The 103,714-nt window shown below is 36.5% G+C and overlaps 2 protein-coding genes across 4 annotated transcripts; both read left to right on the forward strand.

Annotated features, from left to right (window-relative positions):
• The first annotated feature begins 20,164 nt into the window (after nt 1-20,164).
• On the forward strand, nt 20,165-101,212 carry LOC131061079 (AT-hook motif nuclear-localized protein 10). 2 transcript variants are annotated; one of them, XM_057994583.2, is made up of 5 exons: nt 20,165-22,014; nt 22,639-22,706; nt 61,662-61,793; nt 100,205-100,366; nt 100,451-101,212. In XM_057994583.2, exons 1-5 carry the CDS (start codon nt 21,579-21,581, stop codon nt 100,766-100,768), a joined length of 1,116 nt encoding a protein of 371 aa, XP_057850566.1. In that variant the 5' UTR covers nt 20,165-21,578; the 3' UTR covers nt 100,769-101,212. The 2 variants fall into 2 exon arrangements, with proteins under 2 accessions (XP_057850566.1, XP_057850567.1); XM_057994584.2 differs by having other exon boundaries at nt 22,654-22,706.
• LOC131079003 (uncharacterized) lies at nt 30,203-33,140 on the forward strand. Of its 2 annotated transcripts, XM_059219973.1 has the most exons (4): nt 30,203-30,279; nt 30,504-31,706; nt 31,820-32,518; nt 32,634-33,140. In XM_059219973.1, exons 3-4 carry the CDS (start codon nt 32,369-32,371, stop codon nt 33,015-33,017), a joined length of 534 nt encoding a protein of 177 aa, XP_059075956.1. In that variant the 5' UTR covers nt 30,203-30,279; nt 30,504-31,706; nt 31,820-32,368; the 3' UTR covers nt 33,018-33,140. The 2 variants fall into 2 exon arrangements, with proteins under 2 accessions (XP_059075956.1, XP_057872855.2); XM_058016872.2 differs by lacking the exon at nt 30,203-30,279 and having other exon boundaries at nt 30,503-32,518.
• Nucleotides 101,213-103,714: the final 2,502 nt, after the last annotated feature.

A 103,714-nucleotide genomic window follows, 5' to 3' on the forward strand; every position in this document is an offset into this window, starting at 1 on the left:
GAGACTACATCCTCCTCACCCCGGGAGGCATCCTCCTCATCTTGGAAGGGAAACAAACCAGTCTCTTCTTCAAACAGCGAATACAACAAACCCTCTTCTTCTTCAGCCAAAGTCTCCTCATTTTTTCAGCCATTCCACCAATGATGTTTGGTTTCATCCTCCACTTGGACATCACTCTCTACCGAGTCTAGACTGCCAAGAAATTTTTTGATGACTGATTTGGCTTCATCATCTGATTCGGCCTCATCATCTAAAACTTCAGCTTGTTTATTGATAATATAAAAGCACTCAACTCCAGGATCAACTATCCAATCGGATCCCATCTCTGCTCAACATTTCACCATAGCTCTGATACCAATTGTTAGTTTAAAAACGAGCAGAGAAAACACATAATAATGAACAGAAAACAACAGAAAGAATAATAGACACAACAAAGAACTCAAGACACCAGATTAACGTGGTTCACCACTAAGTGGCTACGTCCACCAGAAACGCAGGGAGGATTCTTATTAACCAATATCCAATTACACCGTATGTTATGTATGGGCTGCACACAGCCATTTATATAAACATATCAAATATGAAATGAAGAGTCTTCTGGGGAAGACAAACACCCATGTGACTGTTGGACTTCATATACCCAACACATAGCCCATTTGGTAGATCGATTTGCTTTGACTGGGGAGGCAATGACATTTTAGAAGGGAAGGTCGATACCTTCTTGCTCATACATTGCCCCTGCTCTTCATCTTTTTATCCAAACTCATCAGCTTGCAAAAGGGCGATTTGGGAGAGATCGACCTGCAGGAAGTCCACGCCTCTCTTCTCTTTTCTCACCATCGACCTTGCAGATCTATTTGTTATGCATCGTATTATGATTGTTTTTGTTTTCTGAAGTTTTCGTTACTCCAGAATAAGCCAGGCGATTCTGTGTGGGTATATCAATTATGCAGTATTCTCTTTAATTCATACATCATCTCAGCTCTGACCTTGACTATCGCTGTAGCAGGAAATGGGCTATCCTTGAACTAGTTAAACTTAGTCGACTCCTATGTCTACTCTATGCATTTAACGCCCTGGCCAAACTCTTTCTCAGATTTAAATCGATTTTGTGATAAAATGTGGTTGCTAATTTCATTATTCCTATAGATTTCTCTCTCCATTTAATTGGTTTGATTTCCTTCAGGATCGATTTGGCTAGATTTGACTTGTTGTGAAGGCTTAGCCAAATCAATTTGGCTGAATTTGATTTATTTTGTGCAGGGATTAATATGTCTTTCTGAGCCAGTCGACTTTTCTTTTCTTTTTGTTGTGATAATATCGATTTGGGCTGGGCAAAAAATCGTTTCCTCATTCCTTTTGGCTGGTAAAAATCGATTTGTTTGATCAGGTTTGCTAATTGAATTTCCAAGTGGGCTTGGGGATTATCGTACCACTCCTTCCTCTGTGTATTTGTCTGAAGCCATATCATACTTTCTTGTAGATGAGAGTATTGAGTTCTTAAATATTGACGTAGTTAATAGTTTCTTACCCTACACGACCCTCTGGAAAATATTGTTTACTGATTCGTGCTCAATCACTGACAATCACCAATTTCTCAGGTTTTACATCTTCCAATTGATTATACATACTTAAAATGTGTTTTCTCATTTAATGTTATTTAATGTAGTTCTTGAAGTAAAATGGAATTTAAAATTTCAAAATTGGGTATAGTTAAGAGAGAAATTAAAATCGGAATGATAACATAATAATAAATGAAAATTAATCGGGAGGGGTAATGTTGTCGTCTATGATGGATGTTATTGGAAAAATGTGCTTGATTATGGGTTAAACTGGGGAAGGGTGTTTTTATTTTGCCTACCCCAAAAGGGTTAAAAATTGGCCAAGTAATTTAATAAATTTTCTCCCTGTCATAAGACATGTAATTAAGTTCAATAGTTTGGTTGTTAGATCCTACATGCATGCACGGGTTCCATTCCCAACATTTGACTCAAAAATTGTTAGGAAACTCCATCCCTCACGACGGGAGCTTATCATGAGCACCGGGAAGCGTAAGCTTCATTTGGAGACGTTACATTCGGAGATAGAGAATCAAATATATTCCTTTGCCCTATGGTCTAATGTATTATGTATCAATGTATGAATATATTTATGATGAAAATGTGAAGTGACTTATATAGTCTCGTGAATAAGCTATGTAAACTATGTAAAGGACCTACGAGGTCTAATGGTGTATATGCGACAGTAAGTCGCCATGTGAGACACAACTAACCGGAAAGTAAGGAAAACTATTAACCCAGTAACCTACTAACATGTGTCATATGTGTGCATGACTCGTGGATTATGTTTTTTCATGCTTATTTTTCTATCCTTCATTTCATGAATGCTTGGTTATGTTCATGTTTATTTCAGTTTTCTAAGTTACTTTAATCATATGCATGTCTTGGTGCTTGAGAGCTTTTTTTTATTAGTGTCTCTGTCATTTCATTTATGAATGATAAATGCTAGGGATAGAGGGTAATAAATCTATTTTTGATAAGTTGTCCTTATTCATATGCTCATTAAATAGTCGTCAAGTTGACATAGTATTTCATAGTTTTCATGCACATTAACTTTTGGTTACCTTCAATTTATCTTATTCATGTGCACACCAACCATATATTGTAATAATTATCTATTTGACACAATATTTCATTTTCCTACATACTTGTTAACATTCTTACAAATGAACATTAAATCTTGCACCTATATTGATGAAATTTGTTATCCATTTCTGATAAATGTATGAAGACTTTAATAAATGTATGCTAGATTTAATTAGGATCTAATTATGTTATCTATCCTAAGGTTAGGACTAGCGGGTCCTTACATTTTGGTATCAGAGCTCTAGGTGTAGTGTCATAAAATTACGACCCTAGCAATTTTAACCACATTTGAAGTCCTCACCTTGGCGACAACATCTTCCTTCCCAACCGAGACTTCTCTCTGCATTTCCACCTTGAACCTCTACTTGTTAAAGCCCTGAGATGGCCTCAGGACCCTGTCTGGACCCCAAGTTAGGGCAGGACAAGGGCATGGCACTCTTGTCCCCACTAGGACAAGGGTGTGACACCCTTATCCCCCCCTCTTAGGGTGGTCCCAAGATAGGTCCCTCTGGTCCTATCTGCATTTTGGGATTTCAAACTTCCCCGATGTCGGCCTTTGGTGAATTGATCCTCTGAGGCATGTATAAAAGGGAGTTGGTCCTCTCATTTGCATATACATTAATGGGCGATACAAAAAGAGATGAAGGAAGAAATATACACAATAGGTGAAGTTCAAGCATTCAAGTCTTCAAGCATCCATCAAGTCTTCCTCTCCATGTGTCTTCTTCATTCATCCATTGGAGCAACATTTACAACATCCATTTGTAAACATATGTGTGTGTGTTAGGGTTTTGTCATGTTACATGCCATTTCATACAACATTTGTGATTACATTCAAGAAGCAAAGAAACCATTATCAACAAATTGCAGATCTACAAGGTATACACTTCCATTGTTTACATTCAAGTATTTGCAATTACTTTCTTTCAAGGTTGATTCCTCAACCGGGGTTTGACTAAGGCAAACCCTTGTTCACAACCCTTTTTCCCTTCTTTTTTATGTGTAGGTTGTAGGTGCGCAACTATAAGTGCAGGTTTGGGCTTCATTTGCAGAGACGGAGAAACCCTTTTCGTTTCGCAGATTTTTCGGAAGACCGTGGACACTTTCAGCATGGTTCCAACAAGTTTTCCTCAAATTCGTAGAGTAGATCCGCATCAGCCTAGATATCTCAGATCCGAAGTTACAACATGATCCTGAACCAATAGCCCCTCATTTCACTCATTTTATCTCTCTTTCCTACATAGTCAACAAGTCAACTTTCTTATTTACAAAAGAGTGTAAATCACACTTCAACCCTTGCAATCCACTTGGAATTCACATCCTTTTTACCCTTGGATTTGGATCTAGTGGATTCAAGCCCCTCTTTTGAATGTAAAGTCCTTCCAAGTGAAAATCATCTTAGTGGCTTCCTTTCTCTCTCCTATGTGGGGAGTCACTATGATCCAATTTTTGACTTTATACTAGGTTATGCTCTAGGGCCTTGAGTTCACTATGTTAAGTCATGGCACTTGATTGCATGAACCTCCAATTAGGTAGTGCTTCACGCATATTTGTGTAAGTACTTAGAGATTGATGTTGAACACTTTGAGTAGTGAGGGAGATAGCCTCCTATGAGTTGTTATACTTGATAGGAGGTGAAGGTGTCTCTTTACTTAAAGCTTTATATAGGACTAAAAACAACTACCTCCACGGGGTAATACCCTTTTTTCATATAAATTCTAGCTAAGACCTTATGCATATGTGCATTCTATGTGATTATTGTTTCTCTTGTTTGTTTTTTATACGCAAGGTTAGGTAGAACCTTGAAATGCTTTGTGATATTTGTGTGCTCTAGTGATTTTTGTGATTGTGTAATGATTTCTTAGGTAGCATATCCATCGATGGTGATAGGAAAATATGAATTGGATTTAGTAAGTGATGCATTTGTGGTAGAGAATAATACTTGTACTCTCGCACGATATGTCAATCAAGATGTTTGATTAATGCTGATATTAATCATGATATGGATGCACTTTGCATGTATGATGCAAAAAAGGGTAATGACCTTTTTGGTGACATATCATTTAAGAAAGGATTTTGAATCTCAACTTGTATTAGTTTCTTTGGAAAGAACTTGGTGTATGACATTCACGAATGAGAATTCATTGAGAAAACATAATCTAGTTTGCATGTTTTATCTTGCATGATTGAAATTTGTAAAAGTTAGTGATAGGAATTGTAAGGATTGTGTTGCATGATTAATGAAGATTGCCTTTGTCATAGTAATATTATCATAATGCACTAAAGGGTTTGCAAATTGAGTTCTAAGTTTAACTTAGGGCCTTGTTGTCTACCTCGCTAAAAGATAAGAATTTTGGTGCATGACAAAAATTAATCAACTTAAATGGTCACCAAGAATGCTAGTTGTGGTCATAGCATGGATGACATAAACCATACTCGGGATGAGAGGTTGGACCAGATTCTTGGCTCCCTGATTCAACTAAGCGATTGGTTACAACTCCTAGAGCAAGAAATCAAGAGAAAGAAAGGCCAAAATAGGAACGAAACCCAAGAAGGAAGCATGATCTATGTTCCATTGGCTATATTTTTGGTATAGGAGAAGTTCTCAAGAGGATGATTCAACAACTGGATTCAAACAATGATAAAAATATCAAGAATATGAATAAAGGAAACAATACTCAGGATAGAGCTAGAAGGAAACAATATGGAAGAAATAAGAGGACTCGTTATGATAATAACTATAATAAGAATTAATCGAAGTAGAATAAGTATGACAAACCGAAGGGACCTTGAGACGGGTCTTATACTTGTGGTGGGAACCACTATGCTAAAACTTGTCCCCAACAAACATCAGGAAGAAACAAGAAGGACTCTTAAATTTAAATGATGCAATGTGTGTTATTGTTTGAAACCTTTATGCGAATAAAATGTAATTTGTGACAGGATAAGTCACACAAATAAGCTATGATGTGTAATGTTTTGTGGGCCTAGCTAGTAATGTTTGATAGATTATGATTTGTAAAGGATTTATCTAGATTATTGTGTGTTGAGGAGTGCCTTTGGGAAGATGGTCTCCTCGATGTTTGAACCTTTGTTAGTATATATGATCATAAAGTTTGAGTGGACTTGTATGCCCTTATATGCTTCATGTTTGGATGATTGTTTTGCTTATTGATATCTTATATGGAGTATTACAAACTAATGCATGAGGATTGGACTAAAGTGTGAAATAAATCTAAGATGATTCTTGTGCATTAGAAGATTGAATTAATAACTACTGCTATATTGCTAGTTATGTGAGGTACATCATTCCTATAAGAATGAAATGTCGCAAGAATTAAAGTAGTAATATGTAAAAGGTAGATAAGGATTATCATATTAGATCAATAGGTTGACAACTTATATCCCTAAATTGATTTGTTCATTATAACCTAGAACCTGTGAAATTTATTACCTTATGACATTATAACCTATAACCTGTGAAATTTATTACCTTACTACATTCTCAGAGATTGCCATAGTCATTCTTGGTGTTGAAGCGATTCTGGAGACTTGTTGTTTTGCCTGTGGCTGAAGTACATTTTCGATCACACCTCTTTGCTGAAGTGACTGACGATTATGGGTATCAGCTCTATCCTCCTTCCAAGCAATGGCGATACATTTTGTGAGTTTATAGAACGTTTGTTTGAGTTTTGAATTTTCTAAGCTAAATCAAAATTCCTAGGCTTAGTGTGGTTTTTTGTTTTGCATTGGTATGCATGCCAAATTAATAAGGGGTTGTTTGTATCTTGGTTTTGGTTGGTTGTTGTTGCACTTGATATATTGTGGGTTTGGGACTGGTTTGAAGTGATGATGTATAGTGAGGGAGTTATGAGCTTTTTAACATTTTCATAGGCTGCCGATTTGTAATTCCAGCCTGCAGATTGGTTTTAGCAGAAATTCATGTTCTTATTGTGATAATCTACATTACTCTCCTTCTCTTATCTCTATTTTTGTAAGGTTAAGCAGTAGTACTACTAACCAGTTCTGCTTTGTAATTCTCATCCCACTGAAAAAGTGGAAGAGGCTGGCTTGCCGCCTACTATCAAGCAAATTTGTAATTTTAGTCCTCCCACCATATAAGTGGTCGAGTTGAGGTTGTTATGTAATTGCAGTCCTCCCGCTGAAATATTGCGATTGAGTGATTCTTATTTTGTGTATCTTACTTGGCTGGTTCATCGCCAAGTTTCCTTGTTTTCCCGCTGGATAAGCGGAAGGGGCTAGCTTGCTGCCCAAGCATTGCAATGTATTTCAGTTTCTTAAGCTAATGATCCCCTCAACACTGTATGCTCTCACCTTCTCATATTGGGCACTTGGTGATCAGAAAGTGGAAGGGTTCCTTTCCCAACATGTTTCAGTTTATGATTGCTAACCTTAACGGGTTAATTTCTGGTTGATGTTTATTGTTGTCCTTAAATTTTTTTTAAAAATAACTGGGCTATTACAGTGGTATCAGAGCTAGATTTCCTGCCAACCTGTGAGTTTCAATGGGTTCAGAAGTCTCCACGAGTGATAGAGACGTCAGATACTACAAAAGAGAGCAGAAGAGACAACAGTTTTAGATTCCGATAGTGCCAAAAGAGGACACATTTTCAGAAGTACTGAGAAAAAAAGGGAAGGATCTAGATACTTCAGATTCATTGGATTCAATGGCAGATAAGACTACAGAACCAAATGAGGCACCTGATAAGAAGGCAGAGAGACAATTCGATGCCATGATGGACATGATGTCTCTACTGTTGGCCAAGCTTAACTTGAACGTTGTTGGGGTCCCTAATCAACCCAACAATGGACTGAAAGCCAACACTTCTAACGCTCTTGTAGGCAATGGAAACATGAGTAACAATGAGAGTAACAATGGAGGTTCAGCCCCAAGGCTTTTACAACCTGTATTTCTGCCAAGAGAAGTACAACAAGCTGAAACAGAGATACCCACATCTGATGAAATAAGAAATAGCTACATGGAGTATGCTTCTCTTCCTGGTGAGATCAGAGATATCATAACTTTGGATCAGTTTATGAATCAAAAAAATGAAGAGAGGAAGGAGGAATGACTATAAGTCTGTTGCCCCAAGAGATTATCAGCAAGCTCTTGGAAGAGTGACCTTAGCAGACTTTGATGGAAGCATTAAGAGTACAACTAGAGAATGGGTACAGAAGTTGGACAATTACTTGTCCTTGAGGCCTATGCCGGAGGAGGATGCCATCAAGTTTGCTACCTTGCACTTGGATGGAGTGGCCCACGAATGGCGGTACCATGGGTTGGTCACCCTTGGTCATAACTTAATCACCACCTACGCTGATTTCACCAACAAGCTGATTGAGAGATTCGACACCAGGGATCCAGAGGTGAAGTTTAGAGAACTTGCACAACTCAGGCAACAAGGTTCATTGGACACTTACATGACTGAATTCCAGAACTTGTCAGTCATGGTGAGTAGCATCTCAGAGAAGCGGTTGGTTGTCCTTTTCATTGAAGGACTTGAGAAACCTTTGAGAGGTTGGGTCAAATCTTTTGATCTGCCAACCCTGGCAAAAGCTATTAAAAAATCTCGAAGTATGGAGTTGGCTGCCCCAAGGAGTAAAATTCAGTCCAAGCCTTTCCCTTTCAGAAAGGATAAGAAGAAGTTCATGAATCAGACCAAGAGGTTCCCTCCTTGTATGGATGATGAGCTTCGTCAAGAGCTTCGAAGAAAGAATCTTTGTTACTCTTGCAGAGAACCTTGGGTCCCCGGACATAAGTGTCATGGAAAGGGGAATTTCCATTAGATGGAGTGCTATTCTGCAAATGGATCAGATTCAGAAATTTCAGAACAACAAATTGAAGTTGAGGACAACGAGTATGAAGAGGCTCCTAAAGGGCCTGAATTTGGGTCGGAAAAAAGAGGAGTGGTTGCTCAACTCTCGAGAATTCACAAAAATGAGTCCTTTAGAGTTCGGGGTGTGATTGGAGAGCATCGTGTCACTGCTCTCATTGACACAGGTGCAACACACAATTTCATTGATGAGAGGATTGTTGCAAAAAGGGGAATAGTGGCAGAGGAAGTTGAGGGCTTCAAAGTCATGGGAGCAGATGGCTCCACTATATCCTGTAACCAAATGATTTCCAACATGTCTCTGAAGTTGGGAAATCATGAAATCAGAGATGATTTCTTTGTGGTGAGCATTGGTGGGACTGATGATGCAGTCCTTAGGATTCAATGGCTGAGATCTCTTGGTGAGATCACACTAAACTTACAAACCATGGAGCTGAAATTCATATCTGAAGGGAAGAAGGTAGTATTGAGAGGAATGCCGCATGGTGGACTTAAAGTGGTATCCTTGAAAAGGATGGAAAGGTTGATCCACCATAATCAGGTGGAGTGGGCAACATAGTGTTTGATAATGCCTTCAAATCCATTGCTAGACAAGGGCAGCTATTCCTCAGATAGTCAAGCAATGATCATAGATAGAAGTAAGATCATGGTCATGCCCTTAGAACCACAAAAAGAGAACATGAACTATCCTGAAGACATTCAAGCTTTGATAACCAAGAGAAGCAAGGTGTTTGAAAACCCACCTCCTGGCAGACCCCCTGAGAGAGGTGTCAAACACATTATTGAGCTTGAAGAAGGAGCTAAGCCAGTCATGACTAGTCCTTACCGATATCCTAAGAAGCAGAAAGATGAGATTGAGAAAGCAATCCGGGAATTGCTTGACATGGGTTACATACGACCTAGCAAAATCCCCTTTGCTTCGGCTGTTGTGTTGGTGAGAAAGAAGGATGGGACCATGTGCATGTGTGTGGATTACAGAGCCCTGAATCAGAAAACCATCAAGAATCGGTATCCTATTCCGAGGATTGATGAGCTCATTGATGAGCTACATGGGGCAATGTTCTTTTCCAAGATTGACCTCAGGTCAAGGTATCATCAGATTAGAATGAGAGCATCAGATATGGAGAAGACCGCTTTTAGATGCCACTTTGGGCATTTTGAGTTCCTAGTCATGCCCTTTGGCTTGACTAATGCACCCGCTACATTTCAGTCATGCATGAACAAAATCTTCCAAGAACAGCTAAGGAAGTTTGTTTTGATATTCTTTGATGACATACTTATATTCAACAAATATTGGAAAGAACATTTACAACAGTTAGATGAAGTGTTGAGCATATTAGAATCTGAATCCCTATTTGCCAAGGAGTCCAAATGTGAGTTTGGGATGGAAGAGTTGCTCTACCTTGGTCACATTATCAGTGCAGGTGGTGTGAAGGTGGATCCTGAAAAGATTAGAGCCATCATTGGTTAGCCTACTCCCAAAAACATAACACATTTGAGGGGATTTTTGGGATTGTGTGGATTTTATCGGAGGTTTGTGAAGGGATATCCTTAGTTGATTGCCCCCCTCGCAGATCTTACAAAGAAAGGAGCTTTTGAATGGTCCGAAAAGTCCCAGACAGTATTTGAACAGTTTAAAAGGATCATCAGTTCCTGCCCTATTTTAGCATTGCCTGATTTCACCAAGCCATTTGAGCTACAGTGTGATGCATCCGGAGAAGGTGTTGGTGCGGTCCTCATGCAAGATATGCATCCTATAGACTTTGAGAGCAGGAAATTGAGAGGTCCTGAAAGACTGTATTCAATTTATGACAAGAAAATGCTAGCCATAATGCATGCCCTTGCGAAGTTCAGGCAGTATCTGGTGGGGAGTAAATTCATTGTTAAGACTGATCACAATAGTCTTAAACACTTCATGCATCAAAAAGATTTGAATGAGAGACAACTGAAGTGGGTGAATATGCTGCAGGCTTACGATTTCGATATTGAATATGTTAAGGGTAAAAACAATGTTGTGGCATATGCCTTATCTAGAAGACCCCATTTAAGCTCATTATGCTAGCTTATTGCTGATTGGAGAGAGTTGCTGCTTGCTGATTATGCCAAAAATCAGTTTGCAACCAGCCTTATAGAAGGTACTTTTCATGATGAAAGGTAGAAATTGGTTGAGGGATTGATATTGTACAAGGGGAGAATCTTCATAGTGGCCGAATCTAAGTTAAAGAGAAGATTTTGAAGACTTTCCATGACATCCCCCTTGCTGGTCACCAAGGTTATTTCAAAACATACAGGCAAATCCAAGATAGATTCTCTTGGAAGGGACTTAAAAGTGATGTTTTGAAGTACATTGAGGAGTGTCATACATGTTAGAGGAACAAAGATGAGCACACTCTACCAGCTGGTTTGTTACAACCCTTGCCTATTCCCGGTCAAAAATGGGAAAGTATTTCCATGGATTTCATCACGGGGTTGCCTCAGGCTCAAGGGAAGGATAGTATCTATGTGGTGGTGGACATACTTACAAATTTTTATCATTTCTTCACCATCACCAGCTCTTTTACAGCAGCACAAGTTGCTGAAGTGTTCTTCCAGGAGGTGTTCAGATTACATGGGTTACCGAAGAACATTGCGAGTGATAGGGACAACAAGTTCCTAAGTACTTTTTGGCAGGAGATTTTTAGATTGTGTGGTATTGTGCTCACTCCAAGCACCAGTTATCACCCTCAAACTGATGAGCAGACCGAGATAGTGAATAAGTGGTTGGAAGGCTATCTTAGAAACTATGTCTCGGAGCAGCAGAATACATGGGTGAGATGGCTTCACCTAGGGGAATATTGTTACAATTCCTCCTATAACATGTCCATCCGGATGTCACCATTCATGGCACTATATGGTTATGAAGCTCCTAGCTTCGTAGACTTGGTATTTGGTGATAGCAGAACCCCTCAGACAAAAGATATGATGCAACAAAGTTAAGATATTCTAAGGATTCTGAGGGACAATCTCTAGCATGCACAAAATCAGCAGAAGTTGTATGCTGATCAACAACGAATTGAGCACACCTTTGAGGTGGGTGACATGGTTTATTTAAGGCTCCATCCCTACAGACAATCTACTCTCAAGAAGAGTGGGGTTGAGAAATTGAAGCCACGATTCTATGGGCCTTTCAGAGTCAACAGAAGGGTTGGAGAAGTGGCGTATGAGTTGGAATTGCCAGCAAGCAACAGGATCCATAATGTATTTCATGTGTCTCACCTTAAGAAGGCTCCGGGACATAATGTTGTTGGTTTAGCTGAGTTACCTCTACTTGATGAGGAGGGAGATTTGGTTTTGGCTCCTGAAGCTATCCTTGAATGCAGAGAACGATCTTTGAGGAGGAGAGTGATCAGGGAATACTTGATCAAATGGAAGAATCTACCAGCAGAGTATGCTACGTGGGAAAATGAGGAGATTTTACTGGATCCAGCCTTACAGTTGCTTGAGGACAAACAATTTTGGGGAGGGCGGACTGTAATGTCCCCTTCTCATTGATGACCTTTCAGTGGTCCATTAGCCTATTCCTGAGACCTGTAGGCTAGGTGGAATGAAGAATGAGGGTCCAACATTGATGAAGCGAGGACTTACTATTTTTAGTAAGTCAGGGAATGGTTTTTCAGGTGATACTGTCCTACTGAGTTCTCCATGCTCTGTCACTGGGCACGAAGATCATGCTTTTCAGAGCATTAGTTCTTGACTTACTATTTTTAGTAAGTGGCAGTATGACATAATTCTATTTCTGGCAGTGGACAGGTTTTTGATCCTGCAACAGTTCAGTGGTCTTCCTGGCTAAGTTTAATCCTGATTTTGATAGTAATCAATACGGGAGTCATATGTAACGCAATTAAATATTATTTCCTTATCCCAAGGTTTAATATCTAATTAATTTGATTTATAGAATTTGGGATTAATGTCTATTATCTCCTAAGTTTGGCGAAATTCATGTGTAATAAGGGATGTCGAAATTACTTAGAGGAATATTATTTTTATATTGCATCTCTAATATTTGCCAAAGTGTTTAACGTGGGTCCATGCCTTTGGTGTGAAGTTTGACTTGTGGGACATGGAGCTACACTTGGGGTCCACGTGAGGTGAAATGAAATACAAATGAAGAAGTGAAGTTTGGGGGAATTTGCATTTGAATTTTGATGGTGAGAAGTTATAAATAAGAGCCTTGGGCTCCCATTTGAGGCATCTTGAAATTTTTTAATGTTATGCTGCCGATTTGGCGACATAACTTGGTGATTCGAAGTGCATCTCCCTAGTGCTTCCCAGTTTCATACTTGAAACATAGTACCTAGCCGTGTGTTGTATTCTACTACATTCTCAGAGCTTGCCATAGTCATTCTTGGTGTTGAAGCAATTTCGGAGACTTGTTGTTTTGCCTGTGGCTGAAGTACATTTTCGATCACACCTCTCTACTGAAGCGACTGACGATTATGGGTATCAGCTCTATCCTCCTTCCCAGCAATGGCAATACATTTTGTGAGTTTATAGAATGTTTGTTTGAGTTTTGAATTTTCTAAGCTAAATAAAAAATTCCTAGGCTTAGTGTGGTTTTCTGTTTTGCATTAGGATGCATGCTAAATTAATAAGGGGTTGTTTGTATCTTGGTTTTGGTTGGTTGTTGTTGCACTTGATATATTGTGGGTTTGGGACTGGTTTAAAGTGATTTGGATGTATATTGAGGGAGTTATGAGCTTTTTAGCATTTTTATAGGCCGTTGATTTGTAATTCCAACCTGCAGATTGGTTTTAGTAGAAATTCATGTTCTTATTGTGATAATCTGCATTACTCTCCTTCTCTTATCTCTATTTTTGTAAGGTTAAGTAGTAGTACTATTAACCAGTTCTGCTTTGTAATTCTCATCCCACTGAAAAAGTGGAAGAGGTTGGCTTGTCGCCTACTATCAAGCAAATTTGTAATTTCAGTCCTCACACTACATAAGTGGTCGAGTTGAGGTTGTTATGTAATTGTAGTCCTCCCGCTGAAATATTGCGGTTGAGTGATTCTTATTTTGTGTATCTTACTTGGCTGGTTCACCGCCAAGTTTCCTTGTTTTCCCGCTGGATAAGCGGAAGGGGCTGGCTTGCCACCCAAGCATTGCAATGTATTTCAGTTTCTTAAGCTAATGATCCCCTCAACACCGTATGCTCTCACCTTCCCACATTGGGCACTTGGTGATCAGAAAGTGGAAGGGTTCCTTTCCCAACATGTTTCAGTTTATGATTTCTAACCTTAACGGGTTAATTTCTGGTTGATGTTTATTGTTGGCCTTAAAGAAAATAAAAAAATAACTGGGATATTGCAAAGTATTTAATGCCTTGTGTCATGGTCTACTTGCATAGACTTATTATGTGAGCATTTACTATAACTAATCATGTGTATCATACCTTGTGATCACAATAATCTTTGTGCATGTAACATTTTATAGAGAGGGTCTAAGCAAAGCAAAAATGACATGTCGTGTAGATGTGGAAGAATTTCCCTCACATATGTAGATGTGAAAATTTTTAATAGCATTAATTTATATAGAAGATGAACCATCTTTTTTAGAATCTCAATCTCCATTGTAATTATATTTTAAGTAAACCATTTTAATTCTTAGTTCTTTTTTAATACAATTAAATTAGACATAGGTTCTAATTTTTTTTTATCAAAATAGTAAACATCATATTTGATTCTAATTTATTTTTGCATATAATTAAATTAGACACGTGTCCTAATTTTTTATCTCAATAATAGACATCAGATTTAAATTTTATTGGTAGGCAATCTTTATAAGATCCTAGACGTTTCTCCTCACACACACACACACATCGTGGGCACACTTCATATATTCAAATAAATATGGTCCATAAAATTTAGTATGCATTATTTTATTACAATGATTTTTAATTTTTCAACACAAACTAAAAAAATTAGTATGCATTATTTTATTACAATGATTTTTAATTTTTGAACACAAACTAAAACATCAATCAATGTTACAATTAGAATTATTTATTTATATTTTTATTTATGACTATTTACAAATTTGATATATATTTATGATTACTTTATTTTTGTGCTAAATTTATTCCTATAAACTAAATAAATTAGAGGGAGGTAATAACTATTATGCCATACTTATTTTATTACCTTCTAACGTGGTAAATGGATCAAATTTCTAAGAGATACCTCAAATAATATTTAAAAAATTATTGCATACTGGATTTAAGCTATGTTTTTCTATTTCTCTGTTGAAAAATTGAATTAATTTAATTTCAAGAAGAAATTATTATTATTTTTTGTTGAATGCATAATGCTTTTGAAGGAATTACAAGCTATTTATGCAAATTACTTATAAAAGAAGATTAAAGAAATTGAAACTAATATAAAATCATTTTAAGATTAGAGAACCATTTTATATAGAAATGTTTATATTAAAATCTTTGAAAGGAATTATAAGCTATTTATCTAAGTTTATTTAAATACATTTTATATATATTAAATGCAACTTCTATTGTGCAAGAATCCATTTGCTTCTTATTGCAAAAAAACAAATATTTTTAGATGTAAAATTTGTCCCACTTGTATTCAATGAGGAGGAACTTAAGATGAAACTTAACATCACTAAGATTTGACATTTAAAAGTACAAGACATTAAGATTTCCACTTGGACAAAATCAAATATTCTTTTACATCCTTTATGACCAAAATGTATATTTTTAAACTTTTAAATTTCGTACCAATAAAATCTACACTTTTTTTATTACATAAAATGTCGATTTCAAATAAACCAATAATTATAAATTGAACACATATTCATAAAAAAATATAAAAGAAAATCAAGAAAACGAAAGTAGTTTTAACTTGTTCTCCTTAGATAACTCATATAATTATACCCTTGAATTAACATGAATACAAAATTGTAAATCTTACTTAACCATTTAAAAAAGAAACAAATGTACTTAGACATTTAATACAACGAACCTAAATATTCCTTTCTAATCTCCTTTAACGAATATATTTCCAATTTCGTAAAAATTGATATTTAAAAAAACGAATTGTATCATTTCCTAAAATTCGACAATTTGAAAAACGAAAAGACGCTGAATATTCACTCACCAAAACCAAATATTCTCTTTTGACCCTTCTAACAAATTAGTTGTACCATACCATGATCCAACTTCCATAGGGGTACTTCACCTCAGTCTAACTTCTATATCAGCACTGCTTCCAACCAAATCTAATCATTGTGGGGTAGAAGAATCCCCATGCATATGCATGCCACACAAAAAGCATGAGCTTATTTTTTCTTTGAAATATAAGCTAGAGTTAAGAGAGAAAAGTAAAGGTAACCAACTTTAGTGAGTGGAAGTTAAGGCATGAAATAGAGCAAGTCATAATCATATTGGTACTTGAGTTGAGGATTTGTTTGTGTGACGTGGGCCTTAAATCTTGTTTGGACCTTTTACGCTTTGCCCTCTTGTGGGTCCTTTATGCTATGCTATGCTCTTTTCTTTATAATGAGAGGGAAAAGGGCAAAAGTCCCATTTCAAATTCTATGCCCCATGCAAATTACCTTTTGAGAGACAAACAGGGCCATATTATCTCAAAGTGCATTGAATTAACCACATTATTTATTGTCCAAGCAACCTATAAAGTTAATAATCTTATTATAGATGCTCACTTTTGGAAAAAATATACATAATTTCTTAATGTGGTTTGTTTTTCGGAATAATTTTTTTACTTTTAGACATTTTGATTATGATTAGTTTTGTTTATGAAAGTGAACTTTTTATATTCTTATTATTCGTATGAGTTCATTCGTGTTATATTAAATATGAGATTAAAATTAAAGGAGGACACTTCAAATTTTTAAATAAGACATAAAGACAAATCTTTATTAATACGTGATATATTCTTTTTATTATTAATATATATTTTATTTTTAAAAAACGGGAAGTCAGAGAAGATAAGAGATCATGGAATATGATCCAAAATCAAAATGTTGATGGAAAAAATATTATATAGTCAAAATCTAGAAATCTCACTATACTCATAGCATGGATTGTGAAAATTTCACTTTGTTGATTAATATTATTTTTAAATATTGAATATATAGTATATTGCATGGATTTTTTTTTTCTCCATTAATCGCAATCAAAGTTGTCAAGATCAAGATTTTTTAGCCTAACCTAGCCCAAACTAGGAGAGGTCAAAAGGGGGACCTCCTCCCCAATCAACGGAAAGCCGCTTATTCAACTCATATCAACCTAGAAAACAATGGAACTCCAAGAGGCACCACTTGGATTTCCAACACTAGAAGCCACTTTGGGGATTCAAACATGGATCTCAATCTCGAGAACCTTATGATCTTGCCATTAGAGCACAACCCCATTGACATTTTTTTTTGTATGAAATATAATTAAACATAAACTAGTTTTGTATGACATTGTGTTGTCTGATTATGCCTTATAACTAATTTTTTAAAACTAATTATTTCATAGTAAATTAGTTGTTTAAATAATAATTTAGTATTTTTCATTTTTTAAATAATAATCATTTAATATTTTCATTTTAAAATATAAAAAAATAATAATATTTAATAATTGTTAAGTTTGACGACATTTTTAAAATAATAACTATTCCATATTGAATATATAGTAATAAATTTTTTAATATTTTTATTTTTAAATATGATTAACAATAGTTATTTAATTGTTATGTTTTATAATATTTTTATTATTTTATTCTACTTTTTTATAGGTAAATTGAAGGTTTTATAGGAGCCCTTATTATTTAATGTTTTATATGTAAATATAAAAAAGTTATTAACTACAAAAGCTAAGAAGGCATAGTAACATCTTATTATACTATTCTAGGTACAAGTTTGGATACATAAAAAAAAGGCTCAAAAAGATCTAGAAGAACCAACCCCAATAAATAGTGCTTGCTTCCAAACCATCATGGCTCAAGACAAAGTTAAATTAATAATTTGAGGGAGAACCTATAAAAATCAAAGATAGGTTAAACAAACTTGACATCTCTAAGTATCCATTTCATAAAATGACCCACATAACATCAATGCATACCACTAAATCTTGACAATGCGTCACTAGTTCAATGTGCTTCCTTTACAAAGATTGATATTGTCTATGGAGCACCACCATCTCCTCATTTTGATTATGTTCAGGAACAAAAAATCCACTTCTAACATCCCCTTCTCTAAAATCTTACAAAGTATTATCATCCATGACAAAATCTATCTTAAAAATCTAATTCTTTGTCCTTGATTCAAGAGTTTTGGCTCGATTTATTGATAAAATCTTCCATGATTGGAGCTTTAGTTCAGAGGACTCCAGTATTGTTCATGTCATCTACTCCTAATTTTTTTTTGATATTTCAAAATGGCCATGTTAGGGATTATAGACATTTTGTGCTAACAACATTGATTTAAAATGGCTTCTTGTATGGTATATTTTGAGAGGACTGATCACAAGACATCCTCAAAGGGGAATCTATTACTCATTATGCACCTATTAACACAAAAAATATGTACAAAAAAGAATGAAACAAGGAATGTCCCATTAAACAACAATTCCCACACTTCAAAGCTTACTAGCTCAATGGATCAACACGAGTGCTATTGTGTGTTCCTCCCACTTAATGGCCATGTGGTGAAATAAAATGTCAACCCTATTAGGAAGGTAGAGGAGGACACACATTCTCATGCCATGCTAGAATATATAGGTATACAAGTTGCTTAGTAAAAGGAGCCATGATTGTGTCTTTGTAGTATATCACTATAAAGACAAACCAATATGCTATAAACTTGTATTTAAAAAAAGAGAAAACAACATAATTATCTTACATTGGTAAGTTTCTCAATAATCACTTGAATAAGATCCTCAAATAAAGATCATAAATTGGTAAACTATGATAATATTTATATATCCTACATTCCTCACCCTCACATGATCTCTAAAGTTGGAAGGACGAATCCCTAATTTATAGAAATATACCGTACCTTAAAAAATAACTACAATAGATCACTCCTGAATGTGATTGGTCAAAGTAAATGTTGATTTCGATTGGTTGTATTGCACAACAACTTGCTTTTTTTATGATTTCCTAATTGCTAAAAAATCAAAAAATAACAATTTAACCTAACTTGAGATAACCTATCCACTTAGGAAAATTTACATATATGGAGGGTAATGACTAGACTAACAATATTATCCAAATTTAATCATTCAAACATAAGGGGCAACAAAAATTGGGAGCACTCATTCTTTGTTGAACAAAGAGTGTTAGAATTAAGCAAAGAGATAAAATTATCCAAATCCTTTGAGAGATTGATAATTTGTTGAGAAGGGGAATCAATTGATGTCGATGCTAGAAAGTTTGCTAACCAATCACATTCTAAGAAATTATAAACATAAATTAGTTCTTCAAATTCCTTTCCCATAAGGTGAACTTACATGGATATTCTCGAGCTTCCAATCTTTCAAAGAACCTTTAGGTAGATTAGTAATAACAACTTAGAAATCCACTTCAATAATCAACTTCTTCTGACCCAAAGAAGAGTTCATCTTGAGGCCCTCTAATACGAGCATTACTTTTATCTTATTATCCATCTTCGATCCTAAAAAGAGTAAGCCGCCCCATATGAAAAAGTCTTGAAGGAAAGTGTACCACAACCCTCACTTTAGCTAACCCTAAAGGTACCCTAGATCACCTTTAATATTTATATCAAAAATAATTTTAAAAACCTTTAGGAGGCATATTCAAGGAATAACTAAAATGCTTAGAATGTTTGTTGTTTAGTCTATTAATAAATATCTATTTTAATATAAAGGTTTACATATTAAATCATGATAACATATATTTTAAATGAATATTTTTGTAATATTTTAATATAAAGGTTTACATATTAAATCATGATAACATATATTTTAAATGAATATTTTTGTAATAGAGACATTTCAAAAAGGTGTGTTTCTTACTCAATTTAATTTAAGACATAAATAAATAAAAGAAATATATTTCTTCTTCAATTCAATTTTCATTAATAGAAGTTGAATGCAATTAAATAAGAACAAATTTATGTTAATTTATATAATTTATTTTTAAAGTGACATCATGCTTAGGTTGCATAGCATATGTAAAAGGGCACGTTTCCTAAAAATCAATGAACAAACGACATATTGTGAGGTAGAATATTCTTAAAGCTAATAAGATCAAAGTATTTTTCGTGTTCTTTCTGTTCTTCCTTCTTCAAGAAAATCCTGTCGCATAATTGAGACAAATATGTGACATCCTACCATATCCATTGATGTATGTTTGATATTTAAACAACAACAATATTCAACGACGATATTAGAAGTTACAACCATATAAAACAACTTCACTATAAAAGATCTATCTCCTCATTAGACTTGATAATACTAATAACCCTTCCCAACACATGTCCCACTCTAACCTCAAAGTACAAAGGAAAACCTTTGGGGTCTACTACATCATCATCATCAAGGTTCCCCATCAGCATCAAGGCAAAGTTGCAAAGTTGCAAAGCTATGGGTTGCTTTGAGAGGTTTTGGAGGGTACTTCAAAGGCCTAAAAAGGTTAAAAAAGTGAAAGTAACATAAAAAAATCTCTCTTACTTCTTTTGGGAATATAAAAAAATAAAAATGAAAATACCAAAAAACATCGCACAATGTGATTTAAAATAAAGAAAATGTATTGGAAAAATGAGATAGGAAAAAGGATAAAAAGTGGAGGCGTTAGAAATTATGTATTTTTTTTATTTATTTAATTTCCATCGCCCAAAACAACATTTTTGCCTGTTTCTTCGAGCAGTTTCTGATGGAAAAAAGCCAGTGTGCACAGCAATGTCTCATGTCCTTAGCTGTTGGTTACATGATTGTGAGAGATAGGAGCTCATCCATATTCAAAAGGAGCTACACTGATGCTGTTTCAGTTTCAGAGGCTGCTATTCTCTGCTTCTAGCTGCCTACACTGACAAGTAAGGCCTGGTTTTAAAAAAAAAAAACTTATATTCGAGTTTACATGTTTCATATGACTGTGGGGCAACATCGAGAGATTTTGAAAAAAAAAATTGCAAAAAATTGTTCTTCCTGGAACTCCATTTTCCATCAGGGCTCTTGGCCTTACTGGAAATGCATTTGGCATGCACTTCATAAGGTCTTATCCTGTGACCTTGGACTTTTTTCTCTTCCTTTCTATTTGTTTTCTAGCACAAAGTTTTACCCCACAGTGCCCTGGGATTTGAACCAGCTACCTGCTTACGTGCATCAAGGAAATAATAGAGTCTAGCTGGAAAGGATTAATGGCATTTTGTTTTGGCTGAGGTACAAGTAGGAGGAGGAGGAGGAGGAGGAGGAGGAGGAGGAAGGATTGTTTTTAAAACGAGAAGGTGGAGTGAGTTTCTAGTTTGAGGTTGAAGTGGGGTTTATGGTATGAACTAATTTTTAGGTATTGTCTGGTGCTCTGCTGTGGTTAGGCAGTTTGGTGGTGTTTATACGGGGTTACACATTTTCGGAGTGTTGTGTGCCTTGGACATTTTGAATTTTTGACGGTGATACTTTTGGGTATTTGGAGGTGGTGATTTTGGGCAACTTTGGTGGTGCTATGTTGATGAGCATTATGATGATGATGAGATTTTTAACATTTTGACAGTGCTCCATTTTATTCAATTTTGGCGTTGCCTTTAGGCTGTGCATTTTGGTGGTGCTCTGGTAGCTTTGGCATATCAGTGTTCCAACTCAGTCATTTTGGTTCTGCCCTGATGTTTGGTGTTTTGATGGGTTTTGAACGGAGAAATTGTTTTGTAAAATGTTGAAGCTTAAAACCGGATGCCATTTTCTTTCGGGAGTTTATTCATGCTGGTGTTAGAGCTTGGAATCTAAGTTGTGTTCTACAGACAGTATTTTTAAGAAGTTTCTTTTTGACTCTAGTTCCTTTGCAGCGGGCAAGGCCTTTTGGGGTATTCAAGTGTTTCAGAGACTGGCGGTTGGGTATTTGACATCTATGCATGGAAGGGAGAGAATCAATGGGCTTGCCTCCGTCTTCTGCCACAACAGCAGGTTCTGATTCCTTTCCTGCTGTTTCTCAGAGAGTGGGTCATGTGAGTGGTGGCTTGCACGTGGGGATGGCTCCTGCAATACGGCCTCATTCGAGTGTAGGTGTCACAATTGCGGCAAATCCAAATAATTCTAGCTCTCCTCCATACCATACAGATCCATCCACGGCAATTGTGGCACATGGAATAAATGCGAGCATGAGCACAGGTTTACAGAGAATGGAGCCGGGTAAAAGAAAGAGAGGCAGGCCCAGGAAGTATGGGCCTGATGGGAGTATGGCATTAGCTTTAACCCCTATCTCTTCAACTTCAAACTTCTCACCGTCTGAGAAACGGGGTAGAGGGCGGCCACCTGGGTCAGGAAAAAAGCAGCAATTGGCTGCACTAGGTACATTTCTAAGCACTTTCTTGTCATTTCAAATGTCATTTCATACTTATTTAAAGTTCACATTTGTGCTGGGACTCTTTCTTTTTTAGGTCTTTTTAGTGTTTAAAAAATATGGAAACCCTAGGTACTGCTGCTGAATCATTGATAGACATCAATTTGTGAGAAGTTAGAACATGCAACTTGTAAACATAGCTATTCAGTAGATTCAGGAGTCGTGTTTTCTTTGATGAATAACCTAAGGTGTCAGCTCTGTAGGATGACAAATGTTAAGCCTATTACTTTGAAGTTTGTACTTACTGGGGCTCATATTATTTAAATGGTGAGGTGCTAATTTTTTATTTATTATGTTCTTTACTCCAGTTTGCTTTGAAACGATTTTTTTGCTCTGGGAAATATTCAACCATTGATTTACTTCTTACAATCCTCTTTATTGATTGGTCGAATTTTAGCATGTTGGTTAATCAACTAAACAGGAATGTTTTAAACTGTATTCCCGGTGATGGTATGATGATTCTTTCTTGTTGCTTGTTACTACTCCCTTTAAGAGAGGTTTGCCTCCATTTAGAGATGTACTCTCATGCTCTCTCCTTATAGGCTTTCTTCTGTAAAATTTATGCTTACCAGGGGAATGGATGGCAGGCTCAGCGGGAGTGGGATTCACTCCACATGTCATCACCATAGCATCAGGAGAGGTATGTGAATTCCTTACATGTTAACTGGTTATTTCCGTTCTATTATTTTGAGTCTTAGTAGTTTTGAAACTGAGTTATATAATTCTCAGTAACAGGACATGGCTTTGATGGGAACATGTTTGGACTCTACACATTCTCACCATGCTTTGAAATATGAATTCATATTCCAGCATCTAACTGTACTATTTTAATTTAAAATAGATTATATTTGAGATTGACTTCATATACATCATTATGCTGTAATGAGTTTTTGAGTTAGTTTTTTTGCATTGTTTTCTGATGACTATTTTATGATTATTGCTTTTGGTTTGTGTCGATACATGTAAATTTTTTTCTGGCATTATCAGGATTAATGCCTACACATTACTTGTTTTTTATTTTTCCTAAGTTTTGCATCTATTATGTGATCCATGTCTATCCATTCTATTTTCCAAAACTACTGTGAAATACAAATCTCAAGCCTGAAGGAAAGAGCCAAGCATCTACAAATTGCTTTTTTGAACGTGCTCAGGGTTGGACTTTTATATATTGTTCCACTTCTTTCCTTACTATGTTTGAAGAGATTGAGAAGGAAACATTCTAAATGGAAACTATGCCTTTTAAGATATTTGCTTAACTGTTTGATTCCTACAGGTTCAAATGTCTCAAATCTCTGGCTCTGTAAAATAAATGATTTGATATATGTTACATGAACCTTTTACTCCAATTTTCTTAGAAATTATATTTGCTTCACAATTGAATTAATGTCTTTTAGTCGATGCCTGTTTCAGTAGTTATAAATGATAGATTATGCATCATAATTATATGCAGATTTAATACACTCAAACTCAAACCTTTTACATGTATGAAGTGTTGGGAAACTCTGATTAAATTTTGCTTCGTAAACTTATATAAATATTCAGAGGATTCTCATGGTTGTAATTATTGTTGCATTTTCCTGTAATGATTGACTCTCAAAGAGAGTGTCCCTGAAACAACTCCTCTTATTTGTTCCTCACGAACATTTATCTTGCATTTCTGATGAATGCACTTTCTTAGCATTCTGGAACATTTTAGATGTTTTCAAACTCACCTGTTTCTATATTGACTTTGAATGGCTCTTGCAAGTTAGGAGAAGCAAGAATGGGCACATGACTAATTTTTTTTTTCTGAAGCATCAAAAGAACATATTCATGTTCCCTACTTCAGTGGAAACTCTTACGCCTGCTATGATGGAGGAAGCGCTAAATTTCTTCATGTACTTGACTTTCCAGGAAAGCTCCATGTATTTGTTGTGCCCTTTGGTGTGGACCAATTTGTAATAGTTCAACTTTTGTTAGATCCACTCTTAATCCTCCTCCTCCAACTACATTCTCTAAATGGACTAGTGATTGCTCTGCAAGCTCGCATTCCATTACGTTAGACAAAGGCTATTTTCTTGCAACACTTGCAAAACTTGCTTCAAATGGGTTAAATGTGATCCACAAGTAGCACTAAAAATCAATATATCTTGTGTAACCCAAGACTGCAGGACATCTTGGGGATGAAAGGAGAGGACAGGGACAGGGCCGAAATGTCCCCTTCCTGTGCCTTTTCAACAACAAAAATTTGGGGAGTTTTCTAACCGTGCTTTGCAGTGGACTTTCCTTCATTGCAAAACCATTAAAGGGGATGTCTTGCTGCCCTGAGAACATTGATGTTTGGAATCTCTTGACTGTCCCAGGGATGTCCAGATGATTGTGAATACGACATGCAATTTTTAAGGAAAAGAAATTTGAGTTATCATTCATGGATGCAACAAGGTTGCATCAAACTCATTAAGACCTGACAAATTGTGTAGATGGGATAGCTAGTTAAAGAGAAATAGGTTCAACACAAGAAAAATGTTTCTAGGTTTGGAGAAATGGATGAAAATAAGTGTTCTATTAGAAAGTTTTTATTTATTTATATATGTATTGGCAGATGGTTTAGAGGAAAATTTATAACAAATTTATGATTTGAAGATGACTTTTGCTTGTTGAATTGAGGCTTTGGAAGACTATATCTTAGTTTCAAATAATGTGTGTTAGGAAAAGTGACAAAACAGATGCTTTTTGATAGGAACAACAGGATTTGAGGGAGATGGTCGGGTTTTATTGAGATGCTCTTTGTGTTATCATGGATGTTTGATGTTATTTGATTTCAGCTCCTTTGATTTTGTTTAAAATGATATACACACTCTGAGACTCTTATACTTGTCGCCTAGCCATCCCTAAATTCTAGGAAATGCACATGCACATATGCATGTGCACACACGCATGCACACACATGCAAGCAAGCGTGCACACATACATGCATGCATAGACACACACGCCCATGTGCATGCACACATACATTGTCTTGGACCTTTGAATATATTGTTCATCGATCTCATAAGTTGGCTTAAGTTGGCTTGTTGGTGAAAACATTGTGCTCTTGAAAGAGAACCAGCAAGTTTAAGTCCATGCACACATGCATGCACACACACACACACACATTGTCTTGGTACTTAATCTCATGAGCTGGCTTAAGTTGGCTTGTTGGTGAAAAACTTGTGCTCTTGAAAGAGAGCCTGCAAGTTTAAATCCTGCAGGTGGTAGGACATTTATGACTTGTATTGATGTAGGGGGTAGGATATGTATGCCTTTTATTGAAGCATAATTAGGTACGTCCTTCAACCCTAGTGGAAGTATAAGGTAGTCCCATATGCTATAACTTATAAGCCATCCACAAGCCAGGTTGCCTAACCTTGTGGACTATAAAATGATTCCATTTCTATTTCCATTAAAGTAACTGGTGTATTAGACAAGCCAAAAGGAAGGACCAATCACACACACAAACCTTGATTTGTTTTGTGTGTTGTCTTCCATATGCACTCCTTAATACATTGTGTATTGGTTTGACAAGTCATTTATCATGGTGAGGGGATTCTTGTTCTTGATGGGGATCATTTTCAATGCACTATAGTCTATGCACATCTTCCAAGAGCCATCCTTATCTATGTATGATGACCATAGGTGAGCCACATTAGTAAAGTACCTGGGTGAATGTCCCCTTGCTCCAACAAGTTTGAAGTTTTCTCTTTGTTTCATTATTGTCCAAAAATGATTATTTGGACAAGGCTTGTACAAGGCAATCTTGGGTAGAGGATATTCAGGTAACAAATGGATCTTTAGCTCTACCTCCCTTTTGTTGGCAAATCTTTGGGAGAGCAGAACTCTTGTTGAAAACAATCTAAAAGCTTATCTAAGTATTTGAACCTCTTGTTATTGTAGTCAATCTTTAGAAAGTTCTAGCTCATCATCTTTCCTATCCTCAAAAAGATGCAAATAACGTTTCTTGTTTGCTTGCATGAATCCTTTGGCTGGGTTTGTGCTTACCATGGCAAGATTGGGCCTTCTTTTCCATGTCAATTGATGATATAGCTGACTTCATCTTTGACCAATTAGTACTTGTTTGCCCTCCTAATGTGGATGGCATCCTTGAGATACAAGAACTTCCAAACACATCTGTAAATCTGTGTCATGTCCCCATCTTTGACCCAAAAAGATAACAACAATGAACAATTGTGGGATCAAGACCTTGAACATCTATAGCGTATAGCTTAGAATGGATAGTTAGCTCTCAGGAAAATCGTGGAGTCTTATAAATAAGACATTTTTCCTTAGAAATATAAGGAATAAGAGTCATGATTAGTGACAAGCACTGATAATTAATAACAGAGAGTTGTTATAAGCCAAATCTGCGATTGGTCAACAGCATCGCTGATACTAGTCAATATACATAGATATCACAAGAGAAGCGATTGGTTAATGAGTCAATTACTATGAAGACAAGATCGATAGGGAACGATATGGAAAGACAATCGATGAATGAGGAATTGGTAATAGCTACTCCTAAGTGTCAACGGGAATGGTAGCTTCTATGAAGAATAAAAGCCAAGTAATCGATAATCATGAATATTGATCATACTTATGATGGTCAACAATTAATAGGTACTGGTATGATATGCTAAGACGTTGATAAGCATTGGTAAGTATCGATAAATATAAGTTGGAGACAATGATTAAGATGATGGCAATCAACTTATGACTGGGCAGCAATTACATTGATAATGATGTTAGATTATACAGCGATCATAGCCGATATGGATATGGAGGAACAGCAATTATGATACGATAATGACTAAGTCACGGGAGAAGGCAATTAACTATGATATCTAGCAAACCAAGGAGCGGGATTATTGTCATATTAACTAACGCACATTGATTATTTAAGAATATTACTATCGGCATCAATTAAGGAGGCTGTTATAGTTGATATCCGAAAAGGCGCATCTAGACAGCAATTTAGTATCTTCAGTAACAATAATATACAAGGAAAACTAAACGATTAGAGTGCAGCGATTGATAATTATCATGAATGAATGTGATTATCATTAGATAAAATCAGTTAAGAGTACAAGCTTCATCAATAACTCAAGAGGTGCAATCAGAATTGTTAGGAAGGGTGCGTTTGTCAAAGGACATGGGAAATGTCTTATCCCACGTAACCCCTCATTCAAGGATGGAGATATAAGAGACCAATCGTCATTCAAAAAGGGAATATATTATTTTTGGGGTTTTTATTACGAGTATCCAATTCGGCTTGGCTCATTGGAGCGTTAGTCTCTGTGGCCCTCTTGATTACATGCGTAGAAATTCACATCAGACATAACATTAGATCATGGTTGCAAGGAACACGTCCATATCTGACACCGCAGTTATATCACTGTAAGTGGTATTATATACCAGCCACTGCATGATATAAAGGATCCCAGTCAGTAACAACAATTGATATTGCTATAAGAAATATCATCTTACTTTTTACTACATAAGACACATCGATATATCAGGAAGAACACATTGCAGGTTGGAGTACCATAAATTGGCATATTTCATAAGATCTTATCAGACACAACTCTATTTTGTCATCCAATCTTTATCCCTTATCAAAATAGGTGAAAGGGAAAGTTTAAAATATATAATCGACTTGGCATTCATCTATGTTGATTGCAATAAGAAAAGCAAGCGATGTTAATGGATTCATACTATTGATTATATCATTCATGCTGTAATTGGATATTATGATCTTTGGTAAATTTAAGAAATGGGAGTAAATGTCTCTTAAGGACCGATAGCCTAAGAAGGGACATTACAATCTGTTAAATGGAATTTAATATTTTTCCAACTGTCCATCTCATCAACATAATTTGAATTAATACCAAATTTGATTGTAGATCTTTCTGATTATTTGGATTTTGACACACTACTTAACTCAAATCAGTGGATATGGTATTAAACCAAGCCTCTGAAGTGTTAACAACTTCATCCAAAATTAATTTGGAGCATAAGCTACGGTCAACAACCGCATTTACATTTGTCTTTTAGATTTGGGAAAAGCTTGCTCATATTTTCCCTTTTTGCTTTGTCTTAGCTGCATTGGTAGTGATGCAATCTGTGGCTCCATCTACATACCAATCATCCTCAACCTCCACTTCCTTCCCTTCCATATGCTGTGGACTTATTGTACTCTTTGCGATGGATATTAGGATGTGATTTGAGATGTAACTTCCAACATTTTTCCTTAGCATGCTCATCCTTAAAAATTTAAAACAATGATTGCAACGATGCTTTGGATTTTTGCAAGCATTTAACATGGTGACATTCATCTTACCTTTCCACCTACCCTCTACAAATGATTTGGATGGCTGTCTTTGCTCTTTAAGGTGGTTGATTCAATGACTGATTTTTTTAAGAGAATTCTCTTTCACCTTTTTTCTTCTTATTTAATGTTGTATTCTTGTACACAATGTCATCAAGACCTTTTGGGTGGTCAATGGAGATGAACTGTTGCCTTAATTGTTGATGGAAATGATTCATGTTGTTGGTGAAGAAGTTGTGATCGTCCAAATCTAACTGTCTATCAACTAGGTTGTCTACGAAAATATATAGTATAATCCTTCCACTTTTGACACGTCTAAGAAATTGCAATTTATTCTTTTGATTAATTTTGTGTCCAACTAGAGAATTTGTTTTAATAACCCTTTGAATTCATTCCAATTAGTTACAACTAACTTCTTTTTTGAAGAAAATGAAATAACTTTTAAACCAAGTTAGAGCATGACCCTCCATTTTGAGATGTCCCTTTGAATTCATTCCAATCAGTTACAACTAACTTCTTTTCTAAAGAAAATGAAAACTTTTAAACCAAGTTAGAGCATGACCCTCCATTTTGAGATGTGTAAAAGAGGTTTTCGATGTCTCACTAGCTTTATGCCCACTAAAGTAAGCATCCATTTGTCCACTATGCATCTACTTAACCTTGAAACGTATTAATTTCAACATTTGTGCCAACTTGAAAGGGTGTTGGTTGGGTTCTTTTACTATATACTTTCTTAGTCTTTCTTGGATTGCTTGTTTGCATCCATGAAGTCTTCTTGGTATTAGTCTTCTTCAATGCCTTCTGCTCCACGACAAGTTTCTTGACAAGAGCATGAACCAGTATGCCCATGGATGTATGATTATTTGATATGAGCTCTCGTTGTTTGATTAGGTTATTTTGAGATTTCATCAGATACTTTAGCTTGATTCTACCTTGGCAACTCTTTGTCCAAGCTTCTCTTCACCTTCTCTAGCAATCTTCCTCACTTCTTCATACCAGTTACTTGTAAAAATATTTACTGTGTTTAATTGCACATCTTCTTTTTTGGACCTTATCACCATTAGACAAGTCAGCACAGTCAGTTCCACAATATCCAAAGATTACACTGCTCCAATATCAATATGATCTGTGATTTCTCAAGTTCTTACCTATCACAAATTATGTATATATTCTGAGTTACCGGTTCTTGCCAAAAATGGCTGGGTCCTGGTCCTGGTCCGTGCCCAGTCCTGGTTCGAGCCTGGTTCGACCTGGGTCCCACTCGGGTCCTGCCCAGGCGACTTCCCTGTGGGTCCTGCGCAGGACCCACAGGGAACCCAGTCGCCTGGGCAGGACCTGGGTGGGACCCAGGTCGAACCCAGGATGACCCTGGTGAATCCAAGTCCGTGGGTTCCCAAGGACCCACAGGGAACCCAGTCGCCTGGGCAGGACCTGGGTGGGACCCAGGTTGAACCCAGGAGGACCCTGGTGAATCCAAGTCCGTGGGTTCCCAAAAACGGGGCCCACACAGGGAACCCAATCGCCTGGGCAGGACTCGGGTGGGACCCAGGTCGAACCCAGGAGGACCCGGGTGAATCCAAGTCCGTGGGTTCCCAAAAATGGGGCCCACGGGTTAGAAAACAAATTAAAACAATTAAAAAACAAAATTTTTAATCTTATTTTAACATCTAAACCCTAATCCACCCCTTTATGATGCATTTCATGCATCAAAACATGCATTCAACCCGTTCTCTACTTGCATTTTTGAAGATTTTTTCTCTACAATCAGGTTTCTTAGTTTTTGTATTTTTCTTTGAAGGTGACGACTACGAAGGTGTGAGACATGCATCAAAGGCATAGGAATCACTGGAGAAGGAAGATTTAGCCATTAAAGGTAAGTGAATCTGAATTTTTTTCAAGTTTTCAAGAATTTTTCCAAGTTTTTTTCAAATTTTCAAATTTTTTAAAAAAGTTTTTAAAAGTTTTTAAAAGTTTTTTTAATTTTTTTTAAAGAAGTCTTGTATAATTTTTTACACTTTGTATACATAGTATGGGGTTATAATACCAAAATTTTAATAATTTTTTTCAATAATGTTGTGCTTTCTCTTTTCATTTTAGGTGCATTATTCATATAATCATACATAATGGTTGGAACTGGAAGTGCAAGTGCAAGCTCTTGTTCAGTTGCAAATGTCCGAACTGAAAATACCCCCTTTAAAATTGATCAAGATTCACCACTTTGGCATTATACAACAATGATCAAGCCAGTGTCTGGTGGTGGGGGTTTTGTTTGGCAGTGCAACCATTGTGGCACTGAGTATACCAGCTCATACTTTTGAGTGAAAGGCCACCTTTGTTTCATCCTTGGGCGTGGAATAAAATTTTGTAAGGGATCAGATGGCAAGGGGCTGTCAAAAGCTCTAGTTTTGGGATATATTAGAGAACAAGAGGAAGCTGATAGGAGAAGTAGCAAAGCAAAGACTGATCATCCTCTTGTCCATCCAAGCTCAATGTCTCAGAGGCCTTCTAGTAGCATTGGCTCCACAAGACCAGCTGGTTCACATCCTTTCATGCAAAACCCACCAGTTGATGCAGTAGAGAATCAGAATGTTGTGGCTTCACGGAAAAGAGGCCCATTGGATTTTGCCTTAAAAAATGAACTGAGAGAGATTGCAGATTCCAAAATTGGACGTTGCCTTTATGGCAATGGGCTTCCTTTCAACCTTGTTAGATCACCTTACTTTCGGGACATGGTGCATACACTTTGCAATACACCTTCTGATTATGTTTGTCCAGGGTATGATAAGGTGAGAACCACCTTATTGGCAAAGGAGAAAGCATCGTAGAGTCACAGTTGAAGGTCATCAAAGAAACATGGCAGGAAACAGGTGTGACCATTGTTTCTGATGGATGGAAAGATTGTAAAAATAGGCCATTGATCAATGTTATAGCAGTGTGTCCTAAACGGGCAATGTTTTTGAAAGTAGTGGATTGTGAGGGGCAAGTGAAAGATGCAAGTTTCATTGCCAATATCTTGATAGAATGCATTGACATGGTGGGGGCTCAAAATGTTGTCCAAGTTGTAACTGACAATGCTAAAAAGTGTAGGGCAGCAGGGACTAGTGTGGAGGCTACATATGGTCACATCTTTTGGACACCATGCATAGTACACTCACTCAATTTAATCATGCAAAAGCTTGGCACACAAATTGATTGGGTGAAAAACCTGTATGCGGAGGGTGAGAGATTCAAATGTTTGTGACTAATCATCATATGTCACAAGCCATTTTCAGGACCTTCTCCAAGTTGGAGTTGTTGAAGGTAATTTATAATTACTAATTTTAAATTTTATTTTTTAATTTTTTAGTTTTAAATTTGTATTTTTTATAGACTTACATTTGATATATGTTGTGTATTTTGTTATGTCATGTTAGGTTGCTGAAACACGATTTACATCTCACACGCTCGTCTTAAGACGACTATTGAAGGTGCGAGACGCCTTGAGTTCTATGGTCATTAACAACTTGTGGAGTGTATGGAAGCAGTCCCACACATAAAGAGCTCTAAAACTAAGAGCATTGATCCTTAGTGAGAAATGGTGGGATGATGTGGAATATGTTTTGAATTTCACTGAGCCCATCATGAGCATGATCAGTTATGCTGATACTGATCGCCCATGTTTGGGTGAGATTTATGATGGCATGGATTGCATGGTGGAAAAAATAAAAGAAGTAATAAATAGAAAAGAAAATGACCCAACGGAAACATTTTTCAAAGTTGTGCAGAAAATTGTTGTTGACCGTTGGAACAAGATGACCACCCCATTACATCTCTTAGCATTTGCTTTGATGCCAAAATTTTATAGTGCAGAGATGCTTCCAACACCAAGGAGGGTGCCGCCATATAGAGATGCATAGGTTGCTTTTGGCAATAGGGCTGCCTTTAAAAAGATATATCAAGATGAGGAGACAAGAAATATTGTCATGAGGGAGTTTGGCCAATTTGTATCTGCAAAAAGTCATGATGTTGTAGCTCTTAATGCTAGATATGGGATGGATGCTGATGAGTGGTGGTATGTACATGGTCAAGGCTCCGTTTACTTGCAGCCTCTTGCAATTAAACTTAACTCCCAAGTATGTATCTTTTTATTTTTTATTTTTATAGTTTTCCAATTCCATTTGATGCTATCATATTTTTATTTTATAATTCTAATTTATAAATTTCTAATTATGTTTTAACTTTTAACAGGTTGCAAGTTCTTCTTCAGCTGAGCGGAATTGGAGTACATACTCCTTCATCCACTCAGTCAAACGTAATCGTTTGGGTGCAAAGAAAGCTACGGATTTGGTCTACGTACACTCCAACCTTCGTTTGTTGTCACATAAGGACCCTGGATATAGTGAGGGTGTAACAAGGAATTGGGATCTAGCCCCTGAGTGTGCTGATTTAGATGCTACAGTTGCACAACTTTGCCAAGTCTCTATAGACGAGGTAGTTATGGAATTTGAGAGAGACATAGCTAGTGGGAGTGGCATTCCATTTGATATTGGTTCAATTGATGCTGAATTTGAACCACTTGATGACCTTGGGCTTGGGTTGGATGCTTCAGATGAAGATGAATATGGAATTTAAATCCCATAGATGGCTTGTAATTTGAATGTTTAACTTTATACTTTATTGTGTCATGACATTTTCACATTTTGAAACTTGAAACTTGAATATTATCTTTTTTGCAAATTATGAATATGATATTACATTTATGATTTATGATATATCAATATCAGAATATTTATTGGCATTGGCAATTTTGGATTTATGATTTATGATTTATGATTTATCTGTTATCATTTATGTATCATTGTATGGGAAAGTTTAAGTTACATTGTATGTTTCATATTTTTATGTTTGAACTGTGAACATATATAATTTTGATGTTTGAAGTTTGAACGTATATATATATATAAAAAAAAAATTAAAAAAAAATAAAAAAAAATATATATATATATATATATATATATATATATGTACGGACAAACCCATACCCATACCCAATTTTTTTTTTTTTTTTTTGCCAAATCTGCGAATCCGTACCCGAATCCGAACCGGAACCGGTAACTTAGTATATATTCAATACTGTTCCTAATTATATATATTCAATACTGTGATTTCTCAACCTTCAAATGATATCAAATTGAATGTAATTAATGAAAGATTTACCGTGATTAATTTGCTGAAAAAGAAACATGAGACAACAATAACATGGTTCAAATTCAAATACTAATATCCACAAAAATGATTTTAACCTGGAAAACTAGTGTGGGGAAAACCAATTTGGAAGTGTCTATTGATCACTTCTCCTCCTTTAAAATCAGGGTTATTTGTAAGAGCACAACATGGAATGCTTACAACAATACATTTTCGTTAAACTTTCCTCAAGTCTTTGTTACCTCAGACCTGCCTCAACATAAAAACAACTGCATTGATTCACTAGTCGCTTGCTACACTGTCATTATATTTCATTTGGACTTTCCCTTTTCCTTTAACAAGTGTTGGAGCTGTGCTTTCATGCACTAAGGGACCTCAATTAGTTGGAATGTGGAAGAAGTTTTTTTGCTCTTTCTCAGCTTGTTGTCAGATTCAGACAAGACTACCACTTGCAGGATGAAAGTGCCATTGACATAAACACATCTGCCCATATCATAGATATAAGCACTATCCTGCAAAATCACCATTGTTACAAGCAATGCTGTCCCTTGTACAAACATAATCACCAGTTTACAGGGACAAAGACCACCTTAGTGGTTTTGTCATACAACAGAAAAAACACCTGTTTGTTTCTTACTTTGATGAACTGCCTGGTTTTTGGCTGATGGATGATGTTTCCTTGATTCTTATGGATCAACAAAAGCCTGGCTTATGTTCATATGATCCTGATACCAAATCTGGAAGACTATAATGTACTTATTGCAAAGAATCACTGAAAGCAACAAGTGACAGAGATGATGTGATCTCAATGTATGTCATCAAACAATCATCCAACTGAATTGGCCATCCCATGATGATGTTTGAATATGAACACGTGGATATGAACTTGCCAATGTTGGAAAGCAAGAGACATTGGCCTTAAGATATTGACCTGAAGATATAGAAGATGAAGTTTTTGAAACTGGATTAAGAGTCATAGAAGCCAAAGAACCAATGGATATCTTTGTGGGAGGAGGAGGAGCATCAATTGGAGCCTCACTGCCATCACAACTATGAATACCTATCAAATAATCGGGCCATTCTTTTGCATTATTATCATATGGTAGGTTATTACAAGCATAGTTGAACTACTCGCGACTCAGCTCGACTCGCCAAGCCCCTGGGAAAAAAACTCGGCGAAAACTCGAGAAAAACTCGGCAACTTAAAAACACGCTTAAACTTAGTAAAAAATGCATTTTTTTTGCAAAATTTAATGAGAAGATGCATCCAATGAGTCAATAAATGATAACACAAAAGAAACAAGCTGATTCTAGATATATTTAAATGCAAAGTGTCTACAAAATCGCATCCTCATGAGGAATGCTGATGGCTGGAAGCCTGGAAGCAAAATAGTAAATTACTAAATAGTTTTTGTAAAAACAAAAGTAAATACATCATTACAAATTACAATTACAACTTCCTCTTCCCAGCTCTAGCAAAAACTTGGGGAGAGGTAGAACTAGAGGGTCTAGACTGTCTAGTCATATAAGTCTGCTGTGGGACTGGGCGTGACTGTGCCTCCTCGCTCGGTATGGTTGATTGAGACTCATCCTCCATCTTGGATGAAGCTATGTCTCCTCCTGCTTCTGGCACTGGCAATTCATCCTCATCCTCATCCTCATCCTCCTCAATGTCATCCAGCCTGAAACCAAATCCACCCCCCTCCTCCATAGCCTGCCTCTCCAAATCAGTGATGTCAGTGTCGGAAAATAATGGAGGCTGCTCCTGTGATGCCCAATCGCTGTAAGGATCTATATCATCCAAGTCAATTGGACCACCTTCTAGTTCCTCTACCTTCCTTATGCGCAATCGAAGATTATATTGCACGTAGACAAGGTCATTGAGCCGTTTCTGTGCTAACTTGCTCCTCTTCTTCGTGTGTATTGCTTCAAACAAGCTCCAATTGCGTTTACAATTGGATGAACTGCAAGGCTGACATAAGACGGGCAAAGTTTTTGAGATGTGGGGTGTTTCCACCCCAATTTTGCCACCAAGCATTTGCAAAATAAATAAAATGGAAAAGTTAGTAAGCAAAGAGAAGAGAAAACATAATTTATCAATCATTTTAGTGTTTAGATCCCAAAATCCAAATGGCAAATGTTATACTTGGGGTTTGAGTGGTTCTTCCTCTCCTAGCCAGCTCTGAAGAGAATAGCTTACCCCTCCCTCCCTCATAATTTTGGAGCTCACTCACAATGAGGTCTCTCTCCTCAACATCGGGTACCATCCTCTCAATGCATGTACTGAGGCCCTCCATGACTTCTCCATTTGAATCTAAGTAAGAACCCCCGAACCTAAAACGAGGGTTGAGGAAGTACCCTGCTGCATGAATGGGTTGGTGGAGCTGATTGTTCCACCCCATATCAACAATTTCCCAAATGGGATCAAATTTGAGCCTATCCCCCTTGTAGTAATTTTTGATAGACTCCTTGGCCCTATCCATGGCCTCATAAAGATATCCCATTGGGGTTTTATCCCCATCCACTAAGCGAAGAACTCGAACCAAGGGCTCTGACACCTACAATTGAAAAATACAAATTACAAAAAGATCAAAATTTAAATAATGAAGTTACAAATTAGTAATGAGAGACTTGAATCAAGAATAACTAAAATTTAAAAATTAAAGTTTTGAAGTAAGTTAGTAACAACCTTCACAATCTCTGCAGCCCTTTGTGCAAATTGGCTGTCAAAGACTATGCATGTGACAGCCTCTCCTTCAAGCTTCTTTGAATAAGGTGAGATAAGCCATTCTCCACTCACAAACATTTGTTTCAAAGAAGTCAATGCAGCAAGAATGCTTTGCAACGTCAAGAAAATCATTGCAAACCTTGTGACACCAGCTCTCACCAAATCTTTCCCTTGAGTGTATTGTCTCATCAAATTTAGGACCCAAGGGCGATTGTAAATATGTTTGGTGATCCTCCTTGCATCTTCCACAACTGGAGTCACCCACTCAAGTTTTCCTATGTCCTCCAAAAGAAGGTCAAGGACATGTGCTGCACAAGGTGTCCAAAAAAGAGTGGGGAGCCTCTCTTGGAGGATTCTTCCTGCAAAAGAAGAATTTATTCTTAAGAAATATGCAACCAAGTAAAACAAAGCCCACAACAAATGAAAATATTGCTAATGCCTAAAGGTGATAATTCAAAAGGATTCTACCTACCGACACATATGCTGCTGCATTATCTGTGATGATTTGCACCACATTCTCTACCCCACCTCCATGATGACATGCTCCAACATTCCAACCAATGTTTTTCCATTTTTCACCTTGCTGGAGGCATCAACAGATTTCAAGAACACTACATTGTCCTTGCAAGTGACCAAAAAATTGATGATGGTGCGGTTCTTGCCATCTGTCCACCCATCAGAAAGAATGGTACAGCCATAATCTGCCCATTAAACTTTTTGATCCTCCATCACTTCTCTTGCCCTAGCAACTGCATTTGTGAGCAACCTGTAAGTGCAAAGTGAAATTAGGTCTTAGTACACAATTTTGATTTAATAAACAAGAAATCTAAAAAATAATTAAAAGGGAAATCAAGTGGACTATGTAGTAATTTACTAACCTCCCACTCAAATCCCTGCGAGAAGTGGCCTTGTACCCCTTTCCTGAAACTGTCATAGCAGTCACCAAATTCAGCCAATAAACATTCTCTGCTAGATTGAATGCAATGTTGTTGAAGTACCAAAAATCAACAACTGCAATGTCAGTTTTCTCATGTACCTCCTTATTCCATCCAGTGGCCTCTAATGATGGTTGTGCTCCAAGTGTGTTCCTGGGCACAAAATAATCACCTATCGACCTTGATTGTTGTGATGGAAGTGGAACAATGCCAGGTACTCTACTAGAGGAAGCAGAAGCAATGAGCGAGGTGATGGTGGGTTTGCGGATACGTGGGCCACGCCGAGAGCCCACTATGCTCTCAAGTGCTTCTTCTTCCTCTTCAAGGTCGATAGAAACACCTTGAGATTCAGCTATCGCTGATCTCATGGCTAGCTTTGCCCTCTCCCTTTGCAATTTCTTCTCTTCCCCAGCTGCAAGTAGGGCATTCATTTGTCTTTTTATTTTTTCACTGGTCCCAGGGCATGCTCTAGCATCATGCCTATCTATTCCTGCAAGGTGGTATTTGAGGCAGTTGATGCCTCCATGAAGTATTCTCTCACAATTTATACATCTAATTTATACCTCCATGCCCCATCTCTAGCACCTCTAGGACGGGCGCCTATATATCCAGATGGGCATGGATCTAGTGGCCATTGCTCCCTTGCCATAATTAATGCTTACTTAACCTACACATACAGAGTGAAAAAAAAAAATTACATTTTAGTTAAACAATTTAGCACTAAGCAAACTATCTACATTAGTTTAAATAAATTTAGACATCATTCGAAGTTTTTTTTAAAAAAAAAATAGGGTTTGAATTTTTTTTTGAAAACTAGATTCTTCAAAAAAATTGTGAAAATTCAACAAAACTTGTGTTAAATCTTGTGTAAATAACTTAGAAATGATTTAGACTACCTAGGAATCATTTGTAATCAATCTAAATGCAACAAAAAATAAACAAATTGTTATAAAAAAGCATAGAAAAAAAAAAAAAAAAAAAAAAACTTACCTGGGAATCTGATTTTCCCTTCAAACCCCCTTCAAATCCCCTTCAAATCCACTTGGAATCACCCAATAATCACTCCAAATCACCTTGCAAGCCCTTCCAAGTGAGTTTCTTGCTTCTCAGCCCAAAACTATATCGAAAAACAAAAAATGACTGTATTTTTTGCCGTTTTCGGCTGTTATGCTAACGCGGGCGAGTTTTTGGCAAAAACTCGGCAAAAACTCGGCGAGTTTTCTTGGCGAGTAGAAGTCATTATAACTCGCCAGGTCCAAAAACTCGACGAGTTTTTGTCACTCGCCGGGTTTTCGGCGAGTGTGTCATCTATGATCACAATTATCAAGGGCCATGAGGTTGTCTGTCGTTTAGGGATGGAGAGTGATGTGGGTCTCCAAAGATCTCCCAAATTTTGATTTAAAGATAGTGCTTGGGCACTCAATATGTGAGATAGAACACTGTGTCAAAATCAACACTACTAGTAGTCAATCAAAGGACATGATCATTCAAATGTGCCTATCAAATTTGTAAAATGGGACTCACAAAACAAGCTTGCAATATCTATCAAGCGCTCGATGTGCCAAATTTGGAAGACTATTATTTACCTCCTACAAGAATCACTTGATGCAACAAGTGATGGAGATGATGTGATTTCAATGTGTGATCCAACTAAAGTGATCATCTCATGACGATGTTTCCACACAAGATGTTTGATGCTTGGAGATAAATCTGTAAATGTTGGAAAGCAAGAGTCCTTAGCTTCACGATATTGACTTGAAGATAGAGGGCAAGTAATGATGACAGTACGGATGGAAGTAGTGACGGAGAGTCCAAAACCGTACAAGCCCTCCGTAGGGATATGATGCGGATGATGAGGGAGTTAAAGGCCGACAAGGAGAATGGCAAAGAGGGTAAAGAACTCTGGTGTACCGACTGCAAGGCAAAAGGTCACACTAAGGGAACATGCCCACCAAAATCTTTTTGCGACATCTGTCAAGTGCTGGGACATTTCATCGAGGAATGCCTGTACAAACTAAAAATACAGAGCATACAAGTGCTCATCACCCAATCGGAGCAAACTGCTTCGTGAGCCACACCACCCAAACCAACAAACTATGATGCTTCACCAGGGGGATATCGCAACATCCAATGAGGGAATAATTGGTCCAATACCAACACGCCAAGGAGTAAAAAGGTTGTGTACCCCGATCCTCATACGGAGAAAGAAAGGCTTCAAGAGGCAAAGTCTGATGTTGAACGGGCGATGGCAGAGGAACAATAGGCCTCACATAACGCTGCCAATACTCCACTTTGATCAGGGTCCGAAAAAACCATAATCAAACAAATGTTGCAAGCCACCATACCTGTACAGGTATCTGATCTTTTGCCAACAATGCCACAATTGAGGATGGCTCTTACAAATGTGGTTGGTGACAACACTGTCGACTAGGAACAACCTCAGATGGCAACAAAACCATCTGGCACGAACCCCATGACAGAACCACTTGGCACGTCTGCCACGGACCCCATGTTGCTCATTGTGAGTATTGGTCGGAAGCCAACCAAGGTGGAAATGGAGATAATGGGACAGAAGGTGGTGAACACAATCGTGGACGGCAGCTCCGGGGTGAACGTACTGCAAGAGGAGACATGGAGGGGTCTAAGCAAACCAACCCTCTGGCCACTAACATTCCACCTTGTTTGTGCGGACCAACATGACATCAAGCCCCTTGGAATGCCATGGCACAAAAGGTTGTGGTTGGCACGCAACATTTCTTTCTTGACTTCGTGGTCATACCATTGGAGAGGAAAGCGTACAACACTCTCCTCGAAAGGGGTTGGCTGATTATGGCCAAGGCAAATCACAGCTGGAAGAGAAATACACTCTCCATCAAGAATGAAGGCCGCAAGTATGTGATTGACCTACGAAATTAGGCGGTAAGCGAGGAACTAGTATCAGCTGATTCTGACTCGGATGACTTGCATAATTGGGAATGGGGCTCATTAGATGGCAGGAAAAAGATGGAACCCAACGACGAAGGGGTATTAGAATTGGAGGGATGCTCGGAGGACGAGACTAGTTCCTTGGCCGGACTCTTCCATTGGCAGATGGAAGACTACGAAGTGTTTCACCCTGATTGCCACATGCTACAAATATGTGAGATTGAGTAGTCAGGTGATGGTACGGAGAATACAACCTTCCCTTTTGAGTACGGGGAGTACCGTGAGGGTGTCGCATGGGTGGATGATACACCTGCGCACCGGTTTGAACGGGATAAAGCCATCAAGTACAAAGAATCCAATGTGAAGAAAGTCAATTTGGGGAGCAATAGCAATCCAAAGGTGATCTTGGTTGGGGACGATTGGAACCCTATATTGAAAGCAGCAACGTTTAAAATTTTTTTGGAATACAAGGATGTGTTCGCATGGATGTATAGCGACTTGAAGGGAATACCCCTCGTACTTGGTGCCCAACCTGTATGGAGAAGGCTGAACAGAATGAATAAGAATTACGTGACAAAGAAGAAACGAAGAAATTGAGAAGATGCTAGAGGTTGGCATCATCTTTAAGGTTGAAACTAGCGATTGGGTCTCCCCAATCGTTATCTCCCTAAAGAAAGAAGCAAATCAGATCAAGATATGTGTGGATTTTCATTGCCTAAATGCTGTAACCATTAAAGATCCCTTCCCAATCCCGTTCATGGACAACATCTTGGAGGAGGTGGCCGGCCTCGAGATATACTCATTTTTGGATGGATTTTTTTGATATAACTAGATTAGCATTGCAGAGGAAGATAAGCTTAAACAACATTTATAGGGGAGGATAGAGTATATGCGTACAATCGGATGCCCTTTGGCCTGTGTAATGCTCCAGTCACCTTCCAGCGGATCATATTGCACATTTTGGACGAGATGTTTGTGGGAAGTTTCAAGGCATTCCTCGATGACTGGTCTATCTACAATAAACAGGAAACCCATTTGAATGCACTCGGGGAGTGCATGGAGAGATGTTGGCGGGCCCGATTGGCCCTGAACCCCAAGAAGTGCCGATTCATGGTACCACAAGGTAAGCTACTGGGGCACATTGTGTGCAAGGAAGGGTTGGAGACGGACCTCGATAAGGTAGGAGTTATTGTGAACATGGAGAATTCGGTGGATGTCATGGGAGTAAAATCCTTTCTTGGACATATTGGCTACTATAGAAGATTTTTCAAGAGTTTTGCTCAAGTCTCTTGTCCTTTGGACAAACTCATGAGAAAAGGTGAACCGTTCAAGTGGGGAACGAAACAAGAAGAAGTTTTTAAGGAATTAAAATCCTGACTAGTGAGTACACCAATCCTAGCGTACCCTGACTGGGACAAAGACTTCCATGTTCATGTCGACGCCTCCAACTAATGCCATCGGTGCCACTCTGGCACAAGTGGGCGTACAGGGATTGGATCACCCCATTTTCTTCACTAGTCGATTGCTTTCCAAGGTCAAATGAAACTATAACATGATGGAGAGGGAGGCACTTGGAATGGTGTACTTCGTACAGAAGTTCCGCCATTATCTCCTCGCAACACCATTCACCTTTTATGTGGACCATCAGGCCTTGATGTATTTGGTGAATAAACCAATAATCCAAGGACGGGTAAGCTGATGGTTGTTATTGCTTCAGGATTTCACCTTCACTATCATAGTACGGCTGGGGAAGAGCCATGTCATCGCCGACCAGTTGTCAAGAGTCAAGTCCGGTGAACCCGCGGAAGGGGTAAATGAATATTTCCCAGATGCCCATTTGTTCCAAATAGCAGTGTTGCTGCCATGGTATGAGAATATCGGGTATATCTGTCCACTTCAACATTTCCACGGGACATGTTGCCAGGGGAGCGACGTAAGTTGGCATTAAAGAGCAAAACCTTCCAGCTGATCAATGGCCTATTGTACAAGATGGGACTTGACCAGATCTTGCGCAGATGCGTGATGGAGGAGGAAATTCCGAGTGTACTAAAAGAAGTTCATGACGTACTTGCAGGAGGCCACATGGGACTTGATGCTACCACACAGAAGGTACTATTGGCAGGGCTGTGGCCAACCTTGCATAATGATACATAGACAATATTCATAAAGTAATTAATAGAACATCATAAAATCATACAGGCCAAAAAAGATGTCTTTATTGCATTTAGTAATGGATATACAATCAACACCCCCTTATCCCGATACAGTGACAAACTATATACTCTTCGGTCGGTTGGCGGGAATGCCAATTGCCAAAACTACCAACTACCTTCGGAAAATTACCCATTACATGCCAGTTTTTGCTAACAACTAAGTTTTATTTAATGACGACATAATTGCCTTCTACAAAGGTGAATCTTCTAAATCTGAATTAGGAGTCCTAAGACAAAGAACTAAGAAATATCTCTAGAGGAGGAGAAGGAGCATCAAAAGAAGGCCTCATTGTCATTACAAGTATCAAAACCTGCCAAATAATCAAGCTACTCTCTATATCATCATCATATGGTAGGTTATCACAATCATTAGGGGGCACAAGATTGTCCATAATAGGATCATCTAGGAATTGAGTGTGATGTGGATCTCCAAAGATCTCCTAAATTTTGAACCAAAGGATGGATGGGCACTCAATCTGTGAGATAGGACACAATGTCAAAATCAACAATACTATGAGTCAATCCAAGGACATGATCATTCTTGATTCCCCATTCTAGCGTTGGATTAGGTGTACCTAGTTCAAGGACAAGTCCATAGAGATTTGTTCAACGTGATTATGGAAGGATGAATTAAAAAACCCATGATTTTACAATTGTAGATTCCTCATAGACTTATTAGAGATCAAAACATGTAAAATTGGAATCTTTATAGCATAAGAAATGGTTCCATATTTTGCAAATGATCTAATGTTCAGGACAAAACAAAAAAATTGACTTAAAACTAAAATAATAGGCACTTGGAGTAAAATTAGGAAAAACCAAATTGGTTGCAAAGCATGCAGAATGAGCTGTTAGACACCCATTTTTTTGCAAAAAATTGATATCATATGCCCATGTTATGCTTTGTGTAAAGAAATCTCCCCTTAGGAAAGAAAAAAAGGCATAACATTGTTTTAGCAAAGCTTAGTGAGGTGGTGTTGTTGGGGGCGGCACAGCCATAGGGTATAGCTCCTTTTGGTTGGGGGTGACCATTGGACCACGAGCTTCTTGTCCTAAAGTGCTAAGATGGTAGCTCCTAGTCAATGTTATGATTGGGGGTCCCAAAATCTTGTTTTTAAATCCATTGACCTAGCTAATGTTAGCCTTGTTCTTGATGGCAAATTTGGTTGCAATTTTTTTCTTTTGACGATCGTACTGTATAATGTTGAGCCTAGTAGAGGAATATTCCTTGGTACAATTTGCATAGCAATGGAGGACAAAAGTGTATGATTGTATGTGTTCATATAGTCCTAGAAATTTCTCTTCTGATTTTTTTATAAAACCCCAAAAATTCATTTTTTCACAAACCTCAAAAGGCTCAATTTTTTTCAGCACCAAACCCTATCAAGTTTTATATGTCTATAGGTTTTTGCTTTGAGTTCAATGTTGTGGTCCATTTGGCACTAGGATGCACCATTTGAAAGCTCTTGGTCAAAACTCTCCACAAAGAGGGAAGAAAATTTTAGATCTAGAGCTTTGATGCCATGTAAGAGATGTTGATCAACCTCATAGGAGCCAAGGATCACTTATAACCTTAATAACCTTTGACACAAAAGAAAAGCGATGGAAATGCCATTAAGCCAGATAATTTATGAGATGCAAAAATGAAACTAGTACAATATACAATGAAGAAACCCATGTTATGAAGACAAGGATGAAACCCTAAGATAAACTAAGATTATGACAAGTGTCTTAATCCTATGATCTGAGACACAAAAAGTATACGAGTTAAGTAAGCTTAAGTATGCAAGTGTGAATAAGATATAATAACAAACTAGTTAGATAATAGATTATGGTCACACCTACAGATGGTCGTCAATGATGCTTGTGTGAGGAGTATTTTCATTTTTGCAAATTATGAATATGAGGTATTTAAATATTTCTATTTTTTGGCAATTATGAGCATCACCATTCTTATATATATATATATATGCGGAAAAAAATTGCCTACTGCTGTACCCGGTTCTGGTTCCAGTACCCACACCTGTACCTGAATTGGCAACTTAGGTTTTAAGATTTGGAATCTTAATGCTGAAAATTGTTTATACTAAAAAAAGAGGGAAAAGACAAAAAAGAAAAATGTTCATTTTGACATTAAAAATGAAGAACAAGAAAATGTACTTGAAGTAGGAGAGGAAGAAAAAGATTCAAAGGATAGTAGGTTTTAATGATTTTTTTTCTGCTTGTTGCACATGATTCCATAAGATTCTTGCTTTTCGTTATTGCCGCACATGATTTAGAAGTAGAGAAAATGGATGTTAAAACTAAATTTTTGGATTGAGATCTTAAAGAGGAAATTTTTATGAAACAACTTGACAATTTTGTGGTGAAGGGAAAAGAAAATTTGGTTTGGAGTTAAAAAGATATATGTAAGGTTCAAAATGGACATCTAAATTATGGTATGAAAAGTCTGATGCTTTTGCTTAGAAATTTGAGTTCATTAGAAGTGAAGTTGATCATTATGTTATTTCAAATAGGTTGATGAGCATTGCTAATTATCGTCTTCAATGCTGATGATATGTTATTCATTGGGAACAATAAGGGAATGATCAGGTTACTTAAAATTCAGTTTTCAAGAATATTTATGGGTTGCAAAATATATTTTGGGTATGAAAATCAATAGAGATTGACCCAACAAAAAGCTTTGGTTAAATTAGAGGAAGTATGTTAACATTATTTTGTAGAGATTTGGTATGTGGGATTGTAACTGATTGTTATTTTATTTATTGGCGCTAGACTTTCTTTGCAACAATGTTTTGAATCTGACAATGATTTTGAATATGTGCAGAATGTTCCTTATGCTAGTATTGTAGGAAGCTTGATGTATGCTATCATATGTACTAGAGAAGATATTGCCTCATTAGTGAGAGTTGTAATACAGATGCAAAAGCATATGGATTTCAAAGAATCGATGCTGTTCAATTAATCAAGGAGACAAAGCTCCTTTAAATAGAGTTACAAAGACGATGTTTAGAAACAATCGTTAACTAGAGGCGAAGTTAGAAACAACTTAAATGACCATTAATAACACAAAGAGAAAGATATTATTCTAATAAGTTGTTAGCAAGTTTATATCTAACCTTGGTTAAGAGTATTGTACCTATAGGAAGTGGATGTTTAGATGCTTGTATTGAACTTTTGATTATTGCATTTGTTGTTGTGGGTGATGTGGGCAAGTTGTTGGATGTATAGGGCTTTTTAGATGTAGATTGAGTTGCTGATTCAGACAATAGGAGGTCAATGAATGGCTATTAGTAACTTTGTTTGGACATGCAGTTAGTTGGATGAGTAAGATACAACCCACAATAACTTCTTCCATTACAAAATTAGAGTACACGATTTCAACCATTGATGGAAAACTTGTGTGGACTTGACAAGATTTATGACCTGCAAGTGTAGTCTTGACCACGTAGTTGCCATGAATCACTCGATTCTCTGTAAAAAAATTGATTGCATTTTTGGAAGTGACTCAGTTTTGAGGTTGGACTGGACTTATGTAAAAACACAAAAATCCCATGTACCTAGTTCAACTTTTTATTCTATTTTGACCTTCATTTTGAGTATTTTGTTTCTTATTTCAACAAGTAGAATTACACATTTGTAGGCAAATGAGAGAGAAGGGTTTTTCTATCTTCATTAGCAAGGGTTTGTGAATATTTAACATACTAGAGTTTTATTTCAATCTTGTAATTATATCAAAATCGAGCAAGCTTCCTTGTGGAACCCCCTCTTCTAAGTGCCCATTCAATTACTTCTTACTGTGCCATCTTACTAGGATAGTGAGGAACTTGATGAGCACAAGCTTATACTGAGAGGGGCGGGTGGTGAATTAATATAAGACAGTATTTTTTAACTTTTTCAAATCAACAACCACAATGATATCAACTTGAAAATATCAACAATTAAGAACACAAGACGAACACAAGATTTACGTGGAAACCCTTTCAGGCAAAAACCATGGCAAAAAGATTTGCTTATATATAAAGATTTCTCTTACAACTTTTGTAGGTACCAACCTACTAGAGACACCAATCCCCACTTATATTTGTAGGCACCAACCCACCCTGGAGACACCAATCTTCACGACTGAGCACCAACCTAGCAAGAGACACCAACTTCTCTTATGGAGAGGCACCGACCTCTTGAACAACAAAAATTTAGTCTTTTTAAAGACTAAATCTCCATAAAATCTCCCCTATATCTGTAACAAAATCACCTTAAAAAATCTGCTCAAATCTGCAATAGTTCTCCTCTTAGATCTGCTATAACTCCTTCACAAAAATCTCCCTTCAATCACTTTTAGTTTTAGAATCTGCTATAAATCTGCCTTAAATATGCTTCATAAATCTACTCATATATGCTTTATCAATCTACTTGAATTTGCTTCATAAATCTGCTCATAAACTCTGATTTTTAAACTCCTTCAGGTCTGCTCTTTACTCAAGAGAGGTGAGTCTCCAAGCAGGCTGGCCATGAGTGCATTTTTATTTATTTAACATTCTTCAAACTTTAGGCGACCATATCAAGAGGGATCGGCCACAATAACAGCAATACATTTTAATTTGAATTATTTGTAATTCCCCAAAGTAGGGCACCTCTATGAGGGGGGTCAGTTCCATAGAACACATCAAACTTTCTTTTGTTAATAACTAATAATGCTAGACATGGGTTGGCCCATTTGAAGAAATATAAATTTATTTATTAATGCAATTTCAAAACTCTAATTTGAGCTCCAACAAATACACTTCATTTCTGCCATGGTCTTGGAAGACAATTTGCTTAGCCTCTGTCATCGCCTCTGACATCAATGACAATAATTCTAACAATATTATTAGCCACTAATCTGTTGAAAATATATAACTTCGGTCAGATAATCATTTAATTAGTCAAATGTCTAATTGGCCTATTGGCCTTATACTTTATTATAATTAACTATTATCTCTATCCTTAATTATTCTCATACTGCAGATCAGTAATTAAATTGACCAAATCATTATGTTAATTATTATTGTTTTATATAAACATTTGAATCGGTTAAATATGTGTTACCGATTCTCTGTGTAATTAATAATAATCTTTTATTATTAATTAATTACACATAGAACGGTATTATGCTACACCGATAGATTGTTATTTAGTACATTGCTGATTGCTGTTATTAAATAAAACTGAGTCGTGTCTCATAGGGTTACGACTCTATGTGGAACCATGTCGGTTCCACATATAGTCGCAACCCTATGCGACCGACCATGTGTATATATGGTGCCACATATGTGGTCAGCGATAAAGATGATAGATATTCGGTATAACATATGCAGTACGAAGCACGATAAACCCTTCATATCGTGTGAGAACAGTGTGCGGTCTGCAAGCATAGTTACAGTATAAAGTATTCACCATATTCGAACTTGGACAGTTCGAATATGAGAATTAAGGAATTCTGATCTATCCATAACAGTGAATAAGAATTCTGATATATCTATAACAGTGAATAAGAATTATATTATTTGCAATACTGAATAGATTAAGTTATCAAACATATATTATACATTGAACCAATTGATATTGAATACCTGAGCTAAAGTATTGCACATATAAGTGTTATTAAAATTTAAAATTATCTACCTATTTAAATCTGATCAAATTTAACATGGTATCAGAGCCAGGTTAAGGAAAAGATCAGATCAGATTTACAAAAACGAGATTATCCTTCTACTACCATCTTCAAAATCATCATCTCCTATCAGCATCTAATTTCATATCTTGGAAGTTCAGAATGATGCTTGCCTTGAGTGAAAACGAATTAGATGGATTTGTGAAGAAAGCCATATCGGAACCAGAAGAGGAAGATGAAAAGCTTCAATGGATGAGAAAGAACAATAAAGCCATGAAGATTCTAGTTTACTCAGTGAAAGATCATATTGTGCCAAATTGCCAATTATCTCCAAGATGGAGACTGCCTATGGCATGTTCAAATTATTAGAGAACATGTATGAGATAAACAACACAAGCCGAGCTCTTGCTCTAAAGCAACAATTCCATCATGTCAAAATGACAAAAGGCAAATTCATCACCTCATACTTCATGAGGATAACTGAATTGAAAGATCAACTCTCTACTATAGGTCACACAATAGAGAGCAAAGAATTAACCATGCTGGAAACACAAAAATCCTATGTGCCTAGTTCATTTTTCATTTTGCTTTGCCTTACATTTCTTGTGTTTTATCTTTCTTTTGAACTAGAAAAATTGCAAATTTGTAGGTAGGGTACAAAGAATGGATTGGAATGCTTTCTCAAGGCATGGTTTGAAGATTTAAAGGAGTTTGGAGTTTTTTTTTTCAAGTCATGGAGATTTTTTTCTTCCAAATTTGAAATGACAAATGTAAAAAATCTAGTGGTGATGTTGCCCTTTTTTTTCGCTTTCTCCCCCACATTTCATAACCATAATACATACTTTTCATTTTAATGTTTTTAGAACAATTTTTTGGAAACCCTATGATTTTTTCTTCTGTGCTAAAATCAGCAATGGGAAGTTTAGGGCAGCAAAATGGTGAGAAAGACCCTCCATGAAAGCATGTGATGTTGGGTGATACTAGGGGCAATGCTTACTATACTTTTTGTAGGTGTCTTATTATAGGAGGAATCGATAGATCAAAATACCACCTTGCTCAAATACCTAGACGTGATATAAGGGTGTTTGCTGTCGCAAGCAAAGAGGTTATGAGAGAAATGGATGCCCTACTTAGCAGTTTTGATATTAAAAAATGGAAAAGAAGATGAGAAGGGAAGGAATGGCACTGTTGACGAGTGCCATTTTCAATTCTTCTATAGATGCATTTGTTGCTCCATGCATTTGTCTTCCACTTTCCTCTTCTAGTGAGACTCGTGAGACTTATAATTTTGTTCTTGTTTCACCTAGTTTTCTTATTCCATGTAGTTTTCTAGGAACACAAACTTTGCTTGAAGGTATTGCTTGGAATAAAGAGAAACAACATGAGCGACAAATTTGTGGTATTACAATAATTTAATAGTTTGAAGATTTCAATGGCTAAGGATTTGAGTGGGCCATTGTAAGAGGAAGCAATAAAAAATAAATGGCACATTGTTGATGATTAGAAGAAAGTATGGCAAAGAATGGGTTGCAACATATTATCAAATGGATGAATAGATAGCCAAAATGGGATTCTCAACTTTTTAGTGGCTTCAAGTGGCAAATTGGAGTTCTTGAAGTTTGTAGATGCTTCGCATGAGTCAATAATTATTGAGACCTTGTGCAATTTGCTGAATGAGGTGATCTAGGAGGTTGGAGTTGAGAATTTTGTCTAAATTATCATAGGAAACACAACATCTGTATCAATGGGGAGACTTATTATGGAGTGGCATCTTGCTATTTCTTGGATTCTTTGTGTTGCAAATTGCTTGGCTTTGATGGTGGAGGACATTGGAAAGATTGGATGGGTCAAAAGTTTAGTTGAAGATGCTAACAAGTTATTAAGTTAATGCAACTATATTTGAGTCCTTTTTTTGAGAAGGGATCACATAATTGGCAAGTAGCTTGTGCAACCATGAGTAACCCGATTTTCACCCACTTCCTCACTTTGTAGAGCATTGTATCTACAAGTCCTTCTCAAGTAGATGTTTGTGAGCAATGCTTGGATGAAATCTAGGTTGCAACAATAGCTTTGATGAGTTGTTCATATCAAGGTAAGTAAAAATTACAAACATACATTTTATAAATAGTTACCTATTTGCTGTTTTTTATTGTTATTAGTTAATTTTGTAATAATTAAAAAAATCTTTTGAGTTTTTAGGTGACAAAATCTTTGGTCAAGGTTTTGCATTTGGTGGATGGAATGGCATGCCAATGGATGACCTCAATGAGGCCATGGATAGGGCCAAATAGGCTATTTCGCAATACAATGTTGGAAGTAAAATAAAATGTGAGGTCATTTAGCACATCATTGATTGTAGATGGATGGATTGACTGCCAATTGTTACATGCTTTGGCTTACTTCCTAAACCTAAAGTTATACTTCTCTAATACATTTAGCACTCATGAGGAGGTCATGGCAATGTTCGTTTCATGTATTGATAAGATGGTACTCAATAGTGAGATTAGAGACAATCCTTGATGAGTTGGAAGTCTATAAGGGTACAACGGGGAGGCTTTTTTTCTTCAGCTTAAGCAATTCAAAAGATGGAGAAATAATTGCTAGTTCAAAAACTAATTCGTTAATAATTTTACATAATGCTAGAAAGTAGAAAGTATAAACTTGAAAGTTTGATTTTTTTTAAAAATGTTTTATTTGTAGATTGTTAGTGGGAGAATTACTGTGTTGGCACACCAAATCTTTTGCGGCTAGCTATATTTGTTGTCTTAGCCTTATAGTGTTTTTGGGTGTGAAAGCAATTGGAGATTGTTTTAGAACATATACACAAACAAGATAAATTGGTTGACCCAAGAGTGCCTCAATGACCTTGTTTTTGTTTGGTACAGCCTTCACCTTTGAACCAAAAAAGGTCGAGGGTCCTTTTCATGATACCATTGACTTGGATGACATCAATCCTTTTGTTGATTGGATTGCCAAAGAATAACATAATAAATTATGTTTATTAATAAATACATTGCTTAATTGAAGAGAGCAACAACAAAAATAGTAGAGGTGGATGCATCTTAGGAAAACAAAGATATTTTGAAGAAACAATTAGTCCTCATGTTATACCAACTTACCTTCTAGTTTAAACTTGAAAACATTAAGTTTGATTAGGAGGGGGAAGAAAAGGAGTTCAATTGTATTTGGCATTTTTTGACTTATGTAGGCGGTTATAGTACTGTTATATACTTATTTATTTATAACTTTGTTCCCATACAAAGTTTGTATTACTTTGATATTATAAATTTTGAGCATTTAAGATTCATATGAAATATTTTATGTTCAAATTATGACAAATTGATGATAAGAATAGATTTTTGTGTCCTCTAAATGACTAAATGCACTAATTTTTTCTTTTTTTGCCATGTTTTTTGGTGATTCCATGTTTGAGTCACAGTTTTTGGCTATTGAGGTTGTGCATTCAAACTATGGTTGCAACACATGCTTGTAAGAGAACGGTGTGACTACAAAGATTGTGTTTAGTCTTTGGCTTTGAGAGCAAGGCATTAAGGGTCATTTGTGACAAATTGTGATATCTTTGGCAAACAATTTGATCTACCATGCTTGTAGCCTTGTTCTAAGCATATTAATGTTCAATGCCACTTTCTTTCTGATATGGTTGAGGATTAGAGAGCCTAGATAGAGAAGGTTGATACTTCGGAGAATGTTATTGATTCACTTACTAAGCTAGTGAGCATGATAAATTTTGATGGTGTAGGGAGGCTACGGGTCTTTCACTCCCTAGCACTTAGTGTTATTCATGTTTACTCATAAATACCAAGTTGGAGAATGTTGGGATTAGGTTTGCATGTTGTAAGTCCTAGGCATTTTGCTGTCATCAGTTGTTCATAAATGTTTAACTATGTACGTATTTACAAAGTTCATGGATTTGGCAAAACTAGATGCTAATGTGAGGGTGGGGACATATGCAATTATTTATTTATCCTCTAGTGATGGAAATATTGTTTTGAATTTTTAATGTGGCTTGAAACAAGGATTTATATTGGAAAGGTCGAATTTGGGATTTATTGGAGTATCTTTCATTGTTAATGGTTGTGAGATGTAATTAATGCTTCATGGGAGTTGCTTGGGAGTTACATTTTCCAATTATGATGATGGTGGTCAAGGATGCTCGTGTGAGGAGTTACATTTTATTTTAGACGCCAACTTTTTGTAGTGGGTTGTGAGAATGTTGACCATTGTATTTGGGGACAACTTTTGTGCCTATGGTATTGTTTTATGGTGGTTTTTGGGGTCTTCTTAAGCCTATATATTTTGAGGAATTGGGATGAAGATTGCATATTGTAGGTTGGAGGAAGGTTACTTTGTTGGAATGCTAGTGGACTGAGAAGAGGAGCAAGATGTGTCAATATACTGTGCATTTGTTTGGGATTAATACAAGATGGTACTCTATTTGATGGAGGGTTTTTTACTTGTAAAGTTTTTTTCATGTATATCAATGTTCTTCTGTTTTATGGGTAGTTTATTGATTTGCATAATATTATATTGTTGTTCATACTATTGTTGATTATGTTTATTACAAGATTTGATTTCGAAGTTGAATGTTTCATTGTAACAGTTAACCCCAATTTTCTCAACAATTTTGTACTATACATAGTAGAGGCATGGGTATTGTGTTCATTGTTGAGCATGAGATTTGATCTTGTTATCTTGCTTTGTTAAAGAGATTTTGATGTGAACTTGCTTTATGTTAATACAATCTTGGCCTAGATTTTGATAATGTAAATAAATGTAGACCAACAAGTTAAAACCACTAAACCTAACTTGTGGGAAAGAGATGAACACATTAGGAAGAAACGCTACTCTAGATTTCTATTTTTGCCGAAGTGATGACATGGATTTAGAGACCTAGGATAAAATGTAAAATTAGCATTTGCTAACTGGTAAACCAAACTTGAAAGTTTGAGCAATCTACAATACAAAATGTAATCAAAGATTGGGAGATTTAATGGGAGAGCTAGTATCTTTACCTTTGTGAAAGGATTAGAGTAGACTATGGGAAGAAAGCTCATTCGCCAAAGAAAGATAAAAATGTTTGTTTGGAACCCTTAATGCAAAATAATAACATCTACATAATGCATATAAAATCTTCAAAATGAGGAGTGAAAGGTTGCTAGGACCAAGGGAAGACTATTTATATTCACAATTTATAGTTGGCGAGAAGGTAACTTCATTACTTTAAACTTTCTTACTTCTTTTCATAACTAGTGATATTAAAAGATCATGCGTAAACCCTAAAGATTGTTAACCTATGATCCTTTTAAGATAAGATTTTGCACTCTCTTAATTAATATTAGGGTTATGATAATAATATATTGCTTAAATTTCGTAATCTATATGGCATTAATGAAATGTAATATAAAATTTTTATATATTATTTTTTAAAATGGATTTGGAAGCATTGCCTATCTAGAAGAAAAATGAAGGTGTGTCAATTGTAAAATGTCTAATCTGGGTCTTGATAACTCTAAAGTATATTTTAATGCTCAAGCATTTAGGGCATTTATCATGTTGATGTATGTTTCTTTCTCTAGTGATATCAGATTATAATAGTTATTTGCTACTATGCTAGAAGTTGCACTATAGGCACAAATTGGGATAGGTTTCTTGCTTCTTTTATTCTCTAATTATATCCACTATTGTAGAAATTGTAATAGAGGCATTGATTTGGATAGGTTTCTTCTTTGTGTGAATCTTTTTGTAAATGTAATTTCTATGAGTTGAAATAAATTTTAACATTCTTTGGGGATTATTGATCCATAGGACATATAAAAATATAACGATGTTTAATTGTTTAGAAGATGGTTTTTGATAGATTTTTTGATTCTTAATCTTATGTAAATTAACACAACTTCATAAGACCTTTTTTTAAACTCATCCTCTACTCCATTTAATTTAACATGTACAAATTCTTTGTTCCCAAGATGTCTTTTGGTGTGTCTCTTTGTTGGAAGTTTGAGTTGTGTTGTCATTGATGCCAAACTTGTTGGTAGTTTGGATGTGTCCTTGGTCTAGATGTGGTTTGATCTTTTATCATGTCTTTGATGTTTCATTGATGTCAAACTTGTTGGTGGTCCGGATGTCTCTTTGGTCCGGATGTGGTCTGGTCTTTTATCTTGTCTTTGGTGTCAAAATTTTTGATTCGAATATGGTCTATTCTGGATACATTCTTGTGCTGTGTAAACTACAGTTGGTGACAAGTGAGCTGTTATTGTGTCATACAAGTGTATGTTGGCTTCTTTGTTTTGTACTGTTGATTAAGAATGTCAGATATTGGTGTTGCTGTTGAGATTGATCGGCGCCTTAGTTGAAGTTCGTTATAAAAGATGATCAAAGATGTATGATGCTGATGTTGCTGTTGAGTTTGATTGGTGCCTCAGTTAAGGTTTGTTGTGGAAGATGATCAAAAGATGTATATGCTGCTTGGTGTTATCATTGAGTTTGATTGGTATCTTGGTTAAGGTTGTGCTATCATTTATGCTATAGTAAGTTGGTGACAGATGTTAAGTGGTATATTTGGCTTAGTATTGAGTGTTCATATGTTGTCTTTGTTTGGTAGAGATGATTGCTTACATAAGGACGTATTCGGGAAGTCAATGTAGTAGAAGTTTCAATATGCAGGAAAGAGTACTTAATGCCCCAATGAAAGATCTGGATTGTGAAGAGTATGGTTCATGGACTTGGATATAATGTTAATGTTTGTGAACAATGTACTATCAAGTTTGTAGGTCCTCTGGTTGCTCAAATGATGAGACTAGTTGTTGCTGTTATTTGACAATGAGTGTGTCTGTCAAACTAGTCCGGAATCTGCTTTGGTGGCTTTTGGATATGTGAATTCAAGTATTGCAGTTTGGAGGATATGCTTATTTGGTTCATGCAGTGTTCTAGTTCTAATATTTGGTGTTGCTTTCGTTCCGCACTTGAGTTATGCTGGTCTGTGCTTGGTTTGGTCAGTTGTGTTGGGTCTCAGTGTGCCCGGACGATTTATCTCGTCTGGATCATGTTTTCTGGTCTAGATATGCATTGGAGGTTAAATTGGAATATTATTTTGGGTCTCACCATGGTGTGTGAAGATCCGCTTCAGGTAATTTGCATTGGAAGATGTTTTTCGGTCGATTGATTGTTGAGCTTTATTGTTTATCTACACGTTTTATTTTTTATCTACACGTTTTATTTGGAACCACCTTTGGAAGATGTGTTAGGGTATGTGGCTCATTGGATTCAACTTAGAAGGATGCATGGTGCTATATTTTGGTCCTCTCTTTCTCTTGGAGTTGACCATATTGGATATTATAGGTCTGGATGGCCTAAGTTATGTAATTTTATGTAGTCTACTTTGGGCCGACTTAGTTGAGAGTTTTAATGAATATCTTTTTATATAAAAATGAGAAAAGGTGTGTGTTGATGTATTAGATGTATGGGAGGTATTTGTCTTGATGCAAAGTGGTTGTGAATCATATGTAGACAAATTTGATTGGAAAAGTGTGCGATAGTCCGTTGAGAATAGCCTTAACAATATTTGGTAACAAAATTTGAGGTTAGATATATTTGCCATGATATTGGACGCTTGACAGAGGTTCAAGGTCTATTTCATGATCAAGAGATCCTATTCCTCTTCAGTTCAGCTATTCTTGCCGGAGGACAATATGTCTCTCTTGGCAGCTCTTTGTATCTTGCCCTAAAGAAGTGATCTTTGTGCAAGTCTTTTGTATCTTGCCTTGAGGTTGTTTGCCTTAGCTTGCAAGTCCAGAGCAGTGAGCTCCTTGGCTTGTGGTCTATTTATTGTAATCATTCATATCTATATTTTGAGTGTGATTCTCACTATGGTTTTGCCCTTCTTGGGTTTTCCACGTAAATCTGGTGTTCATGAGTTGATTGTGTTTTGTGGTTTCACGATCTCATTAAAGTAATATGTTAACTGTGGATTGAAGTTTAATAGATCAGAAATAAAGTTGTGATAGAGATCTAGACTAATTCACCCTCCCCTCCTCTCAGTCCTGCTGTGTGTTCAACACTATTTACCAATTCCACTATGTAGTTCATGAATTGTTTTTTAGTTTTACAATCATGATTTTCATTTAGGCTGTACACCTTATGTGAGTAGGTGGGACACTCTAATTTATAATTGATGATATTCTTACGATGTTAGAGTTTACAATTGTATATATTTTGTGAATGAAATATAAATTTTCTTTTCTGTTGAAACTTAGTAGCTTCGGTAAGATAAATGATTGAATGAGAGACTTCATTTATCTCTCATTCAATCATATACCTTATCGATATAACTAAAATCTAAATGTAGACCTCATGATTAAATAAATGAACTTGTTATAATCATCTTATATGCATAATCAATCATACTATAATTGTAATAAGATCAGACCAGAATTATGATAACTATCATAGATATCATATGATAGCATTGATTGATGCTATCATATGATAACTATAACAGTTATCAATATCATCTTAATCTCAATTTATACCGATCGATGATTATCTTATTTATTGGATGATTATATTCCTGACGTGACCCGATTACTAATCGGTCAAACATACTAACTAACGTGCCCCTATAGCAATCAGTTTAATATATTAAATGTGACGCAACCGATAGTTATCGGTACATCGCTTAAGTGAAGCGGTGCATATGCACCGATCAAGACATGTCTTGATCGGGCATGTCAAAAGACATGACCGGTCAAGGCATGCCTTGATCAGTGGGCATTGCCTATATGTACATGTCAATGAAAAGCTGTAGAAGCATAGAAAATATTAATGTTATCTTCAGCAACCTGTGACATAAGAAATAACAGAAAAATATCACTAAAAGAATATAAAGATTATATAACTTCAGACTTGAACATAAATTTGAATATCATTTACATTTTCTATTGATGACAAAAGCTCTATAAGAAAGTAGCTGTGCAAAATGCGAATACCATATAGCTATAGATTGTGACAAAGCTCAAGATGAAGGAAATGCTTTCACTATGCAAAAAGACGATGCCAAATATCTATTGATAAGGACAAATCTGAAGATGAAATAAATGCTCCTATTGATTTTGAAACTTGAGGAACATTAAGTGAATTTTTGAGAATTATAAAACTAAGGTAGGACTTCCAAATGATTATCTAATTCAATGTAGGAGGAAAAGCCCAAAGTAAAGAATAAAACGCAGTATCACAAGATCCAAAATTTGAAAAGCTGAATGAATGACAATTTTGATGACATATTGTCTAATCCCTCACTTGTTCAAAAGGCCTGAAAATATTTGATAAGCTTCTGTAATTACCAAAAATGCCCTTTGCAAATTTAACATTAATTGCCATCTGCTACAATTGATGGACCTATGTCCCAAAGCACATTAACAGTCATGCAATCATGGTAAAGGTGTAGCATTCTCATCGCTCCAGTTGTATCTATCTTGTAACAAATATGTTATTGAATACAACTATATACTCTGAATATTTTTCTGTCCCTCTCATTGGATAATCACTGCAAGTAAAAATGCTATCCTTTCATCACAAATCTTATCTTACAAATCATCATATGTGGATTATAAAACATTCTATAGGATAGGGACTATGATTACCAAACAATCTCTAAGAAGATCATATTGTGAGGGGTGAAGAAATATTTAGAAATATGTGCTAAAGTATAGATGGATCATGGATTTGAGGGGTTGAAGAAGACCACATTGTTAACTCTTGAAATGGGAATGGTCTTCAAGTCCTCAAACTATATGAGCGTCTACATTTAATTTATTTATCATGAAATACAAGGAATGTATCACAAAGTTGTATGGAGGCAATGACGCTCTGTAATGTCCCTACTATTTAGAGATCATTAACCTGCAAAAAAGGTTGTTAGAACATGACAAACATATATGTATATATAAGTAATCTAAATTATAATCTAACTTCAATGCTTATTTAACATCATCATAATTTTTATCTAATTAAAAGGATACGAATGTCATACAAAGTATGTCCTTAGGCGGCCGTGCGGCTCGCCTTCTTGGAACCCCTTGGTTCCAAGATCCTTTAGGCGGCCGTGAAGCTCGCCCTCTTGGAACCCCTTGGTTCCAAGCCCTCCAGGAAATCGAAGATGAGTTCGAATCCTGTCTTGGGTGTAACCTCTTACACCCAAGCCCTTCAAGGAAGACCCTTGTCTTTCCTTGCCTTGGGTGATGCCTTCATCATCCAAGTCCTCAGAGGGGATCGGCCCGACCTTGAGTCCTGTCTCGGGTATAACTTCTTATACCCAAGCCAGCCAAGGAAGACCCTTGCCTTTCCTTCTTGGGTGATGCCTCCATCATCCAAGTCCTCAAGGGGAAGTGACCAGATCCTTCTCTCGTTGGTTGAGTTTTAGTCAACCAAGCCATACATTTGCATAATAGTTTCAGTTCATAGACTATCCCTTGTGTTAACATGAATTCTTAATGTATTCTTAATTAACATAGATACATATAATCTTCCATCTTTAACATATGCATTACATTTCTTAACATACCTTTGTATTCTTAATCTTCCTTAATACACAAACTTATGAATACAACAATTAACAAATTATATCTTTTACCTATGTTTAATGACTAGTGAATGCTACACATTAATTAATATATATACATTCACTAGACTACGATTAATATCAACATATTAATGAATATTACACATTACCCATATGTATGAACATTACACATTAATATTAATTAATGAACATTACATTTATTAATTTATATTCCTACTATTCTTTGATACGTATATTCATTAACATAGGTTAGTACAAATTCATTAACATACGGTTTATACTTATTCCTTAACATCTGAAAACCATCCATTAATATGTTCATTAAAGTATTCATTATCATAAACATTACATATACATTAATTACATTCATTAACCTTAACTTCTTTCATTACCTATCTATTATAATCAATATCTATATTTATAATCATTATGTTACTCCTTGTTCTGATTGAATATATATATATATATATATATTCACTAGATTACAATTAACATCACCTATTAACGAACCTCACACATTACTCAGTAGCTCATATTAATGAGTTTAACACATTAACTGCACTAATGATATTACATATTAAATAATATACTTATATTATTTAATAAATAAAACCTTGTATCACGTATATTATTTAATAAATGAACCTTGTATCTTACTTACCTCTGCAGTCCACTCTCCCTTACCTTTTTCCCTGTCCGCCCTCCTCCCTGCCTCCTTTTTAACCCTTGCCGCTGTTCTTAATATAACCCGTGAGGGGGTATGCCCCTCCACGGGCCCCTTCCGCATGAAGGGGTGCGGGGATAATCGCAGCCTAGGCTGCGGTTACCCACGCATCACTTCGTGCGGGAGTAACCACTACATTAGTCATGCTTATTAAATATGGTTTCCTTTTAAATATTTTAAATATTAAATATATTAAATATTACATTTTATTTCATTTTAAATATAAATATTAAATATGTTGTACCATTCCATTTAAATATATTAATTATTAAATAGCAATAACTTAAATATATTTTTCATTTATTTATATTATTATTTTAATTATTTATTTACTTAACCTAATTCAATTAATCCATGCATTAACATTATTAAGTATTTTTACATTCGGTGCAAATTCTATTAGAGTGCACGATATGTCCTTAATCATGATCGTTGACTATGCGATTAGTGTTCTTCAATGGTGGTTCATGCTAAACACCACCCTTGAACCCATCTATCATAATGGTCTTATGATTACATTCGCAATTTTGTCACTTTTAGAGACTCCACACAATTGCGGACCACTAGCGATGTATGTCCAATTAATGTCAATTAGTTTAATTACTTTTCTTGTTTGTTGGAGAAAAAACATAGGATTACGTTGTATGTATTCTTTTTCCCATCCTTATCCTTTAAGGAATATTTATTAGTTATAATAATATTTAATAAATAAATAACTTCCAAATATTCCTTCGTTGGTAATTATTAATTCATTTGGGGTCTCTCTCTCTTTCTATGTATAACGATCCAGGAGGGGACATGACACGCTCTCGGGCCAAAACATTAATTTTTAGGAATCTATATGGTTTCATGGAAAACTTGTTTAAATAGATACTCACCAGTTATATCAAAACTGTCCATTAAATCACCATTCTGATTATGGCCACACATTTCTTGTTACCCAGAGAGGTGTAATGTAAGTGGCAATAAGGGTTGGAGTGCAATTACAAAAGAACTATTTATACCCAACATTTATTTTTTAAATATGAAGACACCAAAATTATATATATATATATATATATATATATATATATATATATATATATTTATGCCCACAAATGAAATTATTAAAAAAGTTGCATATAAACATATAATATTTACTACGCTTTTCAAAGTCTTTTCAAAATGTAGAATTAAAAGTTACCTATAAACACAAAACATCTGTTATGGCATAATAGCTCTACAAAGAAAACTAAAGTAAATAATGTGGATAAAATAAAATAAAGTTAAATTTATGTGTCCATGTGTGTATTTACTAAATAAAGTAGTTATGAAGTAAAATAAAGTACTTCTTAAGTAAATAAAAATGTGTCTTTTTTCATGTATTTGCTTATCTATTAATGTGTCCATGTGTGCTCTTACAATATTTGAAATAGATATTAAAATTTAATATTCATATAGAAAAATAAAAATAACCCTTAAAGTAATTGTCAAAGTAATACAACTATTGAAATGACAATGTTCTTTAATATATAAAACAGTAAGCAAAATTATTGAAATAATTTGTTTCGTTTAACTTTTTGAACAATTTTTCACTATTAAAATAGTCATTCACTGGGAAAAAAGTAGCTTTTCAAATAATAAGTTGAAGTAAATGAAAAATCTCTGTATTTTAGTGAATAGAATAGCATGTAAAACCATTGAAATAGTTTGGAGGAAATAATATATTAAAACTGTAGATAGTCTTGCGTAGATATCATAAATACATCTCTATCTAGAAGACAAAGATATTAGTCTCAAGGTGGCTATATTGAATTTACAACATAGGTTAGATAGTTGCCTCAAGATTGATATCTCCCAGCATCTTTTTGATAGATATATTTGAGATATCAATACTAGCTGTAACATAGTCTGTCATTAAAATATTTTCTTTTTGGGAGAATGTCATTTCACGTCTGCAATAAATGTTGACCATGGCAATAGAATCTATTAGTATAGGTCTATTATGGATGATTCAGAAATTGTACCCTTTTAAAGCATTGGATCAGAAATTAGATATTTCAGATATAATTTGACAATTTGACTGGTTATAATTATGTCTGATCATCTTCATTGCAGATAAAATAATAAATTGACTTGTGGAAAAGGTTTACGAGATATCTAATTTCTGATACAACCACATAATTCTGATTGATCACCTTATTTGTGGATAAACTAATAAATTGGTATGTGAAAAGAGGTGTTTGATTGATAAAAAGTAGACAATGTTTCATAACCACTAAATATGAACTTAGAGGAATGATTTGGATGAATTCAGGATGTTGCATCAAAGATAATGTCATTTTCACAACAAGGGCCCCGTGCGGTATGCATACTTTCAGCAAATGGTGCAGTCTCCAATGTGACTCTTCGACAGTCTGCCATCTCTGGTGGTACTGTGACATATGAGGTTTGTTAGTCAATTACATATTTACTGAATGTTCTCAACTGTTTCAAAAATTTTAGACAAAATTAGTGGGCTATCATATTATCTCTCTGGTCAATTAATTTATATACTATCCTTGTAAAATTGCTTCTCGACATGTGAGAAGGAACCATAAAGTAGCAATTTATTCTGTCACATTATATGATTTGTATTGTTCTCTACCCACACCTATTCTGTCTTCTTTCTTTTCATTTCACCGCTTCTAATTTTTTAAAGTTTGTGGCATCTTAAAATATGTTAATGGAAATATTGGAAGGCAAGTTACAAGTGTAAACATGGTTTGTCATATGTAAGGTTAATTTTAAATTCGATGATTCCATGGACAATAAAACTGCCATTTGGCCCACGTTAACTTTATTCTTATTTTATAAGCGAATCGCAAAAGAAATTTCTTGTTTGTTTCATGAATCATGTTTTACTTTATTTTTGTGGGAGCACAATCAGGTAACTCTTATTTTTAAATAACTGATGATGAAATAACACTGATAAGATGGTTGATATCCTTCTTTGGCTATTGCTTCTGTTGTTTCACAATGTCTTTGTCATTGCTGCTGTGAATTTGAAGTGACGTCTTCCTTTCACAATATCCAATATATATTGATACAGTTAGAAATGGCCTTTCACACCTTTGACATTTCTAATTGAGGTTTTCAAGACTTGTTGCAAACCTGAAGCTGTTGGCAGTCAATTGATTCTGACTATACTTTCTGTGGAAAGCCAAAATTGGTGAGGAGTCCATATAAAGCATCCTGAAAGGTGTCATTGTCAAGTCTGTTTATAAAAAAAAGGTAAACACTTTTGTCTCAAAACAATGAACCGGTGAGGTCACAAATAGGGGACCTGATTCTTGATATCAACATTCAACAATAACATGCCAATGGGGTTTGAACCTTGAGGGCAAGAACAACAACACCACAACTTAACCGTCACACTATACCAATACTGGCCATTGTCAAGTCAGTTTTGTTTTAATCTAAAGACCTATATTTACCAAGATTTTGTATTTAACTATTTTGGATTAAATATATTGGTAGTAACTTCCCCTCATGAACAATGTGATTATTTTATAATGGGGTTTGAGCAGCTTCTCTTTTAGAATTCATAGTGTGACCAGATATTAATTGTTAGAGTCATCAATGGACTCAATCCTCCAGGATCACCTGCAAAACCAAAAGATGCCTTCCACAAGAGAGCAGCAAGAGATAAATATTGCCTGATTATGGGCACAATGGATTAGATTGATGTTGAACTTCTTTATCACAAAATGTACATATGATGCCTTGCTTATATAGGCAGGGTAGATTGGTAGGATTAAACAAGATCATGACACGTGTCTTAATCCTATAAACTAAGTAAACTTAAAATGCAAACATGTGTGAAGAGGGCCTAACTAATGTCTAGCTAGATAATGTACCTTGTTCACACTAGAAAGGGGTAAATTGGATAGGAAACACCTCTATTCATAACATCACTCCCCTTTAAGTGCAACTCTGGGAGAATGTAAACATATGCAAATTATGCATGATGATGATTATGGGTCTCGACTACTAGGCCATGTTAGGTGCTCATTTACAAATGTAAGCTCTCACAAATGGAGAAAAGGAGAAAGCCTAGTGGGACAAAACTCCTCTCCAAAAGAGAGGAACAATGTGAGTAAACATGAACAAGTGATGAATCAAGGACTCAAGACCCCCCAAGGACTACATCCATCACAAGAATACAATCGATTGTCCTCCATAGGAAGGAAAGAGAGAGATGATGTAGTCCCCCCCACAATGTGTATTATCCTCTAGAAAAATGGTGAATGCTTCAAGACAAAATGTAAGCTAGTGCCTACAAATAACATTTCTTCCTTTGGGAAGAAGATAGACCATGTACAAATGTAGGAATGCTTCCTATTTCGGATAGGAATTAATAGGAAGAAGAATCCTAATGTATGAAGATGGTGTTTTTGAAATCTACTCATGTGCTACGATGTCCATGGTAGATGATGATACCACAATCAAATTAGGTACATGCTTAATCAATAAAAAGGTGCCAAACTAGGATCAAGTGCTAACTGATGTTGAACTAGATCCAAAGACAAATATGATGTGACAACAATTGTGCCATGAATGTCATCAAATAAGAGAGATAACCCCTCAAATGCGTCTTCTAAATTTAAAATGTGAGAGTCCACAAACAAGTTTGAAATGCCTATCAAGTAATCATCCCACAAAGATGAATTTGAAAGACAATGAAATGCTTGTTGCGAAGAATCACTGGAAGTTTTCAATGAAGCATCTCTGGAATTTGATGTAGCAACAAAAGATGGATGTGTGATCATCAAGACGCTCAAGTGCTCGATCATATTCAAGCTCTTCTAATGTATCATCATCGAAGGGTATATTATCAACATCATCAAGTGGAATGAGGCAATTTGATATAGGATCATCTAGGAATGGAGGATTATATGGATCTCCATAGATCTCCCAAATCTTGGTCCAAACTATGCGTGGGTAGCTTATTTTGAGATACAATTGTAGGTCTCCCAAGAGATGCTTGCATTGATGGTTGTTTCAATTAATCCTATGAAATGATCATTTTTATTATTGATGAGTAGACACACTCATATTGAGAGTGGAGGGTGAATCAATATAAGATAAAACTTTTACTGTCAATCACACAAGATCCACACAATTAAGAACACAAGATTGACGTGGAAACTCTTTTGGGGAAAAATCACAGTTAAAGGATTGCTTGTATCTAGTATCCAAATCCAGCCACAACAATGAAATTTTCTTACAAATCTTTGTAGGCACCAACCCATTGGCGACACCAATCCTTGCTACTAAGCACCAACTTAGAAATAGATGTCAATCTCTTGTATTGAGCGGCACCAACCTAAATGAACACAATTTCACCACCTTGAAAATTTCTTCTTCAATGTATGATGATCGTTTGAGTCTTCATAAAATTTTCTTGCAACTTTTTTCACATATATCTTATTCTTTAAAAATCTGCTTGTATTGGAAGGGTATTACATTAATTTCTTGTTATACTTTTTCCCCACACACTTCAACCAAGAGTGGAGGAGAGGGGTGATCCTTTCAAGAAGGGTCGACCAGATTTTGCAAATAAATAATTCTATTTTATTTTCATTTCTCCCAAGCTGGGCGACTAGCCCATGCGAAAAAGATCTCAAATAGTATTAAATTTAATTTTTCTAAGGGGGGTCCGCCCATTTGATATTCCATCGCTGCCTTGAATGGGAGTCGACCAATCTTTTTGATCTTAATAAATGCATGAAGGGAGTGATTAATGGCCCTTGGCCTTTGGCATGCAATTTCCTTCTATGACAACGAGAATGTTTTTTTCTCCTTTGACATCAATGACAACAATACTTCCAACAATTACCCCAAATTGATTTTTTCCATTTCGTATTTGGCTCAGGGATGAGTCCATAAAGATGAGGCAAAAGATTGAGCCACCTGCAATGTGTCAGGATGCCTTTTTTCCAAGACTTACAATTGTCCCTAGTCAGAATGATTACCGTAGGATGAGTTGCATAACCCATGATTACAACAATGATACACTCAAATGATTAAATTAGTGATTAATACATAAACATTGGCTGAAATGAAGTGATTTGATTAAAGAAACACCTTTCCAAGTGCCAGGATGTCCATGAAATCCACCATAATGCAAATATGTCAAAAATGTAATAAAATATACTTGGAGTAAATTTGGAGAAAAATGTACAAATGGATTGATTGAGTTCCTTAATACCTTTCCAACACCACAATAGTTGTGAAAATTAGAGATTTTGGCTAAAGATTGTGAGCTTAGGAGTTAAAAAATAAGATTTGACTTCAATTAGGACAAGTAGAAAACAACAAAATCAAGAAAAATTACTTGTTCCATTGCAAAATTCATGAGCTAGCTTTTCGACGATATCTCATTTTAAAAAAAAAGGCCTCTTGGATTGAAATTTATTGCGTTTTGAAAAATGGCTCAATTAGGGCACATAGAGGGCGAAATTTGGCCCATGGGTGCTAGCTGCAAGTCACCATGTGACTGAAACTTAAGGTTTTGGTGGTTAGCGTTTAAAATTTTTGCACATGCCACGGGGGGTCGCATGTCACCACGTGATTGGTATTAAGGTTTTGGCACTTAGTATTTATAATTTTTCCCCATGCCACTAGGGGCGGAAAATGGGCAGAGATCCGTTGGCGGCGACAAAGTGCGTCACCTACCTGCTTAGACCCTCTCACAAACCCTATGTGACCGTAGCTACAAAACCCTATGACCAAGTGTTTATCTATTGCACCAATTTAATGCCAAATTTTTAATAAAAAAATTGAATAAAAAAAAAACTGACTGCCTATTGTAGCTCGGCTCACACCTATTGATGTAGCGATTGTGAAAAGATTACGCAGTGTGCGCATAGAAATTATGCTTGGAATATTTGATTGAGTTGCCGATGGATTTTGTTGACCGCTGATATGTGTAGGGTGTTAGATTGTATAGTACAAATCTGTGTAGACGAAATGATGGCGGTAGGTTGAAAAATTCTTTTGAGGGCCTAGGACAAAAATGTCCGATTTTGACGATTTGATAGTTGATCTTTGGGTTTTTGGGCCTATTGGATGTAATGGAAGGGTTTGTTTTGGCCCAAAGTGCTCCAAAATATCAGCTACCTTTTGGATCTGGCAACCATCACCCAAATTGAAACCCTCATAGATTTGGCCTCCTATATTCGATTGGTGAAGTCCAAATTAAACCGAAGTGCACCCAAAAAATAAAAAGCTTAGCTTGATTATCTCCAAGATTTGAGAAGGGGCTTGCAGATTTGAAGCTTTAATACCATGTTGAGGATCACCTGCAAAACCTAAAGATGCCTTGCACAAGAGAGCAACAAGAGCAAAATATTGCCTGATTATGGGTACAATGGATTAGATTAATGTTGGATTTATACATCACAAAATATACATATGATGGCTTGCTTATATAGATAAAGTAGATAGGTAGGATTAGACAAGATCATGACATGTGTCTTAATCCTATAACTTGAGATAACTTAAGATACGATAAGATTAGGTGACAACTAACACTTTTGAAAGATTTCTAGGACCTAATTAAACTTAACATGTGAACATGTGAGAAAAGGGCCTAACTGATGTCTAGTTAGATAATGTACCTTGTTCGCACTAGAAAGGGGTAAACTGATAGGAAACACCACTGTTCACACCAACATTAATCACACATGCAATTATGGTATGGAGGTGGTGTTGTTATGATGTTTGTAATTGTCAAGTTGTTGATCTCGACCTGTTGTTTCTTAAAGGAGATTGATTAACCTTCCTATTACTGAAGGGTCCCAAAAGTGGTAAAGAAATTATGGTTTCTGACAAGGGGGTCAATAGGTTTAGTCCTACTTAGAATCCTACTATTGGGGGGCTGATTAGGAAAAAAAATAAAGATGAGGTTCAAGAAGAATCTAGATCTGAATAGGAAGGCTATAGTAATGCTATTTTCTGTAGACATATAGAAAAAAGGAAATGATGCTTTGGAAGTTTTAAGGCTTGCAGATCTAACAGGTATGCTGCTTTTCAATTGGAAGGTCTAGTAGATGTGGTTGTTCGAAACAAGCCTCAATTGGAGGATATCTTGGTAGACACCTAGAGTTCAGAGGTTACCAAATGATGATCTTATTTTGGAATGTCAGGGGATTGAACTCCTTGCCTAAGAAAGCAATTCTTTGGAGATACTTCGAGAAATTTAATATGCATATTGTTCTGATCCAAGAAATTAAGATTGACTTTGAGCAAGGGGTCCAAAATCTATCTCTGTTTCAGCAGGAAAGAGGAATAGTTAGTTATCCAGCCATGGGTGCTTTAGGGGGCCTAGCTTTAAAATAGAATTGCTAGGAGGTCATATTGTAGGAGACTCTCTGTTTGGATTTTCAAATAGCTGTATTGATTAGAGGTATTACATCTAAAATTAGCTTTCCTATCATCAATGTCTGCTGCTCGCATGGAAACACGGAGGAATGGTGTTGGAACCAGATCAAGGATTTCATGAAGGTGGGGGAGGAGGCAAAGTGAATTATTGCTGGAAATTTCAATGCTAGAGTTGATTCATTTGAAAAAAAGGAGGTTCTCAGATCCTTAATGACGAACATAATCTTTTTATCCTTCTCAGGGAATTTGATCTTTGGGATATCAATCCCTAGAAGGTTTGGTTTACATGGTTAGAAAGGAGAAAGGGTGACAACAAAATCCTTGCCAAGATCAATAGATTCTTAGCCTTCACTTCATGGTTGGATAGTGAGATCATTTTAAAGTTTGAGGAACTAACTGAATTTGGATCTGATCATTGGCCAATATCTCTAATAATAGTTAAAGATAATTTCTCTAGAATAGTTCCTTTCAGATTTGAAAAGATGTGGTTGGAACATCCTGATTTGAAATAGGTGGTTACTACTTTTAGAAAGGTTAGAACGTATACTTTCGCACCAAGATGTAGTTCTCTTCAGTGAGAAACTAAAAGCTTTTAAATTCAGATTAAAGTAATTTATTCATTAGGATTTCAAAAACATTTTTTAGAAAAAGGTTAGCTTGGAGAACAAAATATCTAAAATTTGAATTCTCCTAGATAATAATGGGCTAGTCTCTCATATGGAAGAAGAAAAGGAGATAGCTTCCAATTGAATGATATTACAAATGTGGGATCTTTTGGAAATAGAAATCCCTAATCAAATGGCTGAAACACGAAGGAACCTTGTGTTTTTCCTCTGTTCATGTAAAATGATGAGGCAGAGAAATTATATCTTCCTTATTTGAGACTAATAAGGACGAAGGAACCTTGTGTTTTTCCTCTGTTCTTAATGCTTTTCTAGTCTTATTTTGAGAAAATATGCTGACTAAGAAGAGTGAAGAGAGGGATGGAAAAAAAGATCTATTGCTTGGATAGATGGAATCTCTTTTAGTGTCAATGAGAATGAAAAGCTCATGCAAGACATTTGAAAAGAAGTCAAGGGTGTTTGTTTTGAAGGATAGAAGATCTCTCCCTAGGTCTACATGGCTTTTTGGTCCTCTTCTTCTAAAAGTTCTATGATGTCATGGGGATGATGGTCTTTGGGGAATTGTTCAAGAATCAAGGGGTTCTGAATCTATCTTAAAGTTTCAATGCCACCTTTCTTGCCCTCATCTTGAAGGAGGATGCTTTGAAGTTGGAAGACTTCAAAGCCATTGCTTTCTATAATATTGTGTATTAAATCATATAAAACTGATTGCCAATAGGTTAATTGCTCTTTTACTTATCCTTATTTTTGAGTTTTGTTGACGGGTCTGAAATCGCATTGCTGCAAACTTCATATGACCAACGCAGAATAGAATAAACTCGCTGAGTATCCTATCCTCTCTTGAGATAAGGAAATCCCTATTGCCATTTTCTTCGTTCGGTCAAAAGGGACAACCTCAAGGTTTCGTTTGTTAGGTCTTGACTGCGGGATTGCTCAATGGTTTGATGTGTTTTTCGTTGGAAACACAAGGGGACTTACGGTAGGATAGGTATTTGTTGGATGAGTTCCCCAAAACTTTAATGGTCTTACTTATCAAATGGTTTAAGTTGAGTTGATATTGTTTTCAATAGAACTGTGGATTCTCTTGATAAAAAGGGGAAAAAGGGAAGGATAGGGAGAAAGAGAGATACAAAAAATATGAATTTTAACCAAGATAGCACTTTTAGTAAACAGACGGACACCTCCAAATAACTAAATTAAGCATTTCCAGCCATTTAAGCACAATACTTGCATCAATCTAGTGCGATCTTCAAAAGAAAATTGGATTTTCATGTTATCAAATACGACATCAGAATTTTGACATTCATTCTGTGATCATTCAACAACCGAACTAAGCATGTGAAAGGTTCAGATTAACAATGCAGAGGGAAAGACAATCAGCCATTCCCTAATGGTATGAACAATGAGAATTCTATCATATGTTTACTTAGAAAATGCTATATAAAGGAAAGAAGCATAACTGAAAAATTCTAAATTAATGAAGAAGGAGACCATGCACTCACAAGGAAACTTGAAATAGTCTTTAACTTTGCATTAAATCCTGTAAATTTCGCCAGAGCTTCAACAACAATCCAAGAACTTCTTACAAAATGAGGGAAAACCAGTCCCTTAAATAGGCTTCAAAATGGATGAATGGCCAAGATTTAATTTAAATAAGTGGCCCAGATTCATCCATAAAACATGGCCGCCCATACCCATAAATGGGAGGCAAATATCAACAACCACCCCAAAGGGAGTAATAACTACCCAAAAAGGTAATTAGAACATATCCAGAAATAATCCAAAAAGGTGCATACATAAAGTTTTACATTTTAGTTGACTTGCAAGTCAAACATGACCTTTTGGCCAAAAAGTGTATTTTCAAGATTTAAAAGGAAAAAACACTTTCTAGGAAAGCACTTTCTCTTTTCCATTTGTAGATTCCTTTTCCAAGAACTCATCTTCACTATATAATAATTCCTGCCAAAGATCACGACCAGCCGCACGCTCCTCACAAACATACTCCTGGAACCTGATGCATAATTGGAATAGCAGACTGAATGGAGGCATAGGAGGATGACGAATTTTATATTGCATGCCCTCGAGATATTGGTCCACGTGCTTCAAACAATCCTTCCAGCTAGAACGATTACGCTCGAAGCACAACATGTCTGACTGGAATTGACCAACAAAACTTAGGTCCTTAACGGAATAGGTGATCCTATCCGTCCCTAGTCTTTCTTCCCAGTCTGGCCGTATCACTTTATTGGACAAGGCATTTTGCCATCCCGAGACCATTGATCGGAGGATCATTTTGCCGAGTTCTTGCATGGTGTTTAGAATTGTCTCGCACGCATCGTGTTCTTTGTCAATGATTTCTCTTGTGTCATTCTTCATGGTGATAGTCCAATATCATTCCTTAAGAGTGCTGATGTTATGAGGATCTAGAATGGTGGGTAATGTAGGAATCTGTGCATGGGTCTAGAAGAGGGCTCTCATGAGGGGAAGAGTAGTGGCAGCGACTTCATGCATTCTAAGGGATTCACTCTTTACCTTTAATAGCCGGACCAGGGTGGTCTCTCGATGGTGAGCCATCTCTTTTACTTCTTCGAGGATTCGTTCTCCCCTCCCTTTGATGCCTTGTATCCATTCCTTGACGGCCCTTGCAGTGTCTCGCACTCCTTCAAATTCTATAGTGGTTCTTTGTGCTAATGCTGTCGGGGGAATATGGGATTCGGAAGCATTGTGTAATGGTCTCAGGAGTTGATCCATGTATCCTTCGGTCTGCTCAGCACGAGCTCGATACATATCCTTCTCAGTTATTTCTTCAAGTTGCCTGAGTATGTTCTGCACTGAATCCTTGAATTCCTCCTTTTCCTGTTCCTTAGTGGCTTGTCCGATGGGGACAGTCGTGATGCTATAATCCACCAGTGTAATTTGATCTGCTGGCTTGTCTACAGGCGGGGTGGCAATGTGAAGAGTGTGGTTCCTTTGGTCACCTTTAGTCATTCTAGAATATGCCATGGGCTTTTTCTTCCCCTTAGCTTTAGCTTGGTCCATGCATGAGAAGATGTCCTCCAAATCAATAGGTGGTTTGGTGGCGGCCTTGCGCTGGGCTCTGACAATTAACCATTCCTGAGGTACAATCTGGGCTGATGCTATGGTTAAATTTTCACTCTGTTCTTTGATGTTTTCAGCCGTCTCACCATAGATTTGCAGCTGTTCCGTTACCGGAGGAGTGGAGGAGGTGTCAAGCTCTTTGCTTGCAGCAGAGTTTTCTCCTACTTCATTGAACAATTGTCTGATGCTTTCGTGTGATGGTAGCTCTTCAGTCTTTTCAAGCTTGCGGGTCTCCTCTGTCTTTTGCTCTCCTTCAACAGTAGAGTCATCTTTGGTTGTATTGTGGAGCAGCAATTCATGGCGGCTCTGTTGCGTGGGTTCATGCACTTCGATCCCCTGAATGGATGGAATTTCTCCTTCCTCAACTTGGTTACCCAGCTCGGCTGATTCAATAGCTCTTAGCTCGGTGTCTAGCGTGTCGGGTGCGCGAGGATCATCAACTCCAAATGCATCGATGTCACTCTGGGAAGGAGGAGTAGGTATATAATCCAATTCTACTACATCGTCGGACGAATTGGGGTCCTTTGACGATGAAGTGACCTCTGGCCTCCTAATGGTAATCTTTTCCCTTCTTGTTCTCTTGGACATCCGAGTCCCTCTGCAAGCCTTAGTCTTCTTCCTCTTCTCAGGTTTCTCAATTTCTTCTCTGGGTGCACTGGAAGTTCCTTCATCTTCGGAAGACTGAGAATCGAGGCTACCCATTAGGTGGTAGGTGAACTGGACTCCTTCATGAATTAGTCGCTCAATTTGTTGATGCAACCATTGGTCTGTATATCTTGCTGGGGCTGCCATGACTGCCTCAAAATCAGTGATCGGGTCCTGTGACCAATCAACGCTTGGCAAAAGATGCCTTACCGCCTCAAATTCCCGGACCTGCAGACAATTCCCTGAATCTGCAAGTTGATCTAGGACCCGACGTTTTTCAAAGAGTCGCATCTGCTGCACACTCAGCCTAGAATATTCACGCCTTCAGATCTCATAGTCATCAGAGCAGTTTTTCTAATAATCTTCAACTGATTCCTTTGCTCTGTACCGCCTGCCATAGGCTCTCTTTGCTAGATTATCGTGATCAAAGCATTGGAAAATGCTCTTGTAGGCCATAGGAAGCCAGCTCTGCGAAGGATTCCTCTGCTAGGGTGGGGGTCTTCAGATGGACATCCTGGTTGCCTATAATCATGGGGAATGCGAATCCAACTTGCTTGCTATCTTTGAGTAAGATGTCGGTCGGACGTGACTGCCTTGAGACCTCCATAAAAACTATCTTGTCGGTTGGGTACCGTGGAAGTCGGAGAGGGGCACCATCAAAGCTCGCTATTCGGATATAGGAGAACCTTGGGAACTGGATGAACCAGGCTCCGTATCTCTGCACTAGAATAGTAGCTTGTTCTGAGAGCCTTATGTGTAACCCTCCTTGCATAAGCCTGACCAAGCGCATTGTGAAGGTGTCATTGACGCGCTCATACTGGCCAACTGCATAAGCCGTGTTGTTCTTTTCCCTCTGAGCTATATCCTGATAGTGAAGCTGTGGGTAACAATTATATACCTTCACTTGACCAGGCCCATTCCCGATTTCTCCTTTCATTATTAAACCTGGCAGTGGCTGGTTCTTGGCAAACATGTAGACCAAGTAGGAGGTCATAGTGAAGTACTTCTTTGTCTCGAGTTCAATTAGCTGAGTGTGGATGTTGTCGCTTATAATCTGGGCCCAGTCAAACTTGGACTTCCCGGCAAAGACTTGCTCTGTGAAATAAAACATCCACTCCTCAAAGTAGTTGGATTTAGGAAGTCCCATAACTCTGTTGAGCAATGTGACCATATGCCCATGCTCATTGTGAAAGTCACTTCTTGGGGTCTTTTTCCCAATTCTGATTCTTGGAGGCCTTATCTCCTTGTACCACTCTTCGTTGATCAGTGTTCTGCATCTGGCAAGATTCATATCATACACCCCTTGTGCTTCGTCTATAGTCGTGGCCGTGGGATTGTTCGGGAAGGGAATGTCGAATGCGTCGCCAATGGCCTCAGGAGTGAAGTTGGCGGGGGTCATATTCTCGAGGACCACCGATCTGGAACCTGGTTGATAATGCTGGGCAACCTCTACCACTAACTCATAGTTTTGCACTGCTGGAGGAAATCCTGCCGCTTGGGCGATGCCACTTTCCATCATCTACCTAGGCCTGCCGTAGGCATTAGGGGAGAAGACTCGGCTCCTGAAATCTTGGATATCGATATGGCCTAGGTCCGTATCACCGACATTGTCCCAGACACTCTTGAACTTTTTACTCCCTCAATCCCCCTCTTTGATACTGGTACTTCATCCTTTCGACCTTGCGAGGAATATCTGGCTTAGATGCTCGCGATGTCTCGGCTGTAGTAGGTGTCTTTGATGACTCCGCTGCCAATTTAGGCATTTATCTTGCACAGTCGGACGCGGATTATGAGGCAATATAAAAGAAGTAAGGTGGGTTAGATAGAGAATATGCCAACATTCAAGGATTAATTCAAAATTTGGATTGGAAACAACGTGATATCGCTAGCTGAGAGCTTGATTGATTTAAAGCAAAATATTTATGAAGCTTTCGACTGCAGGCTTATACTTAAGCATTTTCGGGATTAATTTTCAAAAGGGACAAAGCTCGAAAATTTTTCCTAAGTTTGAAAATGCAATTTCTAGCTGATCCTTAGGAGCAAATTCTAATTTCTATTGCTTTACACGATGCTTTAATAATCGGAAAAAAGATGCGAAGTTTGAAGATTTAAGCACTTGAATCAATTTTGCACAGACATTTATCCAATTTGTAAATATTTCAGATGATCAAGAGAGACAAAGCGTACTTACCTGATAAAATGGACGGCGAGCAATTGCTCGACTTGCTGTGCAAAAATGAATGGATAGTTCTGCAAATTTTGAATTCCAACGGTTATCTCTCTAATTCAAATTTTTGCGGCTGCAGTTGGAAAAGAATTTGCAATTTTGAGTTTTAGACGAAGCGATTTTCACCTTAGATGAAATGGCAATCTGAACTTGGATGCTTGGAAGGGTTTATGTCAGCGTTTTACTTTGATGCAAATTGCGCGAAATTGCCTCCACCTTTTAAACCATATGCGATCCTCTCTCACGTGAACTTCGGTGGTATGGGGGAGCTTTTGCAGACTATAAACTTCACATCTCCATCTTCTAAATTGCGAACTTTGCGTTTTATTTTTATTGCACCCTCTGCGCTGCGATTTTCAGAGAAATGGGAGACTTTGCCAATCTCGAATCCCTCTTTGCTTTCTCGCGCACCTCTCCCAAATCGCGAACTTCGGTGATATGGAGGCGCTTTGAAACTTAAACTGCGTTTTTACCCTGGGGAATTTCGGTGTTTTATCTTTTTCGGACTTTTTAAACAATTTGGCAATTTCGAACAAACTTCGGACCTCTAGAAGCTTTTGTCAACTTTGCGAATTTCCATTTTGCCCTTAGGGTCTGAAATTCGACCCATAAGGCATTTTGGCGACCTTTTAAACCTTTTGAAATTTTAACCCCAGGGTCTGAAATTCGGCCCTCTGGGCGATTTTGGCAATTTTAGCGAATTTTAAGCAAATTTCGGACCTTTTGGAGTTTTTGCAAACTTAAAGCATTTTTCGGACCTTTTGGAGTTTTTGCAAACTTTTTTTTTTTTTTTGGCATTTCGGCCCTCCGGGCAATTTTGCCAATTTTTTAGCATTCTCGGACCTTAGGCCAATTTTGTCAACTTTTAACTTTTTGAAATTTTGGCTTGAAAGTCCGAAATTCGCCCCTCCTGGGCATTTGGGCGATTTTGTCGACCTTGGCATTTTGCAAAGAAATTCGCCCCTCTTTCTACTCCAGCTAGCGAAAATCGTTATTCACTCAAATCTCGTAAACTCCATAAAAACAAACCTCATGCAATCTATCTCATCGCTCTTACGTGAAAAAAGGCAACTTTGGGTCCTCATGCGACCTTCGGACGTGCTGTCCTTTGCTTGGCAGGCTTCGCCAACCTCTATCATCTTACGCCTATTCAAGGCAATTTCAAAATTTTGAACAATCTCTTGGAATTCGTGCTTGAGGGCCAGACTAGCCTAATGGAATCACTGGCTTCTCTTTTTTCAATATCATCACTTCATGAACCAGTCGCGGGCTCGCTCGAAAGGACGCGAGACACTTTGTGCGAAACTCAGCAGGGCGAAGATGAAAGGCTCAAAAAAGGGAAGGGGGGACCCTGTCGGCGATAGGGAGTGTGTGCAACGCACAACAAGTTTCAAGGACGTTTCATGAAAGGGAGACAAGTTGTGGATGAGGTTGTCATTGACTATGACCTAATGCACTCTTTACACACTAGTAAGTGAAAAGAAATGCTCACAAACTTGACATTTCCAAAGCTTATGATAAATTCATCTAACCAAAATTTTGATAGGGTTTTGGAGAAATTTGGCTTTAGATTAGATTTGAGTGCTTGTAGAGAATGCTACTTGTCTACTAGTTTCTTAGTGACGGTCAATGTTTGCTTTGAAGGTTTTTGAATTGCCTCATGAGGTCTAAGGCAAGGTGATTAGCTCTCTTCATAACATTTTATTCTTATGGTGGAACCGTTGGGTAGATATATTGGCTTTCTCAAGAATAGGGTGTACTTGTAGGGTTTACATGTCTGCTGTGTGGGTAGAGGTATTAGCCACTAGTAATTGATGTATGATACCTTGCTCTTTGTTGCTCCTGCTGTCAGGAAAGATAGAGTTACTAAAGAACTTATTGAAGATTATGAGTAGCTCATGATAGAAAATGAATAGAGAAACGTCTAAACTTTTCTTCCTGAATATTAAAGACCCAAAACAAGATTAATGTGTAGATACCTATCCTTTGGAAAAGTTTGTCCAGTTGACTATTATGTGTGCTTCCCTCTTTTCATTGTGAGGAATGAAAGATATCTTTGGCTCACTATTCTAGAATGGTTTTGTAGGATCCTAGAGTGTTTGAAGGGTAGATGGCTTGCTATTGTTGGTGAGTTGGTGCTTTTGAAGGCAATTGTTCAAACTATTTCTATTTATAGTTCGTCTTTGGTGATTGGTCTAAGTAGCATCGTGTCCAAAATGTCTATTGTGATGCAAAATTTATGTGGAGAGGTACCAGAAAACACTTGAAGTACCCTCTGGACTCTTGAGATAAGATTTGTGTCACTATTACTAGTGGAGGTCTTAGTCTCAGACTCTCAAGGATACTAGACTTTCCAACCATGCCCTTGTGCCAAGGTTTTTTGTAGATTTATAACTAGTAATTTTGTTTCATTGGATTATATTTTTAATGACAAGCATCACCTTGGGGACAACTGCCGTTGCATACTTTCTTGTGAAGATTTCTCAAGGGGCTAGTTATATGGGATGGAATGAAGGAGGTTAAACATCTTATAGCTTATATGGCTTATCCAAGATGGTAGAAAAAATATGTTTGGAGATGATTGTTGGTTCTTAGATCAACCTCTTAAGAAAGACTACGATTAAAGACTTTTTGGAGGAAAAAGTGTTGTTATGGTATCTCTACAAAATGGAAATGTATTCCTAAACTTCTTTTTGTAATGAATGAAACTTGATAGCAACTCTCATCTCTTCTTCAAAGCTTTAGATCAACTTGGAGCTAGGAATAGGATTTGTGGTTGGTTTTGGCATGATAATGGCATTTACCTAGTCAATGAAGATTATAGTAAGTTAGTGAATCAATGAAGTAATCTTCATTCCTCTCTATCTTGGAGCAGAATTTGGGCTTTTGAGGCCTGGCCTAAGGCTAGTTTCTTCCATTGGCTAGTTTGTCATGCAAAGATACTCACTTGGAACCAGCAAAGATACCCAATTTGTATGACAGAATCCTCTCAGTGCATTCAGCAACTTCTTGTTTCTACATTGTAGTAGAGAATGGAATAAAGTGGCCAATTGGCTGGCAAATCTGAGCTTGAAGGAAGATTTCTACTTCTTCTCTCAAGCCCTCAAGTTGGCCATTGTTTTCAAATTTGAAGCATATGGAACCTTCTAGTCTTTCTCTTGTATTATCAATGAAGATAATGGGAATGCCCATTTGTTTTGAGTCAGGTTTTCATTTTGGAAACGGTTAATTATCTGATCTTGCATGGTGCTTTCTAACTTTGCCTTGTGGAAAGTATTTTTTGCTGAGAGGAATTGGCCTTCTATTTTGCACAGGTCAGATATGAGATTTCCATGTATTAATTGGAAGTTGAGATTCTTCTCCCGGCATTACTGGTTTGATTGGAAGCACATTATAATCGGAAGTTTTAAGACATTTGGAAGTTAACATGAAAGTTGAAGCTTGCAGCTGCCTTGGTCCGCTGTTATTAAATCTCACTTGCAACTTGAGGAATCTTTCTGTTAGTGCAGTCTACATCTGAAAGTTTCCTTATACTAATAGGTATGCCACTTGGAGGAGTTTCCAGGACTCCTTTACTTTTAGTATAGCTGTCAATCCTTTTCTGTTTTTGCTTGGCTGTTCATTTTTTTTTTCCTTTCCACTGTTTTTTTTTTCTCTGGTCTCTTTTTCCTTGTCTACATCATGGATGACTTTCGGGCTTCTCTCCTTGGATTTGCATTTGGTTGTGCATGTTAAGTGTGGTTAGCTTACCTTGGAGCTATCATCTCCTTTCATGTCTTCGGTACAAGGTCTGTTTCTAACCATTTACGTTCTAGAGGACGAGTATCTCATGAAGGGTGACTTGCTGTCTTCCCAAGATCCCTTGCTCTCCCCTTTAATTTGAATCTTCCTGTGGTTCAGCATGGTGCATCCAGCTCAGAAATTTAGAAAATTAATGATTATTACATTTGGGATAAAGCTGCACCTCCTCCCAAGGATAGGAACAAAAGGAAAGCTGAGCCTCTGGGCTATGGCCCAGGTAAAGAGTGCATGGCAGTTTGATAGTTACCAAGACAGAGCCTATTTGCAAGTTGTCAATGCACTAATGGACCTGCAAATGGTTCTACAGAGCAAGAGAAATCTTTGGTCTTACTAACTGTTATTAACAGTATTAACCTGCATCTTCAAAACAACAGCATTGAATCCATGGAGGAATCGCACACGTTGGGTAATATTTTTGATACATTAATGTCTTATAATGTTAATACTAATGAGCTGGAAATCATACATGAGTGTATGCACTTCCTGCTTAACAATACACAAGCATTCAACTCCAGTTGCATCACTGTTTTCGCATTCTGAATCAGGAAGTGATCAAAATTCTGGTCACAAAGTCATCTATATGGATCTGGAGGAAAACAATGGATGTGAGATTTTTCTCCTGCATTAGTTTTGCTTTCTCAGAGTATTTGTCTTTGGGCTATAATAATTAGACCTCTTTGTAATCTTGCTTTTTTAATATCATTATAAGTTTTTAAACTTTTCAAAATTAAATAGCTATATATAAATTATTTTAATTAGAATAAGTGTTTATAAGAACTGAATCACACTCAAATAACAAGGCAAAAAAACGGAAGCATTTCCAAGATCTACAAGATACACAACTAAAAACTCAGGTAACCATGAACACCTACAAAAACAGATATGATCTGTCTCTTATTAGTGAAACTGTAAAAGATTTCCAAGAAAATTGCAAAATAGATAGACCCAATAGAAAAAGGAATTTAAACTGAAATAACTAGTCATTTTTACCATTTAACTTACTAATTTTTTTTTAAAAATTGTTTGAATTTCACCCAAAAACTTGAAAACAAAACCCCCAAAAGATTTGAAAACTAAAATCACAATTAACTGATTAGATTTTGTATCAACACACCTTTTTACCAAAACATAGCTTCAATTGTTATGTCTCCATGAAAGATGACGTGGAGGTTCTTTGAGCAATCTAGCATTGCCCTTTCCATGTTATGTTGATTTCTTTTGATGTTTGTTCAAATAACAATAGCATGCATTGCGGCAGCCTAAGCAACTTGTAGAGCTTGATGTTTGGAAATAGAGGCATAATATATATTGTTCAAGTATATTAGTACAGCAATTTTTTGGGGGGTTTGGGTTTGTTTTGGGTATGCTCATACAAAAAGCATATAAAATTTATAAATATATACATATTTGCCATTTTAATATAGGAAGTGAGTTTAGAATACCATGTCATTCATTCAATAAACAAAACTACCATAAAAATTATAAACAATACTTCAATGCCAATTTGTCAATGTCAAATGTCATGATAGATATTCATTGTTCAATATTAAAATAAGATAATTAACAATCAACATCATTTGGGTCTTAAAAAGATAACTGTTATCACAAAAGCTCGCACCCTTGTTGAGCTATCAACTAAGCAACCTTGTGAAACATGGAAACAACCTTGAAGTGTGGGACCTTGCGCAAGGGGGTTGAATCTCCGGAGAAGGCCGACTTCCTTCTCAATCCAAGTGCAGGTGTTGAACCAACTCAACACTTCAAATCTTACTTCTAAACCTATCCTAACAACTTACAGAGGATAAGGGAAGAGAGAAATAGTTAAAATGAAAGGAGGTGATGCACCAAGATAAGAGATTGTTTCTCTCCCCACCCAAAATGGCACAAGGAATTAACTGAAATACCCAAGAGATGCACAAACTTCAGTTGCATGAGTGACCCAAACGCATTTATGGAGGTTAGAATTTGCCAAGTGTCAAGAGGGGAGAAGGATTCCCACAAGTCACACTTAGAAAACAAGTTAACACAACATATATGGAGAGAAGAGCCACAAAACATACACCCATGATGAAGGTAAGGAAACATACACAGCATGCATAAGTTGAAAGTAGGCAAGAATGGTGATTTCAGTTCATTCAAAGGCCAAAGGCCAAACTTACAGTTGTAGAAATGCAAAAATATTTACAAGTCTTCAAGAGAAGAGAAAGAGCATAGGAAAGCTCAAGGCAGCAGGGAGAGAACCCTTTACAATGAGGCTTAACAACCTTTATATAGGAAAATGGTTACAAGAGTGATCATGACCCCTGTGTGCCAGTCTCGGAGTGCAGGGAAGTGCATGCACTTGACTTCTGTACATGCAAGCAACCTAGCCATACCATGAAAAGGCAACCTTGAGAAGGGTGGATTGACTGACCTTCCAAAGTCAGAGTATGCAAACATGACATAAGTCACTACAACAAGCATGTCCCCGTACCTCTCTTGATGGAAATCCTGCCAAAAACATTAAATGCACCCCTGTGGCTCCACAAAAGAAGGTGCCTAAGTCACAAAAGTCGTCGGAGCATTTAAAGCTTTGAGTGTTGATCACGCCATCTGGAAGTGTTGCAAGCCGGAAAGAAGCTGGAGACTTCAGAGACCTAGGTCGTCGAAGTTGGGGGAGCTTCGGAGACCTGGGTCATCGAAGTTGGGAAGACTTAGCAACTTGGGAACTTCGGGGTTTCGGAATTCCGAGGTTGAAGAGTTAGGAACTTGGGAACTTGGGGGTTCCGGAGTTCCGGGGTTGAAGATTTAGGATCTTGGGAACCTGGGGGTTCCGGGGTTGAGGAAGAGAAGACTTAGGAACTTGGGAACCTGGGGGTTCCGAAGTTCCGGGGTTGAGGAAGAGAAAACTTAGGAACTTGGGAACCTGGGGGTTCCAGAGTTGGGGGAACTTCGGAGACCTGGGTCACCGAAGTTGGGAAGACTATCAACTTGGGAACTTCAGGGTTCTGGAGTTCCGGGGCAAGAGAACAAGAGACCAAGGAAAGGTTCCGGAGTTCCGGGAAAGAGAGAGGAAGAGAAGGCTTGGGAAAAGAACTTCCGACAAGACAACACTTCATACTTCATGATTCCATTGTTTTCTCCTTGATCAATGGAGGCAACGATGGTCCATAGAACATATCTCTGATCGGTTCTCACTGATGGACCAAGGGTGTCATAAAATGACAACGATAACCATCATCATCATTGATAGTAGATGATATAGGTAGATTAGAAGAATGACAAGGATTCCTAGTCACTAAAAGTATGCTAGCTATAGCTAGGATAATTATTGAACATAGCTAGTAAAATTGTTGAAAAGTGGTTTAAGCCCCACAACTAGGAAAATTGTTTGAAAAATAAAATACAATTAGACATCATTTCCAACAATAATAAATAACTGATATTAGAATACAAAACTACAATTTATTTGAGAAAAGAAGTTTTAGACATACAATTTCAAATTAATCATAAATTTCACCAAGCATCATTAACAATGTTGTATGCAGTTGATTTATACACATGAAATCAATGGGTTATTTTAATTTTTAACCATTACAAGTTCAACTATAACCAATACTTACCAAACATTCACTGATCAATTCCAACAAGAACTCAAAGCTCAACAATAACCAATATTTACCAAACATTCACTGATCAATTCTAACAAGAACTCAATATTTTACTACAAAAAATTTGGTTCATAATTAAAGAATAATGCATAGTTAAATATGACTATCTTTATAATTTGGGATTTTTTTTGAAAAATCTTCTTTTGCAAACACATCAATGAGCTTCCTTATGCTACTCGACAGGAGAAGTTTGACCCATCATGAATGGTATAGCTAACTGTGGTCAACATGTATAAAATCTGTGGTATTATGATGTTACTGACATTAATGCATTCCAACCTCATGCTTAGCAATCAAGCATGTATCTAAATGTAATGTCTTTTAACACCATGGTGTGGTAATGAGAGAATTCAAACAGTTAGTTATACAATAGTTTGAATATACAGCTTTGGTCAAAGCAATTTCTTTAATTAATACAGTTATACCCTGTCATGTTAAATGTCATGACCACAATAGCACCCATTTAAGCATAAGGGTAGTTTTATTATTACATTGGGAATTTATTGAATTTTATGTCATTATTTATCAGAGTGCTGACTTGAAATAGTCAACTACAGATTTCTAAAAAAGAATGTGCTTTATACATATATGTATATTTTCTATGGCTCCTTATTTCAGCAAGAAATTCTGTTACGCATCTATATCGTTAGCAGCCTAACACTAATTAGGAACTGGAAAGCAGGACAATGAGATGTACATATGTAAAGACCATATGCAATTTATTTTATTTATGTTTTGAAATAATTTAAGATTCAGCAGCTCTATGGTTCCTGGAAGGTAACTTATGTAAGTGGCTGAATGATGCAGGTTAAGAAATGACCATTATACAAAAGCTTAAACAAGTTCTGGTAGAGTTTCTGTGAACAAGATGCAACTTCTAAAATGTGGCTTAATTCAAATTGAACTGCTGTAATGGTTGTGTGTGTGTGTGCGAGAGAGAGAGAGGTCACATGGTTCTCAGAGAATGTAATGTCCCCACTTTGAAATAAAATTCAATAATAAATGATAATAATAAAATTAAAATATTTAAAATTAAATTAAAATATAAAATAAAATAATTAAATATAATTAAATATGATTAATTAAAAATTAATTAAGTTAATGAAAAGTCAAAAGAAATGAAAGGAAAGGTTGTGACTCCCTCAACAATGAGATATAAAAGGGAGAAGAGAACCTCATTTGAGAGGGGGGAATAATTTGGAAATGAGAAGTGCAAATCTGATTTAAATAATAAGTGCAGATCTGATTATGAGAGGTTGTGTCCCTTTCAAAGGGCATAAATAATGAAGAGTTGCACTCTTTCAAAGGGTGCTAATGGCGAAAGGGTGTGTCTCTTGCCAAAGGACATACGTGATGAAGAGGTGTGACCTCTCCTTCACATTGAGAGATATAAAGGAAAGGAATCAAAATCATCTAGTAACATCACCATGGATCATATCAGATTACAACTGTTATTAAGTTACAGGCAATAACATCCTTGTCCTTGGTGGTATGCATGGAGATGTGTTTAATAAGTATGCTTAATATATGAAGCCCAATAATGTTCTTATGCAGAATTAATAGTAATACTAATATGGACCGCAATATGTATGATAGTCATACTTAATTTCATATACGTATTCATGATACATAAGAAATATATATACTTATAGTCTAAATCATGTTATTACTTTCCGTATTTAAGAAGATGGGATTGAGATGTTCCAAAGAGGGGCAGTCTAAATCCAAGCAATAGGTTAAGTCCCAAGATAGGGTGGTGATCAGCGACCAATAAGCCTTGAGGGTATAGACCCAAGATAGGTAAGGGCTTGGATCTGTAAACTTTGAGGGAACCTATTGTAGTTGGTCTCTAAGCGCTTTGGTAACATATGCAAACCCTTCTCCCTTAAAATTGAAGTAGTAGCAGGGTTTGATATCTATATTAAGAACTATGAATAATGAAATTAATCAGCTAATGAGGAAAATAGACAAGCACTTGTTAATAACTTATTGAAGAAAATCTATCAATTTTAGTATATTTAAATAGATCAGGTAGGGGACATTACAGAGAAGCTAGAGAAACAGGGTAGAAAAATGGTTTAATTGGCATTGTACTAAAGCTTAGTTTTTGTTTTGTCTTTTGGTTATATTAAAACCAAAAAATTTATACACACTCTGACTATATTCTTATATGTCAGTATTGAAACTGTTTCAATTTCCTAAACTCATATGCTACTACTTACTCATTTTGCATTAAGACCCCACCCAAACCTTTAGCTGAAGCATCGGAGCATCGGTTATTTTAAAGAACTTCCCATTTGGATTAGGTACAATTAAAATTGGTGTATTTGTGAGCTTGCATTTCAATTTTTGAAATGGTTGCTAGCATTTGTTTGTCCATTCAAACCTTTTACCCTTTTTCTATAGAATGTTTATGGGATTTGCAATCTTTGAAAATCCCTTCACAAATCTTCTATGATAGTTTGCTAGGCCCATGCAATTGTTAACTTCGTAAACATTACATGGAAGTTGACCATTCTATGATGGCTTAATCTTAGCTGGGTCTACTAATATCTCTTTAGCTGAAATATTTTGTCGTAGATAATGCACCTTCGTTTGATAGAAAGAGTATCTAGACAACTTTCTAAAGAGTTGATACTTTCATAAGTGTTGCAAGACTATTCTCAAATGATCTTTATGATCCTTTTCGTTTTTGGAATAGATTATAATGTTATCAATGAAAACGATGACAAAGTCATCTAGGTAGTCTTTGAATATACTATTCATCAAATTCATGAAGGTTGCTGGAGTATATGTGATATGTCCTTTTAGACTTTCTACAGCCGCCGGGTCTTCCTAACTTCAACGTATGGAGATAACAGCAAGTTTGTTTATGATCAGTGGGGCCCGCCTACGGTCGATGACCAAAGTCTATCTCTTCGAAAATATTTGCTACCCACCACACATCATCGTGGCGGGACTCTAAAGTCCCTCTGTGGAGTTCCTCTAGAGAAGCTCCGCCAACTCTCCACATGTCTTCCCCACAGAAAGTCTCCTTCAAAGAAAAAAAAAGATCACCCCAAGCTCTGACTGTAGTACATGTGTCCCAACGACACCTCTTCTATAAGCTAAGATGATCCTTAGCAGTTAAGTTACGGCTGCCACACTAGCTGGATGAAAAATAAAAGTGGGAAGAAACGCACGTAAGCATGAATCAGAAAGTTTTGAGAGGTTTTAAGGTTGAGAAAAATCATGAGAATGTTGAAATCGGTTATTCCCTCAATCATGATAAAAACACAGATGCTTTTCATGCCGAAAATTAAGGGAGAGTTGATGGCTCAAAGCTTTCCAGTGGAAAATTTGTTAGTAACAGCTTGCGCCTTGTCTTTGCCATTGGCACCACCAAGATGCCTTTGGAGAAATTGGTTATAAATAGGGGAAAATGTTATGTAATGGTATCTCTGGGGTCTCATGGATTCGGTCACTATTATGAGACCTTTTCTGTAATGTCCCTACTTTGAAATATAATTTAATAATAATAATAATAAGTTAAAATACAAAAGAATAAAAATAAAAAAATAAATTAAAATATAAAAGAATATAATTAAATTTAATTAAGTTAATGAATGGTCAAAAGACATGGAAGGAGAAGTTGTGACTCCCTCAACAATGAGAAATAAAATGGAGAAGAGAACCTCATTTGAGAGGGGGACAATTTGGAAAATGAGAAGTGCAGATCTGATTTAAATAAGAAGTGCAAATATGATTTTGGAAGGTTGTGTCCCTTTCTGTAATGTCCCTACTTTGAAATATAATTTAATAATAATAATAATAAATTAAAATACAAAAGAATAAAAATAAAAAAATAAAGTAAAATATAAAAGAATGTAATTAAATTTAATTAAGTTAATGAATGGTCAAAAGACATGGAAGGAGAAGTTGTGACTCCCTCAACAATGAGAAATAAAACGGAGAAGAGAACCTCATTTGAGAGGGGGACAATTTGGAAAATGAGAAGTGCAGATCGGATTTTGGAAGGTTGTGTCCCTTTCAAAGGGGAGAAAGAAAGAAGAGTTGCACTCTTTCAAAGGATGCTAATGGTGAAAGGGTGTGTCTCTTGCCAAAGGACATACATGATGAGGAGGTGTGACCTCTCCCTCACATTGAGAGATATAAAGGGAAGGAATCAAAAGCATCTAGTTACATCACCATGGATCAAATGAGATCAGAACTGTTATTAAGTTGCATGCAGTAACACCCTTGTTCTTGGTGGTATGCATGGGGAAGTACTTAATAGGTATGTTCTTATGCAAAATTTAATAGTAATATTAATTTAGACTGCAATATGTATGACAGTCATACTTAATTTTATATATATTCATAATACATGAGAAGTTAGTATACTTACAGTCTAAATCATGTTATTATTGTTAGTATTTAAGAAGATGGGGATGAGATGTTCCAAAGAGGGGCAGTCTAAATCCAAGCAATAGGTTAAGTCCCAAGATAGGGTGGGGATCAGCGACCCATAAGCCTTGAGGGTATAGACCCAAGATAGGTAAGGGCTTGGATTTGTAAACTTTGAGGGGACCTATTGTTTTTGCTCTCTAAGCGCTTTGGTAACATACATAGACCCTTCTCCCTTAAACCTGAAGTAGTAGCAGGGTTTGATATTTATATTAAGAACTATGAATAATGAAATTAATCATCTAATGAGGAAAATAAATAAGCACTTGTTAATAACTAATAAATTGAAGAATATCAATGACTGGCTTCATGATTAGTCTCTCAATCAATTTTAGTATATTGAAATAGATTAATTATGTTAATCAGGTAGGGGACATTACATTTTCTTTTAGAAATTCAAGCTTCTAAGAATTCAAGGGCTTAAGACTGTTCAAGCTGTCCTTGAAATGGTTGTTGATCTCTAGTTATCTAAATACATCATGATCTGCATTTGAAGGCTTTGCGTTATTTAATGAATGGCAAACTATGCCCATGTTGCTTATATGTTTTCATAGATAATGCACTGTACCTACGACAAATGTATGATTACTGTCTTGCCCATGTTTCTCTAGTTTCTTTTCATGAAATCTGATTCATGTTGAGTATTTACTTCATTTCTCATAATGAAAGGGTCTAGATTATACCATACTCATAAGAAAGTTAATTGGATTAATGCTTTCACTTGGCCTTTATGTTACTCTCATAGATAGGATGTGGATATGGTGCCTTATGCTCTTGTTGCTTCACGTGCCCTATTCTCATTCTAAGATAATTGAAAAATAGCATGGTGTGCCTGATTAGGTGAAATAAGTAGATTCTGTAATGCCATTTCATGTGTTGATTAAAGTGTTTTAAGAGCTCTACATTCATTGAGGCTTCCTTTTTAAGAATCTTTGGATTTGGGTTGTGTCATTTCTTCCTTCCCTTTTCCACCCGTTTCTAAAATTCGAATAGCTGGCTTCTAAAATTCCGGAGGTTGTTTCACAGGTCGCATTTTGTTCCACACTTGTGGAACTTCCTTATTGCCCTGTTCTTAAGGTAATATCTTATTGGGGATCAACAGTTCTCTTCCTTACTTCATGACAGATGATAATTTGGTATTATGCTTCCTTTATTGGTTCAAAGAGGTTATTGATCCTAGGTAGTGGACGCATATTATTTTTGGTCACCTTATTGAGCATCTTGTAGTCAATGCACATACGAAGTATGCCATCTTTCTTCTGTACGAAAATAATTGGTGCTCCTCATGGTGACACACTTGACCTGATTAGACCCTTGCCTAACAACTCCCTAAGATGAACTTATAATTAATACAACTTAGTGGTGGTCATTTTATTTGGAGCCTTAAATTGTGGCTCAAAACTATTGTTCGAGAAATATGAAATGATTTTTCACACATAAGCCTCCCTTGTCCGATGTGGGGGTGTTGAATCTCTCACTTTACCTATTGACATTTCCCCCCTAATTTGTTACTAAACATGAAATGATTTTTGACAACTCCCAATATTTAGTTAGCCTTGTAGTCATTGGAGGCATCCTTATAGAGATGGAAGACTCTCCTATTTTGACAACAATTGCTCTTCTAGCATTATCCCTAAAGCACATTGCTTCATGTGCAAGAAAGCCCATGCACATGGTTTTACTAAATATAGAATATTACATTGCTCTATGTGCAAACAACGATTTGTAGATACATCCAAATTAGGACTTAATCTTTATTTAACATTTATTATTTGAAAGTCCTAATGATAGATTGTTCTTTGTAAATGGCTAATTATAACTTCAATATTCCCTCAACCCAATCTTGTATTCTATTTTTGGAATACTTTGCACTACCAACACATAGATGAGTGAATCTAGGAGGTGAGCTTACCACCCTTACTAATGCACCCATTGTTGTCCTTCCATTGCATTGACATTTTGGTGGGTGTATAGTTTGCATGTCTAGATTGCATGGACCTCCACAACTTACCGGTATCTTGCTCTGACCTCTTAGTCTTGAGCATGTGCGACAAAGTAAACCAAATTTGAATTGCGTTACACAACAGAAGAATGCTAGTAACTAACAATTCAAACATCAAACATCATCTTATTCCATTTATGATCGCCAAGATCCAACCAATAACCTTGCACAACCACACACATACCTTGTAACTCTTTTGTGCAAACAAATCTACATCCGCCTACCTTGTGTCACAATGTGTCTTTGGAGGTGAAATTGTTGTGTGGAAATGTGGCATAGAATGTTTGTATGGTAGGCAATCCATCTTATGAGAATTTGTGGGTAACCAACTACTATGTTAGTCAAATATGTAGGATTGGATACTAGATACACAACTAATTCCAACTTTTGCTCTGTATCTATGTCTGTAATTAAGCTAAAGAGTATCACAAACACTTGCGCACACTAAAACGTAAAAAACACACGAGTATGATATTGCACACAAATTAAAAGCTGCATTTGTAGTTGTCTTTAGGTTGAATTATGTTGAGTGTACAATTTGAATAATTTGGTGCAACTTATAATCTTGTTGCATGTTTGTTATCCACATATTTGTGCACACTTAATATTTAATGTGCACGACCTTTATAACATTGTATAGCATATGCAATAATATATGTGCATTTTATCCAATAACTTATGCATGGACTATCCTCGTATGAAAACTTGCCTTTGTTACTTGTGCTTTTTGGTGTGTAGCTAATATATTTATGCATAGCTTATATAGATTACCATATATTTGGCCTTCAATACTTGCATGTTCATGTTACTTGCGCTTTTCCTTCTTATACGTGTAGATCTTTTCACTCCTTGTGTGGTGACATTGATGCACCTCACTTCACGATCTAATGGTGACAACTTGTGCGCCCTTAAATAGATACAATCTAATGGTGAAAACTTGTGCTTCTATAGTGAAATTATTTCTTACCATTCTTTTATGGCATCTATCAATTGCTGCTTGTACATATTTGATTGTGCTGCCCTTTGTACAAAATCCCACACACACCTTTTAGTTTTCTTTCTCTATATGATGCACATGACCGATTTGTTGTCATTGTCTCTTTTCCACCAACATTCTTGACTTTTTTCTTCACTTGTGTCATCAAGAGGGCTTGTTTGATGTTGTCTACCAACAAAGTAGTAGTTTGTGAAGGTCTCCATACCGAATTTTTCAAATATGGTGTGGAATACCTTGCCTTTCTTGTTGGGTTGTTTAGGGTTTCCTAGTCCTAGACCCAATCCATAATTCATCCTATTCATAAATTTGGAGATGTCTCCAACTTTAGTATCTTCATCATCATTATGATTGGGTGTATGATTGCCAAACTTTATGCCATAGTGTTAGACATGCATTTTCTAGAGCAATTGGAGAGAGGTAATCTCAATGTTAGGGGATAGGTTCACTTCAGGAGAGATTACCAAACTATTTATCAACTCTTCACAATTTGGCCTATTATTGACGAGTCTCATCATTGATCTTCCAAAGTCTTTTGTTGCTTTATAGACCTCATGATGGCCTTTAAGTTGATTCCAAGGAACCTCTTTTTCCATAAACTACATAGTGTTGACATTCCATGGTTTGCCATCATGGTATCTTAGAGGATTTATGAGATAGTTATTGGGCAGTTATACTTCTCACAATCCATCAAAATTTTTGAAGATTACCATTGGGGTCAAGTAGGGGTCTCCTTTCTCACCAACCCTCTTTGACATCTACATTGACAAGTTTGAGTTTCTTTGGCATCATATTGACATTAATGATGATTGTCTTTTACATGGGTGATATAGCCATACTACTTTTTGTGAATGATGTTGTTCTCTTCCCTTGTTTTGCTAAGGGCCTATTGTGAGAACTTGATGCTCTTTCTTATTTCTTCGAGCTTCGCCGACTTATGGTCAACCTTAGTAAAATTAAGGTCATGATATTCAACATCTCCAAATGCTTTCTTTCTAGATTCTAGTTCTTCTACAAAGGGGAACCTTTGAAGATCACATTGACATACATCTACTTGGGGATCCCTTTTTTTGGTTCATCCTTTAGCATGAAGCTTGCCTCTTGATTATAACTTTGCAACGGATATGCCTTTAATTTTTTCTTGTAGTAGTAGTGCTAGTAGTGCTTTTAGATCCACTTCCAAGGTATCTCTTCAAAGGTACATATTTTTTGATACCATTGTCAAATACAATTTTATATGGGCCTGCATCTTGGGGAGACCTAGTTTGGGGTTTGTTGATTGGGCTTGCATTGAGAAGGCCCAGACTCATGTTGTAGCATATGATCCATTGCAAAGAATTGTTCCTCAGTGCATCGTCCATGTCAAGTTTGGCACTCAACCTCTATGCCTTCAAATTATCATTGGGCTCACCTTCTACATTAATAGATTGAGATTCACGGGAGATTTTGTTTTAGGTTGGTAGAGATATGTAAACTTAGCTCTTTGTTCTTTAGAGAGGATTGCATCTTTGGACCCCACTAGATCTCAGCGTTGTTGGTATTTTGAGAGTAGCTTGTTCCTTCTATCTATTTACATTTCTATTGATAAACTACATCCTTTAATGTACACTTGGATGCCCCCTGTTGATTGCTTCTCTCGAAGGAGGCCATCACTTTGGTTGCTAGAGAGGATATCTACAAACAATACATCTAGGTCACCTAGATCTCTTCCCTTGAGCTACTCAACCCCAAGCTAACATTTCCTACAATTGGCAGATAGTATCATTCATTGTCCTCACTATCTCCAATACCACTGGTCCCATTTGTCAAGGTTTCACCTTATCCGATTGAGGGTGTTCTCTCAGCAACTATGAGTTGAGATTGATCATCATATTCTTTGCTAGGGTTGGATTTGTTGTCTTTGTTCCCTCTAGGAAGTAGATATTGACAACACTTTATTTTTCAGATGTCCTACTTACTATGAAATTTGGGGTTAGATAACATTGCCTTTGTAGAGACTTAGGCAACATTCTTTTAGTTTTTTTTAGATATCCAAAGGGGAAGTCATCACTCTTTAACGTAGATGCTTGTAAGAAGTACCTATAGGCCAAGGGCCCCGTGTTGATGAGCTCTTCCTTTTAACCCATTTAAGAGATCAACAACACTAAATGCTCCTTGAATATTGCTACTTCACACATGGAGGCTGATGGATTTATGAGATGGCGTTTCTCCCAACATACCACTAGTACTTAGATGCCTCTGCTTTTTGTCCCTCAACAACATGGCTTTACTCCTCTATGTTCCGGTTGTGCTATCTCCTGACGTTGTGGCTCCACTCCTTGATTGGTCCTTGGGCCATAGGGACAAATGCACATTACAAATTTCATGACCATGATGAGAGTTATATTGGCCTTGGATGTTAGGAGGGATTCGAGGGGGAGTGTTTCACTTCCTCCTTGCTTTGCCCCCCCAGCCTTCAGCATTTCCCAATGAGCATTACCAGACCGTTTGTTAGTCCTTTCACAGTGATCAACGATGAAATTGGCAATTCTTTCCTTCCAGGCGCCAACAAATATAGTTGATGAAATTTGTATCAAATTTTTCTTGCGTTTATGAGCCCTTGCTCTTTGTGGACTTTTTCCTCCCTCATGCCGATTTGTATTGGTTTCTTAACCACTTGTGTTGGTGTTGCACCATTTGAAATTTATTTTTGGTATTTTCATTGCTTTATTTTGCTTTTCTAGATTGTTCTCTTCTTGCAGCTTTTGTAATCTAAATTGATGTATTCTTGAGTCCTATTGATCTACTTTTGGTCAAATGGACATTAATATACTTACCTATACCTTTGCTGTTTGCACATACATATTTCTTTTGCCTCTTCTACCAATATTTAAGTGCTGCACTCTCTGTGGTTGCTGCCAATCCTCTAATGATTCAGCACCATCCTTTCATATCATATTCATATTCACACAAATTGTACAGCATGAGAGCAGCCTTCTCTCATGCACCCACTTTGATAATTGTGCATCCCCTTGCACCGTTGGCTTGCCCCCATCTGGCCCAACTTTCTGCAGACTGGAACATGGAAAATCTTATTGCTGCACATACAACCAAAGTTCTAAATATCATACTGTAGTTTGATTCCCTCCTGCCAAAATATATTATCTTCAGCCATGCCTGATGCCACAACCAAAGGAAAAAAATCAATGTATAAATTTGTCCTTCCTATACCTGTGACTCAATCTTTGATTATACTTGTTGCATCTATCAAGCTTTGTTTTACTTCTCTCTGTGCATGCATATTGTGTTTGCTGTTGTGCCCTATTTTATCTCTCAGTTGCATGTACCAATTGGTGCAGTATGTGTGCTTTTAATCTTCATTATTATTTATTGCTATTCTGCTACATTATGCTGTAAATCCTGCAACTTGGTTGGCTAAATGGTGCAGACATATGCTTGTTACAAGCACTTATATGACATATCATATTTTATGTTTAATGACTTGTTAGAAGTATGTACGCTCTCTGCTACACATTTTGCACCAAAGGAAATTGACAGCAGCACTTGTTTATTCATCTCTTCATAAATGCCTAGAACTGGATCCAAACAATTGATGTCATTAGATGTTTGTTTGCTGCATGCATATCATACATAGCACAGACTGCTGATTTTCTGTCCTAAAGGCAGCTTGCGTGACATCTCAGGCAACATAAGGTTGATCCTCTTGTGATCAAAATTTTATTGCGAGTAAGTTTTATAAAAAAATTCTTTTTAAGTTTCATTTATATTTTATAATTTAAATTTTATAACTCTTAGCTCTCTAATTTTCGTCTTAATAAGTTGCTAATTCATTTGAGTCGAAGAGAAATTGGAGCACAGATTCCTTAATCTACTCAGTAAAGCACAATTGACTACACTGAAAAAAGACAGAGAATTTGGTGTATGTGCATTCAAATTTGTGGCTCCTTTCAGCCAAAGAAAGTGGTTACAAGGAAGGGCACATGGAAGTGGGATAAGGAGCCATAGCATATTGACTTGGATGATTCCACTTCCCACTTTGCTGCATTTGATGTTGAAGATGAGCCAAGTAGTGAGCATGAGAGTGCTAGTGCTAGTGCTAATGTTAGTGCCAGTCCTAGTGGCATTGTTTGTGATTCTTCTAATTTACCAGCACCTATATCATCTAATATGAATGGTGATGATATTTTTGAAGACCCATGTGGTGATGTTTGATCCCTGACATTATTATTTTTTAATTTTAATTGACGTCATGACATTTAAGTTTGAAACCAAATAAATCACAAGGTCGCCCCCTCACAATTATGAAATCCCACCAACACAAAATATTTATGGCAGTTTATATTTAGTGAATGTACAATTGCCACTTGCCAAAAAGTGTAAACTGGTTTTGATCTTGATGTGTTGCAGATGCCAAAATAAGAATACAATGTTGAAACCATATATTTGTTTCAAACTACAGCATCTAGCAAGATCTATCAATATTATTGAAATTGGCGATATTAAAATTTGTCAAAATCTGAATTGGAAGTCAACTATAGAACGTGATATTGCACTTAATATGGTGCCAAATCCTTATATTGTGAATTTGTGACTACTTATTGGAAAACTTTTGTAATCCTCTTTATAGAATCTAAAACCACTTTTTTTTGAGACCTATATGAGGCATATGACCTTTTGCAAATAAGGAGATTTGTTTTTAAGGGTTTCAAGACAAGTGCTCTAATTTGGATTGATCAATAATTGATATATGTGTTTTGGGGTCTTCTAGATGCTATGGCAGGAGTGGATATAAACCAAAATGCTCCAAAACGGTGACAAGATATTGGATCTTGCAAACCTTCCAATTGAATACCCTTTTAGATCTAGCTTTCAATGTCCAATTTAGACACAACAAAAGGTAAAATTCTCTATCTTGGATGATTTGGACTAAATGGTAAATTCAAGTTTGCTCCATCAACGTCCACCAAAATACACTTACAATAAAAGGCCACAAAGAGGAACATAAAAAAAATGGTATTTCTATAAAGCTTTCTGATTTGCCATATCACCATTCCATGTAAGAAAATAACATACTTAGGTTTTCAAAAAAATATAAAATTTGCAACTTAGATCTCCAAAGAGGCTTAACATGAATCAATTTCACAAGCTCTAATACCATTTAAGATTTGGCTATGCAGGTAGCCAAACAAGATTAATGAGCATTGATGAAAGAACAAAGACACACAAAATGAGCGAACAATTCTATTCTATTAAAAGATGCAAGTATACAATGATGCGAGATTCGATTGGATTGCTTAAATGAGAGTTACAAATGGCTATATATAGGATAGACCAGTAAGAGATTTGAATTTATAATTATTGTGAGATAGAGGGGATTGAATCACATGTATGCACAACATCTCTACCAAACTATGTAAGTACAAGTCACATGATGCAAATACAACCTAGCTAAGCAAACTTATCTCCGCCTAGGTGCATAATATGCAATGAAAGTAACCAACTAAAGGTAAGAAAATAAAATAATGCACTAACACAGTTTTTCTCTCTTTCGGCATACGAAGCTTATCCGCTTTATACAAAATCCCATCCATGAGGTATTAGTCTAGTTTAGGTTCAAACTCTGCCTCCATACCTCGTTTTACTGATTGATATATCTTCTTGAAATTAACATCTTATTAATCTTCTTTGGTGTATACTTTGTAAATGACTTCAACATAGAAAGTGTCTTACTGACGAAAAAATAGGCAAATTACAGAGTATATCAGCCACTATTGGTTACATCACGTTTTAATTTGATAACAAGATCGAATTGTTGCACGAACTCCATCTGTTTGTAGTAAATATGGGACTATTTTAAATTGGTTTGTACTAGGAAGGTATTGCAAAAGTTGGTCATTGGTGTGTGCTTGCCTTTCCTTGCCCATGAGGTAATGCTTCCACTTCTTAACCACTGAGGCCAATGCATAGAGCTCCTTATCGTAGGTAGTACAATTTAGGACAGCCCCTTTAAACAACTCAGAATGATAGCAAATAGGCCTACCTCTATGCAACAATACTGCTCGCAAGGAATATTTACTCTCAACTGTCTGAATTTTCAACCTTGAAGGGATGTTGAAGAGGAGGAGGTGCTAACATTGGTGCATTGTTGATTTTGTGCTTAAGATAATAAAATGTGAGCTTCTGTTTTTTACCAAAATGAAAATTCATCTTTCTGCAGTTACAGCATGCAAAGGAGCAGCAACAAAGTTTGACAAACTTATGGAGGTATTGGAGTGCCCCAATAAAGCTTCTAGTCTTTGAAATGGTTGTGGGCTTTGGAAAATTCAATATAGCCTCACCTTTTGATGGTTCGACCCTTATCTCACCATTCCCCACCATGTGACTAACGTACACAAGTGAGGTCTTTGCAAATTTACACTTCTTTCTATTTAGCAAAAGTTTGTTCTCCTTCAATATTTGAAACACCTTTTTAACATGGGCAACATGTTCTTCATTTGTTTTGCTAAAAACTAAGATAGTATCCAAGTAAACAATGACACATAAATCAATGAGAGGACTCAATACCTCATTTGTCAAATGCATGAAGTTGGCTTGAGCACTGCATAGACCAAAAGGCAAACTGTAAAACCATCTACTCGAAACGGCCTTGCTTCGTCTTAAACATTGTGTACCACAGGTCTTCTTCTTTAATCCTTATTTGATGGTACTTGGATTTTATGTCCAAATTCATGAAGTAGATAGCTTGGTGAAGATGATCAAACAGGTCATTTATCTAGGGCAGCAGACCTATTCTAGATGTACAAGTCTTGGCATATATTGAAGAGCAAGAAAAAGAAGACCAAGCATCAGGCCATAAATCAAATCATCCTTTGGTAAGGAAAGTATCTCAAGGGATGAAGCCCCCTCCATTGCCTTATCATTTTCAACCTGTAGAGAGCCATCCATTTTTGTCCATACCTGAAGAACAACCCATGACCTCTACACATAAGAGATCAAAGGGACCGCTGGAAACAACATTTTAGAATGAGTGTAAAGAGATTGCTGAGCGAGACATAGTGAGATGTGCTTGTGAATGGATTAGCATTCAATGTTGTTCACTCATCATATTGGCAAAAAATGGCGGAATCAATTACCGAGGATCAAAAAGGGTACAAGGATTCAGGTTTTGAGAAGGTGTGTATCACCTTATTGGATAAAGAGGTGAAATTTGTAAAGGACTCCTGGAACCCCATAAAGGATTTGTGGGTTGAAACAAGGTACCCATTATTTCTGATGGATGGAAAGATGCAGAAAATAGCCCATTGATCAAATGATATTGTAGTGTCCCCTAAAGGGGCAATGTTGTTGAGAGTAGTTGATTGTGAAAGGAGGTGAAGGATGGTGCATTCATTGCTAACATTCTTTATCAAGCCATTGAGGAAGTGGGCCATCAAAATCTTGTGTAAGTTCTAATAGACAATGCCAAAAATTGTAGGGCTACTGGGTTATTGGTTGAGGATCGTTATTTACACATTTTTTTTGGACACCTTGTGTTGTCCACTCCCTCAACCTAATGCTACAAAAAATTGGCACCAAAATTGATTCGATCAAACAGGCATATGCTGAGACTGAAGAGATCTAAATGTTCGTCACCAACCACCATATGTGACAAGGCATATTTAGAACATATTCGAAATTGGAGCTGCTGAAGATAAGTTGAAGGATAAATATGTTTCACTGTAGTAAACTTTTTAATTTTATTATAATTTTAATTTTTATAAGTTAATTATTTATTTATTTATTTTCAAATAGGTTGTTGAGACCTATTTTGCCTCCACAATTGTGTTGAGACAACTTGTGAAGGTTCGTGAGGCAATTTATAACATGGTCATGAACCCAAATTGGTCCATATGGAGGCAATCTAGCACAACAAGGGCAGCAAAGGTCAAGCTAATGATCATAGATAACATTTGGTGGGATCGTATTGAATATCTCCTCAATTTCGTTGAGCCCATATTGAGCATGATTTGTTTTACTGACATGAATAGGCCTTGTTTGGGTGAGGTATATGATGGCATCGACTCAATGATTGAGAAGATGAAAGCCATCATAAATTCAAAGGAGAAAGATCTTAAAGAAAAATTCTTCAAAGCAAGGAAGCATTAATCGTTTGGGGAATTGAATCGGGAAAAAATAGGATTTACAAAAAAACATAAAAAATTGCAGAAAAACAATAAAAATTACTTTTTTTTGATATTTTAGGACATTTCCATAGCATGGAGATATTGTAGGCAAATAAAATAGACACTTGAACACATGAATTGTAGAAAATAGATTTTCGTTGTTTATATTCATATCGCTGATTACTATCATTTATTAAAACTGTATGTTGCTATGTTTACTATCCCTTATGTTGCTATGTGTATTCATATATTCTGTGTGTTCTAAATGCTAGCAAAACTGTATGTTTTACTATCATTTATTAAGCTTACTATCATTTATTCTGTATGTGTATTCTGCTATCATTTATTCGATTAGAACTGTATGATGCTAGCTTACTAAATAATGGGGATTTTGAAGATTACTACTAAATGACGCTATGTAAACTGTGAATACTATGTATACTGTTTTACTATTACTGTATATAGTATATAGTAATATACATACAATATATATACACAGTAAGAAATACAGTATATATACAGTTATTTAGCATGATTTAGTAGTAAACACATGATTTAGTATACTTCGCCTTCTATTTGCTTCCCTTCGACTCAACTTTGCCTCTTAACCCTTAGCCACGAGCTAAGTGAGTACCTTGAAAAAAGATGGCTATGTATCGAATTTTGCAGACATTTTAGGATTTTCGCGGCGTTTATTTTTTGCGGGCTTTTGCGCAGGGCGATTAATCGCTTTTTTTTTTGCGATTAAAACTGGAAAAAATTGTTGAAAATCAGCAAAGAATTGGTCAACGATTTTTCCGATTTTTGGGGGGGATTAATCGGGAGCAGTGCCGATTGCTGATTAATCGGGAATAATTGGAATTTTTTCCTGACTATTGCTTCTTTGTTTCAAAGAGCTACACAAAATTATTTTAGAGAGATGGAACAAAATGACCACTTTGTTGCATCTTCCTGCCTTTGCATGGAGTTCCAAATATTATAGTTCTTAGCTCTTTTCTATGACATCAAAAGTTGCCCCATATAGAGATCTTGAAGTCACCCAAGGGTACAAGGCAACACTTCGCAGACTCTTCGCTGATCGTGACATGCAACATGCAGTGAGGGCTGAGTTCATGAGTTTTGCATTTTCCAAAGATTGTGGTCTTGATGCTCTTCGGGACAAGTATATGGTGAATGTGCATAGTTGGTGGTATTTCAATGGTGAAACATGCACCTACAACTTCTTGCAATTAAAATTTTATCGAAGTAAGTTTTATACAAAAAACTTTTCTTTTAAGTTATAATTATATTTTAATTGTATAATTCATATTTTAAAATTTGGTAACGTTTAACTCTCTAACTTTGTCTTAATAGGTTGCTAGTTCATCTGCATCTAAGAGGAATTGAAGCACTTATTCCATCCACTCAATAAAGTGCAATAGACTACACTCAAAAAGGCAAAGGACTCTGTATTTATGCATTCAAACTTGTGGTTCCTTACACACAAAGAAAGTGGCTACAAAGAAGAGGACACAAGGAGTGGGATATCGAGCTTGCGCATATTGACTTGGATGCTTCCACTACCCACTTTGCTGCACTTGATGTTGACAATGACTATTAGCCAACCAGTGAGCATGAGAGTGCTAGTGCCAATGTCAATGGCACTATTTGTGGTTCTCCTCACTCACCACTAGATACATCATTTAACATGGATGATATTTTTGATGACCCATATGATATTTGACCAATGATGGCTGATTGTTGACACTTGACATTATTATTTTTTAACTTTAATATATGTCATGACATTTGAGTTTGACTAATATTTGACTATTAATATGGTGGTGTATTTTGAACATAATTACTCTGATTTTTATATGTTTTTGTATGGACAAACCCAACCCCAAATTTTTTTTTACCAAACCTGCAAACTGAACCATCGAACCCGAACCCGAACCTGAACCCGAACCCAAACTGGTAGCTTAGATTTTATTTACTTAAAGAGTTATTATATAGCTATTTTATTTAATTAGGATTATTTTGTTTACTTTAGAGCTATTTAAGGATTATTTTATTTTTAATTACTTGAGAGTTATTTTATAGCTTTAGTTTTAAAAAAAATGTCGGCTGTGTTTAAGTTTGCATGGTCATGACATGATGCTCATGCCTTGCTGCCACTGTAGAATGCCCATCAGCATAATTATGGATCATGATTTAGGTTAAGTACTGTTTAGTTTTAAACGTTCAGCAGACCTTTGTTGTGGGTTCGTTTTTGAAACAGGTGAAAGTTTTGTATCCTCCCTGGAAACATCCTGGAGTTTTGGGATTAACCTGGTGATTTTGAAAAAGTGCATGCGTTGCGCAGGAAAACCAGAAGTAGGATCTGTTTTGGTTGGCTACAGAGGGGTTATAGAGAATCTGATAAAGTAGGTTGTTAATATCTTATAGAATATCCTAGGATAATACCAAGGCAATTTGCAAATGCTTGTCAGCATACATTTTATAATATGTATATGACTTGTCACTCATCACATGTACCAATAGATTTTTGATGCTTGATGTGACTTGTTCTGTTTCTGGTTTTTTTTTATGAATTACACTTGAATTGTTTGACAGTTTTTCCATTTTCCTGTCTTCTGTCTTCTGTGACGTGTTTAAGGATATGTTGGACCTTTTGAGTTGATAAAATCTGATCATTCTCTTCTAAAATTATTATGCAGTGGACCTTTGATACAAAGATGATATGTTGGAATTTTTGATAAAAATCTGTCTATTCTATGTCCTTATGTTTGATATTTTCTGCAGGGTCGCTTTGAAATACTCTCCTTGTCTGGTTCATTTTTACTTACAGAGAATGGTGGAACACGCAGTAGGACTGGTGGTCTGAGTGTTTCTTTGGCAGGTCCTGATGGTCGTGTTCTAGGTGGAGGAGTAGCTGGTTTGTTAATGGCAGCTAGTCCTGTACAGGTAAATTTAACAATGCAGTTTTTTGCTATTTTTAATTCTATGATTGTATTACTTGAAATTACTTCAAGTTATCCTGGCATACAGGTGGTTGTAGGTAGCTTCATTTCAAATGGCCGGAAGCCTCAATCCAAGCCTGCCAATCCCGAGCCTTCAGGTGGCCTGGGAAAAGCAGCCGCTTCTGGAGGAGTTACAGTGGCTAGTCCTGTTTCTCGTGGAACTATGAGTGAGTCTTCTGGAGGTCCAAGTAGTCCAATGAACCAAAGCACTGGAGATTTTAATAGTGCCTCGACACAACCAATACAGAACATGGCTTCTTACCAGTCAGCTGGCTGGCAAGGTCCTCCATCTATGGCTGAGCCAAAACGTAATACAGATATCAACATGCCTTTGCCAGGTGGATAGTCGTAAGAAGCCTCAGGATGTTTTCTTGTGGCTGATTATTGACCACATTTATCAATTTGATTAGGCTGACCACCAACAAGTTTAAGTTGGGTTGCAATTATTTACAGACTAACAGAAAAATTATAGGCTTGTCAGGACAGATGCAACTGCCCTCGAAAATGTCACCTGTTTGATTTAAATCCCAAGACACCACATGTTTTATTTCATGCTTTGGCAACCACATAGACAAAGAACTGTCTGCTTTTGTTCTTCAAGATGATTTGATATTCAGAGGCCCATGCAAATATTATTGGTCTGTGGACCATGCATAGCCTTAGATTTTCGAACTCATTTGTAATGTTATTGTTAATCACCAAGTTTGTATTTGACCGACTGCCCGATATGGATATTTTGTGTATCTCATTACCAACTTTGTTTAATGAGAGTGGCTTTATTGATCTGCAAGTATGGTGGAGTTGGCTGAACAAGTTTCGAAGTAGGCCTCATTTTGATGAAAGGTTTTAAAAATCTATCGAAGTTTTCTAATGTTTCATTGCAAGGTGTAAATCTAAGATTGAAGATGAATCACCTAATGGCATGGAAAATTCCAGTAAGCATACAACATGGTTGAACAGATCCAGTTAATGCTTTGTTCTATAAATCTACCCGTTTGGATTTCCAGTGGCAACTATGCACATTGCATTATAACAATTTGCTTCCCTTGAAGCTGAGATTCTAGTCAGAAGCTTCTTGAATTTGGATGAAGTTCACATCCTGCAAGGATGAGACAAGATCCCTGTGGCTCTCATCTCAGGTTTGGAAACTGACTTTATTTATGCACTTGGATCTGTGCTCTAACGGTAGTTTCTTTTACTCAAAGATGTGTCATCCATTGGGTAAATGATAGTGGATTGCGAATATGAAACAACCAATCTTACAGTGATTTATTTTGATTTCTTATGTTTTAACACTGGTTTTGAATCTCTGCGAGGCATTGTTTGTCTAAGGGTTGTGACTATTGAGGTTTAAATTAACATGGTTTGCATCTGTTTGAATCAACATAATGTTTATTATAGATGTTTTGGTAATTCGTTTTCATATTTCAAGGGAATGGCTCGAGGCTTAAGGTTCGTTGTTGAATGGGTCACCTTCCTAAATCTTTTGTACCTTGTCTAAATATGTTTCAGTTATGTTTATATTCAAATTTTATTTTTTTAATCTTTCTCAAATCTTTGGTGAATTTCTACTTAGAATATGCCTTTTGATTCGCCTGGGTATCTAATATCTTGCTGAACTTATGTTTTCTAGACAGTTTAGCCATTTGTTAGAATACATTTAGAAAATATATCTCCAGAGGGTTTTGATTTATTCAAAATATTTACCAGTATTTAGACAATTACATGCTCAGTAGCCATGCAACACTTACTCTTCTTTGCATGCTTGAGTAGCCACACAACACTCTTACTTTTATTTGCTTCAGAATATCAAGTTCTTAACTAGACATGTAACAGTTTAAATCATTAATGGTAATATGTATTATGCGTCCAGTTATGCTAGATAAGAATTAAGGTATCAAAGTTGCTGTTTGTAAGAGGCAATTGAGTGAGACAAGTTTGGAGGATTCTTTTTAGCTACCCGTTACTATGAACTATGTGTACTTGGATAAAACAAAAGAGGAACATCCAAATGCTGCTAGAAGTACAAATCTTTAAAGCATGAAGCCAGTTAAATGCCGAGCAGCACACAACTTGGTATGGAGTACCATGCTCCATAAGCAAATTGCATCGTTCTATACTAATCGGGACTTTTAATGTGTCTACAAAATATGACTGCACCTTAAATCATTCTGAAGTCCAATGTCACATGTTACCACTGAAATATAATTATGCGGGGTTTTATGCCAATCATAGTTTGTGGAAAGTGATACAGATAGGGGTTCTTAAATGAAGTGAATATGAATATTTATGAATTGAGTGACAAGATTAAATTTTCAGGGAAAGTTTTAACATTTTATGAAACATTATTTAGGTACTTCAGGTAGGCAACTTACAAAACTAAAAGCATGCTAAAAAATTATATATTAATATTATGATATAAAATTAATATTTTTTAATTGGAGTGGTTGATCCCACAATGTCTTGGTTAAGTTGTGGCATTGTTAATGGTGCCACCATGGTTCAAATCCCCTCTCGGATGATTGTGAACCGTAGCGGTGTTGATGCTGATTGACAAGTGTTAAGGCCTGCGCCAAGTACCCTGTTGGGTGCTCGTGGCTCTGTGTCCCTGCTGGGCACTTGTGGGTCTTGGCTGCTGTGTAATGTCCCCTACTTGGTTTAGACCTGTTATAACCATAATTAATCTATTTCTATGTACTTATGACTTGAACTAACTTGATTAAGAGACAAGTCTATCTTAATGCGAATCAAATCTATGATATTCTCTCTTTCCTTTGTCTATCAAGTATTTGCTAATTTACCATACTAGATAATTGATCTTATTTTGACTCATTATAAAACATTTACATATTTATTAATAACTAGTTATATGAATTATTCTTTTGCATTACTGCAGAACAGTTTCTAAAAGATATTATAATAATAATTATTATTATGTTAATATCCATATTTATAACCATTATATTAATATCTATATTTATATTATTATTTAAATCTGCATATGATCATTATTGGGCTTCCAATCTTACTCGTCATATTGAGCACAACACCGTGCATGCCCCCAAGAAGGGAATACTGCCAATAACTTAATGACAGTTATGATCTGATTTGGACAATCTTGCTGACAATTATTATTAGCCGATAGGCTATTTAACGCGGACATCGTCCACTGGGATTGTCTCACACTTTGTTGGAAAAGTTTTAGGAGAGATGGGAAAAGTTTTACGAGTCGTGAAATGATGACTCAATACAATCACCACACACCTATTACGTGGTGAGTTTAACTTCATCA

This window comes from Cryptomeria japonica, chromosome 4 (genome assembly GCF_030272615.1).
Source record: "Cryptomeria japonica chromosome 4, Sugi_1.0, whole genome shotgun sequence".
Lineage (NCBI taxonomy): Eukaryota > Viridiplantae > Streptophyta > Pinopsida > Cupressales > Cupressaceae > Cryptomeria > Cryptomeria japonica.

What these genes read in the sequence shown, in the direction of transcription:
- LOC131061079 (XM_057994583.2), top strand. Translation starts at nt 21,579, where the DNA reads ATGGAAGGGAGAGAATCAATGGGCTTGCCTCCGTCTTCTGCCACAACA. An exon ending in GCAGCAATTGGCTGCACTAG is followed by an intron (nt 22,015 to 22,638) that starts GTACATTTCTAA and finishes TATGCTTACCAG; the next exon opens with GGGAATGGATGGCAGGCTCA. An exon ending in TCACCATAGCATCAGGAGAG is followed by an intron (nt 22,707 to 61,661) that starts GTATGTGAATTC and finishes GGATGAATTCAG; the next exon opens with GATGTTGCATCAAAGATAAT.
- LOC131079003 (XM_059219973.1), top strand. Translation starts at nt 32,369, where the DNA reads ATGAGGGAGTTTGGCCAATTTGTATCTGCAAAAAGTCATGATGTTGTA. An exon ending in CAATTAAACTTAACTCCCAA is followed by an intron (nt 32,519 to 32,633) that starts GTATGTATCTTT and finishes AACTTTTAACAG; the next exon opens with GTTGCAAGTTCTTCTTCAGC.